This window comes from Cynocephalus volans, chromosome 12 (genome assembly GCF_027409185.1).
Source record: "Cynocephalus volans isolate mCynVol1 chromosome 12, mCynVol1.pri, whole genome shotgun sequence".
In the NCBI taxonomy this organism is placed as follows: domain Eukaryota; kingdom Metazoa; phylum Chordata; class Mammalia; order Dermoptera; family Cynocephalidae; genus Cynocephalus; species Cynocephalus volans.
The window spans coordinates 99,550,250-99,668,774 of NC_084471.1; the positions used below are offsets into that span (position 1 = coordinate 99,550,250).

A 118,525-nucleotide genomic window follows, 5' to 3' on the forward strand; every position below is an offset into this window, starting at 1 on the left:
TGCCCTCATCTCTCCCTTTCTCTCTCTCTCTTCTGGTCCCCTTACTAGGCTGAAAAAGCACAGGTGTCTAAACAGAGCCAAGATCATGTTACTCCCTGGGCCACATGGGTCTGCTTGGGCACATATTCCCTGGGGAACATCAGAGAAAAAGGAAGCTCATTAAAATAGCTTGTTAGGCTCCAGCTGACTTTCCATTTAGTTAGACACATATGAGTCTGAAAATTTCAACATTGTCCAACCCTTTCCAAACTTCCATTGGAAATGAAAATTGTTTGATGTGATTCTGACATGGAAATTTTTGCTAGACCAACTTCCAATACGATCTAGAAATAACAATAATTTTGTAAAAGGCCTACCAAAAAAGTGACAATGGTGGCCATGAAATCTGCCATAGTTAACTTCTGACCCACTTTACTGCCCACCATAAACTTGGGGAAGAAGGTATCCCAGAGTCATCACAGAAATGACCATTCATTACTTCTCTGTCCTTAGCTTGTCTTTTCTAAGAGTTGATCATCTGTGCCTTAGTGAAAAAAATTCTAAAATGCAGCATGGTTTGCAGAGTGAATGTGCAGACAGTTCAAATCATGACACAGACTGAGAAAGGAAAGGAGGAAAACTATTCAAAGAAAAAAACAAACCACTGATTGAAGAGAGGTAGGGGGTGGCATGAGATTAAGTGAGGAGGGTAAGGGAACAAAAATTAACCTTATTATAGAAACCACAAACGAGGCGAACAGTACAATATTCTACATTCAGGAATGCCATGGCTACGTTGATATGTAAATCTGGCACTTGAACAACAGGCTATTATTGCTGCTGATATGGTAATCTTCAGAGGTACAGAGAAAAAGTGGGTGGGTCATGTGAAATTCATGAAATGCTTGAGGTGAACTCACTGTTGAAGTATTAGTCATGTTTTGTTTTGTGTGTGGCTCTTTTTCCCAATATATTTTATAGATAAGTATTCCTCTGTACTTTTTGTTTTCTAAAAGTTTATCTTATTTTCATGAGGCTACAAAATATTCCATCTCAAAAGTTTTGTTTTTGTTCTAAAGGCATTTTGCAATATGCCTCCCCTCCTTTGGCCTACACGGACAAATATGCCTACATTTGCATACAGTACAGTACCTATTACTCTCTGCATTGGTTAGAAAGTTCAGAGGCAAGAGTCTAAAGGAACATTTTCAGAGTGAGCACATAACTCAGCCTCCAGCTTGTCAGCAGGAGCAAAATAAATAAATAAACTGAAACAGTCTGTTGACAGGGAAGGAAAGAGAGAATCAGCATAAAAATAAGGAAGAGAAAATGTAGCTCAAGGAACTAAAACCTTCCATCAAGTTCAAACTTTCCCTCACTGACATACTAAAAAGCTTCGCCTCAAACTCAACAACAGCTGTTCTTAATGCCGTCCTAAATACCCTTTTCTACTTAAAATACTGCTGCTATAAGTCATGTACATATATTACCCAGTGAGAAAAAATAAGTATACCCTTATTGGAGAAAATAATGGGAAATGTATGCATTTGGCCAATACGCAACTGTTTAAAACTGAACTACCCTATGTAAGAGACAGCCTGCTAAGCATCACTATTAGTCATTTACACATAAATATGAATTGCTTCTTTTTTCTCTTGCCTGCAACCTAAAGTTTAGTTTAACATGGAGTTTAGGTGGGGAGAAAGAGAAATATATGGTTTTGAAGGGTAGGTGTTATAAGAAGGGGAAGATCTGGATAGGTCTGATTGCTATGGTGGGGCTTTGAGCATTTAAAGAGGAGCAAGTAGACACTGGACACTTGTCGGGGGTCGGAAGCGGACAGAAGAAAGCTGAAGAAAGAACAAGTGAGCAGGTACCTTCTTTCACAATTCTCCTGAGGGTTTGCCCAACAGACACACATGGGCCAGGCACATTTTATTCCACTGACTCAGACCTGAAGATGTCTAAACTTACTGTGGCATATGTTATATAGCACAAGTCAAAAACCTCAGCTGTGTTTATAGCCTGAAAAGCCTTTTTTTTAAAATGCAGCTTCCTTCTGTCAAAGTTCACTTTTGAGACTGTTGTTTCTCAGCGTAAGGTTTGGGAAACCCGGAGTTATTTTCTGAATGAAAATCTGAAAGAGTTCCTCTTCCAACTGTTGCATTTTTAAGGAGCAAAAGACTGGACTCCTGGGTCATTCAGGAGGAAGTGTGTTTTTAGTAACTTCAGACTCCAGAAGAGCGACAGAGGAAACATTCTTTACTTTACAAATAGCCTTCACTGTCCCAGTTTTTGCTTCAGTCTTCCCCTTTTTTGAGAAAAGAATATATAAACTAAAATTTACTACTGGGATCCCATCAAACCTACATATGACCATATAGATGCTTTCAAAAATTCACAAACAATATTAATGAGAATTCTAGTGCTAACAATATTTCCTTCCTCTAGTCCTAGCTACTACTAGATGTAAATAACTTTGGCTTCTTTCTGACATTACTTCACAATATTATGAATATTCTGATTTTTCTGTTTGGAATCATATAATAGTCAGATATTTTCCTTTTTTCTTTTGATTCATTTATATACTTAGGTTAAGAATTTTTTAAGGCATTTTTGTTTCATTTTGCTTTTTACATCTTTATTGAGCTGTATTTCACATACCATAAAAATTCACCCTTATGTATGTTAGGTGGGAGAAAAGGAAGCTTACAAAATGGCATCACAGTGTGGTCCAAATTTTTGTAATAATGAAAACTTTTATATAAGCACACACACACAAACATACACACAGGAAAGGTCTGTCTGAATGTTAACAGCGATTACATATGGGTAGTGAGATTATGGGTACCTTATTTTCTTATTTTTTAAAGCACTTTTTTAAATTTTATTTTTTTCTTTATTTTTATAGCAGTTTTAATTTTACGGAGAAATTGAGCAAAAAGTACATAGATTCCATACCCTTCTCCTACCCACATATACAGTTTCTCCTATTATGGACATGGTACATTAGTGTGGTATACTTGTTACAATCATCAATCCATATTGATATGTTAATTCAATTTTATATTAGGGGTTCCCTCTTTGCATTAAGCAGTTCTATGGGTTTTGCCTAATGCATAATGTCATGTATTCATCATTACAGTATCATACAGAATAGTTTTGCTGCCCTAAAAATCCTCTGTGCTCTGCCTGTATATTCCTTCCTTCCTCCCTCCCTCGTTCCCTGAAATCCTAGCAACCACTGATTTTTTTTTTCATTATCTCAAACATCTATCATTTCTTTGTGTTGGAAACATTCAAAATTCTCTCTTCTAGCTAATTGAAACTATACAATAAATTGTTGTTAATTATAGTCAACCTATATAGTTAAAGCACATTTTCAATTCCTTTAACTTTAAAAGGCTTCTGTTGCCTGTATAGGAAGATTTCCGTTCTAAGATATATATTTAAGCCTTTCTGCTTATACATAGAATTGTTCCCCGAAACATATGTTTAAATGTGAAGGTGGTTAATGCCAATCTTCTTTGGTTAGTACATTACCTAAACAGTATAGCACCTAATATTTTTTGTGATAAATTATAAAATTAGTAGTAGTAACACCACTTAATAATTTCCAAAAATGTTTGTGTGAATATTATCTCACAGGAATGAAGGTATTGCGACTTGGAATCTGACCTATCTAATATGCTATTTCTGTCAACAACAGCAGTCCTTTGTTAGAGAGCATCGTTGTTCTAGCTAATGTTATCCCTAAAAGTTAGATAGCATAATTCTGCTTAGTAGCTATTTTTGCCTCTGTTCATTCATAAATATGTCCAAATCATTTAAAGATTTTTTTCACTTGCTACATGAAATAGTTCTTTAAAAATATGTATTCTAAGCTTATATCAAACAAGTTTCACAGAGCATCCTTTCATCCTTATTTTGTAAACAAGCCCATGTTGATTCTATCCTCACTGTCTATGGTTTTTATAGATTCACACCATGCTACTTCTCAGCTTTTACTGTCAAAGGTGAAAGGTACTACTTTAAAAAGGTCTTTCCCCAAGCCTGGCCCCTGTAAAGTTTTCCATTGGCCTTTTCTGAGCAGTTTCTGACACCATCACCTCTCTCCAGGGGCAGTCACCATAACTGCCTCAGTAACATCTCCCATGTGTGTATATGAACCATAGTTTTGCTTGTTTGTTTGCTTGTTTTTTAATCTGAGAGAAATAAATATTCTATTTTCATTTCTATTCTGGATTTGGTGCTGCCTGACATTTTCTGGGGCCTTCTGCTGGAACTTTTTGGACACGCAGCCACAGTGATCTATAGGAACTTTGTATAGGCATATACATATTTTCCACACAGATACTAAGCTCTTTGTTCCTTTATTTTTTCGTCTTTAAATTAGATCTTTAGATAGCCATTTTGTTTTCCTAATAAAATAGTATTAACAGAACTGAGAGTTTATGCAACTAGCTATTCTGTTGCAGGCCTCATTTTAAAATGCAACATTAGGAATTTTAAAGTCCTAAGAGTTTAGGGCTACAGCCTCTCCCGACACTCCTGCTGCCCTCACAATTATGAGATTCAAAACACAAATGTAGCCACACCCTCCTTCCACTTTTGCCAGGAGTACATATGTATCATTATGAATTTTATGAATTTTCTTTACATTTAAGCTCTGGCCTCTAGATATTTTCATTAACTAGAAAAGAAACTCATTTTGTCTTAAGTAATGCTGCCTTCCTCAAATAAGCTCCTTGAGTTGTATTGCCACCAGTTCAAGATGGCCTTGTGCTGGCTGACACACATGCTGTTAAGGATTGTGCAAGAAATGTTGATCTTTTCTTGAGGTGTTTGGCACTCTGGTCACCAGGCTGGACTTTCTTATTTTCTCCTGCGAAGCTTCACCCTTTTGCATTTTTCACGTGGTTCTATTATTTTTGTTGTTTTGTTTCTTAAGACAACAGGTTCCTGGGGGAGAGGTTAGCCTTTCCCTAATTCTCAAAGATTTTCCCCAGATTATTTTGCTCTGTGTTAGAAAACTTCAGGCCTTCTGGCATGTTTCCTTTAGAGAGACTCCTTTCCTACTCGGCATGGAATTCGTCTGTTGATCTGCTCTGTTCTCGCTGCTGCAGGTGAGGCCCAAATACATGCTGGTTATCTTTTTGCACAGTCATACCTTCCAGAGGGCAAGATCATGCCTCCTCTTCACAGTCACCCCATCCTGCCTGACCCCCTCCCCCACCTACACCGTAAGACCCCTGAGGTAAGGTGGAAGTAGCAGGCTAGCTACACCTGCCCAGTTTCCTGTCATACAGTTGTGTTCTCCTCTTCCACCTCCTTTCCCTCTCATTCATACTTTTCTCCCTTGTTTCTACCCCTAAATCAAGATCTGTTTCTCTCGGTGCCACTAATGCAGTGCTTAACAGCTCCCCCAGCTCCTTCACTCTTCCATCCTCTAGGCATGGGAAGAACTACTTCTGCAGTTTCAGCAGGTGCCTGCAAGGCAGCTGGGTCCCCAGACAATCAAAGTGTTAAGGTACCCAGCAAGGCTGTTCTCTTGTTTCCACGGGTGCTATTGCTAAGCTCAGAGGAGGGTGTTTGTTGTGGGGAACACTGGTGACGGAATTAGACCCTCTTCGGCATTCTTCAAGGGAGCTGCCTCCCCAGCTTTTCCTCTTTAACATTTCAAGCAGACAGGTGGTCCTTCCACTGGTAGTAAATTCCTAGGTATTTTTACCCACCACTTCCTAAACAAAATGACAGTGCTATTGGAAATGTCATGCAACCAGGCATATGAGTAATGTCCCCATTAATCAATTCACTAAAGAAAACAGGGGGCTATCTATGTGAAGAAAGAAAAACTCAACCATCTGCTTAAAAGTACACTGTCAAGATTTACATGATATATACTTGGTGATTCGGTGGGTCTTTAAAGTTAACCTTTTCTTATGCAAGACTGCAACAAGTAACTGTACAGTTGACACTTAACAAATTGTTACAGGAACCTCACTACGATGCCATAGGCAGTGCCTGTTGCACTGGGACTGGGGTAGAGATAACATGGATTCCAGGAGATGTACAAGTTTTACCAAATTTGTCACTATGTTAAGAAATGTTATACTATAAAGAAATTCTTCAATATCTCCCTTTTGCTTTTACACAAATGGAATTATATACACTATTCTACATTTTTTTCATTTAGCAATATATATTGGATATTATTCCATTTCACTGTGTAAAACACCATCTCCTTACTTCGTTGCTGTTTTTCTTTCCCTTCTTTTGGAATTTACCTCCTGTTTTATTTTTTATTTTTACTAATTAAACAGTGCAGAAATATACAAACTTGATTATACATCCTTCTGTTCTTGTGTGAATTTATCTGATTCCTAGAAGACAAACCTCTAGATTAAGTATATACGCACTTGAATTTTTGACAAATATTGCCAAATTGTACTCTAAAAGCATCACAAATACATATACTTCCACCAGTAGTGTACATTTCCCCACTTGCCGGCCAACGTGTTTTCTAACTAAACTTTTAAAGCTTTGCCAATTTGACAGGTTAAAATGGTATCTTATTGCTATTTTAATTTGCATTTGTTGATTTAGCAGTGAGGCTGGGTATTCTGCTTCTGTGTGTGGTGGGTGCATTTATACTTTTTTTTCTGTGAACTACCAGTTCATGTTCTTTGCTCATTCTTTTACGGGTGTTTGGTCTTTGCCTTAGAGATTTCTAAAAGCTCCATCTATACTAAAGGAATCAGAACTATATATCATATGTTTTGCCCACTTTTCTCCCAAACTGTTGATTGTCTTCAACTTTGTTTATTGCGTTTTTTATTCATAAATTTTAATTTTTAAGTAGTCATGTTTATTAATCTTTTCTTTATGACTTCTGGGTTTGATATCATACTTGGAAAAAGACTTCTCCACATCAAGATTATATAAAAATTCATTATTTTATTCTAGCACTTTCATCATTTCACTTTTATTTTTAAGTCTTTGCTCTATCTGAGATTTATTTTTGATTTTCAGAGAAAAATATGGGTCTACTTTCATTTTTTCTCAAAGACTAATCATTTATCCCAACACAATTTATTGACTATTTTTCCTCCTGATTTGAAATGCTCCTTTTACCATAAACTAATTTTGATTGCATATGGATTAATTTCTGGACTGTCTACCTTTTTCCATTGATCTGCCTATTTCTGCACTATACCAACTGTTTTAATTAGTACAGCTACCAAATACATTTTAAAATCTAATGGAGCTAATTTCCTTTCATCAATCTATTCTCATGTTTATATTTCCAGATGATCTATACTGGAGTTCCAATAAAAAAATTAACTGTATGCTCTGTTTGTACAGAGTAACAATGGCTGGTAAGATAATCTAATGATTCTTAATGGCTGGTACAATTTTTATTGTTTCCATTTTTGGTATTGTTGTATAAACAATATTGCTAATGGTGAGCTTTGTATTCTATCTATTTTTCTGCTTTGTTCATACGTCTTTCAAGCCCTTCTGTGCTTTCTCAAAATTAACTCTTGGCTGAAAATTACTTGACCATGTCCCGGTGTTTACTCAGCAACCATACTGTACCCTCTAAACTGCATAAAAACAGAAAGTACCTATTGAAAACTGGAAAAACTATGCCTGTGCCAGATGTGGATAAAGAAAGCTCATGTTCATCATCCTTTTCATCCCACAATCCCAATAAGTTTAGGGTTCCTGAATTAGCCTTTGTTTACTATCTTTTCCTCCACACCAGGTATCTCTCATCTATATATCCAGTTCTAGATGCAATCTTTTAGTCTTGGGAAAAGGCAGATTTATCAGAATGCACTAAGAGAACATTTGGAATCTTATTTGGAGTCACTGCGGCCAAATTCTAAGCCTTGTGTGTTTTATCATAGGCTGCCTCTTGCCTCTACTTATTCCCTCCCACTTATTGAAGTCTACAGGCATGCTGAAGACCTCTTGAAACACCTGTGAGTCACAGGCAGGGGCCTCAAAAATGAAAAGCCGGAAAGTTCAGAAATTACAACCAGAAGGAAATGACCTATTGCTTGTTGGCAAGCTCTGTCCTTGCTCATCCCTGCCTGGGCCCCCGCCCAAGATCCAAAGATTCAAAAGCTAGAGGTCAGCTCTGTAGGACTAGTCAAGAGAACTTCTCAGTCAGGCTTCCAACCTCTAACTCTCCATTCATCTTGAAGCTTCAGGTAAGTATATTTTATCCTCTACAGAAAAGATGGAGAACAGAAACAGGGAGAGAACATCACTCTCCCTGATGAAACGGAGTTAAGAAGTGGCTATTATTGGTTTATATGACCATGAGTACAGTCCAAAGATACAGCCAGTTGTCTTGTGAAGTCTTGAACTCTTTCTTGGATGACCTTCTGCCTGGATGCCTCAAATAGGATTCCTGAATTGGGCTAGAGATTGAACAAAATGATCTTCGAATTGGGGTGTGTATGAGTCAGGGAAAGCTGGTGGTAGCTGAGCTGAATCTAAAATGGCATTCAAATAGGCACGAAAGGGAGAGCAGGAAGAGAAGAGAAAACTGCATTCCAGGTAGAGGGATGAATATAAACAAAGGCATGGAGATGTGCTACAGCATAGCAGAAGCTACAAATAATTTAGTCCTGTATTTTTGGAGTGTTAAGTGCTAGGAAAGGAGTGGAAGGGATAATGTCAGAGAAGTAGAGAGTGTTTGTGTCCTGGGGTATACCATGATCAGAAGCTTGGGTTTTATCCTATAAATATCTGAAGGGTTTTTAAGCAAATGAATGATATGGTAACTGGGATAGCCCCATATACAAATATAGTGATGGCCTTACCAAAAAGAATATGAGGCAACTTTGAAATTAGCCGAGTTAATGAAAGCTGGTTAGATTCTTGTCGTATATATGCTAAAAAATCATACCTATTATAACAGTGACAAAAAGATGTCTCCACCTAGCTTCTGAAACTGGACTTATGACATAGCTGGATTTATGTATGAGAAAGATCATCCTGGTAGCATTGCGAAAAATCGTATTAAGGGCACTGAGATTGGAAGTAGGTAAACAAGTTAAAATGTTATTGGAATAGTCCTGGGGAGTAATGACAGAGGCTTGAACTAGGGCAATAGGTAAAGACATCCCTTGAAGACAAAACTAGGAGATTTGCTAGAAGACACAGTGTGATACAAAGTGGCAGCCATGAAAATACACCTCACAGAAAGGATCACAATTGACTGATAACCCCAACTTCTGTTCTCTGAAATCCATCACTGCTTCTTGCTAAGGTCACAGTTGTCAAAGCCTGCTTCATGACTGAGTGCAGCAGGGATATTAAGGCAGGCTCATTCCTGGGGAATGTGGGACTCCTCTGATGGGCAACTTTAGCTCTAAGATGTTCCATCGGCCCTGCTGAACTATCTTAGTACTGCACTGCAGTCTAAGACTTCCACCCAACCTTCCTTCCTTCCTCCCTCCATCCCTTCTCTTCCTTCTTTCTATGTTTCATAAGGGTCAGACCTGTATCGTGGTCTCGTGGCTCTGCTAGAGGATCTGGAGTAATACTTACAGTGGGTAAGATTTTGGGGCCCTGGAGTCACAAGAACTTGGGTGTGAAATCTGGCTCCATCAATCCCAGGCATGTGAGTTCAAGCACGTTCTTTAATCTCTTAAAAGTGCTAGTCTTCCCATCTTAAAATCATAACTGTTGTGATAATTAAATTAACCAGGCTTAAGTACTTGGCACAGTATCTGGCAAGTATTAAGAACTTGATAAATTCTTATTACTAGATATGGGGGATGAAGAAGAGGAAGAAGTCAGGTATAATTCTTAGGTTTCCGGCATTTACAATGCATAAAGTAATCACAAATATTCCATTTGACTTAATTCTCCTTTCGCATATAGCAGATATCCTTTTGAGTACAAAATAGATTAGGAAATTTTTCCTTTCTTTTCTCCCTACTCCTAAATTTCTTGACTCCTCCAGTTTTCATAGCTAATGGAAGATAAACTACTCACTTATACATCAAAGTCCTCCAGACTCTGGAGTTTAGAGTTAGATGGCCTTTTACCAGATTACCTCAGTCAGAACCACTCTCAGTAGGAGACAAGCTATAGGAATATTCTTTTACCCTGTGGGGGAAAGACCCATTTTAGAGCTCCTTCATGTAAGAAGGGAGAAAAATTACCCAGCCTCCTTGAGGACCCGAAAAACTAGGTAGGCGGAGTCTGAGTTAAACGCTTTTCACAAATGGAGTCCTGTTTAGAACAATTAGCTATTAAATATGAGATAGTAGGCACACTGTAAACTGCACACTAGCAAATGATCTTCTCAAGGATATACAAAGCTTAAGACAGAACCAAAATTTAAATCATAGACTAGAATATGGAGTTAAAAATAGCAAAAGAATGGAAAGGGAAAATGTAAACTCCTGAACAAAATTTTAAGAAATTTGTTGTATAAACCCGAGATGGGGAAAATCTAGCTGAGCAGTGGTTTATAGGAAAAATACCATGATTTTCTCTAGGTTAACCATCAGCCCCATGAGAGCCAACAGTGCAATTTTAGCTTGTAAAGAAATGAGTACAATTTTAGGCTGTACAGTAGAAGTACACTATTCTAATCGTGGGAAACTTCAGCTTCCTCATCTGCAAAATTAGGGGCGAGGTTAGATGATGTCCAAGTACCACACAGCTGTACTACTTTGTGAATATATGACTCTGATGTAAAAGGCCTAAACTTGAATTCCCGCATTTTCAGAAAATGACCATAGAAAAGATATTGGCTTGATGAAAACAGATAACCCATTTCTCTGGTTAATTTTATAGCCTGAGTTAATCTCCACAAAAGAAAAAAAAATCTTTTTGTATGCTGAACTGACCCACAGATACACACCCTGTTAAGCTTCACACAGAACTGTTTTCTTGAAGTGGTGAGCACGAGCCTGAGCAACTTGTTTTTCCTGAAGGCTGCCTAATAAATATATTTACAATGAGCTGTGCTGTAACTTCTATCTCACCACAGCCTTGGAGGGCCCCTCCCAAGCCAACCGGCTGCCCGTTGACACTGGTAATCAAGGATTTCAGAGGCAGACATCAAGGTCAACATGGGGCAGTGACAGCAAAGACTAGAGAGCCCGAGTACACAGGGCCCCCTTCCTGGGCTCTGCTGTACGATGACTGAGCAACGGCATAGATTCGAGTGTTAGACACAGCTTAATAAACAGTTTGTGATGGTTTTGTGGGTAACCAGTGAGTTTCCCCACTCCCTCAGTGCTATTACCGTTCTCTTCTAGGCCCCTAATTGGCATTTCCAGGCATTTAAAACATCTTTTGAGAAAAAAGCAGTAAAAGAGACCAAATCTTGGGAAAACCAAAGCTTCAATAAAAGTAGAATTCCAAATATTTTCAGCTGGGATTTCTTTACCTAGCTAAAATAGATACAGAGAGATTAGAAGTCTGCATCTGCTTCTTGTTCTGCAATTAAACAGGTGTATGCCCTGGGGCAAGCCACTCAACAGTCCTGGGCCTGTATTCTCACTTGTAAAATGAGGAGGAACCCCACCTTGCTACTTCCAAGAGTGTAGGAGTCCCTCTGGGTTGCCCTAGTTTGTGGAGGATCCCTGACCTAGGGACAGGTTACATACTGAGCAGGAAAGGAATTAGATATAGGTTTGGAGGTGATCTCTGTAAAGTCAGAATGAGGGCCCTAGAAGCCTGAAAGCTCATGTCGAAAGGGCAATGAACAAGAACTGAAATCACAGCACTCCCAGGTTCCTTACTCAGGTAAGTCCCTTCCAGATATTGGTTGAGTTGCTCTATGTCTCACTCTCTTAATTCTCTCAGGCAGAAGAGGTCACAGGGTGGGGCTTTGGCCAATGAATCACAGTTATCATGGTCTCCATGCCCTGAAAAAGGCAGTAAGGCCAGAAGTTCACTGCAAAGTGACCACAAATGACTATCCCATTCTCTTTCCAGATTAGAAGGGACATGGGAGTCCGGTAGCTACAACATCCGTAGCTTCACAAATATCTCCATCCCCTCAGCACCACAGCTTCAAGCTTTGTGGAAATGAAGGAAATCTTTAACAAAGGAAATTAAGATCTTTAACAAAGAAGAGTAAGTCCAGGAGATGATAAATTTGATGGACTTCTGGAGATTTTTCAGGTGATCCACACAAATGTTTACAATTTCAGGGGAGAGAACTTCCTTTTTTTATTGTGGTAAAATATACATAACATAGGCCATTTTAGCCATTTTAAAATGTACAATTCAGTAGAGAGGGCCTTTTTGATAACTTCAGTTCTCTCCCTGTGCTGATGGAGTTTGTGTATTCCCCATTAGGAAAGTTCCTGATTGTTTTGCAGGGTCAGACTGCAGGGTCCCATCCAATTAAGCTGGTTTGGCTCCTGTAGTAGGGGAATACCTCAAAATACCAGAAACTGGATAGGAAATTATTCTGTGGTTATTTCTCCTTAATACTCATGAGATCATGTGCTGCCGTGTCCCTTTAATGTTTTTCTCTGCCTTGGCCCTAACCACTTGTCTTGACCTGTGTTTTTCCCTTGGGTATGGCCTCTTTTTATGCTGCATTTTCACTCTCTGCTGACTCCTTCCTTATTCTGACTATTAAAAGACTATTTCCCTTGAGATATGATTTGTCTGCCCCTTCAGTGGTCCTTGCATAACTTATCTGTTAGACGTAATTGACAGCTTCTCCTCTCTACCTAAGCTCCAATCCCAAGTCTCACACTGCCTACTGGTCATCTTCTCCAGAATGTGCCAATCATTGCTCTGCCAAGCAGATCACAACATGTCCAAAAACAACCTTCATTTTTTGCCACAAACCAGCTGCTCATATAACCTCTGAGTCCATATCAATAGTTCATTAAGTCATTTAGACACAAAAGAAAAGTCCTCTTTGATTTGATCTCCTCTTTCATCACTCTCAGTTATTCAGCCCCAAGAACGTTCAGATTTTCCTTCAAATATATCTATATATTTTTTTGTCTTTTTGTGACCGGCTGCACCATGCTCAGCCAGTGAGTGCACCGGCCATCCCTCTATAGGATCCAAACACGCGGCGGGAGCACTGCAGTGCTCCCAGCGCCGCACTCTCCCGAGTGCGCCAGGGGGTTGGCCCTTCCTTCAAATACTGATCTTGTTTCTGTCCTTCCCTCCCCACATACCCATTTCTAGGTCCTTATTACCTCTAATATCATCTAGTGCTTATGTCCACTCTATCCCTGGTTCAATTTCCTATGACAAGTGTAGGCCAGACCTAGACCTATATTCATTAATCAAATCCTGTCTGTTCAAAATATCATATAAGCTTCTTGCTCTTATCAAAATGTCAAAGTTTCCCCTAATCTGTTCCCATCATAGACAACCCTTCTGCCAGGTGGCTTTAATGTGATTGAAAGTCTAACAGATTTGGAATTAGTGGAGCTGCTTTCAAGTCCCAGCTCTGTACTCAGTAACGTGGCTGCTGGCAATTCACTAACTATAGGAGCCTTGGGTCTCCATTTGCAAAATGGAATAAGAATGCCTGTGTCATAGGAATTCTATGAGGATTCAGTGAGATAATATGTGTGGAGGCAGATTAGAATTGTGCTCAGAACCCACATTTGAGCTGACTCACAAGCTTTCCTATTTAGTAACTATGTAACCTGGATTAAGTTCCTTAACTTCTCTGAGCTTCATTGTTTTCAACTATAAAATCTAGACATAGTGCATACCTCATAGGTCAGTAGTGACGATTAAATGAGATAATATATATAAAGAGCTTAACACAGTGCCTGGCACACTGTAAGCTTTATTAGGTGTAAACTATTATTATGTGGCAAGAGACCTAGTATGTTGCTTGAGACCTAATCAGCACTTAATATATGTTTGCCAAGTTTGTTGATGAATTCATCTTGTCCATATGATCTTATTTCCCACTAATTCTTGCTGTGAACATTCTTGTGCCACCCTTCCTCCAGACAGGGCGACTGTCTTGGTTTTCCATGAATATATCTTCCACTTTTCCCACCTTTGGTTATGGTATTCCTTACTTCAGGAATGTCATATTTTCTCTTTCCTACCTATCCAAATCTTTCCCATTCTTTAAGGTCTCTCCTAAACCCTGCCTCTGTGAAACTTTCCCTCATTTCCTCCATACTTATTGATGCCCCACTTTTCTGAACCAATTACCCTTGATTTAGCACTTCATGCTATATTCTGTCAGGCACATTTAGCCGTTTCCTGTGTATCCACTTTGTCTTCAACTAATTTGGGAAATATTCCTAAATCCAGCATTGTTTCAGAACACACAGTAAATATATAGTAACTATTTAATCTGCCAGGCTACCTTATCACCTCACATCATCTCCTGGGATTGTATTCCCAGATTATGTTTAGGGTGAAATTTGGAGAAAGGGACACATACTTAGTTGTCTGAGGGTGGGGACGGATGTAGAATTCTGACATAATTTTTCAGACCTAGAGTCTCTTATCAATAGTGTCATATGAGGGTTGGCAGATACAGAGGGTATGGGGATAAGGAGTTTCTGCTAGAGGGGACAAGGTCCTATTGCTTCGGGCCAAGGTGTTGGAGAAGTGCTTAAGCATAGGGGCCCTGTGGGTGAGGGGCTGGAAGCTGACCATTGCTAACACAGACGAGAAAGTTTTGTCCCATTCAGATCTGGTTCTTGCTGTGACAGGCTTTGCCTTTAACTGGTTTCTCAAGCTTCTTACACCTTTACACAACATTGCCCCATTGAGAAACTGGTTTTGCATGAAACTTCACATGGCTTGAAGCAAGTATCCATGACATGTTTGCATACCATTGGGTTTTACCCTCCCATACATGCCAATAAAGATGAAGTGGCTTTCAGATGACGTGATACAAAGGACATCACTGCAGTCTGCAAAACTCGGAATGTTTGAACTATGTGAAAGGTTCATGCCAGGATTTCACAATTACAGAGAAGGCCAAGAAAGGCGAGTCCAGAAAGCAAGGTGAAGAACACTGTCTTTGCCCCAGTTCTCATGGGCACTGCAGCCTCCACTGAGCTCCCCTGTCTCTGCACTCCTGAAGTAAATATTGTTGGGATTACATAGTCCTGCATTATACATGGTCTTTCAAAAATTGTTTTATGTGTTAGTTGTGTCCCCCAGCTAGTTGTAAGTTCCCTGGGGAACTTGTAAGTTGTAAGTGCAGACTATGTCTTATACTTCCTTGCGGTCCCCTATGGAGCCTATGCTAACTAACCCCTATGGAGTTAAATTGTATTCTATTTAACTCAGTGTTGGGCACAATAAACTTCTCAACAATAAGTGTTAATGGATTTGTTTTCGAAAATGTAAATTCATAAAAAGTGGCCCCATGAAGGAGAATTAGAAGACTTGCTTCTTTTTTCAAGTGGTGGGGCACTGGGAGTCCCATGATTATTTGTGGTGGTGTCAGCAGCAGCAGCCTCCTTTAATAGGACAGGGACTCAAGACAGTACAGGTAGGACACATGGTTCCAGTGCTTTCCCACTTAGGAGAGAAGTATGTCCCACCACAGTAACTGAGGCCCTTCCCCGATTCCCCTTTCCCTTCCCAACCATGAAGGCCGTACAGTTAGAGCTTGAGGTGTATCAGAGATGATCGGACTCAATTCCCTTATTTTGTAGATGAGGAAACAGGGAAGAGCAGCTGAGGGTGGGAGAGAGCAGGTATGGGCTTTGGAATCAGGTAGAACTGGATTCAAATCCCAGTGCTGCCACTTTTTAGCAGTGTGAGATAACGTCTCAGAGCCTCAATTTCCTCATTTTTAAAGTGGAGATAATGATGCCTACCTTCAGGGCTGTTGTGGAAATTGAGAGATAATGTATGTAAGTACAGTGCTTAGCAATAACAGATGGTCAGTACTTGTTGGCTCTCTCTCCTTTCCTTCCCTTGAGTGTCCTGCCCAAAGTCATAAAACAATTTAGTGCTAGCCTCTCCTGTTTCTCAAGTTAATTTTCTTTTAATCATACTAAGGCTAGCCTCCAACCCACTAGAAAATTAGGAGCAACCATTAACAAATTTTCTTAGTGTGGAAATTACACTAAGAAATTGTTCATTGGAGATTTGAACAAATTTACTTTGAGCACATTTATATACCTTGAAATATAAGAACTTAAAGAGAGAAATACTGAATGTCAGAGAGAAATTGAAAGGCATTGAGGTTTTGCCCATTTCCAACTTGTGTTTGAACCTTTGGTACTCCTAAAATAGTACTCATGGCCTTTTACCCCTTTTAAAAAAATAAGAAATTCCCATCTCTGATATATTTACATGCTTTGCCTTGCAACTTGATATTTTTCACCTGTCTTTCAAGACATACTCTGCTGTCCATTAATCATCAATTGGAGCTAAAATGAAAACACTGCTGTTGAGGTTCTGTTAAAAAAATAAGAAACATATTGGTAATGATCATGGTGGACTTGTGGGGTGGGTTAGTCTCAGAAATGACATGGACATTCATATCATTTTTTTTTTCTTTCTCATACTGGAGAGGATTTATTGGGATTATTTCTTTTAAAATGTTTAGTTAGTTAACATTCACTGTGTTTGGCTGCAAATATATCTTTAAGCATGGAGCAGAATCAGGATTAGACTAAAAGAAAAATATTATCATGAAAGACCTCCTAATTGTGATTATTACAGAAATCAGGTTGTGATTGATGGTTCATCATTTAGTGAATCAGTTAGGTCCTGCAAGGCAGAGGGACAAAACAGCGGCAAGTTTTCCTGGAGTTCTCTTTGTGGAGGACATGGTAGGCAGAATAATGGCCCCTCAATGTTCATGTCCTAGTCCTCAGAACCTGCGATTATGTTAGGTTACATGGCAAGGGGAGATTAAAGTTGCAAAGGGAATTAAGGTTGCTAATTAGCAGACAACATAGGGAGAGTTTTCTGAATTATCCAGGTGGACCCAATGTAATCACAAGGGTCCTGCATAGGAGATGAGGGAGGCAGCAGACAACCAGAGAGATGGTTGGTGAGGTGAGAAGACCTCAACTTGCTGTTGCTAGTTTTGAAGATGGGAGAAGAGGACAATGAGGCAAGGAATGTAAGTGGCTTCTAGAAACTGGAAGGGACAAAGAAATGGATTTTCCCCTAGAGTTTTCAGAAGGGAATGGAGCCCTGCTGACACCTTGATTTTATCCCTGTGAGACCCATCTTTGACTTCTGAATTACAGAACTGTAAGATAATTTGTGCTGTTTTTAGCCACTAAGTTTGTGGTAATTTGTTTATAGCAGTGATAGAAAACTAAGCCTGATGGACCACCTTGCCCCAGAGATGCTGCCTGGCAGTCTGGGATTTCACAAAATCATGGGCAACAAAGATCTCAAAGGGATTGAGATACAGGGAGAGGCTGAAGACCAAAGTCATGGGGGCAAAGTGATCAGCAGTTAAAACAGAGTGTTTCTCATGTTTGGCACCATAAGGGATGGAGAAAAAATATAAACGTAACTGTTCCTGGGCCCAAGTCCAGCTGCCTACCCCAAACAAATGCCTGGCTAGGCTCGCCAAAATCTGTTACCCCAAGGCATTCAGCTCCTGGCTTACGCTTGTCAAAATCTTGTTACCGAACCCAAGTCTGGCTGCCTGCTCCCAAACAAAAGCAAATAACCCAAAAGTCAAATGTTGGTGAAAACTGGAGTCAGCTTTAATTCAGGAATAACGGTAACCTGAAGAGAGATGCTGGGCTAACCCATCTCTCCAGTAAGCCTGAAGGACCATTTGGCCAGGCTAAAACCATCTCAAAGACTCAGATTTACTGAGGGGTTTTAAAAGAGGGGTTTGAGGGAATGGAGCGTGGGAAATGAAAAGCAGGAGGGGGGGCATGAGCTGTGGGGGCTCTATGTGAGGAACTAGGTGTAAGGTCTGGTCTAATCTTGATTCTGCTTCATGCTTAAAGATATATTTGCAGGGCCGAGCCCGTGGCGCACTCGGGAGAGTGCGGCGCTGGGAGTGCAGCGATGCTCCCGTCGAGGGTTCGGATCCTACATAGGAATGGCCGGTGCACTCACTGGCTGAGCGCTGGTCACGAAAAAGACAAAAAAAAAAAAAAAAAAAAAAGATATATTTGCAGCCAAACAAGCTCCGTCTGTTTTCTGTTCCCATCCTTGGTGTTATCTTAGGGTCTTGTTGGAGGGGTAGAATCAACATAGCTTTATCAATGTCTTCCTTGATTTCTCAGGGTCTGGAGAGTAGGCAACTTGTGGCAAGTTTGCAGCTCCAAGATGACTGGAAAACAACTTTACATTTATGTAAATAATGTCATCTTGCCCCATAACTAAGGTCCAAAATATCAAATAACCATGGGAAAAGAGGGAACTCAGAGAAATACATGCCAAAAAAAAAATTACTGTGACTTTTAATATTTCCTGCAGCCCAGGTGGTTTTAAGTCCCCAAATGTCTTCAGTCCTGCTCACTCCAACATAACTATTAACCTCAATGAGAGACAGGATTAATAGCAATACTTGGTATTTATATCACATCTTATATTTTATAAAGGGTTTCATTTAATTAGTCTCATTGAATCCTACCATCAGAGCTGAGGTTGAAATTTTTATTATTCCATTTTGTAAACAAGAAAACTGAAGTTTAGAGAGTTAATATTCCTGCAAAAAGACAACAGTAAGTGGAAGAGTTGGGATTTAAACATATCCGTCTGATTATAAAATCTCATTGCTTCACTATTTTGGTATCTCACTGCCTGGAAAGCCATTTAGCTGGGAAGTCAACAGCATGTCTAGATTGCTCATTAGTTCAGGTCATTTCTGCAAGTTAAATGGAGGTTGTGGGGAGAAGTGCAGACAATACTCTGCAGTGGTATCCACTCTCCAAATGTCTGCTTCTCATGAACATGGAGTCTCCCTAAAATGTAGCCATCATCAAACATCACTGGCCAGTGGTGGCTTCTTGCTGAACATTTTTAATTGGTTGTCTACTACCATAAGCCCAAATTTGACATGTCTAAGATACAGCTCAACTCTACCTCCCCCACCTCAATCAGTCCTCCATCCTGACTTTCCTATCTCTTATTAACAGTTTCTTTATTTGCTCAGTCATCTAGATTTAACATCTATAAAAACAATAACAGCTAATATTTACTAAGAATACATTCCAGTTTTAAGTGTTTTAGATGTCATCCATTTAATCCTCCCAACAACCCTATGAGGAAGGTACAATTATTAACCCTATCTTATAGAGGAGAAAATTGAAGCTAATGTAAATTGCCAAAGGTGACACCTATGTATCATCTTTCATTACTCATCTCCTTCACCCTGTACAGCTCGTGAATCACTGAGTCCTGTCAATTCTCCCTTTGAATTATTTCCTGCATTTGTTGCTTTCTTTCCACATCCATTGCCACCATACCAGTCTCTCCCTTTTTTAACTTATACCCGAGTTGCTGCCGAAGCCCAATACACTCTCCCTGGTGTCGTTATCTCCTTCCTTAAATCTTTTTCTTATGCTTTGGTCAGATATATCCAAATGTCCCCAGAGATTATCTGTGGATAATGTGATGGTAGCAGTACTTTTTAGAGAAATTAAGTAACATCATTAAAAGTAAAAGGAAAAAATATTACAATTATGTGTTGAAATTATAGGACAGGATACATAACAAAGATAAACAACCATTGTACACTATAAATATGGACCTCAAACTTCATTTGTTCCAGCTTTGGGCAGCTCTCACTGGTCATGTGACCATCTCAAATATGCAGTTCCATTTTGCAAAGGCAAATCTCCACATAAAAGTTATGTAAGTTTGCATAGTATTTTCCATGTATTTATAAACTTTATTATTGGTATTAAAATGACAAATGCACATAGTTAAAAAAACTCAATCAAAATACCACAAAGGAAAATGGTAAATGTTGGTGGTGCTTAATGTGTTAATTAATTTGATTGTGATAATCCTTTTGCAATGTATAACTATATCAAATCATCACATTGTACGCTTTGAATGTATCCAATTTTTATTTGTCAATTATGCCTCAATAAAGCTGGGTAGGAAAAGAATGATTACCTCCGAAGGTAACGATTGAATAAGATGATTTGTATTTTCTTCTTTATACTTTATACTTCTCTATAATTTACAGGCTTTCTATAATAAACATGTATTGCTTTATAATAGAAAATAAGGCCAATAAAGCATAATTTAAAAAATGAACCAAACTTTCCATCATTCTGTGATACTTATAAATTCCAAATTCTTTGGCTGACGCCTGAGGTAATCTGGCCCCAAACTGTTTTCCAGGCTTATTATATACTATTAAATTCAAATGTTCTGCTTCAGTTAAACTATTTTAAACACATTTTCCCTGCTGTGTCCGACTGTGCTTGTTTTCTCTTCCTGGAATGAGCTTCCACATTCTCTTTTAATATCCCAATTCGACCTATTGTTCAAGATCTAAGTCAGCTTTACGTACAGACTCTCCTATTCTTAGGAAGGAATTAGTATGTAGCTTTTACCATGTGTGCTATGCACTGTACCCGGTTCTCTACTCGGTACTTCATTTAAACCTCACAACCCTGGAAGGTTGGTGTTAATTATCTTCACTTTACAGATGAGGACACTAAGGTTCTCTCAAGTCACATAGCCAGTGTGTGGCAGGGCTGGAATTTGTAGCTGGCTGACTCTTCTGCCCCATGTCAGCAAGCACTCATTTTTCCCCCCACTTTTGTAGCTCATATCTGAATGATAAATTTGACTAATAATCACAGAAATGCATTCTAAGATAGTAGCATTGCTTATAATGTTATTTTGAACTACTTATATTTTGTATTTTTGTTTATCTTCTCAACAAAATCTCCTTGGGGGTCAACTAGGATTAGAGTCCTAACATGCTGTTTACCAGGTACGTGTCCTTGAGCAAACTCCTTAAATTTCTCAGCTTCAATTTTCTCCACTGTGAAATAGGGGGAAAAAAAGTAACACATAACTCTTAGGGTTGTTCTGAGAGTTAAAAACCCAGTATATATACTTTGTACAAAACTGCTTATTGTGTATTTGATTTGACATGGTGATATTAATTTTTCTTTTTTATAAATTGAATCATAATTGATTAGACGTATTTGTGGGGTGCAGAGATGAATAACAATCAATACCTGTGTACAATGTGTGATGATCAAATCAGGATAATTAGCATATTCATTATTACAAAACATGATAATTTCTTTGTGTTTAGGACATTCGATCTCTCTTCTAGCCATATGATAATATGCAGTAAGTTCATGTTAATTTTAGATGCCTAGCTTGGCTATACATCAATAGAACTTATTTTTTCCAACTAGCTGTTTTGTGTCCATTCCATTTAATTTCTAGTTTCATTATAATAGTGGGTTGAGATATTCCTAAAACTTGGTGACCTAATCTAGAGAAACTGGATATTTTTTGTCGAGACATTAAAAAGTTGGCTTTACATAAATTTAAAAAGTATTTTTAATTAAAATAGTATTTTGCTATTTGGTTCAGAATATCCCATCTTGCTGTTAACCAACACTGAACAGTTACTGGTTAAAGATTGTTCCTAAAGGTTCATGTTTACATTTAAAAACATGAATGTTATTGAATATTGTCATTGTTAGTCCAGAAAGCCACTGAGAATTTAAAAACTGAGCACATTGAGACATATATTTACTCGGAAAATGGAAAAAACATTTAAAAATCACTGGCCTTCAGGAATAGACAACAATTTTTTAAAATGTATTCTTTATTTCAGGGGGAAAAAAGGACACCACTGTATTCATTCCAATTACTTTCCTTTAGGGTCAGATGAAAATAAACAAAATTCACTTAAACGAGTAGTTCGTAATTTTTTGGTTGTTGCATCATCCTTATTACCATTTTCCAATTTTTCCATTTCTGCATAGACTTTCTATTAAAGGTGCTGTAAAACATTTACTTTCTAAAGTGAATTAAATTTCATTTTGCTCTAAAGTTTGTGAGAGTTGTATGTTTGGGGGGATAATTTGAGGCAGAATAAAAAAATGAGACATGTTTTCCGTACTTATATTTAAATTTTTGGTGAGTTATGAATCAACAATTGAGAAAGATTATAAGCAATTGCTAACAAATTTTTTTTAGCTTTTAATTTATTTACTTTTTTCCTCTATCACCACCACCATTTTTTCTGATCATAAAAGTATTTTTCAGCCTTTTAAAAGATAAATACATCTGATGACAAAAATGATAATTCTTTTCTTCTTAGTATTTTTATTTCACAGTTATTAAAAGACTTGTCAAAATATCCTTGACCAAAACCCCAAATGTGTGTTCTATATAATATTGAAAATAAAGTTTGGTCTGTAGATAGAAAAAGCCCATCTGCAAATCTCTTGAGGATGCCTATTTGTTATGAGTTGTTTGATTAAAACAAACAAAACCTTAGACTCGTTATCGGGTCATTAGGATTTTTGCACAATGTAAATATTCTATATCTGTCTCTAACTAGGCATTATCTTATTTTTCTTCTTCTTTTAACAGTCAAGCTTCTTGAAAGAGTAGGTTATATTTCACAGTTTCCATTGTCTTCCTTCTCATCCCTTTTTCGACTCACTGCAGTCTTGCCTCTCTGCAAGATCATAGTCGGTTCAACTGCCCTCTCCATGTCACTTTATTGCTAACCCCAAAAAACTTTTTAGTCCTTACCTTATGGGGCTTCCCTGAGGTATTAACCCACTGGAAACACCCTCTTTCCCTGCTTGAAACTCTTTTCTTGGTTTTCTGTAACAGCCATTTCCACTGCTTTTCTTTCTACTTCTCTAGTTTCTTCTTGGCCTCCCTATGAGCTTGTTTATACCTCACTATTCCCTTGACTCCCAACATTTTTTCTCTCACTCTTCCCATGATCTCATCTACTGGCCATGATTGCAACTATATGGCTAATGAATCCTAAATCTTTATCTCCTGCCCATACATTGCCTCTGACCTTCAGACCCATAAATGCAATGGCCTACTCCTCTCAAGGTTCCCAGGCCCCTTGAACTTGACATGCTTAAAATTCAACTTCTCTTTCCTCTCTCCATAGTAACAGCACCACCATCCACCCATTTGCTCCAGTCAGAAACCTAGGAGTCATCTGGGACACTGCTTTCCCCTTAACAGGGCACATCTAATTGGTCACCAGGTCCTTTTGAGTCTAGCTTTTTAATATCTTGAATCTGTCCTCTTTCCATTTCCATTTAGTTCCGTAACTTGTACCATTGTTTCCTATCTTGATTTACATCTGCCCCACCAAACCATTCTTTTCATAGCAAAATGCTAATCTGATCCTGTCATTTCTCCTGCTTAAAATCTTTCAATGGTTCCCCACTGCTTACCTTGAATAAAGTCCAAGCCCTTTGATATAGCAAATAAGGCCCCTAGGACTGCAATTCTCCTTAGATGCTTAGTGCATGCTTTTTAGACCCCAGCTGTTCCATTTACTGTGTGACCTTGAGGAAGTTAACTGTAAACTGGGGGTGATAATAATTGTGAGGATTAAATGAGATAATTGTCAATAAATGTTGTCTATTATTTTAAATTATGATTAACATCCTTATTCATATGTCTTTGAAAATATTACTATAATTTCCTTTAGATAAATTCTTTTTTTTTGGCAGCTGTCTCGTACAGGGATGGAACCCTAGACCTCAAGATAAATTCTTAAAGTAGAATTGCTGAATAAGCATTACTAAAGACTTGAAAACACATTGCCAAATTGTCTTCCAGAAGAGTTGCACCAGTTTATACTCTCACCAGTAGTATTGAGAAAGTCTGTTTCTCACACTCTTGACTCAATCATAGGATTACCCATTTCTAAGATTATTGCCAAATTGATAAGTGAAAAATCATCTAGTTTTTGTTATCTTATTGTCCGTTTACATATCTGCCACAGAAAGATCAGATATACACTGATGACACAGTGTTATTGCTATTTACTCTTTCTTGGTTGTATGTCTTAACATTGATGTTTTTCCTTTTTTGAGGGCTGAAATCTTACACATTTTCAAACCCCTTTACTTCCCTCTTCCCTTCCAATTCCTTGGGAATGAGTATATACTTGTGTTGAATGAAATTTGACACTTAATTCCTATTAAACTGTTAAGCTCAATATTCAGTCTAGTTTCTTTCTAAATCTTTAGATGAGGAGCACAGAGTGCTGTACTAAGACTTATGAGATCTGTTTCTAATCCAAGTTTAACCCCTAAGTAGCTGTGCAAACTTGGGCAAGCCACTTAACCTCTCTGGATCTTCACATTCTCACAAGTAATGTGAGATGTTACCAGATAGCGTCTTAGTTACTTTCCATTTAGTTATCTTCCAGTTCTCACATTACGCAGGTAAAATTTTTCTTTCATGAAGTTCCTTCAATGGCAAAGGCATGGAACACTCTCTCTTACTCTGCTGCAAATACTGTCCTCCTCCAACCAGCTTCTTTCCAGAACTGTGATTTGCTTGTATAGTACCATGAACGCTAAGACAACAGGAGCAACTGCTATCCGAAAAGCACAGCCAAGACTTAAATGTGAATTTACATTTTTTGTGACTTATTCACATTTTTTGTGTGTAATGCCTTTGAAAATCTGTTGAAAGCTAGGGACCCACTCACAGAAAAACACATAGTATATATGCACAAAATTTCAGAGGGCTCCTAGACCCTCTGAAGCCCATCCATGTACTCCCTAGGAATCCATGAATCCTAGGCTAAGAAGAGCAATTGACTTGGGGTCATTGAAGGGATCCCTGGAGGTTAACTAAATTATCAAAAATGCTTCCTTCCTATTGGAAAAGAGAGCTGCTAAATTAAATTAAAAATATTTACAGAATATTATTAAAACTCTTTAAAAACTAACCTATTATGCTTACTTGCAAATATCCTCTTCATAAAGGAGATTATGTGCTAACTTGCTTAAGTCTTCTAGGATGGAATCCAAACTCCTTTTTTGTTGTTGTTGGCGACTGGCTGGTACTGGGATCCAAACCCGTGACCTTGGTGTTATAAGGCTGCGCTCTTTAACACCCAATGTGTTTTGAATTCCCCAGTGGGGAATCCAAACTCTTTACCATACACTGTAAGCTCATACATAGTCTGGGAGCTCCATGGCCTCCCTTTGGCTCCAGGAACACACCAACTCTCCACAAGGCACTGTTTGTGCTGAAGGGTCTTACAGTGTGACCTGTTCCCTCAGCCCTGATCATTTAGCCTGATTGCCATCCTTCAGGCCTCAGTTCAAATATCCCCTCCTCATGTGAATTTCCCTGACCACCTTCACCCCTACCCTCAGTCATTCACTATCACATCCCCCAGTTTTTTCCCTATGTAATCAATCTTGTCACAGCCCTGGTCATTGTTTTTGTTTATTTGCTTATTGTCTTCTGTCCCCACTAGAATGTTAGTTCCATGAGGGAAGGGAACTTACCTGTCTTCTTTGTGACCATATTCCAGAGCTAGGTGTGGTATCTGGCACATACTAATAGTAGGCACTCAGTCACTATTCGCTGAATGAATGAACTTCAGCCAAGGATGGATTAAGACCTTAAAGGGTCGAAGCACTAAAGATTACAGTGCTCCTCCCCCATATTTAATTCTAACTAAAAACAATACCGGCGGGGAGTAACTGGGTAACAGACACAAAAAGTAATTATGATTTGTAATGGTGAACATGCTAATAATATTGATTTGATCATCACATACGCTACACAAATACTGATAGTCAACTCTGTACCAGATAAGAATGTATACATAAAAATAATAAAAATAATACTAAACCACACACTTACGTGTACTGAAGCAAAAATAGCTTCTTTCTAAACTATCTGATTGTAAATCTTGGAGTCCCTCCTTTGCTGGTGCTGCAAGTATATAAGCTCTTCGTCTGCCTGTGAGGAATCTAGCACTCACTCATCCCTCTAAATGTGCTGGACACTGTTTCAGTTTAAGTTTGTCTGTCTACAAGAAACCTTGCCAGGATTTTGATAGGAATTATGTTAAATATACATATATCAGTTTGGGAAGAATAGACATCTTTACTATACTGGTCTTTCTAACCTATGAATATAGTAAGTTGCTCCAATTATTTAAGTCTTTTTACATTTCTTTCATTAGCATTTTATAATTTTCGGCCTACAGATCCTGTACATGTTTTGCTAGATGTATACTTAAATGTTTTATATTCTTTGGAGCAACTGTAAATAGTACTGTGTTTTAAATTTCTATTTCCACTAGTCTGTTCTTAGTATGTGTAGAAACTCTCTTAGTAGAACAAGGAGAAATGTACTCTTCAGTGAAGTAAACTTCAAGTACCTCCATAATGTGCCTCTGAATTGCTTAAATTTAACATTATACCTAACTGCTAAACACCAATCTCTACACGACTAGAAGGGTCTTCTTGTCTCTCACCTGAATACAACTTATTCATTCCATCTCCATGTCCTTTCTCCTGCCATTTTCCCTCTGGAACAGTCCCTGAACTGACCTCTGTACCCCAAACTAAATCTTAACATTTTCTTCAAGGATGAGGTCAAAGCTCTTCATAATATGCCTTCCCTGATGATCCCAGCCTACATTGCCCCTTTTCTCCTCTGGACTCTCTTAACCAATATTATATGCCACTCAATCATTAATTTAGTTTTTAATTAGCTTTAATATATGTCTTGTTTCTCTAATTAGATGATATACACTGAGGAGGCTCCGGTAATAGCTACCATAGCACCACATACATGGGAGACACTCCACCTTAATTGTATAAATGAAGAGAGGGGAGAAAGCTTTCAATATGTATCAAAGTAAGGCTATGGGAGCTGCAGCACACAAAGGGTACAACCATAAATTCTCACTGGTCTTTCATCCAGGCAAGACTCATGCTTGCACACCTCTAATACAAGGACTCTCTTTTTTTTCCTTCCAAAAAATTCCAAAACTTTCAACTATGCAGATTTGAGATGCAGATCCTTTCCAACTACCCCCTCCAAACTGTTCTAAAAACAGCAGGTCTATGGTTAGTAAATTTTTAGGGGTTTACTTGCAGGCACCAGTAATCTCTATGAAGCTGCAGTAACATCTCCTGGCCACCAGAGGACAGGGGGCAGCGGGAGAGATGGCTTCCCCTCAGCAGATGTCTTCGAGAGGTCAAAGGCACAGGCTCAAAGTTGGTTCTGCATCTGTGGTCTTCGACCAGCCTTCACTTACTGCCCGAAGTGCTCAGCTGCCGCCCATCTCCGAATGGGCTCCTTTTCCTCTTCTAAAAGATGAGCCCCATAATACTAACCTAAATGATTGCCAGTCCTAACGAATGCACTTTATTGGCAGGGTTTAAAGGCAGAAAAGTAATAGAGATGTATTACCTTTCTAACTCACCCCAAACCTGCTTCTCGGTTCTTTTGCCAACTAAACAACAGTCTCTAAGGCAGTGTCCACATGGACATCCCACAACAAACAGTGCCTTTAGGGGCCAGTGTCCCTAATCCGGTACACTGCAAATGGAATATTTTAAGAGCTAGATTATTCCTACACAAAAATTCTGGCTCATGGAGCAGTCCCCTAGCAGTGCGTTTTTCTGTCATTAATCACATCTTTGTTATGTGATATCCACGTGAGTACTCCTCAGCAGAAGCAGCTTCGTGCTCAAACGCTCAAAGGACACTGGAATAAAGCTCCGATTGTCCTAGTCAGTGATTCCAAGCCCGGGTTTGTCACCACCTCAGGTCTCTAGTTTTCCAAAGTGTGTAATGTCGTCTTGAAACAAAGCTGCTTTAATGAATTCAACTTAAAAAATGCCCGAGGTATGCGGAGTTAAATCAACAAGGGTCTTGCACCTCTCCCCGGTCGGATTTAAAGATGATTCTGTGCTGCCCGATGGAAAACATTTTTAGTGAATTCTAGGCTGCCTATGCCCATATTTGTAAATATAAGCTAAATAAAATGTTCCTAACTTAAGGAACATTCACATGGGGACTTTCAACCACAACTATATAGACAGCCTGACAACACTAGCGTGACTCTTCCTAAAGTACCTGCGACGTCTCTGTCCTTAGAGGCGGCACAGCCCTGCATTTTGGATTCGTCAGACTTTTTCAAGAGCGACTGTAGTTCTCTCGGATCATTGTTTGCGTTTCTCTACGTAGGTGAGGCTGCTGGAGACAGCCCAAGGAGGCGGGAAAGGCCCTGCGGCTGGGTGAGGGGACGAGCCGTCCGCGCCCGCTGGGCGCGCGCGGAGACCCGGGCCGGGGTGCGGCGGGAGCGCGCGCGCGGGAGGAGGAGGAGGAGGCCGCGCGGCCGCCTCCTCCGCCAGCCCCGGCTCCTCCCAGCGGTGCCGGCGGAACCTACCTCGCAGTCGCCCAACTCTGGAAGGGAACGTGACCCGACCCCTCCCGGAGCTGCCGAAACGAGGCGCGGAGTCGCGCTCCGGGTTCGGGCGGGCGGGCCGGCGCGGCCCCGCCCGGCGCCCACTGCCCTGCCCTCGCCTGTCTCCTCCTTTCCCCGGGGCTCCGCTGAGTTCATTCACTGGGATTGGTTTCAAGTGACGCCATCTCTTTATTTTTAAACCAATGACCTCATCCGCGCTTGAAGTTTCCTGACCAGCGACTCTTTCTCTTTCCCCAACCCCCACCCCGCCCCCCCGCCTTTCCCCTTTTTCTGTGTATCACTGTTTGGGGGGCCTTAATCAGTTTTTAAACGACTATTATCTCACCCCCCCCCCCGCTTTCACCACGCGGCCCCTCACCTTTACCTCCCCAAGTTCTTCACCCCTTTCGACATTTTTGGGGGAAGGCTGACTGGAGGGGAGGTGGAAGAGAAAGAGTGAAGAAAAGTTGCAAACGTCTCCCGTCTTCCCGAGCCTCCCGCCCCCACCCACCCTCAGGGAAGGAGAAGATAATATAGTGCGAAGCAGCAGCGGCGGCGAGAACGACGGACGGGACGCGAGCGGGTGCGCAGCCGCCCTCCCGGCTCCGCGGCGGCTCTCGCAAGCCCGGGAGGCGAGGGGGCCCGCGCGGAGCCGCCGTGACAACTTTCGTTTCCCTCAGAGGGAATCGGGAGGTCGGTGGCTCCAACAGTAAGTGGCCTCGGCGGGCCGCGCGGGGTGTGTGGGCGGGAGGGTGCGGGGCTCGGGGCACCCGGCCGCATGGACGCTCCGCGGCGCGCCCCGACTCCGGCTGCCGGGCGCGGCGCTCTCGCCGCGCCGGCTCTGCCTCCCCGGGCTTTCGGGAGGCGGGGTGGGGGCGACCGCGGCCCGGAGCCGCGCGAGCGTGTGGAGCGGGGGTGTAGGCCTTGCTGGGGGCCGGCCCGGGCGCGGAGGGGGCGGGCGGCCGGGCGCGGGGTGGCGGTCCGTGCACTCTCGGCCGCGCGGCGGTGAGCGGGTTCGGGCCGGGCCCCGCCGGGGGGAGCGGCCGTCGCCGGACGCGGCACCTTCGCGGGCGAGGCTGCTCACTTCCAGGCGCGACTGTTACACAACACGCCTGCCAAGTGGGGCCCCGGCCTGACTGTTCCCATTACCCCAAATGCGCCTTTGGTGTAGGCAGCGAGGCCACCTGGGTGGTGATGGCGCTGCTTTCTTAACCAACCAACCAAAAAAAAAAAAAAAAAAATCAGTTTTCGTACTGGGGCTCGGGTCCTGGCGTTGGGCGGCCCGGTGCACCGGTGACTTCTCTATACTAGCTGTAAAACGTAAGAAATAATAAAGCCCAGGGAGGCAACTGAAGGTCTGTGTGTCATGTGTGTAGTTTCATGTAATAAAACACCGCAGAGGAAAATATTGATACAAAATCTAACTTTTCAGAGGCTGGGTTTATTTCCTAAGGAACACCGGTAATGAACCTGAGAAAATACAGGTAGATCTTAAAATGAATGCATACTGCAAAATCCTAATGAAGCTTTTTAAAAGTCAACTGCAAAAGTCCTTGGCGTTTTGAAGTCCTGGGTGTCTCAAATGGTTTGGAGAAAGCACACCTCTAACCAGCCTGTGATGAATAAGGTGGAGAGGAAAAACCTGTTGCATAATCTCATTTGCAGTGGGGTTGGCTGTGCCGTTCCCTTGAAGCAAGGGGAAGTGAGTTAAGATGCAGGGTTTTAAAAACTCTCTGAAGTTTTTATTTACCCAGTGTTCTGACTGCCACTTCTGCTTTAAAAGATTTTAAGTAAATACTCTGCTCTTGTCAGTGAACCAAACCTATCAAACCTGTTTAGAAAATGACCAGGTATGTTTCCTTTTCTTCTTTCCTTGTGAGTGTGTGAAATTTACCTTCTATGAAAGACCTTCTGACTACTATTTGGGGAACTGAGACTGTCAGAAAAAAGCCTCTTTATGCCAGTCACTTTATGGGACTGATTGAGAGTACGCGTAGGTGACAACTGTTTCCTGAAAGGATTTATGCTGTTTCCTGAAGGGATTTATGCTGTTTCATCTCCATCAAGAAAAGAGATTTTTAAAGGTAAGGTAAAGTTTTAAAATAAGAATTCTTAACAATGGAGTTAATTACTTTTTAATTTTTTACTTTTCCTTCAGATGTACTATATTGGTGGACACAGTTTGGGAGTCTGTAATTAATTGAGGCTAGTAGAGTGCTATATTTGGTGAAAGGAGCAGCCAGGAGAAGTAAATTGAAACGCTAAAAGAATTTACGGCTTTGCGTGGGTATCTTAGTCAAAATGTGACTAGGCACTGTGCAAGTGTTTTTTTTAAAAAATAAAGTTGTGGAATTTACTGAGTTCGAAGACAATGTGGAAGGTTGCTATTTTAATTTTTTTTTTTTTGGTTAACATTTAGCATCTTATGTAAAAATTTGGGCTATATAACACCAGCCCAAGAGTTGGTTTTTAAGGTAAAAATAATTTGTATTTATTAAAGTTCTACATGGGGGAAAAATTAGAAATGAGTTTATTTTGAATTCTGGTAATATGGTGAATCAGTGTATGAAAATAAGTTGTTTTAAGCCCTATAAGCCTACATTCAGATGTTAAAACAAAAACAAAAAAACGTAAACCGTGATAATTAAAAATTTTTAGTTTTAACCCCTGGTGTGTCAGCAACTCAAAGTAAAATATCTGCTACAACTTAAAATTGTACTTATTTTACTTGGGTGTTCCATATAGTGCTTAATTATGGAGGGAGCAAGGAACAGAACTGTAGGATTATCCAGTTTTGCTCCTTCTTCAATTTAGGAAGTCATTGTCCTTAAATGTACTTAAATACCTATAAAATAAAAATAGTCATGTAAAATTGGGGGTTAGGGGTCTCTCTGGCCATAAGATTAATGGTAAAGTGAGAAGGGAGCAAAAGAGGAAGTCCAGCTAATCTAGTTCTTTTCCTTTTTCCCATACATTTAAAAATTATTTGTGGTGTGGTTGGGTGTGGAAGTGAAGCTGAGATCAGGGTTTAAGAGTGGGTCTGAGAAGGTTGCAGAGTTTAGGCTGGGGTCAAGGAGAAGGGGCAGGATTGACACGGGAGTTTGTTTTGATGCTATTTTCTATAAGTTCCTGAAGTAGAAATTTAATTCCATAGAGTTTTTAGCATGTGGGATTAATATATTGATGAAGCGACTTAAATAGCTGTCCAGTATTAAAGTTGTCCTGTTTTCACTTAATCATAATATCCTCCTAAATATAACTTGCTAGAATTACCAGTAGTTTATCCTATGAACCTTGAGCTTTCCTGGAGTTACCTGGCAAAAATAGTTTTCTATTCAGTGTTATCTGGACTAATAATTTCACTGGACATTCAGTGTTTTAAAAATGCTTTGAGTTCTCAAGCAAAAGCTACTTTAAAGGAGTAAACTGATTTGGATCAGAATCTCAAAAAAAGGAGATAAATCACAGAAAACAGATTTTTATGACATATTTCAACAAATTGAAGGAACTAGTTTAAAAGACTTCATAGGGAAAACCGCAATTGATGCTTAATTGCTTTTTGTTTTTTTAAAAATTACCTGCTTCATATTTTAAAATTGAGACAGATAATCTACCATCACAAAAGAAAACCTTACTAATGTTGGTTTAATAAAAGACACAATTAAGAAACTAAGTCTTGCCCAAAGCTACATATGATATATTCCAAAGCCAGATGTCAAATTTTTTTCTGGTTTTCTTGTGTTGTAAATAATGTTATTTTTATGCATTTCATTAGCCTAGGTTATCAAGGATTGGCTGTGTAAAGAGAGGTTCATAAAGGTTGGCTGAATTTAAAGAAGGAGGCTCAGGCTTTAAGAAAAGGCTATTCTTATACACAGACTGATTGAAATAGGGAGTCAGAAATTTAATCAAATAAATGACTAGAGGAAACGAGTGACTCAAAAGAAGGATTTAAGGCAGACTATCGAGGACAGGTACAAAGAAATAATAACAGCTTACCGGGGGTATGATCAGTAATAAAGGAAATGGGATACGTCTTGGCGTAAAAGGATAAAGGCATAACTGGAAAAATACCCTTTGATACCTCAGTGACAAGAAGAGAGCAATGAAACTTCACCCCCTTTTTGATTGGGGTTAGAAAGTTCATTATAGGTATCACCAAAAAGTCAAAAGATTTTTTATTACATAAATTTAATTTTGGGGGAGGGGGATGGATAAAGTAAATAATGAGCATAAGTTATAATTATGAGAATATAAAACTTGAAATTGCTAGAGATAAATTTAAAATAGAGGAGCACTCACTAATTTCATGGCCTATTTTGAGTTATTCGAAAGGGAGGGATATAGTATAAAGTTAAAGTTAACTGGATTTCTGGATTAACTACAGATGTAAACCAATTGAGTAAAACATTTATTAATGGCATACTATTTACATATACTCGGGTGGATACCAAAAGTTGGGGACATGGGTTCATGCCCCTAAGGAGAGCAGGATTATAAGAATTTTAAGGGAGATATAATTATCAGGCAGCTGATAAGTGCAAATTCACAATATAAAGGAGAAAGAGCTTGGAGGGTTGGGGAGGTAATCTTCACAGAGATAATAAAATTTGACCCTGGCCTTAAAGGATCATTAACACGTGTATGGAGGAAGGAAAGTGGGGGAGGTCAAAGGGGAAAGGTATTCATCCATCTAATCAGCATAGTTATGTTGAGCCACTACTAAGTGGTAGACAATTGGCCATACAGTGGAAAATAAAATAGATAAGGTTTTTAGCCTGTATGGAATTTATATTTCTGTGGGAGAAGACAGAAAGACAAGAGGGACAATAAATAAGTAAACAGTACATGAAAAATCTGATGTCAAATAGTAATAAATAGTGTAGATAATGATCAGGGACAAGGAAATTAAGAAGGCTAGTTATAGTCTGATTTATTCTGTGAATAACTTATTCTGTGAATAGCCTTTGATAGTCAGATGAATAATGTTAATGTTATAACTTTTTAATATTCTCATGCAGTCCAAACCAATTTGAATAGAATTCTACACACTAACTTCATCTTTAACCAGTTTTTTAAAAAAGAAACCTATGTGACTTTTTTTTTTAAAGTGGAAACATGCAAGCTTTGAGTTTTTAACTCCTCGTTAATAATTTATCCACAATTCATTTGCTGCCATGTGCTAAGAATTTCATGTTTTTTACAGTGAGGCTAATACCATTGTTCTTTATTTAGTTGGGTTTTTGATATATTGGGCTAAATACTTAGGTTAGATTCTCCATTAGGTACAGTAATCACAACAGAACTATGAAGTGAAGCTACATTCCAAGAACAGTTTGTTTTGTTGGTACCTTGTATGAGAGCATACAAAACAAGAGATGTACAGATAGTATAAGTAAGTTATTGGGCTTAATTACCAGATAGGTAAAATAGGGTAAGGGATGATACCTGTTCAGGTCGTGTCCACATGGTACAGAAATTGAAAGGGAAATTTGGATCGTGTTATACTCTATATGCTTAATGATGTCTCCTTAAAGATTTGTAAGGGAGTCAGTGGTTACACTGAAAATATTACCTTAAACTTAAAATTTTTCCTGTCTACAGAATAGTAGAAACCTGAGTGAAAGTGTTCTGAAATGGGGAAGTGTGGATTCTTAACTATAGTTATCTGACTGCTAGATTTATTTTGTTGTTGTTTAGAATATCTCATTTATAGTGTGAACTAAAAACTCACCAGTGACTCAAGTTTGTGAGCATTTACAAAGTGCTTCTTCAGTATTCTTTAAGAAATATGTTCTCTCCCTTTCTCCATTCTTTTTGCAGTTTTAAACTTAAAAAAAATTTATTATAGGTGAAATTGAGATAAAGGATTCCAAAAAGAGTTTATGTTTAGTGTATGTGTCTATAGATCCAAATCCCTCAAATTATTCTATATGCACCTAACTGGTTTTCATTTACAGTATATTGTGACACACATGAAAGAAGACTATAGAAAACAAAACAATTTTAAGACGAGGTAGAAAATCCTTTAGTATTCCCTTTATTTCCTTCTATACTAACTACTTCATTTAGAAAAGAATTGTAGATATTAATGCTGGGGGTCTGTTGTGTGTGTCATAAAAGCCAATTTGACTTGTACTCCTCAAAAGTATTTGGGAAAGACAAAATTCAGATTTGCTTTAATGTCTGGGTGTGGGCAGTGGTGGTGGGGCAAACTGAAGTTTATAGAAAAAAGATGCATTATGAATTGTAATGGTATGGCACAATAATTAATATTACATCTATTCTTCCCCTAAAAATTAATGGGGAAGGACATTAGAGACATAGAGAAGTATATGCTATTTATTGTTTTCATTGTACATAAGTTTTTAAAATATACAACTAATATCCTAGGATAGTGCTTAGTAGAGTCACCTTTTGATAAATGTTTGCTAAATAAATTCTCAAAGCTTATAGCAGTTTCATTATATCTGTAGCTTAGAGCACTGTTTTTTGAGCTTTGAGTTGCAACCTGCAGGAGGTTGATTTACAGTCTTGGGCACCTGACGCTTGTTTGAGCAATATGCTCACACTGGAGGGGTCTCAACCTTACCCCTGGCTTTGACCCTTTGGCTGACTTGGCCTATTCCTTTCCAGAATGGTGTGTGGTTGTTTCCTGCCACCTCTTTCTGCTCACAGTCTGTCAACTCTTTTCCTTCCTGAACACCTGAACTGTGTCCTCTTCTGGTAACTCCTCAGAATACTCAAGTATATGTGTCCCTATGCTGGCCTCTTTTGTAATGGGTTTGTTTGTTGTTTTTATTTGTTGTTTGGTTGGCGGAGAAGCACATTCCTCAGGAAGATAGATCTTGACTTTGTTTTATAAACTGTACATGGTATATGAAGCATGGTATTATTTTCTCTTCCTTCATAGCTTTACTTAAAAATCTTGGGTTCACTTGAAAAAGAACTTATAAGAATATTTTGATAATACAAGCCAACTAAAAACTAAAACTAACAGACTTTTTTTTTTTTAAAGACAATCAGGAAATTTGAACATGGAGTGTGTATTAGACGATATTTAAAAATTATGGATAACCCCAAGGTCAAGGGCTCAGATCCCTATATAGGCCAGCTGCCAAAAAAAAAAAAAGGAATTATACCCATAACATTTTCAGCTATAATAATGGTGTTGTGGTTATGTTAAAAAATTCTCATCTGTTAAAGATACATATAGAAGTATTTCTAGGCAAAATGAAATGATGCCTAATATTTGTTTTTAAAAACTTCAGGATAGGCACAAATACAGAAAAGTGGGAAATAAATAAAACAATATTGGCAAAGTTTTGAAAATTGTTGATGCTGAGTATTGGGTACATTGGGTTTGTTATTATTTTCCGTACATTTTTGTATATTTGAAAATATCCATAATAATGAGTTAAAATATATATTAGCAATTATAACTGTAGGGGAAGAAATTTAATACAATGAGTTATGTGGTTGGACATTTGAGCTAATTGGCTAATCAGATATCTCCACTTTGTATTTTCTATAAGCTCTGTTTTTAGTAATAAATTTTTAAAAATAAGGAGAATTTTGTAGAAACATAATAAGTATTTAAAACTCAACTTTGAGACCTTGCAATAATCACCTTCTAGTTTATAAATTGCTTTGATATATCTTGTCTCTCTTATCCTCAGAACAAGTCATGAGTTACCCATTTTACAGATGAGGAAACCAAGGCCTTATAGAGACTAATTTATTCAAATCCCAAAGCAAGTAAGAAGTGGTGCTAGAACTGGAGCCAAGATCTTCTAATTCATTTTCAGGTGCCCATTCTCTTATATACACATACTTGTAAGTGTTCTTTTTTGTGATGATTTCCAAATACTTTGGTCTCAGTGTAACTCTTAAAAATTATTGAGGATCCCAGAATCTTTTGTTTATGTGGACTATATCAATATTTAACTTATTAAAAATTAAAACTGAGGAATGTTTAAAATAATCATAAAAATAACAAACATTAAAGTGTTAACATAGTGTACTTCTATGAAAAAGGTATTCTAAAACAAAGATCTAGTGAGAGAAGCGTGGCATTGTTTTAATTTTGCCTTTCTCTTTAATGTTATTGCCTAATAGAAGACAGCAGGATTTGCATAACTGCTTTTATATTCGTCTGTTGTGATATGTTGTTTTGGTTGAAGTATATGAAGAAAACCTGGCTACACAAAGATACATAGTTGAAAATAAGTGGAGTATTTAATAGTCTTTTCATGTAGTTGTGAGTATTCTCTTACACCAAAACGCAACAATTGGTAGGTTCTTAAAGGTTAGTGGCAATGTTGAAATCTGAAACCATATCAATGAATTTTTTGTACTCTGTAACATTAATTCTATTTGCCTGTTTTTGCACTTTGAATGGATCTTTGACCTGTGTGTGATTTTGTAACATTATACATTGGTCATTCAAAAAATAATGGTTTACTCAGTTACGCAGATCTTTCAAATGTTAACACATTTGATTATACGCTAGTAAACAAATCACACTCATTAATATGACTATCAGTCTCATCAAAAAAGTCTTTAAGAATTGGGAGTGGCCATTATCTTGGTTGCAAATTCAGGTTTTCCAAAATCTTAATTTTCTCTTGAAAGCTCAAATTTTATTATTGGCCATAGATATTGACTTCAAGTTTTCCTTGAAGTAACAGGCTCACTTCATTTATTTTAGAGACAGAGTCTGCCAAATACCTAAGTCTGAATAACTATGTTATCTGCTAGTCATTCTTTTAAGCATTAATGGTATTCTGTGAAAAAAGCTAACTCAGTTTCATAAATGCTTTTCCGCCAGATAGCCATTGTACTCATGTATGCAGCAGAAATGCTTTATGTGTACTTCACATTTCATTATACAGCATGTTAAAAAGACCAAGTTCTCAAGAGCTGCAATTTAATCAAATTAATAACTTTTATTGTTTTTATCAAGGACTTTGTTAACTGAAACGGACTTTAAAGTGATTGGTAGGCAGTGAAGAATACACAAGCACATGTTTCGTTAGCTGTCAGAGTGATACATCATCATCACATGATCCTCTGGAATCACTGTTGTACATTCATGGGAAAATAAGAGTGAAAAAGGCAGATAATATCTTTGTATGACCAAGCATGGTTTTAACATTTATCCTCTGAAGACGTGCCCCCCCCCCATCTCTTGCCCCCTGTCTCTGGATCCCACTTTGAAAACTGCTGATATAAGCTAGTGCTGAGTTCTAACACCTTCTTAGAGCAGTCTGGCACACACATCTACATCAATAAAGTAATGTTTCCATCTTAATTGCTTATTAATTTGTCAGGGAGAGGGAAATATGCTAGTATGTGGGATGAGCGTCTGACCCAGAGACCACAGTAGGTGGAAAGTAATGTAACATCAGAGAGTGGTGGATAAAGGGTAGACAGAAGGGAGGAGTCAGTAAAAGCACTTGACAACTTATCAAAAAATGATCCTTTGAGCTACCCATTTTTTTAAACTAAAAAAGCACTGTGCCAACATACGCACATGTGCATACTCATTTATATCTGCATTCAAAATCAGGGGTATTAAGTCATTTTTTTTTTTTCCCTGAGTGACAAGAGAGGAGAGATGCCAACTTACTTGAGAGGATAACAGAGTGCTCATGACAGTTGTTTGCTTCATTCAACTAGGGATGCTGTCGACCTTTTTTTTTGTGGGAAAGCTGAGGGATGACAGAAGACAAATGAGGTTGGAAAGAAGAAACGGCGAGAGAAGAGTGAGTGGAGTAGGCATTAGTGATCATGGGAATAGCTGTAAGCAGAACTGGGCTGTGGACAGTTACGCGTTGGAGGGCATAGAGGAAGGCCACAGAATGAACTGGGTTCCCCGTGTTCTGGACGCTGGAAGAATGGGGCCAGGGCAGATACAGAGGTGGGTGCAACAGTAATCATGGAGACTGGACATATATTTGAAAGATTTCCATCAAAGTGCAGTTAAAGGCTGGCCAGTTACCTCACTTGGTTAGAGCGTGGTGCTGATAAGACTAAGGTCAAGGGTTCAGAGCCCAATACCAGTCAGCTGCCAAAACAAAATAGTACAGTTAAAATAAGTGTGCTAGATGGTCTGACTATCGGTGTCTTAGCAATATTCACATTCTGTTATGTTAACCCATATATTCAGTTATAGTAGGGGAAAACAGCAATGGTAGAGTGTCAGGTAAGTCTTGAAGCTTGGTTACAAGCATCAGTATATGATGATATGGAAATACTGACTGGGCTAGGTTTGAGTCTGCAAGTTCAAGAATGAAACTTCAGTATTTTATTTTTTACTAACAGGAAGTTATGATTAAAGGACACCGGAGTTTAGTTTAAACATATCATTTATCAGTTTTTAATTTATTGGATACTTATTTCCAAAAAGGATTTGAGATGGTAGAAGGAAAGATCAAAGTTAATAAGCAAAGAACAAACGTGGGACTAAGTCACATTTTTCCTGATTTCTGTATTGATAACATTTATCTTAATAGAGCTATGTAGTTGAGGTACTATAACTATAATTAAATTAGTCTCTATTAACTATATAGGATAAATGTAGTCCCGTCATTTTTTATGTGCATTTAGTACAGTTGACCCTTGAACAATGCAGGTTGAACTGCACAGGTCCACTTAAAATGGGATTTTTTCCAATAAAAATAAAATCTTTTGGAGATTTATGAAAATTTCAACAACTCATGGATGAGCCGTGTAGCCTAGAAATATCAAAAAAAAAAAAAAAAAAAAGGAAAGTTAGGTATCCGTGAATGCATAACATATATGTAGATATTGGTCTATTTTATCATTTACCACCATAAAATATGCACAAATCTGTTATAAAAAGTTTAAATTTATTGAAATTTGTGCATACAAATACTTACACACCCTACATGGTGCCATTCACGGTAATTCACAGTGGAGAGAAATGTAAACAAATGTAAAGATGCAGTATTAAATCGTAACTGCATAAAATTAACTGTAGTACATACTGTACTACTGTAATAATTTGTAGCCACCTCCTGTTGCTATTGAGGTGAGCTCAAGTGTTGGGAGTATACATTCAGAATGCCCTGTGAGGCTAATCATCTCCACATGAGTCGTTGGCCTCCAGTAAACTGCATAAGGCAGTAAAAAGTGACCTTGTGGTTTTCTCTTCCTTATGATTTTCTTAATAACATTTTCTTTTCTGTAGATTACTTCACTGTAAGAATACAGTTTATAATACATGTATAGAACACAAAGTATGCATATGTGTTAATCAACTGTTTATGTTATCAGTAAGGCTTCGAGTCAACAGTAGGCTATTAGTAGTTAAGTTTTGGGGGAGCCAGAAGTTATATGCAGATTTTCGACTGTGGGGGTTGATGCCTGTAACCCCTGTGTTCAAGGATCCACTGTATAAGTAGAATGCGTATGGGTCATGGAAGTGAGACTGGGCAGGAAAATCAGACCACGCCACAGAAAAAAAATTTTTTTAATTCAAGACTGCTTTTAGTTGTACTTAACGGAAAGCCTCTAGCAGAGGCTTAAACCGTAGCTATTTATTATTTCCTTATGCAGTAAAGAGAAGTTCAGAGGTAGGTGGTCTCAGGGTTGGTTCAGCTGCTCAGCAGTGTCATCAAGGCCTGGGACTCTCCAGTCTTTGACTCTGCTGTCTTTTGCATGTTCACTTACAGTCCTCATGCTTGTTACCACCAGGTCACAAAATGGCTGTCTCCACTTTAGGCATCACATCCCTTTTCCAGGCAAGAAGGACAGAGCAAGCAGTTCTGCCTCTTGTGCCTGCCTCACAGAAGACAAAATCTTTCCTGGAAGCTCCCATCCAGTTTTCTCTTCAGTCTCATTTGCCTGAATTGTTTCACAAGATTGCCTCCACTCATAGGAGAGACTGAGGATGTGAACGTTTGGCTGAGGGGAATTGGCTTAATGTGCACCATCGTCATCTAGGCTTAGGCACATTGCTGCCTCCTGTAAAACTGGGATTCTGGTAGCACATTAGAGGGAAGAAACGTATGTTGGGTAGCTAAGTGTGTGTGTGTCACAAACATGCAGAAAGGAAACCATGAGAGTATTAAGTGATTTGCTGAAACAACTTTCTTTTAGTCTGGAGACTCTTTTTAGTGTTCCCCTCAAACAAGGTCATATCCATTTTCTTTCTTATTTTAAGGGAAGGTTGTGCAGACTTTTATCCTGATTAGTTGTAGAGCTAATTTAGAGATAGTTGGGTCTTAGTTTTCTACAGCCAGTGTATTGAATTTGATAAACTGAGGTAATTTTTCAGGTCTAAAATTCTTGTCTCTCTTTTTTAATCATGTCTTCTGACCATTTCGCATTTTATTATCTTTTTCTTTTTATCAAGAAAGTGGACAGGATTAGAGAGGGGATATGAAAATGTATGGTGTTTTTTAGTCATCTTGACTGCTGGGTAGTATCTAATAAAGATCTTGGTAGTAAAGAAGGTAAAGCTAAAATTAGGTTTTGGCTTTTGGCAGTTACTCATATTTAAATTTCCATTGAAAATGAAAAGCTAATTGCATGTTTATTTTAGTAGAGAAAAACATATATGTATATATAATATATAAAATATATGTGTGTGTATATATATGTATACATTTATATACATATAACTTATGTATATATAATACACATATATACATTTATGTACATATATAATATATGCATATGTAATACATATATACATGTTTATATAATATATACATATATAATACGTATATACATATATAATTATATGAAAATATATGTATATTTAAATATATGTATATATACATCATATGCATTATATGTATACATTAATGTATTGATGTATGTGTATATTAACATTATATATATTTAAATATACATGTATATATTTTATATATATACATATACTTGTATATATAATCAAAATACTCTCAGTACAGTGTTCTGAGTCCCAACAGAGGATGTATTTAAACACAGTTGTAAAAAAACAGAAACGAAAAAACAAACCTGGTAGGACGTCCCCTTTTACTTGCTGGGCATTTGTTATTTGTTGATAGTGTTCATGCTACATATTTGCTTTAGATAAAATTAAAGGAGGACTAAAGGAAGATGATTGTAACATTCGTAGCAAATAAACTTTACTTGAATGAGGCAGAACCTTTGATGTTTCAAGTACCTTAAAGTGGGATTTTACTTCTGTTTCAAAGAGAGTGATGATCTGGTTCCTCATATGGAATCCTATCAAGATTATATGAATTTGGATATACAGTGAATTGAAAATCATATTCCCAACTCCAACAAATTATCAAACACTATGGTGCTTATAAAACAGTCTGTAAAAATAAGTTGGCCTAGAAAGTATTAATCTTATACCCAATAAAAATTTTATAAGAGGATCCCCTGCATTTTATTTGTGACTTATCAGCATTGGGAGATCTTGGAGATAAACTTTATTAACTGTAGTATTTAAGGGGCAAAAGCCATCTGCAGTTTGGGGTGTATTTTTAAGAATAAAATGCATGTGAGCAGGTGTATTTAACCTGCTTTAAACAACTTGGGGCAGTGTTTAACTTCGTTACCAAAGAATATCCCAATATCAGTTAGAAACCTTTTTCTTTTACTGGAACCCTTTTTAAGTATGTAATTAAAGCAATTGTTTTCATTCCATGAATGACTAAGAGCCTTGTTAATGTAAATATTCAGGAAGCTTGATTTTATAGCTTCTTGGTTTTATAATCAGCAATAAAAATCATGTGCCATGGAAAACCCCTTCTTCTCTTGTCTACCAATGGTCCCAACTGAAAAACTCAAGCGATTTTTGTGCCAAATGAGTGGCCTGTGTGCTCTTAGATGCTGCCAGCAGCTGTCTCATTATAGAGTGTAATTAATGTCGCATTAGTTTAAAGAGATAGAATGTATGGGGGGGGGTGGATTTCCAAGTACCAAGTGTTGGGCAGTATGGTATTCACTTGCCAGGAAAAAGTAGTTTAATAGAAATTTTTAATAAAATTTATTGTGAAATTAGTGGAGATTTTTATTATAGAAATGATCTTCATTCATTAAAATAAGCACTTTGGCTCATGAGTCTGGTAGGCATTTTTCTGGACACAAGATTCATTCTTTTGCTAATGGTATCCTTGTCATCATTGTGAACAAGTATTTGCTTAGTGACTTCTGTGAGTGAGGTACTAAACTTGAAGGGATGCAAAGAAGATGAATGTGTCCTTGGTCATCGAGGAGCTTATACTTGTTGCTAGCATCTCTTTATTGATCATCTGCTCTTCATGGTTTAAATAGTGGGAGGAACACAGCAAGAAAAACTAGATCTACTTTCATTTTCTAAAAAGAAAAAAACCCACATAAAGAAATTTAAAAACGAAGAACAAAACGAAAAACACTGCATGTAAAACTTATCATCTCAACCATTTTTAAATGTACAACTCAGTAGTGTTAAGTATATTCACGTTGTGAAACAGATCTCCCCAATTTTTTTAGCTTGCATATCTTAAACTCCATAGCCATTAAATAACTACTACCCTTCCCTCCTCCCCTCAGCTCCTGGTAACCACCATTCTACATTCTGTTTCTTTTAATTTGGTTACTTTAGGTACCTCATAAGTGGATTTATGCAGTATTGGTCTTTTTTGTGACTGGCTTATTTCACTTAGCATAATGTCTTCAAGGTTCATCCGTGTTGTAGCATGTGTTTTGAAGTATTGCCTTTTAGCAATTGACCTCTAGCACCTAAAATTTTCTAGGAACCTCAGTAATAGCTGACTCTTAGACTGAAAAATTTTGGTTGCCAGCCTATGGCTGGTAAGTAGCACTCCACCAAAGCTCTTTTGGATCTTTGGTTTTCTAATTTTTGATCTTGCTCGTTTTCCTAGTTATGGTTTGGTATCACCTCAAATTCTAGGCCTAAGGGTTAGTTCTTTGCTGCAGCTGTAAAGTCCTATAAGTGAGTATGTCACAGAGTGTAGAGCTTGTACTTTACTCTGGAGCAGTGTTTGTTTTTTAAACCTACTCACAGTCGTGAGGAAATAGAAGCTAAAAAGTTAATTGGACAGTGTACTTATTGTTTCAAATACATAGAGCAAACAGAACAGCCAGTCCAAATTCAGTGAATTTTTATTTGTGTAAGAATAGCTATATTTTTACGTACTAAATGCCAGGTTTAAAGAAATTCAAGGGTACTTCAGAAAGGTCATGGAAAGACTTGTATTTCCTTTCAATTTTATTTTTCTACAAACTTTTTCAAGTACCCTTGTAGTATTCAGCTGACGGATTTATTTATTCCATGCCCATGGCTCTCACATAGACAGTGACATCATGGTTGTAATTAAAAAGAAATTGTGATTGTTGTGGATGCAGTTGAAGGGAACTATGGATTCTGCTATGAAATGCTTATAATTATTTTTAGGTTTTAAGTAGATATTTTTAATTTTTTGCATCTTATAGGTATCATTATTTGTTAGCTACTAATCCATCCTTAGTGGAACGTGTTTTGGTTGTATGGAGTTGTACGTTATTGACATATGGTACTGTGACTTAAAAAGCTCTCATGCTGGGCTGACTCATGGCTCACTCAGGAAAGTGTGGTGCTGATAACACCAAGGACACAGGTTTGAATCCTATATAGGGATGGCCGGTTAGCTCACTTGGAGAGAGTGGTGCTGACAACATCAAGCCAATGGTTAAGATCCCCTTACTGGTCATCTTTAAAAAAAAAAAGTTCTTATGCTAACAGTACTCTAGAAGGAATAAAGTAAACAAGCAAAATTCAATAAACCAAATAGGAATGGGCGAGGGATATGTCTGGTGACTCAGAATGAATGTGTTGGTGGTGGTGCTTGCAGTAGAAGCTTAGATGTCTGGTCCAACGTTGTCTTTGTGCTTGACTGTCTGTATCATCTGTGTTGCTTTCTGGCATGTTGCCAGGTCTTGATGGAACATATCAGTCACTCCTACCAAAATACTAAATATAGCTGGGTGTATGAACAGAGGAGGTAGTGCAGGGGCCTGAGGCAGCTTCAGAGAATTACGTTGGGGGAAGCTGCCATAATGTTCACAGCCACCCTAGATCATTCATTCCAACCTGGGTTACACAGTCAATCCAAGGGTTAAAAATGCATTTGGTGGCACTGTGTTGATTTCTTTGCATAAGATTAACTAGACCCTTTGGGATTCACCGTCACCATCCAACCCTCTGATCATACATTGGTTATTTAATTGTGAAAAATATAACCAACGGAACACAGGTAAAGTAAAAAGATAAAACTAGCCTGTGGGTGGTAATTAGTAGACCAAAATTCATTAATGTAATCATTATCAAAAGGGTAGAAAATTTCCCCTCCAAAAGATAGCATTTCATAAATTTATAATGTAAATAATTATCATATGTTTTTATTATCCATTTATTGATGTTGCATGGGAAATATTTCTATGCTATAATTTCATTTCTGATTTCTAAAAGTATATGTTACTATATTATTACAGTACCAATATCATTTGTAATGGAAGTTCTTTTTCCTTTCAGATGCTTCAGAATCCACATATTAAACATCAGAGTGGTACATATGGCTCTATTTGGTGATTTGCTCACCATTTCTCTAATCTGCTTTGCATTTGGTAGGGAAAGATTTGCCAGGAAATGTGACTATCATACAATTTTGGCTAGATGGTAGCTTGTAGAATATCATTAGATTTCATTTATCTGTGTACCTGCTCATCTATTACAGTAACTTAAGATTTGATCATGATTTGTGTAATAATGTGTAAGATTTTATAAGTAAATAGGGAATAGATATATGAAACTTTTGATAGTATTCAAAAATCCATTAATATAATTTGTCATATCAACTTTTAAAAAAAGTAGAAAAGTCATATCAGCATCTCAGTAGATGCAGACAAAGCATTTGTTAAAATATAATACCTATTCATGATGAAGGCTCTTAGCAAATAAAAAATAGGAAGGGACATCCTAAGTATGATAAAATAAATGTATAAAAATCATGTAAGGTGGCTTGTTAGCGCTCAGTTGGTTAGAGCATGGTGCTGATAACACCAAGGTCTGGGGTTCAATCCCTGTACCGGCCAACAAATAAATAAATAAAGAACAATCATATAGCAGAAACACACATAATAATGGCATATTAGAAGTTCTCCCATTGAAATTCAGAACAAGATAAGGATGCCTACTATTCCCTCTTCTACTCAGTATTTTATTGGAGGTTTTAGCCATACAATGAGACAATAAAATAAATAAGGTGAAAGGATTGGACAAAAAGAAAAAAATGTCTGACGTGATTGTGTGACCAAAAGAATCTACAAAAAACTGTTAGAATTAATAAATTTAGTGGTGAAAGACTAAATACTTTCCCCCTAATTTTGGGAACAAGGCAAGGATGTCCACTCACCACTCCTAATCAGTGTTGTACTGGAGGTTCTGGCCAGTGCAGTAAGTAAGGCAAGAGAGAGAAATAAAATTGTAATTAAAGAAGTAAAACAGTCTCTGGAGATGACAAGATAATCTATATAGAACATTGTAAGCAATCTATTTTAAAAGTTCCAATATAAGAAGTGAGTTTTTCATTTATTTGTGTTGGAAACATTCAAAATCCTCTCTTCTAGCTAATTGAAGCCATACAACAAATTGTTGTTAATTATAGTCACCCTACAGTGCTATAGAACACAAGGTAGTTCCAAAATAAAGAAATGATAAATGTTTGAGGTAATGAAAAAAAAATCAGTGGTTGCCAGAGTTTCAGGGGATGAGGGAGGGAGGGAAGGAGGAATAGGTGGAGCACAGGATTTTTAGGGCAGCAAAATTATTTTGTATGATACTGTAATGGTGAATACATGACATTATATATTTGGAAAACCCTATAGAAATGTACAACACAAAGAGGAAACCCTAATATAAAATTAAGTTAATAATGTATCAGTATTGATTGATAATTATAACAAATGTACCACATGTCAATAATAGGAGAAACTGTGTATGTGTGTGGGGGGGGAATTTCTGCAGAATATCTCTGTAAAACTAAAACTGCTATAAAAAGGGGGGGAAAAAGGAGTTTAGCAAAGTTACAGGATACCAGATTAATATACAAAAATTGATTGTATTTCTTTATACTATATGAACAATGAGCAATTGGAGTTCAAAATTTTAAAAAACTACTGTAATCAAAAAACCAAAATAATTGTGGGTAAATCTAACATATGTTATTATGCGTGATATTTATGCTGAAAACTACAAAGCACTGATGAAAGATATCAAAGATGACTTATGTATAATATTTTGTATATATGTTATACTAATGGTTTGGAAAACTTAGTATTGTTACAGACTTAGAATATTATATTTTGGAAAGCTTAGTATTGCTATATATTCAACATAATCCTAATGAAAATCCCAGCAGGGCTTTTTGTAGATATCAACAAGCTGATTCTAAAGTTTATATGGAGAGGCAAAGGGACTAGAATCACCAAAAATTCTGGAAAAAAGGCAAAAGAAAACCAAAGTTTGAGGACTCATAGATTTCAAAACTTACTCTTTAGATTCATGGAACAGAATTGATATTACAGGTATAGACCCACAAAAATATGCTCAAATGATTTTTTAAAAAATTTTAGTAAAATACACATAATGTAAAATTGACCATTTTAACCATTTTAAGTGTGCAGTTCAGTAGTGTTAAGTATATTCACATTGTTGTGCAACCAGTCTCCAGAACTTTTTCATACCCATTATTCAACAACTTCCCATTTCTCCTGGGAAGTTTTTCCCCCAGCAACCACCATTCTACCCTCTGTGTCTATGGTAATTGAAAGATGATCCATTCATGAGATAATGGGTGTGGTTCTGATGGCTTTATAAGGAGAATGAGGAGATTAACCCTCTCTTGCTCAGGCCATTTACCATGCAGTGGCTGTAGAAAGTCACCACCAAGAAAAAGACCCTCACCAGGTGTGCCCTCTGGACCATGCATGGACTTCCCAGCCTCCAAAAATGTAGGAAATAAATTTCATTACTTTATACCCAGTTTCAGGTATTCTGTCATAAGCATCAGAAACCGACTAACACAACCACATCAGTTATCAAAAAATGCTGAATAAAACCACAGTGAATTACCAATACACACTGACCAGAATAGCTAGAATTTAAAAACAAACAAAAACTTGAAAATATGAAGTGTCAGCAAGGATGTAGAGCAAGTAGAACTCTCATAACACTGATGGTAGAATTGTAAATTGGTACAACTACTTTGGAAAACTGGCAGTATCTATTATACTAAATCTGTACTAAAGCTCATCCTGCCTCTGACCCAGCAGATCCACTCCTAGGTGTATACCTAACAGAAATGTGTACTTATGTTCCCTGAAAGACATGTACAAGAATGTTCACAGCAGCGCTATTAATAACTTCAAGCTGGAAACAACCTAAATGTCAGTGAAAGAATGGATAAATACATGGTTGTATATTCAGTGAGATACTATATAGCAGTGCATGAAAAAACTATTGCTACTTACAACATCATGGTCATGAATATAATTTTGAGCAAAAGAGTTCAGATACAGAAGAGTTCAAAAGTAGCAAAACTAATCTGTGGTATAGGAAGTCAGGATTTTTATTACCTTTGGGGAGGGAAATTAGTGATAGGAAGGTATATGAGACTGTCTTCTGAAGTGTTGGTGGGTTTCTCTTTCTTGATGAGGGTAGTGGATAGAAGAGTGTTAACTTTGCAAAAATTCTTCAAGCTGTACATTCATGATTTGTATGCTTCTTGGTATATAATATATTTGAATTTTTAAAAAGCTTATAAAATATATTGGAAATCCTAGCCAGAGCAATTAGACAAGAGAAAGAAATAAAGGACATCACAGATTAGAAAGGAGGAAGTCAGATTTTCCCTGTTTGCAGAAGACATGATTACCTATAGTCAGCTGAGATCTGAAATATTAAATGTGAAATTTCAGAAATAAACAATTCATAAGTTTTAAATTGTACTCCGATGTGAGTAGCATGATGAAATCTCACACTGTCATGTTCTGGACGCGAATCATCCCTTTGTCCAGCGTATCCATACTGTATACACTATCCACCCATTAGTCACTTAGTAGCTGTCTCGGTTATCAGATTAACTGTTGCAGTATCACTGTGCTTGTGTTCAAGTAACTTTATTTTACTTTTTATTACAGTATATTGTTATAATTGTTCTATTTTATTATTAGTTATTGTTAATCTCTTACTGTGCCTAATTTATAAATTAAACTTTATCATGGGAATGTCTAGGAAAGAACATAGTATATACAGGGTTTGGTACTATTTATCTGTAGTTTCAGGCATTTACTGGGGGTCTTGGAACATATCCTCTAGGCATAAGGGAGTACTACTGTATCTGCACATAAATATAACTAGCCTCATAAATAAATATAGAGAACAGGGTTAGATTCTTTTCTAACTAAATGAAGACATTCCTAAGCTTCTTGAGTTTATTTTGTTGCTAGGGATAAACCATTCTTTCTGTATCCCTCTTTTTTTTTCTTTTACAAAAGAATATATTTCTGGAAATCATTCTATATCAGCACATATAGATAGACATCTTTCTTTTTTAGACAGCCATGCGGTATACTACATTGATATATTTAGCCAATTTATCATTCATTGACTTTGAAATTGTTTCTTTTTATAGTTAGTAGCATGTTTCAGTGAACAGTGTTTCACATTTACACTTGCGAAAGTATTTAAGACAAATTATTGGAAGGAGAATTTCTGGGTCTTAGAATATATATTTTATTTTTACCTTTTTGCTTACAAATAATTTTAAATTTACTAAAAACATAAAAGAACAGCATCTACTATTAACAGCTAGCACCCTTTACTTTTTTACTTGCTCTCTCTTCATATAAACATATAATACGGGCCGAGCCCGTGGCGCACTCAGGAGAGTGCAGCGCTGGGAGCGCAGCAACGATCCTATATAGGAATGGCCGGTGCACTCACTGGCTGTGTGCCGGTCACGAAAAAGACAAAAAAAAAAAAAAGTATAATACATTTTTCTGAACCATTTGAGAATAAATTGCACACAGCATGGCCCTCAATCACCAAGCACTTCAGTAGGTCTCCAGAGAACAAAGACATTCTCCTACCCACAGTACGGTTATGAACTTAACATTGATCTTATACCCCTATTTAGTCCACCATATGTCTTCCAGTCCTGCCAATTGACCTAACAAGGTTCTTTTTATAGCATTTTTCTCTCTAGTACATCTTAATCTGTTTGGGTTGCTATAATAAATTACTATAGACTGGGTGGCTTTTACATAACAGAAATTGATTTCTGACAGCTCTGGAGGCTGGAAGTCTGAGATCGGGGTGCCAGCATGGCCGGGTTCAGGTGAGGGCCCTCTTCTGGGTTGCAGACTACCAATTTCTCATTGTATACTCACATGGCAGAAAGAAGGTGAGAAGTTTTCTGAGGTTTGTTTTATAAGAGTACTAATCCCGTTCATGAGGGTTCCACCCTCCTGACCTAATTACTTTCCAGAGTCTCCATTTCCAAATACCATCCCATTGGGATTACAGTTTCCACTTATGAATTCTGGGGGGGGACACAAAACATTCAGTCCATTGCATACGGGATCCATTTGAGGATTGTGTGCTATATTTACTTGTCATGTGCCTTTTTAGTTTTCTTTCATCTGGAATAGTTCCTTGGCCTGCATCCCTACCCCCTTAAAAAAAAAAAAAAACCTTTATTGATACATAATTCATATATCATAGAATTTATACTTTTAAAAAATTTGACATATAATTCATGATAAAATTCATCATTTTAAAGAGTGCAATTCAGTAGTTTTTAGTACAGGGAGTCTTCAAAAAGCTCATGGAAAGATTCATATTTTTCAATTCTATTTTCCATGAACTTTTTGAAGTACATTTGTGTATTCAGAGTTATGCAACAATCATCACTAACTAATTCTAGAACATTTTCATCACCCCTAAAACAATTCTATATGTTACCAGTCACACCCCATTTCCTGCTCTCTTCAGCCCCTGGCAACCACTAATTTAATTTCTGCTTCTGTGTATTTGCCTATTCTGGACATTTCATATAAATGGATTCATATAATATGTGGCCTTTTGTGTCTGGCTTCTTTCACTTCATATGTTTTCAGGGTTCATCCATGTTGTTGTAGCAGGTATCAATATTCTTTCCTTTTTATGGCCGAATAATATCCCATTGTTTAGATATACCACTATTTTGTTTATCCATTCATCAGTTGGTAGACTTTTTGGCCATTTTAAAATAATGCTGCTGTGAACATTGTTGTACAAGTTTTTGTGTGTACATTTTAAATGCACTTGTATCTACATTCTAATCTAGGCCTCGTGTCTCACTCTATAGCACTCTGCAGAACTTTCTTCTCTGTTATTTCCCTCTAGGATTTTTGGTGGATCACACGTAGTCAGAGAAACAGTTGTTGGGAAGATGTAGACCAGGCAGTTTTGTCACTCTTATGTGGTCTGTAGACCGAAAAGCTTGAGGACTGTGGGTCTAGACAGCCACCTTCTCCATCTACAACTGTTATAGATTGATCAGCTTCTCTGAATTTATGCCATTCACCTACCTTACTGGGCTTCCAATAAAATGGGCTAGTTTTTTTTTGTTTTTTTTTTTGTCTTTTTGTGACCGGTAAGGGGATTGCAACCCTTGGCTTGGTGCCGCCCGCACCACGCTCAGCCAGTGAGTGCACCGGCCATTCCTATATAGGATCCGAACCAGCGGCGGGAGCGCCGCTGCGCTCCCAAGCGCTGCACTCTCCCGAGTGCGCCACGGGGCCGGCCCAAAATGGGCTAGTTTTAATATGAGTTCTTCTCTTATTTTTCCTGCTTAGGCTTTGGGGGAGGCGCTGATGGGTAGAAATAATGTCAGTATAGTCTTGTCAGATAACTACCAGTTAATGAGGCCCGCACGTCCTTTTTGTTCTTCTCCTTGTTATGTTTGCATTTGTGTTGCTGGGAGAGGGACTGTACCTGGGGTCTGAGGTACACACAGAAGATGGGAAGATGAACTGTCTCCCCTTTTTTCCTTTCCCTCTACTGAGTCAGTGCCACAGTGAGAATCAGCAACCTGGTTGCCTCTTGATGATGAATCTGTGCTTAGTGGTTCTTGGCAGGAAGCTGACAGCCTTCAGGGACCAGCTAAAAGGAAGTTGCCTCCCGAATTAGAAGTTTGCTGGCTAGTGATGTCCCACTCCCTCCAAACTTCCCTTGGCTGGAGGTTATTTGTGAATACGAAGAGATTGTGTAGCACCCTAAGAAGATGAGGGTAGGAGAGCATCCAGAGTAAATAGATGTTACAGAGAGTGATCACCTTCTCCTTGTTGACTTCCAGACAGTGCCACTGGAGATTCTTTTTCTCCCATTCCTGCAACTGTCACACTGAGTTTTGCAGATATCTGTGTACAAGTTTTATTCCTCTTATGGTATTAAGTCGAGCGAAAAGCCTTGCACAGTATGGATACTCAAAAGCTGTTGTGTGAGTGAATGAAACTCAAGTTAGACTCACTATGCAAGGGACATAGTTGAATGAGTGTCTTCTTTTCTTGTACGTTAATAAGATATGTTAAGAATAAAAACTCCTGGCTCTGGCTGAATGGCTGAATACCACTCTAAAAAAAAAAAAAAAAAATCTACTGGCCCAACTTTGAGAAGGGTAGGGATATAGTATATATATAATGTAATATAAATTAGATTGTTTGGCTGGAGGCTCAAATCTGTTTCCGCCATCATCTTACTTAAGTGAAGTTTTACAGGATTGGATTAGAGGGAGAAATTCCGGAGAAATTGTATGCCCTTGTAATGGTGATTAGCCCTTAGTAATGGGAGATTCCTGGGTAGAGATACTTGTTTAACTTCATTTGTACACAGGTGAACACTAAGCTCTATCTTGTCCCTTCCAAACCTTTAAAAATCTTTTCTTGATATGTTTACATCTTAAAAATGGTGATGAAAGATTGAAAATTAGATTGCTTCAACCATAAATTCTGTTTTATTGAGCCATAATGGTGTCCTATGCCTCAGCATATCCTTGTGGTCTTTTGTTGAGTATCATAGGTGAATTGTTGTGCTCCTTTATTATTATTGGAATTATAGAGGCGGTGACATTGAGAATTTGATCTCTTACTTTATTCAGAATTCCAGACTTCCAGCAGGTATATAAAACACACGTCACCAGATTTCTCCTTTGCTCCCTCTTAAACTCTGCCTTCCAAGTGGCCTGTCCTTTATGGTCCTTCTTTGGGAGGAGGTAAAGAATCCACACTGTTCATGTGAAAAATACTGATGCCTGGTTCCCTCTCCATAGATTTTAATTTTTTGGTCTGAGGTACGTCAGGATATTTAAGAGCTCCCAGGTGATATTAATGTGCAGTCAAGGTTCAGACCTACTGTATTAGCCGAAATGCTTCTCCATTAATACTGTACTGTTATTCCCTTTTAAGTGAATGTTACAACGACAATATACTATTCTTTTACCTACTTTAATTATCTTATTGTATTCTGGTGGTTACCGAGTAAAATAGACAAGCTTCTGCTTCAAGGGTTCCTCATTCTTCTCTAGTTTTTTTTTTTTTTTTTTTCCAAACAGATACAAACTCTTTATTAGCAAAGAAAATGGAATGAGCTTTATGTTTTTTAAAATTCACTAGTATTTTGCAAGGGCTGAGCACTGTAGGGTTGTGGAAAGCACTGTTTCCTAGAAGCTCTTGTCTTTCACCAGTGATGAATTGTGTGACTGTATTTAACATTTTGTAAAAGGGACATAAATAACCTAACAGAAGGCATGTGCTAGACTAAAGGGAAGTCCTTCAGCTCTGAGATTTTGATCGTCTCTGGCTGACTTCCCATTCCTCAGCTTGCCATTATTTTCCATTCGAATCCGACTTTTACACCTTTATGTTCTCCAGGTGAGAAAGACTGAAAATCAGTATGTCTTGTAATCTGATTAAATGTGAGCAGTGAGACAAGGACCAAAGGTGTCTTTAGGGACAGTACTTTTCAAACTTGCCCTATCCTATGATCCTCCTGGGACATTTGTTAAAAACGCAAATTTAGTTTCCATTCTAGACACCAAGAATCACTTTCCAGTGGTGGGGCCTGGGTGGGCATTTTTATCAAGTTCCTAAGTGATTCTTGTGATTAGACAAGAGTAGGAAATTGTAGGAAGTTGAACATAGTTAGTGCTCAGTAAATGAACACATGTCTATTTCACTAACTTAATTTTTCTTCTGCAGTTTTACAAGTTAGCTAAGGTCTACAACCCCAGAATTAAAAGAACAAAACTATTTGCAAGGGGAGAAACTGAACATTTTCTGTATCATACTTAGAAGGCCTTTCAGTCTCTGATACTTAGTGCTATGTGAGCTTAAATGTGTTGATAGCAAATGATGATAGATTTCTTTGGAACCTATTTGAAAATCTGTGCAGTAGGGGATTAAACATTGGAGCTTTGTGAGCATTATTCTTAGAGTCTGTGCCATGGACTACATTTTAGATGAGATGGTGAAATTAGATACTTTGGTATTTAAACCATTGAGTTTCTTAATGGACAGTACTGTGGTCTGATTTATACTAAATTTCACTCATGGCAAGCTTATTGTATTTGTAATGATTTTGCTTATAATTTTAATTTTGAATATGTGGTCTTTGGTACTGAAGGTTATATTTGGAAAAGGAACATTGCCTTGTACTGAACCATGTACACTTATATTGCTTTGTGTGGAATACTTACAAATCCCTCATACAGGTTGAGCATACCTACCAGATCCAAAATGCTCCAAAATCCAAAACTTGAGCACCAACACAATGCTCAAAGGCAGTGCTCATTGGAGCATTTCAGATTTTGGATTTTTGGATTAGGCGTGCCCAAACAGTATAATACAAATATTCCAAAATCTGAAAAAGTCCGAAATCCAAAACACTTATGGTCCTAGGCATTTCAGATAAGGGAGACTCAACCTGTACCTCATGGCATGGCTGTCATAGGGATACGTAGTTACAAGTTGAAAATTTCTTTAATTTTTTCACACTACTAAGTCACCATTGGATGAATACTGTGATACTGTATTAAAACTCATTTTGCTTAAGGATTCATACAAAATGATTTTTACTTGGCTAGTTCAGAGAATAGGCCCTAGCCCTTTGAGTTCTACATCTTTCTTTTTTCCCTCTCAATGGCATGAGCATGACATGAGTTATGAATGTTCAAAAATATATATACTTTAGTTTTCTGTTGTGAAAGTTATCTATATATGTAAATAGAAAAATTTGGAAATTACAGAAAAATATGTAAAAGAAGTTCATCAGTAATGCCAGCATTCAGAGTCCACTTCTGTTTATGTTCTGCTTTACTTTCTTTCAACCTTTTATTATGCCTGATTCTTTTAGACAGTGACAGTGTACCTGTACATTGTGCTCATTTTGCTTTATATTAGCTCATCAGAAGCAGGGACAGAATAGAGTTTTGAGGTATTTTCAGATGTTATTATTGTATTGTGGAATAATTGAATAGTCTAGATAGCTATTTTCATGGGCATTTTCAGTTAGGAAGTCAGTCACTTAATAAAGGTATATTTTCTGCCAAGCATTACTGCCTTAGATTTAGACTGTCACTCATCTTTTGACTCTTTCCTTTCCTGTCAGATATTAGGCTGAGCCTATCCTTAGACAACTAAAACTATGGGCTGTAGTGAGTTAGTCTCCTTTCATTTTCTTTTCATTTCAGTTCATTCTAAATGGAGTTACTGGAGTAAAATTCTTCTAGTAATGTCCTCATGTTATTTTCTTTCTTTCTTTTTTGGTTTGGGGTCTTATAACCCTCTGTGGTCTCCTTTAATTATTCTGGTTTCTTTTGGGGGGGTGGAAGGCTGCTTGGCCAGTATGGGGAACCGAACCTTTGACCTTGGTGTTATCAGCACCATGCACTAACCAACTGGGCTAACCAGCCAGTCCCTATCATCTTATTTTCATAAAGCTTACAGTGGCTTAGATGGCTTTAGGCATTCCAGCTTGCCCCTTCCACTTCACCTTCTTATTTTGTTACTTGTTGATATGATCTGTTCTCTAGCCAGGAAAATCCGCAGTTTGCTTATCCTTCTACTTTTGCTCATGCATTTCCTTCATCTGTCATTTTCTCTCCCTCTTTTCTCTGGCAATTCATATCTGTTTTCCCTCAAAACTCTCCTAGAAATTTATATTTTCCAGGAAGCCTTCCTCTTTGACTTGCTGTACACCCCTCTAGTACATTATCTTTTTATTTGTTCAAAATGTCATTTTTCAACTATTTACTCACCTAATTAATATCAGGGACTTGCCATCTAGTCTGTTTTCCCCACTGTGCCCTGTATTGGTTTAGTAACTTAATTTAATTTAACCCAATACGGACCTTGGTATTTTTCAGAGTGGGAAGTTGATACTTTGGTAGGAAGGTGTTGGCTGCTGCCTGTGGCCTACCTGAACCTGACTGAAATCACACCCAGAATTTATAGAGGGCAAAGATGACAGAATAACCTCTGAAAAAAGGAAAAGAAAAACACAGAATAGCAAATAGAAACACCATCCTATTAAACTTTTATTGTAGAGCAGGTGTTTTGTGGGAAATCATTTTTTATTCTATGCGACATAATCCATTACTATTTATTTTGCTCTTTAGATTGTGTGTGTGAGAAATCCTTTAAAAAAATTAGCCAATAGAGTTACTGAGAGCTGAGTTAAGGGGCTTGTAATTATTTAACGTTTTCTGCTCTGGCTTTTCTTATTTTATTTTATTTTTGAAGTTCCTTCTGGATTGGGTTTGTGTTGAACTGAGAGGAGAACCAGTGGCTCACCCAAAGCTGTTGGTGGACCGAAGAAGGGCTAAGCTGCTCACACAGACATCAGTCAAAACTTGCCAGTCAGTCTCTTCGTGAAGCCAACTTTGTTCACAGTGCAGAGGTTACTTTCTGCTTTAAGAATCTGAGCACTAGTTTATAATATAATTCAGATCTTGTTAGTTTTCTAAATAATCTAGTGTGAAAACCCTGAGAATTTGTGTCTTCCTTGAAGGTTTAGATAGACATCTGACCTGTAGTATCTAGATCATCACGGCTAATGTAAACGTAAGATACTGAATTAATCATCTTTAGTTCGTATAACTAAGTATGTATGAAATACCAAATTGGAAAAATTTTACCTCTCTCCTCCAAAATAAAACTTTTTTTCAGTAACAAATAAAAGGTTTTAAAGGTTGATAACACCTGAATCCACGAGTTATTGTCTCAAAACAGTCTGGAACAGTTCTGATTATTTGTTATAATAGCAATAAATCAAGGGCCTCAGCAGTGTCCCCTCAAAAACAGAAAATGAATTAATGATGGAGGGCTTAACCTTAGAAAGGAAGAGGGTTGGTTATTATCATGATGAGAGAAATTGAGATGAATATAAAGAGGAGAGGGAGAGAGATGGGGAGACAGCAGAGCCTCTAAGAACAAAAGAATGGTACAGAAACTGCAGTTAAATGATGCGATGGAGCCAAATTATAGGGAAAAGACAGGTGAGAGGAACAAAGTGGGAAAAGTAAGCAAGGGATGAAGACAGGGAACAGGCTGACTTCCCATCTTGAGCTGCTCTGCCAGTCTTTGGTCTTCTTATTCTCCTGTGGCACTGTGATTCCGCAGCCCAGGTCTCGGTGCTGACACCTGTGGTACTTTGCCCTGTGGTACAGCTTCCTGGATATCATTAACTCCCAGGGCCCCTGAAGGGGAAGCGTGAGCACAGATGCAGTGACCTTAAATTAGCACAGCCTAAGATCCTGGAGAGAATGAACAGTGGTGCTGCGGTCGCATTTTCCTCTGCCACTGGACTCTCTCTTTTCCTAACCTAGTAGAGAAACAAGCCCTGAGGGGGCTCCCACATACTGTGGGGCTGGCAGAGAAGTGGAAGAAGTTCTCAGACCAAACCTTGGAATTCTAGTCTTCCCTACCACAAAAGGAATTATCTGGAACAGTTGCCATGCTGGTTGTGGAATCATTGCCCGGGAGTTACCTTTTTTAATTTGTGTGTGTTGTAGTATATAAAATCTAACACCTTCACATGACTGCTTAATGATCAAATCATCCCTGGTACTGTGTCCCTGTTAGAGCACTTTACTAAGTCCGCAGATACACTTACGGCAGTATCTTTATATTCCTGGTGAAATAATCCTTAGATGTTAGTTATCACTGAATTCCTCATTTTACAGGTAAAGAGAAAACAGGATTGGGGATGTTAATGTTACACTAATATATGCCATTTTGCAATTTAGTAGAGGAGGTGAAATTAAGAATATGATCTCCTGAGTTCTAGTCCAGAGATTTAAAAAAAAATAATACACCATAAAACATCCCTTGTTTCTAAATTCCTAGGATTTGCTTTGGCCTGAAGGAGCAAAGAAACTGAGCAGGCCTGGGTTGTAGGTGATTGGCACAAAGAGACGGAGAGAAAGAAGCCTGTGGTGGAATTTTTCGTGATTATAGAATTGTGTAGCTCCTGCTTTACTGTTAGTGGAGCTGAGCAAGGGGCCTGCAGCTACCCCTGAGCCTGGCTGGTGTCCCATTTTTGAGGCCCCAGAGTTATTTTTAGCCTCAGGGCCTTGGAAGCAGGTGTGGTCCGGGCTTGAAGGCCGTGTCTGGAATGTGTTCAAGCCTTGTTGTTCATGTCTATGTAGAAGCTGGGAATAGTGACAAAGCTACTTCATATACTTTGTTAAAGGAATTTGCACTTTTCTCGTGACAGGAATGAAAATCATATTGTGTTGTGTTTGTGATGCTGTAAGCAGGTTTATTTTGGAAGCTTTATAAATGGAAACATTTTAAGAGTGTTAGAGAATATATTAAAACCATTAGCTATAAATCCTTTGTGTATGGAAGAACTCTTTTGTATTGAAAGAGTCATATCCCAACTGACCTATTGTATCTTATTTTATTTACTTATTTTTTTGGTGGCTGGCTGGTATGGAGATTCGAATCCTTGACCTTGGCGTACAACTGACTTATGTAGTAAAAGTCTGGGTTTATAGTCAGAAGCATGAGATTTAAAATTTAATTTTTCTCATTTATTTTCCCTCTCAAACATTATTGCTATTTAAAAGGATTTTTTTTATAAGTCCTTTTGTGAAGCAGCAACTCAGCTTTTACCTTGAGGGTAAACATCAATTTCTGTGTATTTGTTCATCTTACCCTGTCCACACCCAAACTTTTCTTAACAGTCCTGATAAGGAGTACAGCAGGACCTGTTAATTGTACCTGATCTGAGTGTTTGTCATGTTCTTTATGAACATATTTCATAATTTCCAAGGATATAGGAAAGAATGTAATAATTACTTTTAATTACCTAAGTAAAACTATTACATTTTATATGTATCCATCTTATGTGTTTATATGTGTTTGTATGTGTGTGGGTGTTTGAGGTTCTACTTTATATAACTCTTCTGTGACTTGATTTCATTCTCTTAATATATCATGACTATCCTTGTTTGTCAAGAAGTGTGCTTTTCGATCATCATTTTTAAATGTTGCATGAGACTGTTACATGATTTATCGTAATTTATAAGTTACTTAGCCAGTCTGTTTCTTACATGTAGGCCTTTTCCAGTGTTTTTCATGTGTGTTTTAACTGAAAGGTGAAGCAATTTCTTGTAAGTCATTTTGGAATTATCCTTGTAAACCATTTTGGAATTATATTCAGGAGAATATAGTTTGGCATTCTAGTTTTACTTATTTTAGTATTAAGAGATTTAAAATAGATACAATTCTGGAATATTACTACTATAAATTTTGGGCTTGAGTGGAGGTGGGTGGGAGATTTGGTGATTTCTAATTGCATTCCACTGCCTGCTCCTGAGTCTTCTGATTCTCTTTGGAAAAATTAAATTATAACCCCCCTCTCATTAGACTGTGTTTCAAATTGTCCAGATGTTTACCCTGGCCTTAATACCTTTAGTAATTTAGCTGTGTCAGGAAAGTATACCATATCTTACATGTAGTAGAATTTGTTGTTGTGGGGGTGGAGTGGGCTAAGGGTGGTGCATATGGATAAAGATTATAAACTTATGTTAGTGTTACCAACCCCTTGAGTACAGTAATCTAACTTATAAAGTTCTTGTGTTATTTGATTCACATTCTGACAAGAGCACCTTGAAATCACTTTTCTTTATGTTAATGTAAAGATCCTTTAAATTCCTTGTATAGATTTTTTTCAAGCATACATCTTGCTTACCAATGTCTTCACTACATTCTGTGAAGATAGATAGATAACACATTTGGGGGTTGGAAGAATTGTACTGAATTAACATTAATAGTAATCTTTCTTGTTACAGTATTTCTTTTCATTTCTTTGCCAAGAAATGCACTTTATATAGGAACCACAGCTTCTCCCTTGGTAGTTTTAAGGAAGAAAGTGTACTAAACTTTATTGTATGTATATAAAAGTTCAACTGCCTGGGAATGCATCCTTTCCGATAGATATATTCGTAGTTCTGAAGAAAGACTGGTCACCTGCCACATCTTTTATTGGCGTTTGCCCAATTCAGCATTATCTTGGCCAGTATGTTCATTGGCCTCAAGTCTTTGGCATAGACAGAGAGCTACAGTGTTTAGGCGTCCACACAGCTCACTCTCTCACCTCTCTCATGATCTTTACTCAAATGATACCATCAGAGTAAGGCTTTCTCTGACTACTCTGTTTAAAATTTTTAACCAATCCCCACTCCCAGTGCCCTTTCTTTCTTCCCTGCTTTATTTTTCTCCATAGCCCTTATCACTGTCTATCATACAAAATGCTTTGTTTTTGTTGTTGTTTACCATGTGTCCCTGTACAGGAGGGCAAGAATTTTTTGCCTGGTTAATTTATAATCAGGCAATACATTTATAATTTATAAATTATGATGAATAAGTCTTATTTATTGCTACATTTTTCACAGCAGTGCCTGACACATATTAGGTGCTCAATAACTACTTATTAGTTGATGGAATGAGTTGCAGTGGGTATGTCAGGTGCTCAGAAAACCAGGATGCACAAATTAGTCCTCATCCAACCTCCATTTGGCTTACTCTAAATTTCTCTTCTCCTGCCTCCAGCCTACCTTTGTCACAAATACTGTTCTAAAACATTTTCTCCTCAATTCTCAGGTTAAACCTTTTGCTTAGGAATCCAGGGATCCTTCCATTCCCTTAAGACCACCTCCTACCCAGGCCCCTCTCCTGGTGGGTAGTTTTAGTAGGCAGGGTGCCAGGAGGAAGCATTAAATGTAGAGGGGAGCCTTGAGGGGCAGAGGAGTGTGTCTAGGTTAAGTCCATGAGTGGTGGAGGGAAAGGAGAAGGGAGGGCGGGCAGTGGGAGGAGAGCTCAGGTGGATCAGGGAAGGGGAAGCTGGTGAGACACGTGAGCATAAACGGGAAGCAGTGCTAAGAAGAATGACGATGGGGCTCCAGTGGAGCCAACGCCAAGCGTGCAGTGCTCCTTGCCCTGAATTTAGCAGAAACTCGCTGAAAGCTGCTCACAAATCTGGCCTCTGTCTGAGCTGGCCTGTGTCTAAAAGCAAAAACATTATCTTGGCATAATAAGTTATTTCAGTAAGTTAGTCTTTGAAGGGTGGCTGCTATTCCAGCCTTTATCTGTGGGTCCTTGAGATGTTTGTAAACAAGCTGAATGTCTGATGGGAGTGGGTGCTCTCAGCAGTGGTGTATGTCAGTGAGAGGTGGCTGGGTTTTACGGTGCTGATAACTGTTGTTTCTGTGTACTATCTAGACAGTTTTGCTCCAAGCAGTAATGTTATTGCCATCACTTGTCAGAATATGTGTCCTCAATTTTGGGGTAATAAAATATGGTCAAGACATTAATAGGCAATTAAAAAGCACATTAAGTTCAAAGTCTTCTTGGTTTTGGTGAGGGTGTTTTTTTGTTTTGTTTTGGTTTTTTATTGAATATATTTACCAAATTTTTACCAGACCTCAGAATTTCTGTCAGGTTTCTATTAACCCACAGCATATGAGACAAAGTTGCTTTAATCACAGTAGAATTAGGATGGTCAAAACCTGAGGTGTTCTTGCTTACTTCCGGACTTCACAGCCTACTTTTTCCCCTTTTGATTCAGTTTTTTCTGTTATTGAAAGTTTGTGTTTAGGGCTCTGCTGAAAGGCCATTTGGTGTATCTTTTTGTATGTCCCTTCAATTTTATTGGATGGAAAAAATTTAAGTCTGGCTTGTAGTTTCATAAAAGTAAACTCCTCACCTGATTATGTCTTTTCCATAAACTCTCTGAGAATTTGAATTTGACCTGTAGCCCAACCAAAAATAAAAGTAAATCCCTCTCCTCACTGAACAGACCTTTAAAGCACCCCATAGCCATAGGATCCTTTACCCTCCCCTGAGACTTTCTCTTTGTAAAAGGAAATGTTTGAAGTGGAAGCCTGTCGGAGCAGAACCCTGCCTCCCCGCGAGTCCCACTTTCAGAGCATCAAGTGTGTTCATGGGCCCGCGTCCTCTGCCTGCCTTGATGTAGGCCTTGGGAATAGGTATTTTAGGGTGACAGAGCCAGTAGCAAATGAGTGATTGCTATTGGCAGAACATAACCCGTGGTTAGAAGGGAAAAAACTGTGTGAGAAAGGTTCTCACCTTTTTTCTGAGTGGATATACCCAGTGTCAGTATGACTGACCTAGAAATCAGGATTGTGTTTGGGAAGTTGAAGAGAAAAATGCCTTATCTGGGAATAAGAGGAAGATGCTTAATAGAATCATTTTAAAATAATCTTAAAATTTAATAATTCAAATTTTTTTTCTGATTGTGTACTAATTCTGAAGGCTACAAGCACTGAAGAAAATAAAAACAAAACATTTTTTCTCTTAGCTAATTACTGTAATGGCAAATATTGGTTTTTATACAGTTGGACTTTATGTTGTTCTTCTAATTAAAATAAGCCCTACTTGTTCATCTTATCATTAAAATAATCTTAGACTTGTAGTTCTCAAACATAACTAATTCAGTAGTACGCTTCATTGATATACTATGTTCTTGCAAAGTTGGATGTATAGTTTCAATACATAAAACTTCAGTGATTTCCATTATAAAGTTATAGATACATTTCCATAGGTAACCAAATAGAATCTTAAACATAAAATAAATTACACATAAAAACACAGAAAAACTTTAAAAATTTTGTATTAAAGGGTGAAAGTTCTTATACTACTTATGTTAATGTTAAGTGTTAAAAAATGTAAAACATAAATCATTTGCTGAGCTATAAAATGAACCAGAAATGGCATTTCTTTTTGTTCCCTGATCTGCATAGTTATTTTGTTATATTAAAATGTTGCCTCAGCCTATCTTTATCCTTAGGTAAAGTCTTTTAAAACCTTTATTTCTGAATGTGGGATACTTTCCAATTTTTAGTTTAGTAGTCTGGTTAACTTCACTAATCTTCAATATGGTAAATTCTGTCTTACCAACTTTAGGGTATCCTTTAAAAGATAATTCCTGTAATTCTATGAATGTATACTGTCACATTTTAACTTTCTTTTAATCCGGAATAGTTATAGAGGGGTACTCTTTTATTAGGATGCCATAAAACAATTTGCTGGCCTTTTGAGCATACTACCAGCGTACTTCAAAAAGTTCATGGACAGATTTGTATTACCTTTTAATTCTATATTTCCATGAACTTTTTGAAGTACTCTCGTGTTATGAATTACTCTTTAGCGTTTAGGTACCCCGCTAAGTGGACTGATTGCATAGGTATAATTCTAGGAGGAAGAAGGAAGTTGCCTTTTAAGTATTCTACATGTTTTGCTTAAATTTCCAAAAGTGCAAATATGAAAGATCTGTGGATGTATAGATTGATTCACTTTCTAATTAAACGAAAAAAAACATTTGGAATGTACATGAAAGAAAAAGCAAAATGCAAAACTGAGTGTATACTGTGTGACCATCTGAACAAAGGAGGAGAAGGAAAAGAAGACATATTTGTATTTTACTCTGTATTCATTTAAAAATGTTTTTGGAAGAAATCAGAAGAAACTGTTAACAGTTTAACAATTTAGAGGGCAGGGTTGGGACCTGGGCAGATGGAAGATAAGGGTGGTAGGATTTTCAATATATTCTTTCTTTTTCATTTAAATTTGTTGGAATTTCAGTGTCATGGCAATTTTTAGTACCTTTACATATAACTGACACACAATACACTGCACATATTTATAATATGCATACATTTTTAGACTTCTTATTTTTGAACCATGTGAATATATGGTTCTCTTTAAATGGAAAGAAATTAAAACTTTAAAAATTGGTTAAGTAAATAGATAAATAATAAAGGTGTTCTGTCCTGGATTTTGTCATATGCACTTGGGCCTCTGTGGTTCAATCTAAGAATTTTTGTTCCTTTTGACTTCCTGTAGAAATTTCAGGTGAGGTTAGCTTGGTGGTTTGCAAACAGTAAAGTATTCTCTTGTCATCTTTTAAATTCTACCTGATGGAAAAGATTTTGAAAACAAAACTGTCCCAGACATGTCCCTGATCTCAGGGTATTGACATTCTTCAGAATGAACAGTGAACACAGAAATTTTTAAAATTAAAGTACTAGCCAAGGATGGGGATTTAAGCAGAATTATCTAGCCATAAATAAACAAGGTTAAGGCCATTGTTACCTCACCCTCCACCACTCCTTGGCAGGGCTCTGCCTTTCACATAATCTGTTTAGGACTATAGAAAATCAGACCTTGGGCACAGACTTCATGAATACGACCCCAAAAGCACGGGCAACCAAAGGAAAAATAAACAAATGGGATTATATCAAACTAAAAAGCTTCTGCACAGCAAAAGAAACAATTAAAAGAGTTAAAAGACAACCAACAGAGTGGGAGAAAATATTTGCAAAATATACATCTGACAAAGGATTAATATCCAGAATATATAAGGAACTCAAACAACTTTACAAGAAGAAAACAAGCAACCCAATTAAAAAATGGGCAAAAGAGCTAAGTAGGCATTTCTCTAAGGAAGATATACAAATGGCCAACAGACATATGAAAAAATGCTCAACATCACTCAGCATCCGGGAAATGCAAATCAAAACCACATTGAGATACCATCTAACCCCAGTTAGGATGGCTAAAATCCAAAAGACTATGAACGATAAATGCTGGCGAGGCTGCGGAGAAAAAGGAACTCTCATACATTGTTGGTGGGACTGCAAAATGGTGCAGCCTCTATGGAAAATGGTATGGAGGTTCCTTAAACAATTGCAAATAGATCTACCATACGACCCAGCCATCCCACTGTTGGGAATATACCCAGAGGAATGGAAATCATCAAGTCGAAGGTATACCTGTTCCCCAATGTTCATCGCAACACTCTTTACAATAGCCAAGAGTTGGAACCAGCCCAAATGCCCATCATCAGATGAGTGGATACGGAAAATGTGGTACATCTACACAATGGAATACTACTCAGCTATAAAAACGAATGAAATACTGCCATTTGCAACAACATGGATGGACCTCGAGAGAATTATATTAAGTGAAACAAGTCAGGCACAGAAAGAGAAATACCACATGTTCTCACTAATTGGAGGGAGCTAAAAATTAATATATAAATTCACACACACACACACACACACAAACCGGGGGGGGGGGGAAGAAGATATAACAACCACAATTATTTGAAGTTGATACGACAAGCAAACAGAAAGGACATTGTTGGGGGGAAGGGGGGAAGGAGAAGGGAGGGAGGTTTTGGTGATGGGGAGCAATAATCAGCCACAATGTATATCGACAAAATAAAATTTAAAAAATAAAAAAATAAAATAAAATAAAATAAAAGGTACCAACAAATATTTTTACAAAGTGGTAGGGCCAACCCCGTGGTGCACTTGGGAGAGTGCCGCGCTGGGAGCGCAGCAGTGCTCCCGCCCACGGGTTCGGATCCTATATAAGGATAGCCGGTGCGCTGCTCACTGGCTGAGCGCAGTGCGGCCGGGTCAAAAAAAAAAAAAAAAAAAGAAAATCAGACCTTGGCATAAAGGAGGGCTCTGGCTGGCCTCAGCACACCCTGAAAGGGTGTGACTTAACCCTCACTCCACTTTCACCCCTTCACTTCCATTACATCCTCATGTTAGGGACACTTTGACCAGACCTTTTCTTGGTCAGGAAAAGGGTCTTCTTGTGTCTCTGAGTACTGACTCTGCTTCTCTGGGTAAGAATGACTGTTTTCTGCTCTAAAGAACTGTTTGCCATAGCCTGTCTTTGGGCTTATGAGATTTGGCTGGTGGGAAGCAAAGATGAGAACTTTCTAATTCAGTTTTTACATGTTCGCTGTCTTCTCCCTCCTTTTGTCCCTTGATCTGCTAACCCAGATAACTGCCTTGTCCCATCCTGATTTTATCATTGAGAGGAGCCGATCAGACTCAGAGACTTGGTGTCATTGTTGGAATCAACTTGCTCTTGTTCTCGGATTTCCACTTTCTGTGCCACGTAGGCACCCTCATGGATAAGTCACGTTACTCTTCCCGCGTCCAGTTCCATTATGGAAACAGGTACTTAGGGAAAACAAGGTAACCCAGTAGTAGAAGTTCTGGTTTGCTAGTCAGACAATCTGAGTATAGTACTTACATTGCCATGAACTTTGTCACTTGATTCAATGCCTTAGCCTTGGTAGGTGCTTTGCAAAAGTTTATTAGTTGATTGACTAGGACAAATTCTCTGCTCTAGTTTCATCAGTTGAAAGTAGAGATGACTTTTGTTACCTCATTGCCATAAAGCTATATTAAAAATAAATACATTAATGTAATTAAATTTGTTTCTTGGAAGACAAGTAATGAACAGATAATGTATGAATTGGAGCTGATTTGTAAAATCTGAGGTGGATGAAATGCTTTCTCAGGTGCCTTCTAACTCCGTGTCTGTCAGGTTCTGTGAGAAAGGGCACAGCTTGGTTGCAGCTGGACTGTAGGAGGATGGAATTACTTCTGTTTTTGTCTGCTGAGTGATGTCCTTAAGTTCCAGATGCAAGCCTGCCTTGTTCCATTGGCATCTTTAGAGCATTTTTTCTCCTTTTTCTGTATGATGCATAGTTGCTGTTTTACTTATGAATTTTAAATAAATTTGTGAGGAGACAAGGCCAATATTAAATCTACATTTTTGTAGGGGAAGAAAATGATTTAGAGAGGTTGTATGATTTGTCCAAAGTTACATCATAAATAAATGGCAAGGCCACTTCTTTTATATACTGTTCCTTCTTCTCCATGCTTCAGTTTCTAATTTGTAAGTATAAAATTAGGAAGTATGACCCAAAGATGTTTGAAGGCTCTGTTATCCTGATCCTAAATCAGTTAACCAAATATTTATTTAGAATCTTAAATTGTTTTTGAATAAGGAGAATTTTACTTACTGTAGTGGAAGTAGTGTAAATTGAGCATCTTATGTGCAAAGCACTGTGGAAGAAATATAATACAAAACTTCTGCCATCAAATATGTAGTATCCTCTAGAGATTGAATGCCAACAGTAGACATCTAGTTTTGTGTAGTAGAGGATTTTGTATAAGCAGAGATGGATCAGGGTAAATAGGAACCTGAGAATACTGAAGGTACAGGGTAAGGTCTAGGCTGTGGGCACAAAACTCCCAACTAGTGTTTATTAGGAAACAGTTGGTTATAGGAGTTTGGCAAGAACAGGGAGGCACTGGGTCCAACTTTAAAGGCTCTGTATGTTGGGGTAGCTATCTCAGAGTTTCAGGTTCAAGAGTAAGATTTTCTAAGGCTGGGAGTCAGTAATTCTCTTAAGAATGAGGCACAAGAGAAGGGTAAGCCTATAAGGGGTCAAGGAGCTTGGGGTAAGAGGGGTGGTTATGGGAAAGAGGCCAGGGTCATAGCTGTGAGACTGCCTCAGGTGGAGCTGGGAACTCCCAAGCCCCCAGCAATCAGCTCAGCAGTTGCTATGACAAGCATTATCAGCCATTTTTGCCCCTCTCTTTCTTAAAAGGTAGCTGAAATTTATAGAACTTACTGTTTTCCTGCCTCTTTTCTCCTCCTCGAGGGCAATTTAAAGGGGCTGCTGTGTGTGCCCTAGTCCTGGTGTGTACTTGTGCGTGGGCACGCACACACTCTTACCCATTTATCACAATAATTCTCAAGCCATCAGAAGAGATTTTTTGTCTTGATAATATGAGATTGCTAACCTGGTCCTAGGCTGCTGTTCTTTGTGCTGTTGCAAGAAATAAGCAAATGGAGGAAACCATTTGGAATAATAGTATTTTAAGCAGCTTTTTATAGCCTTTTAAATTTCATAGTGCAAGTCATTTAGTTCTGGGGGACTATAATTCGTGATTGTGTATTGTTTTCTTTGAGTTTCTACATTTGAGGTGAAATTGAATTGTCGCTAGCACATTTTTCTGAAGCCATACCTATTTGTCCTTTTTGTTTGTTCAAATGAAACAGTGCATCAAGTATGGAATTAGATTAATGGAGTAAATATTATGAGTCATACACTCTCTAATCTGATGCTCTTTCTTCTTTTTTGACCCCATGTTTTGTTTTCTGTCTTTCTCTCTTCATGTAGGCTTTCAGTCCAGCGTAAAGCTGTTGGAGCAAGGGAGCAAAGGTAAAGAATGATGTAATGTGCTGGCTGCCCCAAAGCATCTTTTGTTGTGGAATGGTTATTCCAGTCATCTCTTTATGAATCAAATGTGAGGAGCTGCTTTGTGGAAGGAGTCCTTTGCAAGAGCACATCAACGGGAAAGAGAAAGAGACATTCACTTGGAGGGCTCTTGCTGAAAATGGGTTTAACTCTCCTTTTGCCAGTCACCACCACCCTGACCTCATACATTTTTAGTACAATAGAGTGGCTGAGCCTTTGAGCACACCACCATTACATCATCGTGGCAAATTAAAGAGGACTTATTGTTGTCATGGCCCATGAGATGATTGGAACTCAAATTGTTACTGAGAGGCTGGTGGCTCTGCTGGAAAGTGGAACGGAAAAAGTGCTGCTAATTGATAGCCGGCCATTTGTGGAATACAATACATCCCACATTTTGGAAGCCATTAATATCAACTGCTCCAAGCTTATGAAACGAAGGTTGCAACAGGACAAAGTGTTAATTACAGAACTCATCCAGCATTCGGCAAAACATAAGGTAAATGCTTTCTTTTTTGCCTTTTCAAAATAAATGGACACACCAAATGGGGAATAATTTTAGTTCAAGTTTCATTTTTAAGTGGAGAAAATAATTTGAAGTTTTGTCTGCTTTTAAAATTTTTGTACCTTGTGGTACTTCAAAATAATTTACTAACCATATTGTCACACTTAAAAATATTTCTGAACTATACAGAAGAGTTAACTTGCTTTAATTTGGACAAGTGCTATGTTTTCCTATTAATGGCTTGCTAAAGTTGTTTATCAATTTAACCATTATTTTATATTATTTACAAATTTACTGAAAGGAAAGTTATTCTTCCAAGTGCTTTGGAAGGAAATGTTGGAAGTATTATTAGAAGTGCTTTTTATATGTAGTAACACTGGTCAATACTTAAGGATATTATCTTCAAGGAAAGTTATTCCTGGGATACCAACATTTTATCTGTGTGGTGGGAAAGGCTACTTCTTTTCTTCAGTAATAAAAATGAGCTTGTGTTTTAATTTTAATAAATAACTGATTTCTTTGTTGTTATGTAGAAACCTTTTTTTAGAATGTTTCTTTAGGGCTGGCCGGTTAGCTCAGCTGGTTAGAGCACAGCCTTGTAACCCCAAGGTCAGGGGTTCAGTTCCCCATACCAGTCAGCTACCAAAAAAAAGAGTGTTTCTTTAGGTCAAGGGTTATGTTTATTTTGCATATTATTTGGTTTATGAATTTTACCTTTTCATAGAGTCATGGATTTAAAACCAGGGGGTTTTGAGCACATCTGCACAGAAGTAGCATCAGTTTTCCCTTTTAAAAGTTGATTTTTATAAGCATTTAAACCATTTGTATGCCATATATCCAGTAAACTGACCACATCTCATTTTTATTCAAATTATTAATTGAAAACAGGAAGCAACTGTGTGCGTCAGTGTCAATAAATGTGAGATCCTACTCAACCAGTAGTTTATGAGATTATTTTTCTCATCTTCCTTCCTAACAAGCCTCATATTTGCATTTCAGGTTGACATTGATTGCAGTCAGAAGGTTGTAGTTTACGATCAAAGCTCCCAAGATGTTGCCTCTCTGTCCTCAGACTGTTTTCTCACTGTACTTCTGGATAAACTGGAGAAGAGCTTCAATTCTGTTCACCTACTTGCAGGTAAGGCTTGTTAACAGGACTTGAAATCTCATTGAGCCATATGAGTAAGCAGTATTTCACAGTGAGCTCAAAGTGCAGTAGATCATCACAACTTTGATGTGTAAAATGATTCATTTTTTGATTGATGTAACTGTTCTGTTTAACTTGAGTGTTATCATTCTTCAACATTGCCTCTTCACTCGGGGTTTATTGGCTAGAAGTGCCACATAGATCTGTTTGCCCATATAGAGAGCTCAAAGCCAGCTGCTTACGTCCAAGGACTTTTCCATTTGTTGGTGATATAAGAGCACCAAATGATCTACATCTCTGCTCCTGCTATTAGTTCCCGCTCCTGTGGCAAGAACAAGACCAGTATGAAACTCTTATTAAACATTTATATTTAAATTGGACTCCAGAGATAAGGTCTCTTTTCTGGGCATTATGAACAATGAAATAGGGAGAGAACATGTACAAACAAAATGTTTCTTCTAATAATTTAGGAGGACTATTTTAAAACTTATTCACTCGTGTATTTTTATTTGTTTCATTTTTACCACCGAGAAAAAAGTCTCCACTTGTAAATGCTAAGCAAGCAGATGATTTTATAAAGTACATGGGAAGGACGAAATATCTTATATCTTTCCTGAAGGTAGACCTCCCATTGTGGGAGGTCTGTCTCATCAAATTGCAAAGCAGACTGTTCATCCTTTGCTTCCTCTGTTTTGCAGAGGTTACTAAAGTCCTTTCACTTGCACTGTCTTACTGGACCAAGAATATAGTTGACAGTGCACAGTAACGTTAACATAAAGCTGTTGTCAGATTCAGCCACAGTGGTAGATGCTCCTAACACCCATGTTGTTCCAGGGTCAACTGTATTAGGTTCTGTCTGTGTTGATAGATACATTCTTTTTACTGGGTGTCTGTGTGCTTAATACAACAACTATTATTGGAGTTCCATTTTATTAATTTGGTGAGTTTAGAAACTGATGCTTCTTGTAGCCACTGTTAGGGACTTTACCTTGGAATCCTATAATGGGATCAGGGGGTTTCTTAGAGGCTGTATACCAAGATGTGTGGTTATCCCACCCTGCTCTTGTTAGATACATTTTTTTTTCCCCTGTGAGGGCCTCTGACTTGACAGCTTGGCCAAGCAGACACCCCCATAGAGGAATTAGTTCATTTTGAGTTTCTGGCACAGGTGTTTTAGCTACTTGTATGCCCTTTACCCCCTTTATCAAAGAGCATCCCTTTGTTACCTGGGAAGGTTCTATCAATCATGTGTAGCTTTGGGAGGGGCACTCACTGGGCAATAAGGAAGAAAAAGGACTTACTCTGATCAGCTAGATCAACTCTAGGGACACGTGGTATGATACACTGAGTCAGAACACTCTGACATCCTGACTTCACACAGGAAATGTTTCTTAACCTAAATGAAAGTCCATTGAAGCAGTGCTAAGATCCACACTGAATGTAATAGTACCATATGCCCATACACCTGTAGAATCTGTGTTTCTTTTATTTAAAGGATGGCTTCAGGTCTGAGTTGCAATCTTTGGGAGTTTTTGAATGGCCAGATCTCTTCTGACACGTGAGAGGATTCTAGATAGTTAAAAGCCTCCCTAATCATCCAAAAGCTTCTGAGCAATTGGGAATTCTGTTGGTTAATGAATCTGTTCCTCAGGATAGATAGGAAATTGAGGTAAGTGGGAAAAAAAAGTTGGGGAAGGTATGGCCATCAATTCTTAGGAACCTGGTTTTTTTTGGCCAAGGTCCAGCTGCTCAGAGGATGTGCCAAGGACACGGGATAGAAGGACATATCGACAAAAGTTTCTTAAATATTTTGCTTGGGGAGAAATAACTGACTGTGGAAAAGCACACTAGTTTCTCACAGGGGCTACTGTAAATCACAAGGTCTCTGGAGACGATTTTCACTAGAAACTGCCCCTGTGGCTTTCTGCAGTTAGAGATTTTTGTCAGCCTTGTGTGAATATGATAACAGAAAGACAGAGTGGTTTCTTGGAGTAATTTCTCCATCAGTTTAAAACTTTCAGCCACCTTGAGAAAGGAAGAAAGCATCAAATATGTGATGTAGTTTTCATGGCCATTAAATATGGAAGTGGAGATTTGCGGCCCAAATTCTGCTCACATTCTCAGGGCTACTTTACCCAGAGAAGAATGACTTTGAAGAACGGAAGTGAGAGGATTCCTCAAGAAATTGATAGCAGTATCTTTTTGTAAAATTAATTAATTTTTTAAGTGACACGTATTGATTGTACATATTTATAGGGTACATAGTTATATTTCAATACATATATACAATGTGTGATGATCAAATCAGGGTAACTAGTATATCTGTCATCACAAAAATTTATCATTTCTTTGTGGTGAGAGCATTTGCGATCTGCTTGGCTAGCAATAGCATCTTAATGAGCTCTTTTCCTCAAACAATAGGAGACCCAAATTTACTTGGAGGGCCTAGTTACATGGACATAAAAAATCAAAGATTACTGAAGGAAAGGGGGATGGGGTTTGGGGAAACTATACTGGAATGCAACAGGCTAAGTTCTTCAATAGGGAATGGGTCTTGTTCATCTTTGTGTTCCCCTTGAGACCTGGCAGTTCTTAAGTTTTCAATAAATGTTTTATATATAAATTAGCTCACATGTAGGTTTTATACATTTTATCATTTATATTTCATATGATTTTCAGTTTAGAATGTGGAATTGTGTTAAACAGCAATGAAATCTGGAAGTGTAGAGAAAACTTGAGATTGTTTTGAAATAAATGATTATTTGTTCAGATAAAGCAAACATATAGTTGCTTTGGGAAAATTATCTAATATGAAAACTCTCTTATCTATCCAAATAGATAATAAAATCTAATAAAAATACTGCTGCAGTTAAACAATGCTAATTTTGTGTGGTCCTCAAATACTGATATTTGATAAAGAGCTAAAAACTTTAGAAACCTAGCTCCACTTATAAGAAGATACACGATCCTTGAATCCATGTTAATTTAGAACAGTCAGAGTAATCTTTATATTTAAAAAAATGTAAATGTAAATTCTACTATTTAGCCATTAGTAGGTCACTTAGTTACCAAGTCAAACCAAACCAAACCATTACATTGTTTGGTTATTTGTAGCAGCCTGACATTAGCAAAAAATGAACCTGTATCCCTTTAGAAAGTTTGTCATCATTATTGATGTGTAGGTAATAGCAAAATCATTTTTTCCATCTTTTTAAATTTTGAATCAGTTATTGAATAAGCCAAGTTTAAAGACCCACAAATCTTCCCCACAACCATCTCTAAAATTAGGACTTAATTTATATTAATGGAGTGACAGAATGAATGTGATGTTTATTTCATAAAAATTACTTTATAACTTAAGATGGGCTTTTGTAAGGGAAAATGCCTATTTGGCTAAAAAAAATTTGGATTCCTAATAATTTGAACCAAATCTAATTCTATTGAGACTGTTTCAGAAAAGTATATATGAGTATTTGAAATATATTGAAATAATTAAAGTTGTAGAAAACTATTAACACAGAATAAACTATATTTTAAATTTGCAATAGGAAGTCACAGATGTAGAGAGGGCCAACTTAATGGGAGCAATAGGTAATCTGGGTGCAGTAATTATAGAAGGTAGAGCAAGAGAAAGGCAGCTGCCTTGCTCTACACCATGGCCAGGGCTTGTCCCTACTATTTCCACTGTAGATGTAATTTAAAATTGAGGGGAAGAGGAGAGAAAGAGCTTGCGAGAAACTAAGCTAACAACCATTTTTAGGGTTTGGTAAAAACCTTTAGCACTATTGCTAAACCTTAGATATTGACAGAAAAAAAGAAAGGATCAGAAAAGAGAGCAGGAGGGAAGAAAAGCTAAGTTTGAGTAGTTAAGAGTGCTTTCTTAGCACAGGATCTATATCCTCAGGAGGTTGCCAGGTCTTTTGGTCAAGTCAGTGCCATGCCTGGCCTTCACTCCTTTGGTGGTCAAATATCTGCATAGAGGCAGTCCAGTTAAGCCAGAAAGAACAATGGACTAGAGGTCAAAACTGTAGCCTGTTTTTTTGTCTCTGCTCATAGCTGGGTGACTTTGGATAAGTCATTTAACATGACTTATCTTGATTTTTTTCAGCTCTTAAAAAGAGATAATAACTCTTGCCTTATTGTGAGGATCATATTAGCATGTGAAATCTCTGTATCAAGTCTTTTTTAAAAAGAGACTGTTATCATTATGAGTTAGAAAACAAAATAATTAGTTGCCAACATTGACTTATTGATCAACTTTTTTGGTCTTGTTAACCTTCAGAAAACTAGTTCTCTAAAAAATAAACTTGTTTCTTGGCTTTTACTTATTCACTACGTATCACTTTATTTTACTTGCCCTTGTCTATTTCTAAGAGTGCCAGATTGGAAATAAATATAGAAGATAAAAGAAAAACTACTGAATTTGGGCTTTTATTTTGGGCTAACATACAGAAGAGGATAAATGGGTTAATTTAATAGAAATAAAAATCAACCTACAGATGAAAAAAATACTGCTCTATTGTTTTCTTCTCTTTCTCCACTATTGTAGCCTGAGTAAAAGTAAAAGGAATCTGCAGTAGTTTATTAATTCCACAACACTCGTTTCTGTCCAGTTTTGTGGCACAGGATAACCCTACAATCACAGACTCAGCACTTTCATTTACAAATGAGGAAAATAACAGAGCCAAAGAGTGACTCCCCCAAGCTCTCACTGTTCTCATTGTGTGCCCAAGGCCTACATCCGCAAGTAATTTCAGAGTCTTTTGGAATTTCATCAGGAGGCTGGATTGGGAATCAAGGGTGCCCATTTCAGATCAGGCTTATCCTGAAAGGCTCTTTTTGCAGTATATCTTTCTCAGCCTCTATGTGGATTTCAGAGTCATATTTTTACTTCACACTTTATGGAATGAAGTAATCTATAAAAATACATAAAAATTTTGTAAGTATTAAATTATTTTAGCCACAGATGATCATCAAATAAAAATCTAGTTCTGTGCTGAAGTATACCTCTAAATAATGATAGAAGACACCATTTATTATACAGTTTAGGTATAGTGTTAGGTACAGTGCTAAGGGCTTTTATAAACATTGAGAACATAGCTAAGGTCTTAGATTCATGTTTGCTATGGTTAAAGGCCAAATACATATTTCTTTGTTTTGAGTTAGATTTGCTAATGTGTAGTTAAATCTGTGAGTGAACAAAATATACTTGACTCTTTACATTTTTAATTTAATGGGGATCTAGATTCAGTCAACAGTTCTCTGTAATAAATGTGTAGTTTTGGTTTAGTGAAATCAATTATTGTCCTTCCTAATGGAAGTATAATAGAACCCGATCTTCCTGGTTACAGATTTTTCTGTCCATGCTAATACTAGTATCAGTTCTATTATCTAATTTGGCATTTCTTCTATTCCTTTGTTTACAGAAGGGAAATATTCAGTCATTCCATTTCAAAACCTGTAGCATTTGGTAAAAGAGATTGAGATTAATGTATTTCAGTAAAAGTATTACAGTTATTCAGGAATTGGCTGTCTACAAACAATGGACTAAAAGTAGGTGCTGTATACACACATACACATACACACACACACACAGAGGAATATTATTCAGCCTTGAAAAAGAAGGAAATCCTATAATTTGTGACAACATGGGTGAACCTGGAGGACATTATGGTAAGTGAAATAAGCCAGACACAGAAAGACGAATACTGCTTGGTATCTCATGTGCAATCTAAAAAACTCAGACTCATAGAAACAGAGTAGAATGGTGATTAGTTACTAAGGGCTGGAGGGTGGGGGTAATGTGTAAACTGGTTAAAGGTTATAAACTTTCAGACATAAGTTGAATAAGTTCTGGAGACCTAATGTACAGCATGGTGATTATAGTTAATAATAATGTATTATATACTTAAAATTTGCTGAGAAAGTGGATTGTAAGTGTTCTCATAACACAAAAAAAGTAGCTTTGTGAGATGTAATCATTTCACAGCATATAGGTATACCAAATCATCATGTTGTACATTTTAAATATATACAGTTTATGTCAATCATACCTCAGGAAAGCTGAGGGGAAATGGTGCTGTTTTGCTCACTGGTTGCCATGTATTTGCTGGCTTTGCCTCTGAGTCTTAGTTTGCATGAGGTTATCCACATTGGATCATCTTTTCTTCAATTGCTGCCTGCTAGTGTGGACAGCCAGTTATGTCAGTTCCCACCTACTAGTGGCTAAGATGTAATACCTGAGACTGCGTCTTTTGAAAAAAAATGGGCTACAGAGCTGACTAAAGATAATTCCTCATCCTGATATTTTGCACAAGCCAGTCAAAGCACCCTAGATGACAGCAGTGAAATCAGTCTTCCCTTGTCCCAGTCATGTCATCTGTGTACTCTGGAGAAATGCCAGGTCCAGCATATGCTTCAGCCTTTTCACTCAGTCAGCCTCTCAGTGTTTGATGGGCTTCTGTGTTGTGCCCTGGACTGGAAACACAAAAGGCTCACCCCTGTCTTGGAGAACCTGGCTGTCCATTTGGGGAAACATGCCTAAAGTTGGTAAAACAGAAAGAGAAGCGTATGATCATGTGGTAAAATGTGTGATATGGTGATAAGGGATGATTCAGTGCAGCCTGCAGAAGCTGGGGAAGACTTGAATACAGCAATGGAATTTTAAACAAACCTTGAAAGATGAGTAAGATTTGGGTAGGGAGTGTCTTGAGTATGCTCTTTGGCATTCTGAGGGGGAAAACATTAAAAAATGTCAGGGATGAACATAGATTTAAAGGGCAATAAGGAGACCAGAGTGGATTTGTTGTGAAGTGGAAAAACGGGAATTGAGAGGAAATGAGATCAAATTATGCAAGCCCTTGAAATCAGAAGGAAGAATTTGTACTTTGATGTAGTGGGCATTGTGAGCTGTTGGAGATTTGGCTGCAAAACTTGTAATCTCTTAGTCAGATGACATGTGGGGTCTTCTGTTCCTCTTTTGCTACCAACTAAGTCAAGCCAATACCATCCCTCCCTCAGGATTGCTCCAGAAGCCTCTTAACTGGTCTCCTCACATCCTCTGTCTTGCTACCTTCCAATCCATTGATCACACTGCAGCCAAAGTTATTTATATAATAAATATTTATATATATATTTATTTTGCATTTTTAAAGCAATCCAGGTCATATCACTTCACAGTTTAATATGCGTCAATACTCTTAAGATAAACTACAGAATCCTTAACTGACTCAAAGAGCTCTACAGTGGCTGGCTTCTACCTACCTCTCTAACTTCATCTAATTCCACTTTAAGTCCTCAGTGTTTTTCTTTTTCTGTTTCAGCTCTTTAGGCATTATCCTAGTTGCTCTAAACCTATAGCATCATGTCCCCTGGGCTTTCAAAGAGGTTCTCTCCTGTGCCTTGGGGTCTCTTCCTCTCCCACTCACCTAGATGTCTCCTGTTGGATTTGATGTAGTTGTCAAGCCTTCCCTAGCTGTCAGGCAAAGTCGGTTTCCACACTCCTTTGGCCACCTACCATAATTAGTTAATTATTCATCTAATTATGCAGTTAAAGTTTGTCCCATGAAACTGTCAACTCCAGAGAAGGCCTCTGTGTTGGTTACCACTGCCTAGCACTGTGTCCAGCTCACAGTAGGTGCTCATTAAATGTTTTTTGAAGCTATGTGTAGGTCCCAGTGGTTTCTAGTGTAGATAGAACAGATATCCCATTCTTCCTCACTGCTCTGTGAAGTCACCTGTGAAACTGTGGAGTTGGCCAAAGAGGAGGACTGTTGATAGAGTGGAATACACAGAAATGGTCTTATGGCAGAGCCTGCTACAGGGTAGGTTAGAAAGCTTTGAGCTTCACATAGAATGGCCTGAGAAATGAGTTGTATAGTGATTCATGGACAGTTTACAAGTTAGCCAGTTTTGGTTCTTGAGTCATTCTCCAGAGACCAGGCTTGTATTCCTTTTTCCTCTCGACTGATAGAGTTGCCCTAATTGATAATCTCATTTCATTGTGTCCCCTGATGATCACTGTAGAAACATACAATAGCCACTTCACCATCATCTGGGATATAATTGTAGTTGGTATCTAATTGGTTTCCTAAGGGATGTGTCCTGATTCCCTGAGTCATAGAGGTTATTACTGGACTCTCCACACCAATACGTAGTTCTGAGCCATTTAGAGGCATCAGAAAATTTTCTTCTCCATCTTTCATATAAAGTTACTTGGATATGGCAGAAGCACAGTAAGGATTCATTGTTGCTTTTGGATAACCAAAATGGCATTCACCCTACGTTTTTTCCTTTAGTAGCAGAAAAATGTTTTTCTTGCCCTGTGCCACTTGTCTCACCCTGAGAGTCTTCTGGGGCATTGTGGTCTAGGAATAGGAAGCAGAGTTTGTGCCCCCACCCACGTCAGCACAGCTTTTGGCTTTGAATGGAATCAGGAAATCCTTTTGAACACCAAAAATATACAAGACTTATGTCCATCAACAACTATTCATTGTAACAAGGAAGGATTCAGTAAACATTTATTGAATTCTAATTATGTGTTAGGTACTATCCTAAATGCTGAAGTGAGTACAAAGGAGTATAAGACATTAGTTCTTATCCACAGGCAGTTCACAAGGTATTATAGCTGGAGAAATAAGACGGGTCACAACGCACACACAAACACAAAGGTCAGTGGTAAATACTGCCAAACAATTGGTAAGTTGGTAAAAGCATATCTAGATACACTGGTCAGGGAAAATTTTTTTTTTTAATCAAACAGAATAGAATTGAAACTATCAGTATTTCACGTAGTAAGGGAAGATTGTATTGTGAAACTTTTGTTTCAGTGGTGATATGTGTAGGTGTTCAGAGGATTTTTATGTAAAATGTGTTTTGTTGATTATAGTAAAAAAAATTTGGAATATACTGCTATAGAAGAGATGTTACTTGTTCTTGCCTATGGTTTGGAAGGAAACAATGAATGGATTGGAAAGACTAAATTGTCAAAGGCCTAGAGATGGGAGCAAGCATAGGTGTGTTAGGAAAACAGTAAGAAGACTAATTTGCCTGGTAAATGTAGGGTGGTGGTAGGGGAAATTAGACTGGATGTTAGATTGGGATTAGTTTATGAAGGGTCTTGAATGTCTGGCTCAGAATTTTGGATTTTATTTTTTGGGTATTTGGAAGCAGAGAATAACATCAACACTTTGTTTTAGAATGCTTAATCTGGCAGCAGAGTGGAAACGAGTTGGAATAAAAGGACAATTGGATGAGAAAGAGCTGATACTGAATTTATCTGAGCATGAGTTACTAGACTGGGATAGTGATAAAAGAATAGAAGGCAGAGACAGAAGACTCACTGTGAGGAAAACTCAGTGCGCTGGTGTACCAACTGAGTGCTGCTGAGATGGCTGGGGGAATGGTGTAACGTGAACAGGGAGGCAGGAGGAAAGAGGGAGATTTTGGCTTTGAATTTATTTTCAAAGTGTCATGTCAGTAGGTCTTTCAAGTGGAAATGACCAAAGGAGGCTGAAAATGTTAGATTGGAGTTGGAGACATTAAGCCCAGAAGTACAAACAGAGAAATCTGGTTTTCAGGTGAAAATGAGCAGCTGTGATCTTTATAACCTCCTTCTTCCATGTTGATGGAAGTAAAGTCCTTCTAAATTTTCCCTTCTTGGGAAGGCCCAGGATACTGTTCATATCTTAAAGATACTGAGGGACCAGTCAGGTTGCCTCTGTGAATATGCCTCTCCTGCTGACACAGCTTGTTAATTTTATTCAGCCAAGTGGTAGATTCTGGCTGTTTTCCTTTTGATTGGTTATTCTGGTTGCGCTCTTTAGAACAATCTGTGTTTGTTTGAGGGCATTTATGAAGAGTCCTGGCTGTGTGTGTGTTTTAAGAGGAGTTTCTGGGCATAGTTATGTACTGCCAGTTTTGAAAGATCAGTAAAGTAGCTGTCAGCGTACATCTTCTGAGAACTCTTTCTTAAACAACATTCCTGAATTTTGCCAACTGAATTGATTTAGATAACATTATCCTGAGGAATAATAAGATCTAGACATTATGAATCATGAGATGTTACAAGTTGACCTATTTTAGTGTTTAGTGATTTTTATGGCAGTACTTTGAAAATCTTTAACTCATTTGTTGTGTGTATGATAATGAAAATAGATTATACAGAATTTCCCATCTGTCCCAGCTGATGGAGTTGTTTAATATAGGCTGAGCTTTTTTGGAGGTGTCATTTGTAAGACAAGTTTTGTAAGATGTAGGCTACTTGTCAGGCTTCCTGAAGGGTCTCTAGAGAAATGCATATCTGTCCACTTTCCTCTTGGTCTATGCTCCAGCAGTTATGGGGTGGATGGAATAAGAGTTTAAAAGTAATGCTTTGGATTATTTGGGATTTTTCTCTTCAGTGCTGTTCATTGATTCAGTGCTGCTCAATGGAGAGCTGGCTGTTTAAGAAATGGAATGCTATTGATGTGAAAAGTAAGCCATGCTCTTTACCCTCCCCAAAATTATTTATCAAACCTGTGTGTCTTGGCTTACCCAGACCAACATATCTACATTGAAAAATTACAGTTACATATTTTTGTTTGCTTTCCTTAGGGTTACAAAATTATGCTACCTATATTTTTCTTTTCCTTGTCTTCAACTAGTTTAGACTCTCCATATATACAGTGTGACCCAGGAAGAATTATAACTATACTGTATTTGAGTCTGTTTTTGAGTGTCTAGATAACAAAGTTGCCTGAATCAGTCACTTCAGACAAAGACACAAAAGAATTACTCTTAAGAGCAATTAGAATACTTTATTGTGAGAAATACATTTTCATTATTTTCAGTTTTTCATATTAAGATTGACTTCTTTGTGTAATAGTAAAGCAACAGATTTTATTTTCAGTATGGAGAGAACTGTTCTCTACAGGTGCAGGTGTACTCCCGTCTTTCACATACATTCTAAAATAAGTAAATGGGGGCTTGCTGGTTAGCTCACTTTAGAGTGCATGGTGCTGGTAACACTAAAGTCAAGGGTTTGGATCCCTGCACTGGCCAGCTGCCAAAAATAAAATAAGTAAATGAAGGGATTGTGTTTATGTCATAAAAAGACTTTGTTTTACAAAAGGATTAAACTATATAGAGAACTATGTTTAAAAACTTATGAAACCATATGGACTATATAAAAATGACTTAGAATAAAAAGTTAACTTTCCATGTGACTTTAGGAAAATGTCTTCCATCAAGTAGAGCTTTATATAAATTTTTGTTTCTGTGTATAGCTATGGAATCTGTTCACAGTATGAGGCAGGGGGAGTTTTCTTTCATTCTGCCCTCCCAGTCTGGGCAGCTCTGTCATTAATAAGGCTCTAATGACTTGCTGCCTACTTGAATGAAAGCATAAGTGGAAAAGTCTTCTGTCTCTCCTTGCAGGGAACTGTCTCCGAAATAATTGAATTGACATTTATCTCTAGTTTGACTAAAAGGATGGGGATCTATTTTTCGTATGTGAAGCTTAAAAAATTTTTAAGAATGTCACTAAGCTGTAGTAAAGTGCTACTTTTGTTTATTAGATAAACTTTGATTTTAAGAAAATACATCACAATACATAACTTTATTGCATGGGTCATAGGGGAGAGAAAAAGTGACTGGAATTGTTTAGTGGAGTTGTTATATGTACTTTATTTTACTTGGCAGGTTTTTTTCTCAAAAATGGAATGGTGGTTCACATCAGCTTTTACAGAAAGTAGTGTTTATGATTGGAATTGTGAGGGAGGTGCTGTTAAGGGAAGATGTTTTTCTTGGCTGAATTAGAATAAAGTGATATATAAATTATGAATGCCTTTGAAGCTATACCAAATGTCTTCTCTGTTCAGAGTAAGGTGGGTTTTTTTAAATTTTATTTTTATTTAACAACATGCGTTATTTGGAATTTTTGGAATACTGTCAAACAGAAACATGGATTTCAGCATTACCATCTGTCTGTCCACCCAAATCTGTAAAGGCCGAGACATGTCTCTGTCTGCCAGCCTTCTCATCCCCATTTCTCCACAGGCCTGAGGTGTCTGCATATGTGCCTTCCTTCCTCCTCTAGAGTAAGGAGGAATAGCAGATAGAACCATTCTTAGATTCAGGTCTGTGTTAGGGAAGCACATCAGGTTACTGTGGCTTTCTATTTTGAACATTCCCAGATGATAAACAACATACAGTTTAGGAATAGGAGATACTTGACAAGATTGAACATGAGTCAGATCCTTGAACATCTTTAAAAAACATGTGAAAACTTTTACAAGAAGCTTATCAGTTTTTCAGTATCGCTTCTTGCAGTAAACAAAGGAGGATAATGAAGTGATGTTAAGTCTTCTTGTAATGGAATCAAACTTGGAATCTATGGGACAGCAGAGAGTTACGACTAAGGCAGATAAGACAATGTATTTGTAACAGTAAGTTCACATAAATTGTAATTTTCTTCTGCTGTAGATCTCGTTTATAAGAGAACTATGAAAGGAAGAGGGACATTTTAAACTCTTAAAGCTGAGTTGCTGGTGAGGCCACAGATGGCTTTTAAAGGGTTCAGGGGAAATCAAGCAGTGTCTCATCTGTTGTTAATTAATGAAATGAAACTGGAGTCACTGAGTACAACAGTGAATGAAAGGTCAGTGAATGGAAAAAACTGTCAATGAAGGAGGATGTCAACGGAGTGGAACATTGTCATAGATAAAGATCAGGGAAATGTACTCTTTGGCTGAAGTAGTGTTTTCTGGAAATGACTGGAAGCCACAGTTTGGGACTTTTCAAGCCAGACTGAGCACTAAATGATCTGATTTCAATGAAATCTGTTAAATATTTTAAAAGATTCAGCTATTCGGGTTTGTGCTAGATATTATTTGAAAAGATTGGTTAGAAGAGATTGGGGGTTTGTTTTATAATGTGTTTTACAGTGTGTTGCTATTTTTGTTTGGCTTTTTTGTTTTGAGGCTGAACAGTGGTTTCTTTCTCTTATTTGTTTCTGTTCTCTGTCTTTGTATTTTCTAGAGCCACACTCACTTTTAAAGTCCACCAAAGTTAAGGTGATTTAGGATCCCTGTACTAATTAACCATAGAGCTGGGCCTCGAACGGCCAGGCTGACTGGTTCAGCTTATGATTATTGCAGAATTGTACCCCTCTGAATTTGTTCTGTGGAGGATGGGCTGAAAGCCTCAACAGAGCTTCAGCATCATTTCCAATGTGCAAACTGTGATCATGAGCAGACCAGTGACGATATTTACATTTCAACTAGTTTTTCTGTAAACTTTGTTATTAGTTTCATATGAAGTGCATTTAAAGAATCTCATATCTCCTGGTCATGTCAGATTTCTGTCCCATTCTTTTCTTTCATTGAAGCTTTTGAGCCATATAGCTTTGGGGAAGCAAGGCTCTTTTGTCAGCTTGAGAGAGGGACACGGCTGTTTTTTGCCTGGTACTGAGAACTGGCGGGTCACAGCTGGTGAGGCCAGGACACCACAAATATCAGCAAGATTCTCCCTTTATCCAAGGGAGAGTTTGAAGTTAACTCCATAGGATTTAGAGAAGTAGATTTGTATCGTGGCTCTGCCAGTTTTTACACAATGTGATTCTGAGCCTCTATTTTCTTATCTGTAAATGGGAATAGTAATAGCACCAACCTCATAGGGTAATTGTAGATATTACTGAGTAAATACTTATAAAGTGCTGAGAGCAATGCTTGTCACAAGGTACTAGTTCAGTACATTTTATGATTACTTATATTATTTATGATGACTTATAAATTTAAAATGGAATTCAAGTGAAGTTTCCTTATATTCTTTGCTTTCTCTTTCTCTGAGAACATTATTGAAATTTGCTTTGTTGGATTTAAATGACAGACCATCCCATGAACTATTTTGGAGTGAGAATAGAAAAATATATGAAAACAGCTTTTTAGAGAAATACCAGAACCATATGAGTTAATAGAAGCTAAAATTTAAAGTAATACAATTAAATTATAATCAAAATAGTACCCATCACTAAAAATGTTATTATGTTGGATAGTGTGTAAGATAAGTGAAGAATGATGAGAATCTTTAACATTTACTGTTACAAGAACTACCTTGGGACTTGCAAAAAAAAAAAAAAAACGGGAAAAAACACTTCACTTTAAATAATAACTGTTATATGCTTAAAGAGGCTGAAAAGGAACAAAACAGTAATGGAAACAAAATTATAAATCCTAAACAGTGTGCCGTCATATACCAAAATTGTCTGATCCCTTGTCTTAGTCCATTTTCTGTTGCTATAACAGAATACAATACAAAGAAATTTTTTTCTTTACAGTCTGGAGGCTGGGATGTTCAAGAGCATGGTGCTGGCATCTGGTTAGGGCCTTCTTGATGCGTCATAACATGGTGGGGGCATCACATGGTGAAGAGAGCAAGAATGTGCCGGCTCAGGTCTCTCTTCCTTTATAAAGCCACCATCCCATCATGGGAGACCCACCCTGACAAACTTATCTAATCCTAATTACCTCCCACTGACCCCACCTCCAGTCACCATATGAATTTGGGGATTAAGTTTCCAGCACATGAAATTTGGAGGACACCTTCAAATCATAGCACCCCTTTGAGATTGTCTGTGGGTTATTCTTGTAGGTGTAAGAATTCTAATTGACTCTATTTCAGTAGTTGCAGTGGCTCTAGTCTAGCATTTCTGGAAGTGTGAATTCCACTAGCTGTTAATAGATTTTTAGGGGGAATTCCATGGTCAAATCAGTTTCTGCAAACGTGGGGAAACTTATTTGACTTAAACCAGTTTCTCTGAAGATACTTTTCGGAGCCTTTAGTATTCTAATATGTGCTGTGACTCTCCCAGGGAGATATGATATGCAGTTATTTCTCTTACTTTTTGTACCAGTATCCCATCTATCAGCTTCTTGCAGGACGCCAGTGCTCTGAAGCATCTTTGGGAAGTGTAACCTTAGAAGCACTGCTTTTTTCATTTTGTGTCTCAAGTGAATCCAAACAAGGTGTAGCTAAACAATTAGCAGCAGATCAGGGGTGGAAGAAGGCCTCACAGATGATGCTGGGTACTGAATGTATGATCTACGTAATGAAATAATAATCACTGATACATATTGAATACTTGCTATGTGGCAGGCACAAAATACTTTAGATGTATTAGTTAATCCTCTCAATAACTCTGTGAGGCAGGTTACGATCATTATCCTCTTTTTTTTTTTATTATTATTATTGTCCTCATTTTATAGATGAGGAAACTGAGAGTTAGAGGGGTTAAGTAACTTGACCAAATCAGACAACTAGAAAGTAGTGAAGCCAGGACATGAATTCAGGTGCAGGAGCTTGTGCTGTTCCTTTCGCTGCTGTATGATCATGGGCCTTGTATTTGTGTGGTGTGTGTGCTGTGGCCTCTGTGTGTGCATGCATGGGGCGAGGTGGGGTTGGTGTTCCTGGACAAGAGAACAGCATGGAAGTGTGAAGTAATGTTTTGTGTAGCTGGAGGTCATGTTTGGAAGTAGTAAGAAATGAAACCATGAAACTGTACAGGTACAGATCCTGAGGGCCCTGCCTGTCACACAAAGGAATTTGGGATTTCTGTAATGGATCCACCTTTTCTATCCATTAGGTTACCTTGAGAACTTTAGTGAGCTTGAGAACTTTAATTGGTTATGAGTTAAAAAAAAAAAAAAAAAAGAAAGAAAGAAAGAAAAAGAAAAGGTACACTTCGGTTAGAGGCCAGGAATGCACTCTTTTACATTTTGCAGGTGGCATAGTTGTCAGTGCTTCCTCCCATTCTAGTTTGCTGCATCGTGTACCCTGTACTGAGCCTAGACAACAGAGATAGGAATCCAGCTGAATTGCGCTTGAGGTGACCATAATACAGGGGACATTAAAAGATGACTGTCTCCCCCTCTCAACTCTCTGCACTGGCAGCAGTTTCTGAGGGCATATTTTATATGCTTCCTGAAGTGGGAGAGAGACTAATAGAATGTAACTCAAGGAGAGAGAGATAGTGAGATTTTAGGGTCTTTTTTAAGCCTCAATTAAAGAGGTAAAAGTGGGTTGTACTATCATCTAATAAGACTTAAAATGCTAATTGTTTTTTAATTTAATGGTATTAAAAATTTACAAGTATCCCCTATAATTCAGATCTCTTCAGTTCCTAAATTCAGACTTACTGAGTAATAAGAGTTTAGATAGCAAGAGATTTATCTGAAAATTTATCAGAATCTATTTGGTTCCTGCATTTGGATTTGGATAGCAAGGAATATTTAGATTGGAAACTGTATTGAAGACTTGGTTCATTTTTTCTTTTCCCAAAGGAGGTGAAAGTACCTCCTTTGGCTACATAGATTTCTCTCCACTGAATAGTGGCATGATTGTGACTTGATGAAGGTCATAGAGCAGGTCATTTTAAGGACAGGAGTAGAAAAAACTGAATTCTTTTAATTCTGAATCCAGGAATCTTGCCACAAGGCCTTCATGTACCCTAAGCAATTAGGGTCTGTCAACACTTCTTTATAGTACTTACCAAAATGAACAGGAGATCTCAGAGATTAGTGGTAATTATGGGAACCATGACTAACTGCCCAGGGAATCCCAAGGGCTTGATATAGAGGATATTTGTGAAAGGGTGAATATGTTTGGGATACCTTTGAAATAAAAAATTTGTATTATAGGAGAATTTAAAGTTAATTCTAGAATTTTAACTTAATCCATTTTGAAGAAGTAGCATTCAGCCACAGTTCACATTTTTTCTCCTTTTTGCTTCTGTGAATACTAGTCTTGGCTTGGTTACTTGCTGTTGACTTTAAATCCTCTTTATATTTCACAAAATAATGTTTGCATGGGGATGGGGAGTGGGGCAAATGTTGTAGGATATGTGAGGATGGAGAGAATGTTTGAGAAGGACAGGAGTCCTTTAAACTGCTTTCAAGGCTTGCATGTCCCTATTGTAGCCTTACACACCACGACATGGCGCTGGATTATACATTAGACTTAGCATCAGCAGCTGTAGAAAGTAATACATGTGCAGTGGTACCACTTAGATCTGTGGGCTTTGATTTTTCTGTTTTAACCAGTTTTAGTTGAGTAGTTCACAGAGGGCTGATTTTCACTTTGTGCATGGCATAATTTTACAATGTTTATTCTTAGGTGGGTTTGCTGAGTTCTCTCGTTGTTTCCCTGGCCTCTGTGAAGGAAAATCCACTCTAGTCCCTACCTGCATTTCCCAGCCTTGCTTACCTGTTGCCAACATTGGGCCAACCCGAATTCTTCCCAATCTTTATCTTGGCTGCCAGCGAGATGTCCTCAACAAGGTGGGTGCTTTGAAAATGTCCTTCATTGCTGGGTTTCTTGTTAGCAGCTGGAGAAACAGCAGTTGCCCATTACCTGTCATTTGAAACACACCACAGTCCCAGAAAGGAAGTACATCATTCTCAGTGTCTCTCCCTAGTTAACAATTGTATCATCTTTTGGACTGTTTAGTTTATTTATTGCCACAGAAAACCTAAACTGTTTTCATGTTTGATTGGTCCTCATAGGTCCAAGAGACCTAAAATAGAAAATTTTTCAGAAGTTTAGCATTATTTTCTTAGGGTATTAATTGTTCTGTTATAGTAATTGGGCACACAGAAAGGGTAATAGTTCCTAAATTATTTCACATCTAGAAATGCATTTATTTACTGTGGCATACTAGAAAGGGACTTGAGTTGGGCTTGGATTGAGGAAGGTCCTTATGGTGACAGCTGGCCAGAGGGGTGGGGAGAGGTGGTGAGGACCAAGGCTAAAAGTAGGCACTGCCAGCCTCCCTTGTCTAGAGCTCATTGGAACAGTTTGGTTGAAAAGGAAGAGGGAAGAGCATGGATTCTTGCTGAAAAGGACATGGGCTGTACTGAACACAGCATGCCCTAATAGAGGACCACATATTGGATTGAGGCCTTTGTATATGATGGTACAAGCATAACAACAATAAAACTACAATCTAACTTCACAGCTGATATGCTTTTAACCGGTAGTGCTATAAAACAATGCTCTTGCTGCCTGGAAAAGTGATATGTTTCTAAACCTCTTAATTTACATCACCACTAATTGAAAAAGCAAAGTTTTTTAATTCAATGTTGGTGATTCACAAGTGTTACTTTCTTATCTGAAGCAGTAACCCTTAACTTTTTCTCCTTTGAGTAATTAGAAGAATCGGGCTGACTGTAAAATAAGCTTCTAGATTGGCTTTCTTCAGCATGTGGAAAGCAGGGCTTTCCAGGAAGGGAAAAAAACACCCTATCATGGGCAGCAGTGAGGCATCATTTTTCTTTTTGTTCTTAAAACTCCTGCGTCTTCAAACTTTTGTCTTGACACTGTGTTGTTAATAAGTTGTTGATATGCTCTAGCTGCAAGATCTGCCTGTTTGAGATTTGACAGTTTATGCTTGTCCTGAGCCTTTCTGGTGGGTCACAGTACCTTTGAGCAGGATTATTCCTCTCTTTTAGAGATAAGCAAACTATGTTACAGAAAGCAAAATTAATTTTCTAAAGTCACATGCATTCCTGGGGCAAAGCTGGTGATGGTTAATTTAATCCCCAGATCAGAAAATAAAATTCCTAGTTAAGAATCCTTTTTAGGGCTGGCCAGTTAGCTCAGTTGGTTAGAGCATGGTGCTGATAACACCAAGGTCCAGGGTTCGACCCCTGTACTGGCCAGCCACAAAAAAAGAAGAAAAATCCTGTTTAATTCTGGTAAACCGTAACCAGTCAGTCAGCAGGTGATTCTACAAATATTTCTGTGACAGATTTTTTGTTACTTTTGACATTAAATTAAATGGCATATTTATTTTGCTATATACCTTTTTCAAATTTAATAAATATGTCAATAAACAACTTTGTGAGCATCCACAAGGTGAGTATAGGTAAACCAGAACTTGGAATTGAGGATAGGGAAAAGGGATAGTTTTCAGTTTTTGATTGGCTTCTGAACATATACTAAGCAAGAAAGATGCATTGAAAGGAAATGTTTGCAGGGGAGAATGGGTTTATGGAAGTTCATGGGAGAAAAACTTGGACAAGGAGTCACTATGGAAGACTGTCAGAAAGCTTGTTTAAAATAGATGTGTAGACTGAGGGGTGGCGAGAAATAAGAATGCACCGGTGGGCTGGGCAGCTTTGAAAGCAGTGAATAGAAATTTATGTTGACCTCTCGATTAATTGTTGACAAGAGCCTTAGTGCTGAAGGGGATTTTTTTTTTTTTTTTTTTGGCTGGTGTGGGATCCAAAGCCTTGTCCTTGGTGGTATAACACTGTGTTCTACAGGGGGTTTTAGAGATCATTTAGTTAGCCACCTTCATTTGATAAATGAAGAAATAGATATTCTAGAAATGTGAAATGAATTCCTCAGCCTCACCCAGCTACGTTTTAGAACCAGACTGGCCTCTCTCACAAACAGCATAAAATGACTATTCTTCCTTCTCAGCTTCCTGATTTAAACTTTCCAGGAGATATAATATGCTTCTTTTCATCTTAAAGGTGCAAAGATGACGATTTTTTTTTTTTTTTGGTGACCGGTAAGGGGATCGCAACCCTTGGCTTGGGGGTCGCCCTCACCACGCTCAGCCAGTGAGCGCTCCAGCCATCCCTACATAGGATCCGAACCTGCGGCTGGAGCGCTGCTGCACTCCCAGCGCCGCACTCTCCTGAGTGAGCCACGGGGCCGGCCCCAAAGATGACGATTTTTAATCTTCCCTAATAGTACATGTCTTTTTATTAAAATTCAGAAGTTGAAGTCTTTACAAATAGCAGCCACAAGGCTATTAATTTTATTAGTCTTTTTTATTTTTAATAAAGCACCACCAAAATATGTTAAAATCACATCACAGGAATTTTCTTAGTAGGATTATAATATTCTTCATTTAAAATGCTAGGGTCTTTATATTATTGCATTTAACCCTAATAATAAGATTAGGAGGTAGGTTGGCCCTGAGTTAAATCACTTACCCAAGATTATGTTGTTGACTTCAGAGCTGGTCAGTGGCAGAAACCCAAACCCAAACCCAAACCCAAGCTGCTCTGATTTGAAGTCTTGTGTTTATATAACACAGAAGATACCCACCTTCTGGAAAATGGGATTCTCTATAGCAGGCTGTTATGAAGGACTGACAAATTTTAACAGTCTATTGAATCACTATTAAGATTTTTCCCCCTTGTTTTTCCACAACATCTTCTATACCAGTGCTCTCTGATAGAAATATAATACAAGCCACATAAATAATTTACAATTTTCCAGTAGCCTTATTAAAAAGGTTGAAAGAAACAGGTGAAATTAATTTTAATAACATTTCATTTAACCCAATATATTGAAAATATTATCATTTCAACGTACAATCAGTATAAAAAATTATTGAGATATTTTACTTTTTTTTTTTTGTACTAAGTCTTTGAAATCTAGTGTATATTTCCTATCTACTGTACATCTTAATTTGGACTAGACACATTTTAGGTCCTTGGTAGCCATGTTTGGCTTGTGGCTACTTTATTTGATAGTGTAGGTCAATATTCTCAGCATGTATTAATTTTTACTGATGTTTTAAAGACACGGTTCTTCTGCAAAAGACAATAAGAAGTCATTGGTAGCAAACACATACTTTTATTTTCCTTTTCCCAACTGCACTTTTATTTCTTAGTTTTTTCTTTTATCCTCTAGTCTTTGCACTAGAGCTGAAATGGAAACAGCTTATTATACTGAAAGTCATTTGCTGGTGCCCAGTTTATATCCAAAATGAGTGGGACTTGAGAAAGAATCTTTAGTTACTATGTGAAAGACAAAAGTTCTTGATCATTTCTTTTCCTTATGACTTAAAATCTCAAATAGGAACTTTTGTTTGACACTTCAGTATATGAAACGTATGATGATGGAAATTACCTATTGCAAGTAGTTTCTAAGCCAGAACTGTATTGGAGGGGAACTACTTCAGCTTTACTAAAGCAGTTCTTCTTCCCCCTCTTTCCCCAATTAAACAATCTGCTGTCAACATTCTTTGTGTAGCTTATTTCAGCCTTTTAACATGCAAAATTGGTTTTCCTTTGCTCCCTTACTAGGACTACTGCTACTTTGTTGTTTTCCTACAAGAGTTAGGCAGTAGCCTGGACACAATATAGCCAAATAATGCTTTCTCAGGGTTTCCAAGAGAAATATATGATCTAGGAAGACAGAAAGTCATCAAAATTATCAGTAAAAATATTTAATCAGTGTCCACTGTGTGTAGAACACCGTACAGCATGCAAGTTGGTTGGTTAGACAAGATCTGTTCGTTGAACAATAATACACAAGACAGGGGGACTCGCAGTGTAACTCCCAGTGTAACTCCCAGTACTGCGCAGCTCCGTGGCTGAGAGCCAGCTTTGGGGGCGGACAGCTTTGCATCTCAGTTCACCACCTTACCAGCCACATCACTTTAGCCAGGTTACTGAATCTCAGTTTCTTCACCTACAAACAGTAATAATTCCTGCCTCCTGCTGTTCATGTGATGTTCACGTGAGATGATATATGCCAAGCACCAAGTACAGCTCCTGGTTTATTGGTGACACTCATCAGTCTTGTCATCATAGGGTAAAGTATGCAGGACGCTTGGGTGAGTGGTAGATACAGCAAGTTTTGTTGTTTGAGGAAGGCTTGGTGGAGGACTTGAGGTCAATTTTGAAGGCAAATGGAGTAGCAAACGCAAATTTGGTCATGGAAATGACTTCAGAAAGAAAAATTACAACTCCATTATCTGGAATTGCAGTGCCCACAGAGATTTAATGGGATCTGCTGTCGTCAGCCTAGCTGAGCATGAGGAACCTGACCAGATAGAGCAGTTTTATTAAGTTGTATATTAATCTGTCCTCCATATATTACTCCACAGTCTGCATCAACAGACCATAGAAACCGTGCTTAGAAATTAGTCCAACTACAGGGGAAAGTTTATTTCATGATTTAGGAGAGAGAAACTTTTAAAAGGAAAAAATAGTGAATGGAAATTATAATAAAATAATAAAATTGTTTTCTTTTTTAACTCACAAATACTATTTTTAACAGTTTACTTAATTGTATGTTGAAACCAGGGCTGGGTGGTTAGCTCAGTTGGTTAGAGTGTGGTGCTGATAATATCAAGCACCAGGGTCCAGGGTTCCATCCCTGTACTGGCCAGATGCCAAAAAGAAAAAATTTTTGTATGTTGAAATAATGTTTCAAGTATGTATGTATCATTTTTAAAGACTTCCTCCTTTAACTGACTTCTTTTACCACCAATTTAGGTGAGAAGGCACTTATTTATGTTATTTAATTTAGTAACCAAATTACATTTAAATTTTATGTGGTGACATTTTAGTATTTTTTCTTTGCTTTTTTGCTTTAAAAACTTTTATTTACCAAGTCCCATCTTATTCCAAAAAGAATTTCAGGTAGCAGTTGGATAATAGATTTAATAAAGAGATCTTTTAAACTAAAATTTTTGTTAATAGTTACCATTGAAATTAATTTTATCTAATTTCATGTTTAAAATATTTTACTCTGTAAATAAGGGATAATATCACTCACTTTCAACTCATTAATGTTTTTTTCCCCTCCTCCTTTTGCTAGTTATCTGTGATAAAGCAACTATTTAAATACATCCTTTAAGGTACATTGTTGTATAAGTGAAGAATACTTTTGTGCTATACACAGTGTTGTACGCTTGGGTTATAGATGTTTCTTGAGTTGGGTCAGTACTGCCTCTTTTTCATGCTTCCTGTCTACTGGCCATCGCAGTGCTGTTGTGATTTGGTGTGTGGCAGCAAGCAGTGTGAGATCGTGTAGGCAGCCCGTTCTCAACCTACAGGAGAAGGCACCATGTGAACATGGCAGAAAGACCAGCATAATAGTGCCTGGGACTGCAACTGAGGTGATAGGAAGAGAAAAGAGGGGGCAAAATATGACCTGGACAAGTGTCCTCTCAAATAGCCATCCAGTGGCCTGAGTTACTCCCAAATTCTCCTCAAAGAAGTTCACAACCAGAAGTTCACAACTTTGCCTTCTAATTTGTTATAGTTAAAAAGGACAAAAAAGAATGAAATTAAAACTTTACACTCTAATACTTTATTTAAAAATATATACATATGTAGGCTACTTATTTTATTGCTCCATCTAATTTGCTTTAGAATGAACTTAAATTTAGCAGTGTATGGTGATTCACAGGGTAGATTCTGGAGATGAATATGTTTGGATTTGAATCCTAACTCTATACCACTTGATACCTGTGTGGCTTTGGAAATGTTATGTAACCTCTCTTAAGCCTCAGTTTCCTCATTTGTGAAGTAAGGATATTAATAGTACCCACATCAAAGGTGGTTGTGAGGATTAAATGAGACCATCCAGTTAAACGCTTAGCACAGTACCTGGCACATAGTAGACATTCATTAAATGTTAGATATTTTCTCAATATGTACCATGTGTCATAATATTATATTATTAATAGGCCTATATTATTAAAAGTGCTCAAAAAATATTTTTTGGTTTAAGTTGTAGTTTTTCTAAAATGTAGGTTATTAGGCTACTTGTCAGAGTTATACATTGTTATATTCTTTCCACGGGAAACCAAATTGGACAGTCATCATTGACTTGCAACTTGTTTTGTGCTTAGTGAGAATTCCCTATTGTCTTTTGATTGTGTATAGTAGATAACACTGTAGTTTCTTTTCTCAGAAATTTCTATGATGTCTTCATTATTGAATTGGGTGGGAAGAAATATTACTATTTCCCTTTACTTTAATGAATCAGTAGTACGCTTGGTGGAAAGGAGAAAGAAATATCATGTGGTTCCTTTAAGGACCATTGGCGAGAAAAGCCTTTTCCATTCTTACATGGGGGATACTGAACCAGTTTCTGTACCCTGTGGTTGATCATATGGTATGAGATGAACTCAGTAGCTTTGTTTCATCTATAGAAAAATAGACGTAACCTTTGCTACGTGTATAAGTTTAAATGCTGTGGTAAAAACCATTATAAGATCTTTATAGCCTAACCAAAGCATAGGAGACCATTGAAGCCTTGGGCTGTGGCACAGCTGAAGGGTGTTGTTGAATCTAAGAAGCCCACCTAGTCCCCAAAGCTGTTTCTTGACGTTGTCATCTCAGAGATGAGAGAGGGCTGCATACACAGTCTGGATTTATGCTATCCACCTTTTATGTAAAATAAAATGTAGTTATTGTGCCAAATGTGGTAAATGAAGAGATTATTGGGGAACAGGCATGTTTCAGGAGGGTAAAATAGGAAGAAAATTACCAACTGTCTTTCAGGCAGTTGAAAAAGATTTGTAGAAAAGGACAGCATTCCATGAAAAGGAAGAAATATGGCCAAGGTTGCTTAGAATAAGAATTATCCTAGGCTTGGAACATTTCCCGAGAGGCAGCAATGGGATGACTAGCTGAAGCAGGATTGTGCGGCTTGCCTCGTAAGTGGAAGATGGAGTGTCAACCGCGCAAACGCGTACTGAGTGCAGCTGCATACCTGGTACTGTAGGTAGAAAGACAAGCAGGGCTCGGTCCAAGATCTCACTCATTATTTCACTATTTAGTAGGGGAGATAAGAGTTATCTGTTAATGATAACACACCACGCTAGGTGCTTTACTAATGTGTGAGCGAAGTCCTTTGGACGTTCAGAGAACAGAATGGTCAGTTATGCCTCAGTGGGAAGGAGCTGATAGACAAGGTGAAACAAGTGGGAGAAGTGGGAAGAGAGTCATCAGGAAGAGGGACAGGGCCTTCTAAGCACGGGAATGGTGTGAACAAAAACGCAGAAGGGTGGGAGGACATGTGTTGGTGTTGGGGGGTTGTATGGGACAGGAACAGGAAATGAGACACAATGAAATTAAAAGAGTGTGGATAAAGCACTTAGTCCATACTCAGTTACAGGAAAGATTAGTTGCTCAGAATATGATTGGAGGGAAAAACTGTGAACTTCCAGAGCTCCCTGGTGGCCTTTTTAGCTATCTTGGCGAGGATTATTGAGCAGTGAATGGGAGTAGAGAGAGGAGGATAAATGGAAGAGGTAAAACCACAAGGATTTGCAGCCATTTGGATGGAGGTCATGAGGAAGAGAAAGGGGCCAAATGATTTTCTAGATCACCTAGCTGGGTGGATTAGTTATCACTGTAAACCAGTTTTGGGATTATAGAAAGGAAACAGGAGTTTGGGGCAGAGAAGGGAGAAAAGTAATGTGTTTAGTTTCTGACATTATGAATTTGAAGGGCATGTGAAACATCCTAATGTCCAGTAGATAGTTGAAATATGGGTTGGAAATTTAAGAGGAGATAACACGCGCTCATACACACACACAAACGTGCGCCATTAGCATGCAGAAGTGATAATTAAAGCTATGGAAATAGACACAGCCTTCAAAGAGAGTATTTAGACTGTATCTTAGAGAACAAACAGCATGCTTGGTGTGGGAAGAAAATGTTCCTGTGTGTGTATATATTCTAAAATCATATCAACTGTTGTTTTATTTTGTATTCTTTGTTCTGCTTCTCTCTTTAGTAATGAAGATAATACAAAATTAAGTATATTCATGGTGTGTGGTCTTCAGGCATACTATTTGAAACAGCCTTTTTTGTCCTTAAAATTTTTTTGCTCTAGACTTAAGTCTCTAAATGTTATTTTGCTGGGATTTTGTATTTCACTGATGTGAATGAACTCTGATTATTTCAAGGGAACTGGTAATTTTTGTCATTACATTAAACTTTACTCTTTCAAAATGATCATGTTAGTCTATTGTTAATCACTTTAATTGTTCTTTTCCTCCGTAGGAGCTGATGCAACAGAATGGGATTGGTTATGTGTTAAATGCCAGCAATACCTGTCCAAAGCCTGACTTTATCCCTGAGTCTCATTTCCTGCGAGTGCCTGTGAATGATAGCTTTTGTGAGAAAATTTTGCCGTGGTTGGACAAATCAGTAGATTTTATTGGTAAGTAGCTCAAATCATATTATGAGTCTTTTAGGTTATATTTTCATGTATAATTATACCCCTTCCTTCACCCCCCCCCTTTTTTTCTTTAGAGAAAATGAGCCTATTTCAGAGATTTCAAAAGCCTGAAAACAACACATGGTGCTGCTTACTCACTTAGTGGTCAAGGTGACATGTGTGCCATGCTGTCCCTAAGGGGCAAGCCTTGTGAAATCCAAGCTAACTTTTAACAGTACCAATGTTAAGTCTTATAGAATCTGTGACTATGTATTTGCAAGTGTGTGAAAGTCAGTTAAGCATTTGGAGTTAAATTCTGCCCCCGCGCCCCCTTTCTATAAAAGACTTTTGGAATCTTTGGTGATACTCCCTATTACCTTGCTGCTATGTTTTCCCCAGAGAAAGGTCAAATCCTGTGAATACAAATCCCATTACATTTAAAGTCTTTATGTCTGTTACAATGCCAAGGGTTCAGATCCCCATACCAGCCAGCAAAAAAATAATAAAGTCTTTATGTCAAAGATTTCCAAGCCACAGTCCATGTGCCAATAATTTCAAGTAGTATTGGATCTAATAAAAATCACACACGCACGCACGCACGCACGCTCGCTCGCTCGCGTGCGGTCATTTCCTTGTCAGGGGTTGTGGCGGCATCTGATTGGCACCATACCTTGTTTTGCTTCTGGGCCTGTTCAGTTCTGGAGTTTCTCTGACTCTTAGGTGCTGTTGTGACAGTTTGGTGCTGCAGGATCAGGTCTGCTGGTCATAAATTGGTGATGTGTATTGAAATATGGTTTTAGTGGAGACTGGGAACAGAGGAGGAGCACTGCTAGCTCCTCAGCAATGTCACCAAGTGGGGACTCTCAGTGTTCCACGTGAGGAATTTTTGTTGTTTTTTCCCCTAGTCACATAAGTTTGAGCACTCTAACCCATAATTACATACTCTGAATTGATTACTTAAAACCAATTGGTTAATTAAAAATAAAAGAACTAGTTTTTTTTTTTTTAAGTGAAATTATGTAAATTAAGCCCCCTCCTTACTATATTTTTCATCCATGGGAGGAATTTCCTCGGTAATGCTTTTGGAGCTTTGAGTAATTCCAAAGCAGTTCTCTTTTTTTCAACACTTGCAGATTGCCAAGGGCTTTCATCTTTATTTAAGACTCATTCTGTGAAACATCCAAAAATAAATGACTTCGACAATTCACATTAAAATAATCACAAACAAAACTCCAAAAATTAGGGCTGGCCCATGGCTCACTTGGGAGAGCATGGTGTTGACACTACCAAGTCAAAAATTAATGCTCCCCATTGTACATTGAAATATTCAACATATCATTCTGTTTTTGCCTTTTTCAAAACATAATTATGGTTAATGTTCCCATTGCATGTCATATTTATTCAGAGACATTTGGCTCTGACTTCAGCTAAAAAGTGTAATTTCAGGATCTATCTAGAAGAGAACCTGATTCCAACAAGTCATGACAGTATCTAAGCTTTACGAGGGGTTAGTAGAAAAGAGAGAATGTGAATAACTTTGCTCCCAGATTATTTTCTTCTTTTATGAGAGATATGGGATCATCACACCACTTTTCTTTCATACAAAAGGAACTTTATCATGTTCCAACTTGGTTAAATACACACATAAACACATACCCTAATAAATTTGTAATTATCTGTAAATATTTTTATTATCTGCATTTCATTTGCTTGGTCTTGTTTACTAGAGCTCCTGTCCTTATCCCACCCAAATAATTCAAGGTAAAATCTTCAGCCCATTTTTTGAATCCAGACCCTATTCACTGTCATTGTTGCTATTCTCATTTGAAGCCATGGTTAGTCACAGCAGAGAATGTAATTTGAAGATGTACCCCCATACCTGGACTTGATAACCTATAGAGAGGTGACTAAGAACATGTACTTTGGGACCGAACTGTCAGTATTTGAGTCCTGCCTTCCTTGGTCATTAGTGAGGTGGATTTGGGTAAGTTACATAAAACTTCTGTGTGCTTCAGCTTCCTGACCTGGAAACTAAAGATTATATACCTACCTCACAGGGGTATTGTGAGGAGCAAAATAGATAATATATGTGCACTGAATGCCTTGCAAAGTACCTGACTCATAATTGGCTCTTAATAAATATTTTTAAAATTGTTACACAAAGTTCCTTTTTTTCCCTCTCCCAAAAGCTGTACTCTATAACCTTCTTTTCAGCCTTTGTAACTTCTCATCCTCACGTGGTCCTTACACTTTTCATTTCAGACCTCCCTCCCCTTTTTTAACCTCAGATTTTTTTGCCCGAATCTCCGTGGTGGCACCCTGCTGTTTTTATTTCCAATCTTCACCATCATTGCCTTCTTGTCATTCCTTATTTAGAAACTTGCAGAGATTCCTTAGTTTCCAACATAAAAAAATGTAACCCTTAGCCTAACATTCCCAACCCTCCAACACCTGCTCCCTACCTTTGGAACCTTCTCCTGGTTACTTCCCACACAGCTGGTCAGGGCCAGCCAGGGCAGGCTGCTTCCCGAGCACTTCGTTCCATGCCACCCCAGGCTTTCTAGCACACATTTCCCTGCTCCTTTCTGACAGGTCTGTGTGTATTACTTCTTCACCTTAAGACTCAGCATAGTATTCATGCCTGCTAAGACATGTGCTAATGAACCTTACTCTGATATAACCACTTTTTAATTTGATTTTTTTTTTTTTTTGTCTTTTTGTGACCGGTAAGGGGATCGCAACCCTTGGCTTGGTGTCGCCCACACCGCGCTCAGCCAGTGAGCGCACCGGCCATCCCTATATAGGATCTGAACCCGCAGTGGAAGTGCCGCTGCGCTCCCAAGCGCTGCACTCTCCCGAGTGCGCCACGGGGCCGGCCCTTAATTTGATTTTTTAAATACATCATCAAGAGTTGCAGTTGTAAGAACAGTATAGGCGGCACAATGCAGAAAATCTGAAAAACAGAGAAAAGGAAACTTCAGCATTGCAACACAAATTGTTTTGTTTCCTTCCAACCTGTTGCAAATTTTTTATAAAGATTGCTTTTTAAAATATGCATCAGTCAGCCAGTTTTAACTGGGTGCATATTATGTGCCTAGTATTAGATCCTTTGGGAGAATGTTAGAAGCAAGACCCTTCTAGGTCCTTATCAATCTAGTTTTTGAGATAATTATTAAAAATAGAGTATTGTCAACATTAAAAAACTTAAACCCAGATTACTTCCAGTAAGGATTTGAAGCAGCTTACAATAAGAGATTGGGATCAAAAGATACACATATTCACACACATACACATTAAAATGAGATAAAAGAGCAAGAACCAAGTAATATGGGACAAGAAAAGGTACAAGTATGATAGAAAGTGTGAACTGCCATTACCTGTTGAAATTGAATGAAAAACCTTAGCTTTGAGTTTCTTAGTAGGCAAAGCAAAAGGGGAAATACTGAGAGTAGTATAGGATAAACTCTGTATTGTTGAGAAAAGAGAACTGTGTAAGCATGAGACTTATGTACATGGCTTTGTACATCATTATTTTGTATAGTACTTAGTTCTTTGTTTCAGTGGTGCTTTGTGTTCATTTGTTATTTTACTGTGCTTGGTTCCCTATCTAGAAGGGAAGCTGCTTGATAAACTATTGAAAACCCCTGTGTTTTATACTAATGAATGAATTATAAGTCATATATGCTAGAAATTTATAATATTTATAACATAAGCAGTGAGATTGGAGTATCTTCTATTATTCAGCTGCCAAAGCAGTTTCCTTACATATCTGTTAATTATAAGAATTTTAACGTAAGGTTTGGTAAACTTCTGATATTATCAACTGTAAACAAGAATGAAAAGGAAAGAATATAGCTTCATGGCTGTGTACACATGTAATTGTTTAGAATTGAGGCAGTCATAGTACTGGTTAAAACATTAGTTGCTTCCATCCATTTCCACGTGTAAGCTTTTTAAGCCACTCGACAGTGAGAGAGGGCAGCACTGTTTGAATCTCCATGGTTTTTTGGTTCTAACAACATGTTCACGTGTCCTTCTACCATGTTATGGGAAATTAAGGTGATGCAATAAGACACTAACTCCTGGGTATCAAGAAAGAGATAAAAGTTCTTTTGGTCCTCATGAAAGTGACCTGGTCAATCTGATTCATAGTATATACATGGTTTTCTTCTTAAATTAAGCAAGTAAATTGAGCCATTTTATCACACACAAGATTTCTAAAGAAAAATAGAGAACTCATATGAAGACAGGTTCTGAGTTTCAGCATTTGAAAAGTAACTTTGTCTGACATCTTGTTGTGAAGTGATACTGTGATCCAGTCTCTCCCTCTCCCACTTCCCACCCCCTCTTAAATAGTAATGTATGTCACATATATTTGAAATGAAAACAGATTTTTAAAAATTTAATATCATCTCTTACGTAATTAGGGAAAAAAATGGAAGTGTCAGATAATAAGAGTAAACAAAATATTAGCTATATTGTAGGTGTGGGATTTTGAATGCTTTTATTTCCTTCTTTATATACTTTTCTGCATTTCTGAAATTTTCTGCACTAAGCAAGTAGAACCATATAATCACAATGTAGGATTTATACCCAAGAAAATTTATTAAAATAATAAATGATATAAAAAACACAATGAAAAGTACTGAAATAAGAGCCAGGCAACCTGAGTTAGTAACAAATTGCTTAACACTTTTGGACCTTGATTGTCCTGTATGTCAGTGGCGAGGAAATTATCTTCTCCTACCTCCTCAGAAGAATATTGAAAGGAGAAATATGTAAATAGATGAGATTTGCTTTGAGGTTTTCAGGTGAAAGACACTAAGTAAATGGAAACAAGATTTTACTGCTGAACAAAATTGCTATTAGTGATCTTTCTTGAATTTGACTCATACAGAGAAAGCAAAAGCCTCAAATGGCTGTGTCCTCGTGCACTGCTTAGCTGGGATCTCCCGCTCCGCCACCATCGCTATCGCCTACATCATGAAGAGGATGGACATGTCCTTAGATGAAGCTTACAGGTGAGGGCAGGAACGTGTCTTGTGTGACTGGCTTGTTTCATGTTTCATTTGACCTGAAACATGAAGACATATGAGAGTGGGTAACCAGGTTAAAGCAGATGATTGTTTTAGTCATATTCTTTATAGGTTACTGTGGATTTTGTGGTCTTGCAAAGATTGGAAAATAATGCAGTTTTACTATTTAGTATTAATTCTGCTGTCATGTCGGATTCATCCTCAGCTGCTTTTCTTAAATATGTACAATTGCAATGTATCAATTAAAATAAATTTAAAAAATAAAATTTAAGGGGTACACATTCTCAGCTACTTTTTAAGTTTAAGAAACAACAAATCCAGGTAGAGATCTCTATTCTATTATATGAATTTATTCCTTTCCCTAAGTGGGGGAGTATCAGTTGTTCTAATTGCAACTCAGATAACTATCAAATTTCCTACATTCTAGACTTGGCCAGATTTTACTGTGTTTAATTTTGACTGGGTACCCCCATCCCCCTTTTCTTAAAATGGAAGGCAGGCAGTGGCCTCACCGCCCAGGACTGGAGTTCTGTTTAGTGACTGATGTATCTGAGTCCCCTGCACGCCTTGTTGGGTAGAGGTTGTTAGTTTTCATGTGATAAAAAAATATAAACACAGGGAGCAGGCCTGTTTTAACAGTTGAACTTTTTTCTCAAATTGGGAAATTTGGACAAAAGAAATGAGCTACCTGAACAGCTTCCAAATGTGAGGAAAGAGACTGGAGTGGATGGATCCTCCATTTATCTGCACTGGCAACCTCGCCCTCTATTCAGGCTTTGAAAACTTAAGGTCCTCCTGCTCCAGGTAGAAACCAGAAGAAAAGGCACTCTTATCTCATATTACCAAGTCTCATGAGGACCCTACATTTATACTTGTTATAGCTGAGCCTGTGATTTCTGGCTTTGTTAATTTGCTTTGGGTTACTCGATTTCCATGAAGGTTTTTTTTTTCTTCTCTTCCTTAATCAAATGCAGCTTTTCAATGTAGTTTTATTCCTGCATCATCTAAAGAGTATCTATGTGAAGTTCAGGGGCCACTGAAGAATTTGTCTACTAGCTCTAAGACTCTTTGTTTCCTCAATAAAACATAAAAGCTGTCTGTTATTATTTTTATCTTTTGATGAATCGCTTTTAACATGGTGGTTACAAAAATGGACCCAGACATTAGACCTGGTTTTTAATCCCAGCACCATCATTCAATAGCTGTATGATTTCAGACAAGTCACTTAAGGACTTTGTGTGCCTATATGATGGCCATAATTACACCCGCCTGATTGATACAGGGTGGTTTTGAGGTAATTATTTAAATAAATAACTAAATGCATTAGTATAATGCTTAACACACAGAGGCCGCTTATAGCTGGTTATTCTGCCATGTTGAGTACAAAAAGAAGAAACTCAGAAATGTTCCTTTGATACTTTGACCATCCAATTCCATTTTTCTTTGTCATTAATATAAAATGTGAAATGTCTTGAGAAGTGACTGGGGACTTTGAGAGGGGATGACATTGGAAAACTGAAGCTGAAGATTGGCTATCATACTGCATTTCTGATGGTAGCACTGCTGTGTGTGTCGGGGTGGGGGGTCCTTGGTGGTGAGCAGAGAATCATCTCTTACCACGTGCATTGGAAGCCTTGGGTCCTTGAAAATAAGGAAGCTAAAACTAGAGCTTTTGGAGCCTGACCCCTCTCCCTAGCATGCTCCAGGGACAGGTTATAAACTTTTAAAACAGTCATCTTCCAAAGGTATTTGGGAAGTTCTGTCTATATCATTTATCCACTTAATATTCTTAAGGTAAAGTGTAGGTATAGAATTCAGGGGTTTGTTTTTTTTTTCTTCATAGATTTGTGAAAGAAAAAAGACCAACTATATCTCCAAATTTCAATTTTCTGGGCCAACTCCTGGACTATGAGAAGAAGATTAAGAACCAGACTGGAGCATCAGGGCCAAAGAGCAAACTCAAGCTGCTGCACCTGGAGAAGCCAAATGAACCTGTCCCTGCAGTCTCAGAGGGTGGACAAAAAAGCGAAATGTCCTTCAGTCCACTCTGTGCCAACTCTCCTACCTCAGAGGCAGCAGGGCAAAGGCCTGTGCATCCTGCCAGTGTGCCCAGCATGCAGCCATCACTGTTAGAGGACAGCCCCCTGGTACAGGCACTCAATGGGCTCCACCTGTCCTCAGACAAGCTGGAAGACAGCAGTAAGCTCAAGCGTTCCTTCTCTCTGGATATTAAATCAGTTTCATATTCAGCTAGTATGACAGCATCCTTACATGGCTTCTCCTCGTCAGAGGATGCTTTGGAATACTACAAACCTTCCACTGCTCTGGATGGGACCAACAAGCTATGCCAGTTCTCCCCAGTTCAGGAAGTATCAGAGCAGACTCCAGAAACCAGCCCAGATAAGGAGGAAGCCAACATCCCCAAGAAGCCCCAGACCACCAGGCCTTCAGATAGCCAGAGCAAGCGACCACACTCAGTCAGAACCAGCAGCAGTGGCGCCAACCAAAGGTCCTTCTTATCTCCATTGCATCGGAGTGGCAGCGTGGAAGACAATTACCACACCAACTTCCTTTTTGGCCTTTCCACCAGCCAGCAGCACCTCACAAAGTCTGCTGCTGGGCTGGGTCTCAAGGGCTGGCACTCAGATATCCTGGCTCCCCAGACCTCTACCCCTTCCTTGACCAATAGTTGGTATTTTGCCACAGATTCCTCTCATTTCTACTCTGCCTCGGCCGTCTACGGAGGCAGTGCCAGTTACTCTGCCTACAGCTGCAGCCAGCTGCCCACGTGCAGCGACCAAGTTTATTCTGTGCGCAGGCGGCAGAAGCCAAGTGACAGAGCTGACTCGCGGCGGAGCTGGCACGAGGAGAGCCCCTTTGAAAAGCAGTTTAAACGCAGAAGCTGCCAAATGGAGTTTGGAGAGAGCATCATGTCGGAGAACAGGTCGCGAGAAGAACTGGGGAAAGTGGGCAGTCAGTCCAGCTTCTCCGGCAGCATGGAAATCATCGAGGTCTCCTGAGAAGAAAGATTCTCATGGCTTCTGCTGACAGTTCTTTTCTTGTTCACAAAAAAATATTCCCTGTAAATCTGAAATATATATATATGTACATACATATATATTTTTGGAAAATGGAGCTATGGTGTAAAAGCAAAAGATGGATCAACACACTTGTCCTCTCAACATCTGCATTTGAGAGATCAGTTAATGTTTCCCTCAACAAAAGTGGAAGGGCCAATGCTAGAATTGCTCCTAGGTAGAGGAAACAGTTTTGTTCATTGAATAGTATATCCTCTTGTTATAAAAGCAAGTTTATTTGGTGGTAGAAGACAAAATCCCCTACCACTTTCATATTGTGCTACAAAGAGATCTCAAATATTAGTCTTTGTCCAGTCCCTTCCATAGTGCACCTTAGTGCTGAGACTGAGCCAGCTTTTGGGTCGGATGGGTAGACCCTATTAGGGACAGAACCTAATGGTAAATCCAAGAAATGATCATTTCCAAAGCTGATTCACAAATCCAAGCTCACCCGACAGCTGCGTGGTGTGAGCATCATTCTGCTGGACAGACCATTAGGGACCTTGCCAAGATCTACTTTAGAACAAACCCAGTACCTCAGACAGGACAGTCGGGGCTTTCACCACTACCGTGTCTGGTAGACCATTTTCTAGGCTTGAATAGGTGAGTAAGTAGGTAGCAAGTCACACTTTTCAGACCAATTCAAACTGTCTCTGCACAAAATTCCAGTTGGGCCTGGATGGGGGTATTTTTTTTCTTCTCAGCTTTATGAAGAAAAAGAAGGGAACCACCTAGGCCTCAACAACAGCCAGGAACGTGGCAGCAATATGATTTAAGCTAAGGTTGAAGGCCTCCCTCTTTATAAATCAAAGAATTGCTTAAAATGGGGATGTTAATCCTTTAAATAAAGGTTAACTGGGTGTGAAGCCAAATGTGAATTTATTGGAGTTGGTGGCAGAGCAGTAGCACCCTCAGTTTCTCGGCCAAAGTAGATGTTTTCCATTTCATTGTGTGTAAAAATGTAACAATAAGGCAAAATTTGATAGGAAACTACCACGAGAGAAGAAAAACTATGGAAAGAATAAGGAAGGTAAAAGTTGCTGAGGAGAAAGAAGCAGACTATTTCTTCATAGCTTTTCCCCTCTTGGTATGCGATGAGCGTGGTATTTCTGTAATTTCCTCTGACTTTTAAATGTACTAAATAGGGCTGAGAGACAGGCTTTTAGTAAGCAGGGAATATTCAGAATAAAACAGTAAAGGTGATGAGAAGGCACTGAGTTTTCTTTAGCGATGAGCAGGGCAGAAAGCCACTGCCAAGCTATTTCAAAAACCATCGCCAGCGTGTTTTGAGTAGAGCAAGAGCAAGGTGGCTACTCAGTTCTTGACCTTCAATCACTGTATGGAATCAATCCTGGCAGCTGCAAATCGGAGGTAATTAGAACAAGTACACAAATAATAGTACATATCTGCTTTAAACTTCCTGGCTTGAGTTTTACCAACTACAGTTAGGTCCTCTTTTGAAGCCTTAATTCATGTCAGCAGCTGGTGGGGGTGGGGCTGCGGGATGGGGACTGTCATTGTTCTTTACTGTTAAGTGTAGTTAGTTGCTGACTCATATCTCAGGTTTTTTTCTGTGTTTGAGAAATGGACAGTCCTTTGATTAGGATGTGACTTAATGTTTCCTGTGTTGACTGCTAAAACCAGATAGAATGACATGATTCAAAACTGACTTGATCATGAGGCTTATGAGCTTCACAGACATAACTGGTTATGTACAAATAATGTGCTATGACATGGGTGTCAAATGAAGGCAGATGAGTAAACCGCATAGAGTACGTCGTTACCATACAGAAAAAGTTGTGTTAAATGATCTGAGTTAGTTTTTATATATACATTTAAGTCTTTGATGTAATCAGACATCCTCAAGGTTTCACACAGTAATTTTTTTTGTTTTTTTTCCCGTGACCGGCACTCAGCCAGTGAGTGCGCTGGTCAGTCCTATATAGGATCCGAACCCGCGGCGGGAGCGTCGCCGCGCTCCCAGCGCAGCACTCTACCAAGTGCGCCACGGGCTCGGCCCTCACACAGTAATTTTTGATGTTATGTGTACACACACCAGAATCTGGTCACATCTGTGCAACGTTCTTAAGAAATGAAAGCAGTAGGGCCATTGTTAAGTATGTTTCACGAAGGTTGGGAGACTTGGTTTTACGAGATCTTTGGGCAGAAATCTGCCTTGCATCATTTAGGGTTTCTCTTGGCCACGGTCCCCTTCCTTCCTGTAACTGTGATGTAGTCATACAATACATACAACCTTTAGTCCTTGATCACTAAGGTCAAATAATCAGTTCTTGGAATCAAGACTACCGTGCGGAAGGGGCAGCCTGAGAGGCAAGCCTGGCACCTGTGGGCGGTGCTGTGGCGGCTGCTCATGCAATCGTAGGGGAAGCCCTGGTGTCTACTAGGATGATACAGAAAGGTGACTTTAAAGAGCAAAACTAGACTAACATGAGAAATGCTGGAAAATGGTTTAGGACATTTGTAAAGTTAGGTGGAAAGACTGTATAAATGTTTAATATGAATATAGTGTTCTTTTGGCATATGGCAAGCTGTTGAATGGTTAAGTTGTGCATTTCTCATTTTGATGTCATGTATGTTAATATGATGAAATAAAATGAAAACTGGTACCTGTTTATACATAAATGAGAAAGGACCTCTCTCTGCAGTTATAAACTTGGTGAGAACAGTAACCTCTAAGTTGCCAAAAGAAGTGGTGGTGTCATCAGATACATTATGTGCTCAGTCGTTCACAAGAAACACTGGATCATTAGCTAACAGTTTAGTGCCCGCCTTCATTCTTTAATGTGTATACCAAATGTACACTACAGTATAGAAACCTAAGGCGCTTGGTACTTTCTGATTAATTCCAGAGCACACAAGTACAGGAGCTACACACTTGTGGTACATCATAATGTAATATGCAAATAATTTTTATAGTTCTTGTGCGTAAAACTGAGGAAGGATGATGATTAAAGATCTGATGTCCACTCTTGCCAGGTACATGGTGATGACCACTGTGATTACAACACTGGATATGACTTACAAGACTAAAAGCCTAGTCTCAATTAATAAAAATATGCATTAAAGGAATGAAGTATTTACCTTCTGTAAAAGCAGATGGCATAATGATTATAACGACAATCAGATGACCTCATTGAAGTTGTTTGTAAAAAGCTTCTGAATTGAAATTGGATTTAGAAAACTTAAAAGCAAGAAGGACTGGACTGGGTGAGCTAGCACTAGAAAAGCTGTCTTGGCTGGGACCCTACAGAAAAACAGGCAGGAGTGAGATAGAAGAATAAGGGAATGTGGATTAAATCGGTCTCCAGAGATAGAAGGTAGCAGGAGAAACAGGTATTTCAGTGAGAGGCTTTGGATGAGAAAGTGTAGATCTTGGGAAGGCCTGAAATTCAAGCCAGTTGTCTACTTAAAGGCAGAGCTTGGAGCCTCTTAAAGACCAGCCTGAGTAGGTTGGTGTTAGAGAGCTAGTTTGGCTCTGAAAACTAAAATTACACCAGGACTTAAAGCAGAAATAGAGAAGGTGTAGATTTCTGAGGATGTGAAGAAAAATATGGCAAGACTGGAGTAAACCCTGTATGTCCAAAGCGATTATGTGAAGGGTAGGGTATATATTCTGGGGCTAGTTGATGAAAACTTTCTAGCCTCACCTCAAAACATTCACTTATTCTTTTGTCTGGTTTTGTTTTCCTGACATTAAGCAGGCATGTTTTAGGTCTAGTGAACAAAATTTGTCTACGTACCTTCTCTGAATATTACTCTGCTGCATCTATAAATGGAAGAGGGAAGTAAGTTATTTCTAACATTCTGTGGGGCCCATTCATCCTTGTAGAGCATAATTATACTTGGTTATATCTTTAAAGTATTGCAAAATCAATTGGAAAATTACAGTACTGTCCTGGAAGATATTTACAAGTCAGTCATATTGTTGCAGTTTATGTGCAGAGACATCAAATTGTGTTTATGTAAAAAACAAGATTCATTCCAGCTAAAACATCAGAATCAGTTCAAAGATGCTGTCCCACAGCAAGTGCAGAATGTGACTTAGTAGAAGCAGTGTCATAGGCAAATAAGGTAACTTGGAGAGGGTTAGCTCAGCTATGGTGTGGGTTCTCTCTGGTCACAGAATTATGACCATTTCAAAGATGGGATTAAAAGTATGTGGCTCACAAAAGCTTTTAGCATAAATCATTCCGCAAGGAATGAGCCTTGATTAGTGAAGAAGAACTAATTGGCTCATCAGTAAATTCTGCCAGGTCTTATGCTAACACTAATAACCCTGAAAAAACTCCCAAAAGTAATAGACACACATATATACCAGTATACCGCATGAAATGCTGGTTATACTAGTAAGCAACTAGATTTAGTTTTTTAGTTGCCTATATACACACACACACACACACACACACACACACACACACACATATATATATATATATATATATATATATAAAATCTTTTTTTGGTTTGAAGCATGTGAGTAATTATCTGGTTACCCTTCCCCTCTGACATCTGAATGGAAAGTACTTCCTAGTGTGTCAAAAACGGCAAGAAATTTAATGTTATTCATTATAAATTAGTAAATACCACCACCTCCTCTGGGGCGCTATGTAGTTTTTAGCAGAGGAATGAAAAGCAGGATGTGGGAAAGAAAAGCAAAATTATCTCCCTCGTAATTAAGAGAAATTTTACACCTAAAAAGTCCACAAGAAAAACTTTCACTTCTCCCCACTCCATCCTTCAATCTTCAGAATCAACATTTTAAGTAATTTCCTACTGAGTCCTATGTATTTGGGGTATAAACAAATCAGGAAGACAAAGTACCCAACCACACTAGAATTTTAATACAGGTTTGCTCAGGGCTCTCATTCCTGAAGATTGCTGGTCTTGCCTTGGGTCTTACTAGGGGAAATCCCAAAGCTGAGTCCACTTTACTAATCAACACAAAAGTGCCACCTCAGTCTCCCAGGGCCATGAGTTCTTGTAACCTTGGAAACTGGTTGTGGTACCTATCGTGTAAGGGTAACATTACCAGCCTGTTTCACAAGTCTGAAGTAAAAAAGAAATATCTAGAAAATACCAAAATAAATAACCCATTTCTTGAGCACATTCCTGTATCTCAGGATAGGGAGTGCTCAAAACTCATTTCATCAAATATGTACTCTGTGCAGAGAACACCTGGCAGGTATCTAGGTTCAAAATATATTTCATATTCTGAGGGGTTCATCATCTAGGAGGCAAGAGATTAAATACATAAAACTATATTCATACAAGCATATAAAACTTTGAGGGAAACAGACATGAAATCTAATTATAAAGGTTCTCATGAAATCTGCACTATCTTGCTCTTAACCCCACGACTCATTTATTATACACTTATATGCACATAACACAAGGGGTGAAGACCAACTTTACTGACCTTCCATTCCGACTAATAAAACAAGACTGCAGTATACGGGCCTATTTGACGGTGTTCATTAATATAGATGAATAGATCAAAGATAAGCAGAACGGGTTCTGAAAAGATCCTTCTCTAATTAGACGCCTGTCTAATTCGTAATTAAAAAGAAGGAAAGAAGCTCTCCCTTGGGGGCTCAGAAGTTTTAAGTCAATACCAAGACCTAGGACCACTGCTCAGAGACAAACAGGTAGAGATGCTCCTCTTTGTTGCTGGAGCGTTTACTACAGTGTCACAGACTTCAGGGCCCACCCAGACCAGCTCACACTGCAGAGGTGGAAACTGAAGCTCCGTTACCCAAGGATCGAGGCTAGAAATTCCAGCCGGGGCTCTTTCACAACTCCAAGCTGCCTCCTCATCCCTGAAACATCCCACAGTGGCCAGACAGGTCACGTATTAACCACCAAAGAGATCCAGCATAACTGTCCCGTAAAATACAAACCACTCAGATTCCCAGAATCCATCGGGAAAAAGTAAAATACTGAAGAAGGAAAGGACTAGTAATGCCATGTGAAGGTTCTTAGTCAGAAGAACCACGAGGGATGATGTAAAATAAGGGGTTTGTTAAAGAAATCTGACCTTAAGGAGCTGGTAAAACAGGCTCAGCTAGGCTGTTTCTTCTTCACCTGAGTCCAGGGCAGGTGGTTGGGAAGGAAGGTAGACGCGCAGTGGGGGAGAGCAAGGACCACTGAGACCTGCAAGCAACAAGCTGGGACCTGTGTCTGTCTCTTACCAGAACCCACACTGGCCTCTCCTGTTCTCTAAGCCTTCACCCTCCCTGCTGCAAATGACCTTGAGAAGCTGGAGCTCACATACCTGGCCTGGGAACGCTGAAGGTAGAGTCCACAGGAGCTGAGAAGCTGTGGGCCCAGCTGCTGCCAACGCCAGAGGGGCAGCACATCCATGGACATGTGCGTGAGACGGAACATGGGCTTTCAGTGAATAAGCATGGCTATTGCTTTACATCCACTTCCAAGTCCCATGCAAATTTCTCTTGTGGCCAACCCTCACCAGACACAAACAGGAAAAGGAATTCTACAAAACACAGTTCAGCTTAGCCAAGTTGACAACACTGTAAAACCATTTATGAGAATTTTTCAAAAAATGTTAAATTTACCTATTGTTCTTCTTTCTTCTCTGCTTCTGCCTGATAATAAGTAGCCTATCACCTTTCTACTTGGCACCCAAATCTAAGTTATACTATGTTTTTCCTGACTTCTTTATGAGAAGCAAAAGAGTTGGATGGAGAGCTGACTGGCTGAGAATTTCTTTCAGACCGAGAAGGCTCGGTCTGCCTTCTTGCTATGTTCAAATCACCAACTTCTTTTTTTTTTTTTTTGCTTTCTCTTATATCCTCACATATTTATTCTTATAGATTCTTATTCTTTATTTATTTGTGCTTTTTTTTTTTTAATTTTATTTTGTCGATATACATTGTGGCTGATTATTGCTCCCCATCACCAAAACCTCCCTCCCTTCTCCCTCCCCCCCCTCCCAACAATGTCCTTTCTGTTTGCTTGTCGTATCAACTTCAAGTAATTGTGGTTGTTATATCTTCTCCCCCCCCCCCCGGTTTTGTGTGTGTGTGTGTGTGTGTGTGTGTGTGTGTGTGTGTGTGTGTGTGAATTTATCTATTAATTTTTAGCTCCCACCAATAAGTGAGAACATGTGGTATTTTTCTTTCTGTGCCTGACTTGTTTCACTTAATATAATTCTCTCGAGGTCCATCCATGTTGTTGCAAATGGCAGTATTTCATTCGTTTTTTTTTAAAATCTTATTTTGTCGATATACATTGTGGCTGATTATTGCTCCCCATCACCAAAACCTCCCTCCCTTCTCCCTCCCCCCCTCCCCCCAACAATGTCCTTTCTGTTTGCTTGTCGTATCAACTTCAAGTAATTGTGGTTGTTATATCTTCTTCCCCCCCCCCCGGTTTTGTGTGTGTGTGTGTGTGTGTGAATTTATATATTAATTTTTAGCTCCCACCAATTAGTGAGAACATGTGGTATTTCTCTTTCTGTGCCTGACTTGTTTCACTTAATATAATTCTCTCGAGGTCCATCCATGTTGTTGCAAATGGCAGTATTTCATTCGCTTTTATAGCTGAGCAGTATTCCATTGTGTAGATGTACCACATTTTCCGTATCCACTCATCTGATGATGGACATTTGGGCTGGTTCCAACTCTTGGCTATTGTAAAGAGTGCTGCGATGAACATTGGGGAACAGGTATACCTTCGACTTGATGATTTCCATTCCTCTGGGTATATTCCCAACAGTGGGATAGCTGGGTCGTATGGTAGATCTATCTGCAATTGTCTGAGGAACCTCCATACCATTTTCCATAGAGGCTGCACCATTTTGCAGTCCCACCAACAATGTATGAGAGTTCCTTTTTCTCCGCAACCTTGCCAGCATTTATCGTTCAGAGTCTTTTGGATTTTAGCCATCCTAACTGGGGTTAGATGGTATCTCAGTGTGGTTTTGATTTGCATTTCCCGGATGCTGAGTGATGTTGAGCATTTTTCATATGTCTGTTGGCCATTTGTATATCTTCCTTAGAGAAATGCCTACTTAGCTCTTTTGCCCATTTTTTAATTGGGTTGCTTGTTTCCTTCTTGTAAAGTTGTTTGAGTTCCTTATATATTCTGGATATTAATCCTTTGTCAGATGTATATTTTGCAAATATTTTCTCCCACTCTGTTGGTTATCTTTTAACTCTGTTAATTGTTTCTTTTGCTGTGCAGAAGCTTTTTAGTTTTATATAATCCCATTTGTTTATTTTTCCTTTGGTTGCCCGTGCTTTTGGGGTCGTATTCATGAAGTCTGTGTCCAGTCCTATTTCCTGAAGTGTTTTTCCTATGTTTTCTTTAAGAAGTTTTATTGTTTCAGGGTGTATATTTAAATCCTTAATCCATTTTGAGTTGATTTTAGTACAAGGTGAGAGGTATGGATCTAGTTTCATTCTCCTGCATATGGATATCCAGTTATCCCAGCACCATTTGCTGAAGAGGCAGTCCCTTCCCCAGTGAATAGGCTTCGTGCCTTTGTCAAAGATCAGATGGCAGTAAGTGTGTGGGTTGATTTCTGGATTCTCTATTCTATTCCATTGGTCAGTGTGTCTGTTTTTATGCCAGTACCATACTGTTTTGGTTATTATAGCTTTGTAGTATAGTTTAAAGTCAGTTAGTGTTATGCCTCCAGCTTTAGTTTTTTTGCTCAGCATTGCTTTGGCTATGCGTGGTCTTTTATTGTTCCATATAAATGACTGGATAGTTTTTTCCATTTCTGAGAAAAATGTCTTTGGAATTTTGATGGGGATTGCATTGAATTTGTATATCACTTTGGGTAGTATGGACATTTTCACTATGTTGATTCTTCCAATCCAAGAGCATGGGATATCTTTCCATCTTCTTGTATCCTCTCTAATTTCTCTCAGCAGTGGTTTGTAGTTCTCATTATAGAGATTTTTCACCTCCTTGGTTAACTCAATTCCTAAGTATTTTTTTTTTTGGTGGATATTGTAAATGGGCAGGCTTTCTTGATTTCTCGTTCTGCATGTTCACTATTGGAGAAAAGAAATGCTACTGATTTTTGTGTGTTGATTTTGTATCCTGCTACTGTGCTGAAATCATTTATCAATTCCAGGAGTTTTTTTGTAGAGGTTTTAGGCTGTTCGATATATAGGATCATGTCATCTGCAAACAGGGACAGTTTGACTTCATCTTTTCCAATCTGGATGCCCTTTATTTCCTTCTCTGATTGCTCTGGCTAGTACTTCCAACACTATGTTAAATAGGAGTGGTGAGAGTGGGCATCCTTGTCTACTTCCTGTTCTTAAAGGAAAAGCTTTCAACTTTTGCCCATTCAGGATGATATTGGCAGTGGGTTTGGCATATATGGCTTTAATTGAGATACTTTCCCTCTATACCTAACTTATAGAGGGTCTTTGTCATGAATGAGTGCTGAACTTTATCAAATGCTTTTTCAGCATCTATAGAGATGATCATATGGTCTTTGTGTTTGACTTTATTAATATGGTATATCACATTTATTGATTTGCGTATGTTGAACCAACCTTGCATCCCTGGGATGAATCCCACTTGATCGTGATGAATAATTTTTCGTATGTGTTGCTGTATTCTGTTTGCTAGTATTTTAGTGAGGATTTTTGCATCTATATTCATCAAGGATATCGGCCTGTAGTTTTCTTTTTTGGTTATATCTTTACCTGGTTTTGGTATCAGGATGATGGTTGCTTCATAGAATGAGTTTGGGAGATTTGCGTCCGTTTCAATCTTTTGGAATAGTTTGTAAAGAATCGGTGTCAATTCCCCTTTGAATGTTTGGTAAAATTCTGCTGTGAATCCATCTGGTCCTGGGCTTTTCTTAGTTGGGAGCCTTCTGATAACAGCTTCAATCTCCTTTATTGTTATTGGTCGGTTCAAATTTTCTGCGTCTTCACGGTTCAGTTTTGGGAGCTTGTGTGTGTCCAGAAATTTATCCATTTCCTCCAGATTTTCAAATTTGTTGGCGTATAGTTGTTTATAGTAGTCTTGAATGATTCCTTGTATTTCAGATGAATCAGTTGTAATATCGCCTTTTTCATTTCTAATTTTTGTTATTTGAGTCTTCTCTCTTCTTTTTTTTGTTAGCCATGCTAATGGTTTGTCAATTTTATTTATCTTTTCAAAAAACCAACTTTTTGATTCGTTGATCTTTTGAATTGTTTTTTGGTTTTCAATTTCATTCAGTTCTGCTCTGATCTTAATGATTTCTTTCCGTCTGCTAACTTTAGGTTTGGATTGTTCTTGTTTTTCTAGTTCTTTAAGGTGAAGTGTTAGGTTGTTCACTTGCCATCTTTCCATTCTTCTGAAGTGAGTGTTTAATGCAATAAATTTCCCCCTCAATACTGCTTTTGCAGTATCCCACAGGTTTTGGGATGATGTATCATTGTTTTCATTCGTTTCAATAAATTTTTTGATTTCCTGCTTGATTTCTTCTTGGACCCATATGTCATTAAGTACAATGCTGTTTAATTTCCATGTGTTTGTATAGTTTCCAGAGTTTCGCTTGTTATTAATTTCTAGTTTTAATCCATTGTGGTCTGAGAAGATACATGGGATAATTCCAATTTTTTTGAATTTATTGAGACTTGATTTGTGACCTAATATGTGATCTATCCTGGAGAATGATCCATGTGCTGATGAGAAGAATGAATATTCCGAGGTTGTTGAGTGGAATGTTCTGTAGATATCTGCCAATTCCAATTGGTCTAGAGTCTTGTTTAGATCTTGTGTTTCTCTACTGATTCTTTGCCTAGATGATCTGTCTAATATTGACAGTGGGGTGTTCAGGTCCCCTGCTATTATGGTATTAGTATCTATTTCCTTCTTTAGGTCTAATAGAGTTTGTTTTATAAATCTGGCTGCTCCAACATTGGGTGCGTACATATTTATGATTGTTATGTCTTCTTGATGGATCAGTCCTTTTATCATTAAGTAGTGTCCCTCATTGTCTCTTTTTATGGTTTAAAGTCTATTTTATCAGATATAAGAATAGCTACTCCAGCTCGTTTTTCTTTTCTGTGTGCATGGTAAATCTTTTTCCATCCTTTCACTCTTAGTCTGTGTGAATCTTTATGGGTGAGGTGGGTCTCTTGTAGGCAGCATATAGTTGGGTCCTCCTTTTTGATCCAGTCAGCCAGTCTGTGTCTTTTGATTGGGGAATTTAAGCCTTTTACATTAAGAGTTGTTATTGAAAGGTGTTGATTTATTCCTAGCATTTTATTGGTTGTTTGGTTGTCTTAGGTGTCTTTTGTTCCTTGCTTTCTGATTTACTGTTTGGTTTCTGTGCTTGTTGGTTCCTTAGGTTGTAGATAGCATTTTTGTTTGCTTGTTTTCTCTTCATGAATGCTATTTTTATTATACTAGTGGGTATTGATTTTTCTTGGGTTTTTATGGCAGTGGTAGTTATTTTTCAGGAACCAAACGCAGTACTCCCTTGAGGATTTCTTGTAAGGGTGGTCGTGTGGTAGTGAACTCCCACAGTTTTCGTTTGTCTGAGAAATATACTATTTGCCCTTCATTTCGGAAGGATAGCCTTGCAGGGTAGAGTATTCTTGGCTGGCAATCTTTGTCTTTTAGTATTTTGAATATATCATCCCTTTCCTTTCTAGCTTTTAGGGTTTGTGATGAAAAGTCTGATGTTATCCTGATTGGGGCTCCCTTATAGGTGATTTGACACTTCTCTCTTGCAGCTTTTATGGTTCTCTCTTTGTCTCTGAGTTTTGCCAATTTGACTATGACATGTCTTGGAGAAGGCCTTTTTGGGTTGAATACCTTTGGAGATCGTTGAGCTTCCTGGATCTCAAGATCTGTGACTTTTCCTATACCTGGGAAGTTTTCTGCCACTATTTTGTTGAATATGTTTTCAATGGAATCTCCATTTTCCTCCCCTTCTGGAATACCCATGACTCGGATATTTGAGCGCTTAAGGTTGTCTGATATCTCTCTCAGATTTTCTTCAATGTCCTTGATTCTTTTTTCTTTCTTTTTGTCTGCTTGTGTTATTTCAAACAGCCCATCTTCAAGTTCAGATGTTCTCTCTTCAACTTCGACAAGCCTGCTGGTTAAACTCTCCGTTGTGTTTTTTATTTCGCTGAATAACTTCTTCAGTTCAGCAAGTTCTGCTACATTTTTTTTCAGGACATTGATTTCCTTGTACATTTCCTCTTTCAGATCCTGTATACTTTTCCTCATTTCATCATGATGTCTAGCTGTGTTTTCTTGTATCTCATTCAGTTTCCTTAGAATTATTGCTCGAAATTCCTTGTCAGTCATTTCAAGGGCTTCTTGTTCTATAGGATCTAGAGTTTGAGATTTATTAACTTTTGGTGGTGTACTTTCTTGATTTTTTGTATTTCTGGTATCTTTTTTTTGGTGTTTATTCATTGTGGCAGGGAGTTTCACAGTCCACCGGTTTGAGACTAATGAATAACTAGGATGTTGCTGTGGTTGCCAATTTCGTATGGCTACCTCCGTGGCTGCTCATTTGGCCTCTAGTGCCTTGTGTGTGTGGTTGCCTCGGGTCTTGGGCTTCTCCGGGGAGCCACCTTTCTGGTCAGCTTGGACTCTGCTAGGCTGGTGGATCACGTACCCCAGGGTGTGTGATCGCTGTTGAGCTTTCACTTCCTGTGCAGGACTTCTCCCTGTTCCGTGTGCTCTGGCCCAGGTTGTTGGATCATGCAGTGGCGACCCCACAGGGTGTGTGGTTTCTGTTGAGTCTCCGCCTCCCTGGCCGCACGTCTCCCCACTCTGTGCACACTGTGCTGGGCTGGGGCATGTCTTCTGCAACCCTCGTCTATCAGCTGGGCCTTCAAGACCCTGCTCGGCACCGCCTCGCCCAGGAAGTCTACCAGGTTTCTGGTAGGCACAGACGACCGGTCGCTCTGGGTGCCTTTGTAGCACTGTGTAGATCTTTCTCGGGACTTATTCACCTTTGTATCCCCCCGGTATAAACCGAGTCTAGCGCCCGCCTTCAGCCAGCTCTCCGGCAGGTTCAAGCGGACCTGGGAACTCTCCTACCACACTGTTCCCAACCAGAAATTCGTTAGGCTTTTTTCCGAACTGGTGGCCGCAGAGATGGTATCTGCCTCCCAGTAACAGGAAGTTTACCGGGGCCAGAGTCCAGGGTGTGGTGCAGTGACAGTCGGCCCACCTGTACTTCCTTGCCCTCCTGACACTGGCCCGGGACGCCCCACGCCACCAGCACCGCCAGAGAACCACGGAGGGAGTGGGAGGGGAGGCCGGCCTGCAGGCTCCGGAAAGCCCCGCGCCGGGCCAGGCAAGTGGGAAGGCTCAGTGATGGCTGAGCCGGGCGGAGCTGCCTGCACCTGGGAAAATGGAGGCAGCACTGGGGCGGTGAGTGGCCTGGTGATGCAGGCGGGAGCCGGGTGGGCATCAGCCACCCAAACAGGGCTGGTCCAGGGGTCACTCACAGGGTTGTGCCGGGTCGGGTACTCACTCTCTGCCTCTGGTTTGCCGCCTTCCCCGTTCTCTGCCGCTGCCGCCTCAGGCTGTTCAGTCACGGCGCGGCTCGGGCGCCCCCAGGAATCTTCTTTAATGCCGGCCTGAAACCTCGAATCCTGAATAGGGCAGCTGGCCGCGTTCAGCGCGGCCCCGGCCTCCGGGATCCTGGCTGCATCTACAGCAGCCCTGGCGCCGTGTTCCCTCTTTCGAGACTCGCTTTTGCAGCTAAGAAACAGTTCTTTTCCTGCTCCACACTTCAAAGCTGTTGCCTGTAAGTGAGACAGCCTCTCCTGCCGGGGGCAAAGTGGTGGTCACCCCTCACGACCGGCCACCAGCAGCGGTCCTCTCTTAAGAGATGGCAAGAGGAAGGTCCACAAGTTTCCCGGCTGCCTGAGACCCAGTGGCCGCCTTTTCCACCTAAGCTACTCCGCGCCAGCCGCCGCAGCCATCGCCATCCTGAAACTCCCAAATCACCAACTTCTGAAACAGTGAAAAAGCTCAGCCTTCTAGGCTTAGCCTGCAACCCATTTGTGCCTTTATTTGTCAACCGTATTAAGTGCAGTGAGGATAATGGCACCCGAGCCCTGAGCTATTTTTATAGCTCTGCAATCAGCTGTTCATTCTCTGAAGGCTATAAGCATGTCTCTGTGCTCCGAGCTGGGTTCTGTATACCCTAGGAACTCAAAAAAAGACAATGATAGTAATTAAAAATGCCACTTCCTGAGTATTCATTGTATTATTCTTTGAACTTTTCTGCCAGTTTGAACTTAAAAAAAAAGGAAAAAATAGTACTAGGGATAGGTGGGACCTAGTCTAGCCATATCATTTATTAAAATGTACTGTGAAATTATAATATTAAAACAATTTTTTAAGATAAATAGCATGAAATGGAAGGAAAAAGAGATCAATGGATTAGAATATAGTCCAGAACTAGATCTTCAATTATATGGGAATTTAATACACGATGGAAGGGGTAGTGGAAATCATTGGGGGAACGTACATTATTCAGTAAATGTTGCCGCCTCCTCAATAACATTTGCTAGAACCTTAATTATTTAATAGGTTTATAAGTTATAAAACATCTTTGTTGATTTGCACCCTCTAATGAATTGCTCTAGAAATGGTTTAAGTTCCCAGTAAAATGTTGCCCATCAGAAGGCATTATAAAGACAACCTTCTCTCACCCGTGTGGCCCCACAAAGGTGGAAGGAATAGCTCCTCACTTCTGGCTCCTTGCTTCCAAC

At 38.4% G+C, this 118,525-nt stretch overlaps 1 protein-coding gene and 1 non-coding gene across 10 annotated transcripts; both read left to right on the forward strand.

Moving 5' to 3' along the window:
* The first annotated feature begins 28,586 nt into the window (after positions 1-28,586).
* On the forward strand, positions 28,587-106,638 carry DUSP16 (dual specificity phosphatase 16). Of its 9 annotated transcripts, none has more exons than XM_063075615.1 (10): positions 28,587-29,048; positions 30,220-30,428; positions 36,019-36,175; positions 38,021-38,106; positions 67,971-68,547; positions 69,553-69,691; positions 86,849-87,012; positions 95,506-95,665; positions 100,560-100,683; positions 102,542-106,638. In XM_063075615.1, exons 5-10 carry the CDS (start codon positions 68,320-68,322, stop codon positions 103,716-103,718), a joined length of 1,992 nt encoding a protein of 663 aa, XP_062931685.1. In that variant the 5' UTR covers positions 28,587-29,048; positions 30,220-30,428; positions 36,019-36,175; positions 38,021-38,106; positions 67,971-68,319; the 3' UTR covers positions 103,719-106,638. The 9 variants fall into 9 exon arrangements, with proteins under 9 accessions (XP_062931685.1, XP_062931681.1, XP_062931684.1 ...); XM_063075611.1 differs by having other exon boundaries at positions 30,220-30,423; XM_063075614.1 differs by lacking the exon at positions 38,021-38,106 and having other exon boundaries at positions 30,220-30,423.
* On the forward strand, positions 88,319-88,392 carry TRNAI-GAU (transfer RNA isoleucine (anticodon GAU)). Its single transcript has one exon. It is a non-coding gene; the product is annotated as a tRNA-Ile (tRNA).
* Positions 106,639-118,525: the final 11,887 nt, after the last annotated feature.

Coding starts and splice junctions, on each gene's coding strand:
- DUSP16 (XM_063075615.1), top strand. CDS start 68,320: ATGGCCCATGAGATGATTGGAACTCAAATTGTTACTGAGAGGCTGGTG. Junction 68,548..69,552: donor AGCATTCGGCAAAACATAAG/GTAAATGCTTTC, acceptor TTTGCATTTCAG/GTTGACATTGATTGCAGTCA. Junction 69,692..86,848: donor TTCTGTTCACCTACTTGCAG/GTAAGGCTTGTT, acceptor GTTTATTCTTAG/GTGGGTTTGCTGAGTTCTCT.